At 45.9% G+C, this 142501-nt stretch overlaps 5 protein-coding genes across 9 annotated transcripts; 2 read left to right on the top strand and 3 right to left on the bottom strand.

The window, feature by feature from the left end:
• Positions 1 to 934: 934 nt before the first annotated feature.
• XRRA1 (X-ray radiation resistance associated 1) lies at positions 935 to 59753 on the bottom strand. The gene is made up of 19 exons (XM_045816222.2): positions 59549 to 59753; positions 57202 to 57257; positions 53514 to 53611; positions 49023 to 49204; positions 45624 to 45695; positions 44387 to 44459; positions 41122 to 41219; positions 36039 to 36172; positions 24304 to 24432; positions 23419 to 23636; positions 18964 to 19004; positions 15613 to 15738; positions 8549 to 8642; positions 7640 to 7755; positions 5651 to 5998; positions 2950 to 3148; positions 2112 to 2227; positions 1798 to 1903; positions 935 to 1415 (listed from the first exon to the last, which is right to left on the bottom strand). Exons 3-19 carry the CDS (start codon positions 53605 to 53607, stop codon positions 1162 to 1164), a joined length of 2400 nt encoding a protein of 799 aa, XP_045672178.2. The 5' UTR covers positions 53608 to 53611; positions 57202 to 57257; positions 59549 to 59753; the 3' UTR covers positions 935 to 1161.
• Positions 59754 to 59864: 111 nt separating this feature from the next.
• On the top strand, positions 59865 to 84927 carry SPCS2 (signal peptidase complex subunit 2). Its single transcript, XM_087868165.1, has 5 exons — positions 59865 to 60023; positions 74691 to 74774; positions 75508 to 75667; positions 77275 to 77410; positions 84153 to 84927. Exons 1-5 carry the CDS (start codon positions 59910 to 59912, stop codon positions 84337 to 84339), a joined length of 681 nt encoding a protein of 226 aa, XP_087724291.1. The 5' UTR covers positions 59865 to 59909; the 3' UTR covers positions 84340 to 84927.
• Positions 84928 to 96848: 11921 nt separating this feature from the next.
• NEU3 (neuraminidase 3) lies at positions 96849 to 114482 on the top strand. Of its 4 annotated transcripts, none has more exons than XM_087868166.1 (4): positions 96859 to 96932; positions 97392 to 97489; positions 101806 to 102017; positions 109327 to 114482. In XM_087868166.1, exons 1-4 carry the CDS (start codon positions 96925 to 96927, stop codon positions 110404 to 110406), a joined length of 1398 nt encoding a protein of 465 aa, XP_087724292.1. In that variant the 5' UTR covers positions 96859 to 96924; the 3' UTR covers positions 110407 to 114482. The 4 variants fall into 4 exon arrangements, with proteins under 4 accessions (XP_045672207.2, XP_087724292.1, XP_087724293.1 ...); XM_087868167.1 differs by lacking the exon at positions 96859 to 96932 and adding an exon at positions 99443 to 99635 and having other exon boundaries at positions 97357 to 97489; XM_045816251.2 differs by lacking the exon at positions 97392 to 97489 and having other exon boundaries at positions 96849 to 96932.
• A 21033-nt stretch (positions 114483 to 135515) lies between these two features.
• LOC123804260 (olfactory receptor 2AT4-like) lies at positions 135516 to 136481 on the bottom strand. 2 transcript variants are annotated; one of them, XM_087868549.1, is made up of 2 exons: positions 136424 to 136481; positions 135516 to 136264 (listed from the first exon to the last, which is right to left on the bottom strand). In XM_087868549.1, the coding sequence occupies exons 1-2, from the start codon at positions 136479 to 136481 to the stop codon at positions 135516 to 135518; spliced, it is 807 nt and encodes a 268-aa protein (XP_087724675.1). The 2 variants fall into 2 exon arrangements, with proteins under 2 accessions (XP_087724675.1, XP_045672292.1); XM_045816336.2 differs by having other exon boundaries at positions 135516 to 136481.
• Positions 136482 to 140641: 4160 nt separating this feature from the next.
• On the bottom strand, positions 140642 to 141613 carry LOC123804223 (olfactory receptor 2AT4). Its single transcript, XM_045816278.2, has one exon. The coding sequence runs from the start codon at positions 141611 to 141613 to the stop codon at positions 140642 to 140644; it is 972 nt and encodes a 323-aa protein (XP_045672234.1).
• Between the last annotated feature and the right edge of the window lie 888 nt (positions 141614 to 142501).

Genomic DNA, 142501 nt, shown 5'->3' on the forward strand with positions numbered 1-142501 from the left:
AGGAGAGTGAGCAGGTATTTCTGTGCCCTAACAGTCTCACACTCGCAACACAGCAGACACACCACCACGCTTCTGCCACCCACGGCGGCAAGACAAACTTCCAGCTCAAGGATCACCTTAACGGCAACTCCAGTTGGAGGAGTTCGTGCTTTGCTGAGGATCCTTAATCCTTGTGCCACTGATTCCTGGGCCCTGGGAACTGCATGCTGCTCCCCAGGTCTGAATGCTAGGTACCCCCAGGAGAGTAGCCTCAGGAGCAGAGGTTCCCCGGAGACCCGGTCACACCTGGTGTCCATTCCCGAATGTCCATCTCTGAAATTCTGTCCCAGTGGCCTCCTCTAGAGCCGTCTCTGTAGCAGGTGCTCACTCTTGGGCGCACGAAAATGGGGCAACCCCGCAGGCTGCCTTGGCCAGAACCAGTTTACCTGTGAGCCCAGGCTCACCTTGCACAGCCCCAGGATCGGTTCCTGAGCCACCGTGTTTGCATATAGGACCTCAGCGGATGTCCGGGATTAGGGGACCCTAGGAAATCATGCAAGCCCTCCCCTCAGCCTGTCCCAACTTTGTGGCCATGGCCATCTGATAAGGGAATTCCCGAACCTCTCTTCTCCCTCCTCTCCATTTGCCCTCATCATGGGCAAAGCTGCCCAACAAAATAAAGCCCCTTTTCTGGGGCCTGGAGGCCTCCGTTTTGCCCCCACCCCCGCAACATGTACACTGTGTTGGCTGTGGATGGGTTCGTTCAGTCTGTGAACAACTTAAGAGTCTCTGCTGCTTTTCTGTTCCATCAACCCCCTTGTTTTCCATCCCCGTGCTCATCACAGCTCTGTCGGACAGGTGCAACTCAGGCAGGTTCCCATGGACGTGTGCCAAGCCTGGATCTTTCTCTAGCCTGGCAGCCTGGCCCGATCAACAACAAAACACGCGGGCGACCTTGCTCTACGCACCTACTCTTTATTGCTGCTGGGCCAGGCGCTGGGTCCTGCCCAGCCCGGGGAGGGGAGGACCAGTTCCCCACTCTCTGCGGCCAGCATGCAAGGCCAAGCCGAGGTCTGAGGCCTGCACCTGGCCCACCCGGCCCCAACACGAAGTCCAGGGCACGGAACCCTGGGAGGGTGTCGGGCACAGGCGGGGCAGTGCGCATGGCCCTGTGCGCAGACCTTAGCTTTTCGAGTCGCTGGCCGTGGGCCCCTTGCAGAACTCATCCATGAACTCGAGGAAGCGGCCGAACCTAGGCTGGGCCTCGCTCAGCGCTGGGCGGCCCGGGGGCGGCGCGGTGGCCCTGAACACCGAGCGCAGAGAGCAGCGCACCAGCTGCCGGTAGCGTGCCCGGAACTCCTTCAGCAGCCTCTTGGCCTCCAGGTACTGCTTCTGGTTCATCAGCCGCCGCTCAGTTGGCTGGCGCAGGACAGCTCCTGCAGGGAGAGAAGCCCGAGGGGCACCGAAGTCGCTCTGGGTCCGCCTAGCCCACAGCGGTGGGGACTGCGTCCAGAGCGCCCCCCGCCCCGAAAGCGGATGGAGTGAGAGGAAGCGGCTACGGGCACTGAAGATGGGCCTCCGCAGCTCGGGGCTCGGATTCCACCTCAAGCCTTAGTCCTGGTGTGTAACGCGCTGGTGACTCTAGGCAACTCCCGGCCTCCCTCCAGGCCGGCCTCAGCTTCTCCGTCCTCACACGGGGTGGGCTCGGGCAGACGCCAAGGGCCCTCCACCTCCCACCAGCAGACTAGCGAACTTCTCGATCTCGCTTCCGGCCGCTGGGGACGCGGACGGGGAGGGGTGCGGGGGTCAGAGCTGTACCGAGTGGAGCCTCTGTAATGTTCTGGGGATCCCGCATGCGAAGGAGGAGGTCATCCAGCAGCTGGGCTCGAGTCTTCCGTGGCGGTGGCACGGGGGTCCTCTGGGCCTGACGCAAGTAAGAGGAGCCTGTAACCCCAGTCCGGGGCTCAGCCTCTCCTGGCCTCACGTCCTCCTGCAGACGCAGCAACGAGCAGGAGAGCACTGGGGGGCACTGGGAGAGCACAGCCCTCCGAAGGCCGTGGTGACAGCCGCAGCTGTACGGGGGGATCCCGAGGGGCCACTCGCACACGCAACAGGGGGGGCGGACCGCGTACCCGCCTCTCCTTGGGCACGTAGTGTTTCTGAAACGCGTCCAGCCTGGGCTTGGAAGAGCGGTAGAGCAGCGGGCACTTGAGCATGCGCTGCAGGGCCTGCGCGTTTTTCTGGAGCCCTGCGGCAAAACGGCAGGGTTGGGCCAGGCACGCCTCCACCTGCTGGGTGCCTCCCCAGTGTGATCATTCCCCAGCGTCCCAGCAGCGCTGGGTGCAAGGATTTGAGAGGCCCAAGAGGAGCGCAGTGCTCCATCTCGCCCCGGTCAGCTGCAGTGCCCGAGCCGCCATCATTGAGCCCGTGAGTACTTGTCCCGGATGCACAGATCCTGATGGCAGATAGCACTAGAATGGGGAAAGGGACTGACCCCCAGGAGAGCACAGCTGAGTGCCAGTTCCTTTGAAAGCACAAATACTGTTAACACAACAGTCTGAAATAAGGGGCTCAGAGGGAGCACGGCCTCCCTTGCCTCAAACCACATAGAGAGGATTGGGGTGTTCAATCTGGGGCTCCGCGGGGCTGGGAAGGAGCTCAGGAATCTGGCCAGTCTAGGTATCTGTTCATCCAACCCTTCCTGGAGACACTCTTCCAACCAGAGCAGCTGGGCCCAGACTGGCTGGAATCTCGGAACAGCTGTGACTCCCCCTCATCCAGCGAAGGCCCAGGCCAGGGTCCTGATATGGGAGGCGCCAAACCAGGACACCTCCAGGGCCCTTTGACAGACATTCAGGCAGAGGACAGCAGCCTGGTCTGGAAATGAGGCATGGCACCAGCTTTCGCTTTGCCCTGACGTACTCTGGGCTGTGGAGAGGGCCCCTGCTTGGAGCTGTTCTCCTCACGTACCCTTTGGCTCAATAAAGGCTGGGTCAGGCTTGGCCGTCAGCAGCTCCTCGTAGCCATGGTACTTGCTGGGGAGGGAGGCAGCTGGGAGCTTCCTCCAAGCCCTCTTTACCTCTCTGGGAGCTGGGCGGGATGGTCTTTGCTCTTCCTCCTTCAGGGCTGAATCATCCCTCTGGAGGATGGAGGAAGGCAGCTCACCCACCTGTACCCAAAAGAAAACCAGCTTCCATGAACACGTCTAAGCATCAGCTCTGTGCGGGTCCCCATGCTGGGCCCTGTGAAGGGCAAGAACCAAGACCAGGTTGAGAGGAGGCAGCCATGAAAGCAGACAGTGATGGTGCACCTTGGTAAGCGCTGTAAGAGAAGGGAGCACAAAGGTTCTGGGTGAGCCCAGGAAGCCCTCACCCCACCAGGAAGCTTCTGGGAGGAAGCGAGGCCTTAACCTGCATGAAGTCTTGAAGCAGCAGGATGGCCGTCCCCAGGCAGGGATGGGGAGAAGGGTGGGCTATGAGTGCTGGGGAGAGGGGCCTGCGGCAGGTCCTCCAGCCACCCACGTAAGACCTGGCAAGGTGGATTTGGGGGAACTCCAAATTGGTATCTTTGGGGTGTACTGTGAAGAGGTGGGCGCTTGGAGCAATAAGCAGGCCTCAGATCAGTAAGGACTTTTAAAAGCCAACCTGAGGGTGTTTGTTCTGTCCTCACGGTGATGGCAAAACCACAAAGGAGTTTAAAGGGGGTGAGTGGCCACTGTCTGAGCTCATATTTTTAGCCTACCCTAATGGTTTTATAAGAACCATATTTATGAGACCTGTATTTCATGTAGGGATGTTGTTTATACCCTTCATGAAAGCTTTGGCTGAGAAGAAATAGAAAACCTGAACAGTAACAAGTAGAGAGTTCAACAATTCTCACAGAAAAGCCACAGCCCAGATGGCTTCACTAGCGAATTCCACTAAGCATATGAAGAAGAATTAACACCAATCCTTCACAAACTCTTCCAAAAATTAGGAGAAAGGGGAACACTCTCAGATCATTCTTTGAGTTATTATCCTGAAGCCAAAACAGAGGAAAGACATCACAAAAGGATAATACAAACCAGTATTCCTGTGAACATAAACACAAAAATCCTCAAAAAATACTAGCAAACCAAAGCGACAGCCTATAAAAAGGATTATATACCATGATTAAGTGGGACTTAGCACAGGTAGACAAGCTTGGTTATTTCCAGAGGTGGAAATAAATTAATGTGATACACCACTTCAACAGATAGAGGACAAAAGCCACACGATCATTTCAATAGACAAAAAGCATTCGGCAAAATCTAACACCACTTCGTGACAAAACAAAACAAAACAAACGAAAAAACCCACTCAAACTAGGAAGAGAAACTTCCTCGACCTGATAAAGGACACTTAACGAAAAAGCCACAACTAACAGCAGAATTAATGGTGAAAGACTGAAAGCTTTCTCCCTGAGATCAGGAATAAGACAAGTCCTCTCTTTCTGCTTCTCTTCCACACTGCGCTGGAGGTCACAGCCTGGGCAATTTGGCAAGGGGAAGAAAAGCTTTTCCCATCACGGTGACTCACAGTTGACTGTGTTTCTTCAGAATTGCATTTTGGCAATAGAGCTCCGTCACGAGAGCAGCCGTGAGGATGAGCAGGTTAGAGTGACAGAGACCTTATTTCCTTTCCTGTCCATATTTTCCTTTCATCCAACTTTCTCAAGCTCATTTTATTTTTTACAAGCTCATTTTTAAATATTTACTTCTACTCTGCTTTGTTCTAAAGGGTTCTGATACAGTTCGTATAGTTTTATACCGTGTCAGTGCGTACGTCACTGTAAGTCGTCTGTAGAATAAGGCATGGATGGCGTCAGACATAAGTGTCTGCACGCGCATCTTGGAAAGATCTGGCAGATTAGAGGGTCAACATGGGAGGTAGGGAGCTGAGGAAAGGCAGTGGTACAATAATAATGCTCCTGGGGCCCCACCGGCTCCTCCAGCCTCCTATTTCCCTTTTCCTACGTGTCGCCGGTCTGCCGCCCGACACTGAACCATTTGTGGTTTCTGCACTTGCCACTTTAATTTCTGTCCCTGTAGCCTGCTTCATGCTGTTTGCTCCGCTCAGGATGCCCGTATGCCCATGTTTTCACCTTGTCACTGCCTACTCAGCCTGCAACACCCAGCTCATTGGAACCTCTTTCAGGAGCCCTCCTAGTCTGGCAGAGGGTCCTTCTGTCCTCCGGGCTGCCAGCGCCTGGGTTTCCCTTAGTCTCGGCGCTGACCGCACGCGTTGTTCCTGTGCTCCCCCAGCAGACTGAGGACATCTCGAGGGCAGGACCTTCGTCTCGGCCATATGTACTCCCACCACTCAGAGGCCGCATCAGAAGTGATGTGACCTTCCACGGATAGGCAGAGGCAGCAGCAAACCCTTCCGAAAAACCGGTCAGAACCGGGCCCCAGCCAGACCCCAGAGGCTGTCTGTGCCACAGGACGGTGCCCTGTGTCCGTGGCTAGCCCCACCAGTAGGCTTAGCTCAGTGGAGCTCCCAGAGGGGCTTACGGGGCCTGCCAGGGGTGCTTCCTTCTGGTTTCCGGACCTGTCTTGGGCTCACTTCCGGCTGCCTACAGCAAGCCGGCTAAGCCGAGGTTGTACAGGAGCCTCTGGGAGCTGGGAACAAGGCGGGGGAGGGGAACCAGGCACCTGGGTCAAGAATATGGACTCCATGCTCTTGGTGTCCTCATCTGACAGGTGCTCCGGGCTGAGGCGGCCGGGTCTGTCACTGCGGTGGGACATGGTCTCTTCACTGTGCAGGGTGGAATCGGAGCAGATGGGAGGCAGGGGCACGAAGGTCCTGTGGGACAGGGAAAGGCCCTCCACGCCCTCGATAGGTATCTGTGACTCCAGAAGACTGCTTTCGGCGGCAGACAACTCTTTAGCCGGCCCTGCCTCAGACTCTGGGATCTCCTTTGAGGGAGACTGGGCTGTGGTCACAGGGGGGTGGTAGAGAATCAGCGGCTGCTTTGGCACCTTTGGGACTTGGGTTTTCACCTGTCATGGGAGAAAGACCAGATTGGTTTGCTTCCAAAGAAAGAGAGATCGGAGTCTCTCCTTCTGGACCTCGCCGGACTAAGGCCACTTGGTACTGTGATCAGGGTACTGGATGAGGGCTCATGGGGGAGGGAGGGAGTCAAATCCTACTAACTGGCCATCTACAGTGTGCCCTGTACATGACAGATGTTGCTTGATTTACACCTCAAACTACCCAGGAAATAATTCTCCTTATTTTATAAAAGTGGAAGCGAGGGCTGAGAGAGGTGAGATGACTTGTCCAAGGTCACAGAATTATTTGGTGGCAGAGCCTGGACTGCCTGATTTCTGCCTCATTCTACGTCCCTGATGACATCACTCAGGCTCTCAACAGCATTCTTCTTCTGATCGAGGTTTAAGACGGTGCCCTCGACTTTCCTCAGGGACTCCTAGGAAGACCTGGAGGAGATGGTCCTGTCCCTTCTGGAAGGCAGCACCACCAGGCCCCTTTCAGGATGCTGGTCCCAATACCTTAAAGGGAGTTTCATAAGGCAAATCTCTCCCAGGGTTCAGAACCAAGGAAGTAACTTCTTTCCTGTTGAAATTCTCTGCTTCCTTAATTAGAGAAAGCCCATCATCCCAGGAGAGAGGATTATGACCTTAGCCTCTGGCTCACTCTGCCTGTGCCCGTCTCAGCCTGGCTGATGGGAAGCAGATTGTCCAATCCTTAGAGGAGGCAACAAACAAGGGGAAGATGATGAAACCTTTTGGATTTCTGTCTATTTCTGGCTTTTAATTCTGCTCTGGTCCTCTAGGGGCTCCAGACTAGAGTTCGGCTGGACAGCCACAGGCTGCAGAGGGGGTAGAAAGGGAATAACTGTACTTTGGGGATCAGCAAAGCCCAGTCCAGCTTTTAGTTCTAGGAAGGCTAAAGTTCAGGAGGGAGAAGCATTTCACAGAAATTTCTGCAATCCTTCTCATGAAGGAGAGACGTGACTTACTTTATGGCATCCCAGAGGCAAGTCTAAGACCACTGGCTGGGGTTGGTTTCGGGGGGGTGGGCGTGTCGCAGATTGCTCTCAACATAAGAAAATGCTTCCTTATGTGTAAGAGATGTGTATTCTAGGCCTGGCGCAGCCATTCATGACTCCCACAGGTGGTTAGAACTTGCACGGGTATGGATTTGGGGCTTTATAAAATATTTTTGTATCTGTTGCTTCATCCAGTCCTCTCAGCAGCTCAGGGAGGCATGGAGTTGAGAAGCTGAAGCTCAGAGGGTGAAGCTCTTGCCCGAGTTAAGGCAGCTGTGGAAAGTGATGCCGCCAGGCTCATCCCCAGGTCTTCGGACTGGTTCCTTCCCTACTTCTCCACAGCTCCTTCTCGGGGCCTCAGTGTCTCTGTCAAAGTTGGGGGTAGGATTCCATGACCTTCACAGCTTCTCCCTACTCTGACATCTGGATCCCTCTGACTGACTGTCTTGTCCCTTCTGGGTGTATCCGTGTGTCACAGACACAGAAAGGAGAAGACAATGCCATCACTACAGACCCAACAGAAGGAATCCATGACGAGTGGGAAAGGGCACTCTCTCCCCAGGTCAGTTCACATGCAGTAAAATGGGCTCCACTTCCTCCAGGCTTGGCAGTCCTGCCTTGGAGGCCTTACCTTCCTTGAGTCCTTCCGAGGCATCAAAATATGATGCTTGGCCTTTACTATCTTCTTGCGAAACAAGTGGATCCCCAGCCGCTCCTGGAGGAAGCTTTTCAGCAGTGGAGGGACCCCTGGAGCCATGATGGGGAAGATTACTATTAGTGGATATTTACTGGGGGCTGATATGTGCCCAGCACTGTTCAAACTGCCAGACATGTATTAACTTACATCATTTTCACACCAACCCCGGGAGGTAGGTACCTATATTATTCCCATTCAATAGGTGAGGAAACTGAGGCACAGAGAGGTTAAGAAATTTGCCCAAGTCAACGAGGATAGTGCAAAGCAAAGGTGAGAACTCTGCTGGTGTCACTCTGGGACCCAGGATTCTCAGGTACCTCCAAGGTGTAGCACTGATCCAGCACCCAGTTCTGGACACAGCCCATCTGAAACCTCCTGCATGACCCTGTATGTTTCTCACCCTGTCCCCTGCTCAGCCATGCCTCCCCTACAGGCCCCTCCCCAGCTGGGAAGTAGGAAACGAGGTCACAACAGACCTGTTCTACAAAGCCAGGTGTCACTTAAAGATCTCCTGCAGGATCTAGCTAATTCTGTGTTCCATTCCCAGCTCTGCCTCTTTCTTGCTGTGGGACCTTGGGTAGATCATGACCCTCCCTGGTCCTCAGCGTCCTTCACGGAGCACGGGGACAAGGACGCCTGCCTCACAGGGCTGCTGTCAGGTAAGCTGGTACAGAGCAGGGCTCAGCAACGTCTGTGGTTCTCTCTGTTCCCAAATGTACCATGAACCATGTCCACCCATGACGCACAGCAGAGCCCAGGGCTCAGCCTCGATGAGGTGGGGCTGAGGGTGCCCACACTGCCCCTGGGCCCCGGGATGGGGGTGCAGGTTTGCGGGCACCATACCTCGTGTATGGGCCACCAGAGGGTTGTTATGAAAGATGAGCTCGCAGAGAGACGGGAAGAGAGCTACAGGCAGGAGGGCATCTTCCTTTGCAATCTGTAAGGAACACGGGGAAAGGCTTCGGGTCGACACTGCCCCACCTCCGCCCAGGGCTGCCAGGCCCGCACGGCGGGCTGCAAGCTTGCTAGGGCGGGGGCGGAGCCGGGGAAGTGAGGCTGCGGCCGGCCTCGGGCTGGGCGGTGTCTGATCCTGCGGGTTCACCTGCTCACACCCACAGGATCGGGATCCTGGCTGAAGTTCCACATCACTGTTTCACATTTGAAAGTTAAGAATTGTTTTCTCTTCTGCACACTGGAAATGTGGCCCAGACCGAGGAATGGAGATGTTGGTGACAAAACAGGGGCAAGCGCTAGGAGTCTGGAAGTTTGGCAGGGCGCTGGCTTTGGCTTCAGGATACAATTTGTCTGACACTTCACGTTCCTCAATGCAAACTCTACACACCCCGTCAGTCTGTCAACAGCATTCCTGATGGTCTCTTTCATTAAGGCCTGTCCTGGGCACTGAGCTGGGGACAGACAGGGGGCAGACAGGCAGGGGGGACCCATTCATCTAAGGGATCAGCCAAGCCAATAAGAAGGAAGACCTCCCGGCTGTCTGGGGCCCAGAGGCTGCTCAAGGGCCCTGAGGCCAGCCTCTGAAGGGCGAAAAATGCCTAATGCTTGCCGAGCAGAGTGGCTGGAACATCCTCGGGGAGGGTGTCTCTTAGCAACAGAACAGTATCAGAGGGGCCAAGAGTGGGGCAGTGGCCTTTCAGACGCCAGGGCACCCTGAAAGTTACTGGGTCAGACTCAGGACCCGTGGAAGGCAGTAAGGCCTGAGGACTGCAAGAGGGAGGGCCCTTCAGCTTGGCTTCCTCTGGAGCCTGGTGGACAGCACTAGATGCCCACTGGGCAATGAGCCTGTTCACTCTCTTTCCTTTCTGTTCCTCCAATCAGTAAGTATTAGTAAATGCCAACGCGGGCCAAGCACTAGGCTGGAGGTGAGCAGAACAGCTAGGACTCCTGTCTGCAAGCGGTGCTGCCTGGGGGGAAACAGGCACTGAAGTAGGAACAGGAAGGATGAGAGCTCTGCTGCTGTGATTACTGCCACGAGGGAGGGCGTGTGAAGTGCTAGAGTGATCTGGTCCTCGCGGGGAGACGGGGCACACTGCCCCGAGAGCTGAAGGGTGAGGAGGGGGTAGGGACACAGTGCGCAGCACAGAAACCTCGTATTAACAAACCGTTCCCTCCACTTTCTGGGCACATAGCTAGACCGTCTCCGGGCCTCCCAGGCAGCTAGATGTGCTCACGTGACTCAGGTCATATGCCACAGGGTGAAAGGGATCATTTCTGGGCACGGCCCATTTGACACCTCCTGTGTGACCCTCTATGTTTCTTCCCCCCCTCCCCTGCTCAGCCATCTATCTGCCAGACGCAGAGGAGCCAATAAAATCCCCTTCAGGCCCTACGGGAGGACAGAGCCACAGCCAGAGGGACCTGGGTCTCCGGAAGGTCATGTGTGAGGCCACCAGGCCACCTGGAATACCCACAGTGGATTTTGTGAAATCAAGACCTAGGCTTCTACTGCGGGAGGTCATCGGGACCGTGGGAGCTCACTGGGGACTTACGCTCCCAGTACATGCTCCGTACTGCTAATGCAGAGAGGAAGTGCCCCACGCAGAGAGCCATGCGTGAAGGGCCTCACAGCGAGGAGGAGGAAAGCCTGTTGGAGGGATGGAAAGAAGGCAGAGAGAAAATGAGGCTGGAGGTGCAAGTCGGGGCCAGACAAAAGCTAGAAAGATCTTGGTCCCTGATGACCTATGACATGAATTTTCAGAAAGACGAGGACCTAAATATGATAAGGTTTGGTCACAGATTAGATGTGCGTGGTGAGGAGGGAGGTAAAGGAGAGAGAAACATTAAGGATGACAGCCAGATCTGGGCGTGAGTAAACTGCACGCGTGATGGAGCTCTTCTCTAAGATACGGGGCAACGGAAGACCCTCAACGGAAGATCATTCATTCACTTTGGATGCAGGTACTTCGGAGGTTCCTCTGAGACCTCCCAGCAGAGACTCAGGATACACTGGTCTGGAGTACGCAGGAGCGCTCCGTGTTGGAGTTATAAATTCGTGAGTCACCGTTCATGGGCCGGCGGGTATGTGAAGCCATCCCGAGGGGGAGAGTCCAGAGTGAGAGGAGAGGGACCAGGAGCGGGCGCTGAGCAACTCGAACATTTGGTCATCGAGACCAGGGCTTGACACACCTTTTCTGTCAAGGACCAGAGAGTAAATGTTTTAGGCTTTATTGGCCATACTGGCTGTGTTGCAACTACTCGACTGTGCTGTTGTAGCACAGAAACTGCCAGAGACAGTTCTCAAATAAGTGTGATGGCTCTTTTCCAACAAAACTTTAGTTGTGGACTCTGAAATGTGAATTTCATATAACTTTAGTGTCATGAAGTATTATCCTCCTTTTGATTTTTTTCAACCATTTAAAAATTGAAGAATTAGTCTTAGCTCGAAGGCTATATAAAAACCAAGGTTGGCAGATAATGCCTGGGGGGGGCCAAATCCACCCCCCATCTCTTTAACAAAGTTTCATCAGACACTTCCACGCTCACCCATTTACACATCACCCTTTGTGCTACAAGGACGGAGTTGAGTAGTTGTGACAGAGTAACGTATTTATCTGGCCCTTTATAGAAAACGTTTGCTGACTTTTTATCTAGACTCTAGGGAAGGAGGGAAGGAGGGAAGGAGGATGAACGTACAAAAAAGTCTAATGTGTCTTGATAAATAACTATCAAATGGTGGTTAAAGGGGTACAGAGTCTCTTATATGCCAATCAGGCAGTCAAGAAGCAGTGACAACAGAATGGGGGAGGGAGAATTAAATTTAATTTTGTCAGGATGCAAAATCCCATCCATCCAAATCAGACAACTAAAAGGTTGAAGAAAGTTACAATTAAAACTCATAGAAAGTTGAAAGATACCCATGGCATGGATGTCATATTTTCTGTGAAATTAAGTCCCAGCTGAAAGATATGGGGTTAGGATTCTGGCTGATGTAGTGAGGAAAATGTGGCCATCAGGCTAGCCTATCCCCAGAAGGTGAGGTGAATGCCCCTGAAAATAAATTCAGGGTCCAATGACAATACTTCTGTCCAGTTTCATTGGGTTAAGGCAAATACACCTTAGTCTGTCAAATTTATGAACTAAGTAAATATTAGTTACAGGTTGAGTGAAAGCGATTATTTACTTTTTTTTTAGAGAGAGAAGGAGAGTGTGTGAGTGGGGGGAGGGGCAGAGGGGGAGGGAGAGAATCTTCTTTTTTTAAGATTTTTTTTTGAGAGAGAGAGTCTGTGCATGCACACAAGCTGGGGGAGGGACAGAGAGAGGGAGAGAGAGAATCCTCAAGCAGACTTCCTGCTGAGTGTAGAGCCCAATGCTGGGCTCGATCCCAGGACTCTGAGATCATGACCTGAGCTGAAATCACGAGTCGGACGCGTAACCAACTGAGCCACCCAGGTGCCCTGAGATAGAGAACCTTAAGCAGGCTCCACACCCTGACATGGGCTCGATCTCAGGACCCTGAGAGGATGACCTGAGCCAGAATCAAGAGTCGGACCCTCAATCAACAGAGCCACCAAGGAGCCCCATTTATTTTACTTTTGACACAAAACTTACTAGATTTCTGAGTGGCTATTCTAGACATTTAAGTTCTGTTTGAACATAGAATTGGTTTTAAAATTTGTAACTTTAATAAACTGAATATTAATTTCAACACAGGTAGCATGAGTATTCCTTGATATGATCAAAGCATCATTCATTCATCAGACAAACTTACTGAGTACCTATCATGTGTCAGGAGCTATTCCAGACGATGAGGATATAGTTAGAAGCAAAACTAAGCCCTACTCTCAAATAAACCTACATTCTGGCACTAGACACCGGATAATAAAGGAAAAGATACATGTGTTAGGTGATAACTGTCATAAAGAAAAATATAATTTAAAAAACTCAAGTAAACATGTAGAAAAATGGAGTGTAGGGGGGCCTGGGTGACTCAGTCAGTTAAGCGTCTGCCTTCGGCTCAGGTCACGATCCCAGGGTCCTGGTATTGAGCCCCACATCGGGCTCCTTGCTCAGCGGGGAGGCTTCTTCTCCCACTCCCTTGGCCTGTCTCCCCCATTCATGCTCTCTCTCTGAAATAAATAAATAGAATTTAAAAAAAAGAAAAAGAAAAATGGAGAGTATTGCTCCCCTCCCGACAAGAAAAAAGAATAACCTGTAACATCAGAACTTTTCTTGCATCTACCAGAGAGCTAAGGTCTCAGCAATCATGTGGACTGAAATCTAAGGAAAGATGGGTACCTCCAAGGAGCGGTGCGGCACGGACACTGGCTCACGGGTGTCAGAACGTGGGAGGAAGAGACGGCAAGTGCCATACAAGCAACGAGGAAGAAATGAGACAAACATTTTACTGAGCTGCTACAGGCTAAGTGTGGGCTAGAGAAGGAGAAGAGAACTCTCAAGAACCGCAGAGAGAGGGAGAATTCGTGGCCACTTGTACGCAAAAGACTAGACCCAGGGAGCAAGACTGGAGAAAGCAATCCCTGGGGCACAGGCCTGGAGGAGGACAGCCCCTGCCACCGTCAGAAAGGCAGGAAGGGTTGCCACCCCTCTCCCTAGAGAATAAAAGCCTTACGTTTCTGAGGAAGGTCAGTAAACCCTGTCAGGCCCATGGCCCTGCATCGGAGGGAGGGAAAAATTTAAAACCTGCTGCTCCTGGGTAGGGACAGGAAACCACCTGGGCCCACGACCTGAGAGGTCTCCGACTGCTTGCGGAGGGCTAGGGCCACTGAGAAGGCCCGTCCTTGAGACACAGGAACCCGGGGCCTACTTAAGAGTGGGGTTGGACCCTCCCTTTGGCCCTCTCCCACCAGACGAGCGAGCCCTGAGTAACAAGCAAAAGCATCCCTCTCTGATGGGAGAGAGGAGCACGAGTGTGGAGATAAACCTTGTGACGTATAAGAGTACGGGGAAGGCTGCACGCCGAGGACAGCAGAAACACAGAGAAAAACGCTCTGGCACCCCAGCAAGAACAAACTATATGCCGTCCCAGGGGGACTAACCTGAAGTACAAAGCCATACAGAGGTTGAAAGTAAGAGGGTAGAAAAGACTATGCCAACAGCAAGCATAGAATCTGTATTAAAATCAGACAAGTCCGACACCAAGACAAGAAATTTTGTTCAAGGCACAGGGAGACAAGTCGAAATAATAAAAGGATCCACACATCGGGTAGGTATAAAAATTCTAGATGTTTATGTACCTGATAGTAAAACTTCAAAACACATGCAGCAAAAACTGACAGAACTAAAGGGAGAAATAAACAGATCCACAGTCATGACCGGGATGTTAACACGCTGCTCTCGATAACTGGTAGAATGAAGAGACACGCAATAGGACAGAAATGATCTGAGTTATACCACCAACCACCTTCACTGGTATTTATAGAACACTATTCCTCAAAACTGCAGAATACACATTTTTTTTTCTAAGTGCACACAGAACATTCACCAAGATAGACTATAGGCTGGGACATAAAACGAGTTTCAATAGATATCAGAAGAATGAAATCTTACAGGTTACGTTACCTGACCACAACAGAATTACAGTAGAAATAATAAGTATGAGACATCTAAAAGATCTCCATATATTTGGAAACGAAGCATTTCACTTATCTAAACAACGCATGGGTAAAAGAAGCAACCACAATAAGAACTTTACAAGTTTAATAGAATGAAAATAAAAACACAAATCATAATTTGTAGGATGCAGCTAAAACAGTGCTTAGACAAAGTTTATAGCTTTAGATGCTTATATTAAAAAGAAGAAAAAGGTCCAAATCAATGATCTAAAATTACACTATTTAGGAAACTAGAAAGAGAGGAACAAATTAAACTCATGTGGGTAGGACAGAAATCAAGTTAGGAGCAGAAATCAATGAAGTGGGAAAACAGGTAAGTAGAGAAATCCAATGAAACCAGCAGTTAGTTTTTTCAACAAAAGACACAAGTGACCAATTTCAAGAATCAAAGAGGGACCCATAATACATCTATGCTCCACTGATTATTGATTGACAAGGGTGAGAAGACCATTTAATGGGGAAAGAATAGTCTTTTTGATCAATGGAATTGAGGAAACTGCATATCTACATATAAAAGAAGGAAGTTGGACCCCATCTCACACCACATATAAAGATAAATTCAAAATGGATCAAAGACCCGAATGTCAAAGCTAAAATGATAAAACTGTTAGGAAGAAAACGCTTGAGGAGTTTGGCTGTACCAATGTTTGCCTTAGAAGGAATATAAGCAGAGTACCTTAAAAGTTGCCTACACTTCAGACTTGAGTCGAGCTCAGCTGGTGGGGTTTATAGAAATCACACAGTACATGGCTATTGGAAAATAGGTTAACACAAAACATGAAGGAAAAACATGTTAATTTGTCCCGTGGACTTTGTATCTGCTATTCCCATAGGCCAGAACATTCCTCACGTCCCTCTTCCCTCACACTTCACCCTCACTAAACTCAGAAAACCACTCTCTCGAGAACCTTCTTTGATCTCAAATACTAGGTTAGACTGCCCCGTCAATGAAGTCATACACTTCATAGAACTGTGAATTTCTTCCTAACACGAAGCATGCTTACATTGAGACCATTTGTCCTGCATCAGTCCTCCCTACGGGTGACAAGCTCCAAAAAGCAAGAGGCTCGATCTTTCTTTGCGCAGCTGTGTACCTAGTATGTAGCATAGGGTCTGGCACGCGGTGTTAAATATCTGTGACTGAATGGATGGACTCCTGCCTTGGCCTGTACTCTCTCCAATCCCCCACCCTGAGAATTCCTGAGCCCACATATCTGTAGTGGGGAATTATAGGGCTGGCCTGTAGGCCAGAGCAGAATGCATCCCACCCTCCCGACTGTGCCCCTGAGGAAACAGGCAGAGAAGCAGAAGAGTCACCTTGTTGTAGGCCAGGCTAAGGTACCGCAGCTCTGGAAAGGGCGGGGCCAGCGTCTGGTTCCTGGCCTTCAGTGACTTCACGGGAAGAATCTCGAATATGGGAGGAAGTGCACATACCTTGGTTGCCTTAGAAGGAAAAAAGGTCTATTGTCAAAGTGCCCTGATGATAAGAGACTGAATGCTGCCAAGGGCCAAGAGACCCTTCCCATGGAGGGTGATGGAAAGAAAAACCATTCTAGAGAGGCTTGGCCAAAAGAGACATCTAGGGTCATAATGGGAGATGTTACCAAGGGCCCAGAGTTCTGGTTCCAAGTTCTCTGAGGTCACATGATGAGCTAATTTTCCGGCACACAAAGTTCAGGTTTCAAGTGCCCTGAGACCAAATGATAATAGCGCAGTGATGCAGACATCAGAAGTTATTTGCCCCCACCTCCCACTTTCTGCCCTATAGCAGATTATCCTGAAATGGCCCTTCTCTACAGCTGGGCTAAAATTTCTCCAAAAGGCAAAAGGACAGTGCTTGCATTTTATTTTATTTATTTTTTTAAAGATTTTTTATTTTTAAGTCATCTCCATACCCAACGTGGGGCTTGAACTCACAACCCTGAGATCAAGAGCCGCACACTCTTCCGACTCATCGGGTGCTTGCATTTTAAAGGGGGCTTTTCCTAGCGGGGAGATGGAGAGCACGAGGCCCTGAGCCTCGAGTAGCTGGTCTGATGGGCTAGCACACGTCCTACAGTGGAGGCTCTTCAGTCCAGGATAAATCAATAGCTAGGTCCTGGATGACTCTAAGCAGGCCTTCCGGCCTGAATGTGACCTGGTGCACCTGGATCGCTTGCGGGGTCATGGTTTGTCAGCACAGCCCAGCCTGCCTCAGGATCAACATGTTCCATTAAGCAGAAAATAGAAGGTACTGGATTAACCATGCCTGACTCGGTTCACTCACTGATTCCTTGAGTTAGATGGGACCAGAGGAAATTACAGGGTAGATGCCAGGCTAATAACTGGGTTCAGATGAACTAGATTCTGTTCTAAGCTCCATTAATTGCTGTGTAATCTTGAGCAAGTCACTTAAATGTCACTTGTTCATTCAGTGAACATTGGCGGAGCACCTACTCGGAGCCCAGTATTTCGTGCCCTCCTAGGGTCCAACTCGTACACGCACACAAGTGGGACAGGTGAGTCGTGGATGAGAATAAAACAAAACCCAGTGACGGTGCCTGGGGACGTCTCTGACCCCCCTCTCCAGGCAAACCAAAGGCAGCCCTGGCAGGGGCCACAGCGGAAAGCGGCGACAGTCGGCAAGGCAGTCACCTCCACCCCGCAAACCCCTATCTGCAGCGAGGCTGTGTGACCCGAGGGGGCCAGTTAGACTGCAGCACAGAAAGGAAAGAGCCAGAGCGTAAGGCTCAGGGGTATCTAGCACTGTCCGGGGGCGTGAGTGTCCTGATCTGAGGGCATGAGGGATACACACCTGACTTGAACAGAAAGAGGCCAGCACAAGTCCCAACCGCCTAACACACTGTCTCTACACGCTCAGGTGCCGGAGAGCTGGGGTCTGAGCGCTGAACAGCCCACCGATTATCTCTGCCTTTTGGGGCAGACTGTTTAACCACAAGCCCCTCTATGCCATATGCATGCCCTTCGGCAGGGTGACCTTGGTGCTCCTCTCATTCAGAGGTGACATCTGTATCTCTATGCCCTTGAAACTAGACTGGCTGTTGTATAAGGAAGAATTCGTCTGCTCTCCGTCCCAGCTTTTCAGCATTGAGCTTTCAAAACTCTTGGAACTTCCAGAGTGATAGGAATGCCTTTGTTATTCATGAGCCCTGGGCTTATGCTAATGAGACGCAGGCTGGGGGCTGGTCATACCTGAGAGAGTTGGGGTTCTGAGCCAGCCAGACCTCTGGGGAGGGGAGGGAGGGGCTAGAGATTATAAACTCAATCCTGTGGCCAATGGTTCAATCAGTCGTGCGTATGTAATGAAACTCCAAAGAAAGCTCGGGACACTGAGGCTTGATTGAGCTTCCTGATTGGTGAACACATCAGATGTGCTGCTGGGAGGGTGACACACCCAGAGCTCTGCATTTGGGACCCTCCCAGACCTCACATTAGATCTCTTTTCATTTGTTTGGTCCTGATTTGTACCCTTACAGTAAAACTGTGATCATAAGGATAGTGCTTTCCTGAGTTCTATGAGTCGCTCTAGTAAATTACTGAGCCGGAGAAGGTTGTGTGAACTCCAGAATTAATAGCCAGTTTGTCGTAAGTGCGGATGGCTTGGGGACCCCCAAACTTGCAGCTGGTGTCTAAAGTGAGGGCAGTCTTGCTGGGCAGTGTGCCCTTCACTTGTGGGGTCTGTGCTATCTCCAGGTGGCTAGTGTCAGAATTGTACTGCCCTGTCACACTTAGGCCTTGCTTTGACTAACAGAATGTGGGAGAAGTGTCACCATTTGAATTCCAGAGCCTTGCAATTCACTCTTGCCCTCTTGGAACCCTAAGGCCACCATGCCGTAAGGAAGTCTATGATAAAAAGACTCCGTATAGATGCCAAGCCATACCAGCTGACCATGAACCCGGGCCCCCGAGAGAGAGCCAGCCAGCTGCATGAATGAGCCCTGACAAAACCAGTGGAACACCTAACCAGCCCAAATAATTGTGAGAAATAATAAATTGCTATTGCTTCAAGTCCGTAATTGTTGGGGTGGTTGGTCATGTGGCAATAGTTAATTGATACAATTTCTCATCCAGCTTTATCCGCAGGAAGGGAGTGTACTGTACCTCTCGAGGAAGCAGGCTAGCTAAACATGTACCTGTACTTCTTATTGTAAATGAAGAAATCAATAGTGCATCAGTCCTCGTGAGCTCGGTTAGTAAGTGTCTAACCTTGAGAGAAAAACCAATTTTCTGTCCAGACAAAAATCAAGCATCTAAACATGTGACACCAAGGATTAGACCCTAGATGGTGGTGTATTTGGCAAAGATCAGTCTAGCTTTTGGGGGCTCTTACTAGGGAGCCCCAAGGCTCCATTTTGGTGGCAGCCTCACTTCAATGCCAGCTTGATCACTTAAGGCAGCAACCATTCCTACTGCACACATCTGAGAACAGTGAAAGCGAGCTTGTGTGCGGTGTGAGGTCAGGGACCTGACTGTCGAGATTGCCACTGCATGTTCATAGGTCAATGCAGTGCCGGGCACGTGGTAGGTACTTGGTAAATATCTGCTCAATGAACGGGCTTCTTCAGTGTGATACATATAAATGCCTCTCATGGCTTCAATAGCTTACTTTTATTTTTTAAAATTAACGTTTTAACTTAAGGACACAAATATAAAACAGGCAGTTCCTACCTCTGAGGTTGAAAATCCAGGGTAAGATGAGAACACAACCTCTGAAACAAAGAGAAACAGAACAAAGGTTGGTGAGGGTACTGACTGCCCCCAGAGAGGCTGGGGTCTGGGTCTCTCATCCACCGTGTACAGGAGGGTGACCCCCAGCAGGATTCTCAGTGGTCCTCATCTCTAACGCTAACTGGGAAGAGGAGCTGGCTGGGATACCTGTCAGGTAGTGAGTTGCACTTAGAATAAGGTCAAAACTCCTGGGCCAGGCCTCTGAGGTCTTGCCTGATCTGGCTCCCACCTACTTCTCCAGTCTTACCTCACGCCGCTCTGTCCTTCACTCACTACATTTCGGCCACCTTGACCTTCCTTCTGACTTTGCAACATGCAAGCTCTTTTAGCCTCAGTACTACTGGGCGGGCAGACAGTATTGATCAGAAAAGGCAACAAGCTGTCGTAGAAGACAGAAATGTATATAAGAGATCTTCTGGCAAAGGATTTGAAAGTACTCTCTGTTAATGCTTGTAGAAGTAGAATATATTAAGACAGTGAATTCTCAGAGATACTAAGAATATCCAGCAGCACGGTTGTAAGGAAGAGGCTATGGAGTGATTTCATTCTTGGCATCACTGGAATGAGATGAGCCAATAAACATCTGAGTTCAACCATAAATCAAAGCATCTTCTTGGACTGGATCCTGTGCAGGCACTACTCACCACTGCCCTGACCGATAGGACCCCTTCCACACGTTAATGACATTATACTGATCAAAGTTACATGAAAGCAAAGTAAACAATAATAGGGGTGGAGCATCACATGGCCCAAATCACTTCTCCTATGACAAGCATCTGGAAAGGACTGGAGGATAGGTTTGTACAAGGGACAAAGTAGGGGTTCGCAAGAGGATGGGCCATGGTTGCCAGTGTGGCTGATGAAGAGTGATCCCCTGGGGAGACAGCCCCCACATCTAGAAAGATGAGCCACGGTATACGCTGCCTGAACGTATATCCTCTCCCTATAATCTCAGGTTAGAAAGGTTATTGGATGCAAGTTCAAAATTTCTACGTACTAGCAACAAACAAGTGGAAATGTAATATAAAAAGGCAGTTCATTGACAATAGCACGGAAAAAGACCAAATACTTAAGAACAAATCTAATGAAAGATATGCAAGACCTCACCACTGAAGACTACAAAGCACAGATGAGAACAATTTTAAAAGACCTAAAACACGGTGGGCTATGTTATTTTAATGAATTAGAAAACTCAATATTGTAAAGATGTCAATTCTCTCCAAATTGGTCTATAGGATCAATATAATTCTTTTATCTTTTATTTTTATTTTTTGAGAGAGAGAGAACGAGGGAGGGGAGGAGGGGCAGAGGACAAGGGAGAGAGAGAATCTTAAGCAGTCTCCACACCCAGTGCCAAGCCTAATCTCACAACCCTGAGATCATAACCTCAACCAAAATCAAGAGTCAGATGCTTAACTGACTGAGCCACACAGGTGCCCTGATCAGTGCAGTTCTAATCAAAATCCCAGCAGGATTTTGTGTGGAAACTGACAAGCTGATTCTAAAATTTATATGTGCAAATGCAAAGGCTTTATAATAGCTGTAGCAATTTTTAAGAACAACAATGCAGCTACAGAACTCTACTATCAGTTCTCAAAATGTATTACAAAGCTACAGTAATTTCTTTTTGAGAGAGAGTGCGCGCGTGCCTGCGCATGAGCGGGGTGGGGGCAGGGGCAGAGGGACAGGGAGAGAGAGCATCCCAAGCAGGCTCATGCCGAGCGGAGAGCCCCATGTGGGGCTCGATCTCATGACCCTGAGATCATGACCTGAGCCAAAATCAAGAGTCGGATGCTCAAAGAACTGAGCCACCCAAGCGCCCCTAAAGCTACAATAATTTAGATATGTACAGAGCCCACCTTACCATAATACCTCTCTTACAACTCAGCGCAGAAAAGGACATAGTCTTTTCAACAAGTAGTACTGAGTCGATTAGATATCCATATAAAAAAGTAAACTTTGACTCTCCTTCACATCATATACAGAACATCTAGACGGATCATAGATGAAAATGTAAAAACTAAAACAATCAAGCTTCCAGAAGAAAATATAGGAAAATATCTTCATGGCTTGAAGTAGACAAAAAATTCTTGAACAGGAAATAAAAAGCACTAACCATACAAGATTGAACTGAACTTTCATTCATCAAAATCAAGAACTTTTATTCATTAAAATTCATCATTAAGAACAGGAGAAAACAAGCTACAGACTGCGAAAAGATTTTTGTAATATATAGATCTACAAAGGATTGTACCCAGCACATATAAAGAACTCAAAAGAACCAACAAGAAAAGGATATATAACTCAATTTAAATACAGGCAAAAGACTTGAATGGGTACTTCCAAGAGGATGTCAAAGTGAGCAATAAACATATGCAAGGTACCTAAGATCATTAGTCACTTAAGAAATGCAAATTAAAACCACAATGAGAAACCACTACATACCTACCCAAAACAGGTAGAATTAAAAAGACTGACATTGGGGTGCCTGGGTGGCACAGCGGTTAATGGTTAAGCGTCTGCCTTCGGCTCAGGGCGTGATCCCGGCGTTATGGGATCGAGCCCCACATCAGGCTCCTCAGCTATGAGCCTGCTTCTTCCTCTCCCACTCCCCCTGCTTGTGTTCCCTCTCTCGCTGGCTGTCTCTATCTCTGTCGAATAAATAAATAAAATCTTAAAAAAAAAAAAAAAAGACTGACATTACCAAGTGTTTATGAGGATATGGAGCAACTGGAAATGAAATCTCTTTCATTAATATGGGGATGAAAACTGTACAACTGCATTGGAAAGGTACTTGGCAGTTTTTACGAATGTGAAACATACTTTTTTTTTTTTTAAGATTATTTGAGAGAGACAGATAGATGGAGGTAGAGAGAGCACAAGCAGGGAGGAGAGGGAGAAGCAGGATCCCTGCTGGGCAGGGAGCCCAATGTGGGACTCGATCCTAGGACCCTGGGATCATGAGCCGAGCCAAGGCAGACGCTTAACCGGCTGAGCCACCCACGCGCCCCAATGTGAAACATACTTTTATACTCTATGACCCAGCAGTTCCATTCCTGGGTATATATCCAATAGAAACGAGTGCTTAAGTCCACTAAAAGATATAAAAGAATAGTCATAGTAGCTTTATCCATAACAGCCTCAAACCAAAAAAACCCAAAATGTCTATCAACAGTAAAAAAGGGTAAATAACTTGGAATACATAAGAAAATGAAGAAGAGTGAACTACCAATATACGCAACAACACGAGTGAGTCGGGCAGACATGATGTTGAGTGAAATGAATCAGACACAAAAGAGCACATGCCGTAAAATTCCATATTCATAACTTTCGAATCAGGCAAAACCTGTCGCTGGTGAGAGAAGTCAGAACGGTGATTATTCTTGGAGGAGGTACTGATCAAGAGGATCCCACATGGGATGCTGGAAACGTTCTACGTTGTAATACGGGTGGTGGTTAAAAGGATGTATGCATGCATGTAAAAATTCAAGCTGTACACAATATTTCTGTATGTTTACTTTAGGTTGGTTATTTCTCAATTTAAAATAAATATTAAGAAAACCCACTGTGATATTGGCACAGTAATAGTGTTTATTTTAGGTTGGTTATTTCTATATTTAAAATAAATATTAAGGGCGCGCCTGGGTAACGCAGTTGTTAAGCGTCTGCCTTCGGCTCAGGGCGTGATCCCGGTGTTCCGGGATCGAGCCCCACATCGGGCTCCTCCGCTAGGAGCCTGCTTCTTCCTCTCCCACTCCCCCTGCTTGTGTTCCCTCTCTCGCTGGCTGTCTCTCTGTCACATAAATAAATAAAATCTTAAAATAAATAAATAAATAAACAAATAAATAAATATTAAGAAAACCCATTGTGATATTGGCACAGTAACAGATAACTAGATCAGTAAAGCAGAATATATAATCCAGAAATAGACTTCATGTATTAAAGAGATTTTGCTTTATAATAAAGGGGACATTTCTATATCCTCTTCTGCCTCTAATGCTGCCATTCGGATACAGTTCTTGGCACCATGGTAGTAATCTTGCGACCTAAAGGACAAGCAAGCAGGCCAAGGATGGCAGAAGAGAGGATGGAAAGAACCTGAATCCCTTGAGAATATCAACGCACCCCAGAATTACCCATCTCTGGAAAGCCTTACTTCTGCGTTTCTTATTATTTGAGATTTTTAAAAATCTACTTTTAATTGGATTTTAAAAGCATCTTAACAGAGAATCAGTTAGGAAGTCACTGAAATAATTCACGGGCAGCCTCCACCTTCCCAGGCCCCGCAGCTTCGGCGCAGCAGCGCCTCGGGGAGCCCCAGACTTTCAGAATAAGCTGTCAGAAGTTTATTCCCACCATGGGGTTTGAGTCTCTGGAACAAGGGGCATCACTCACCTGTCCGGTCAACATCCTTTTTCATGGGCAGTACGGTATAATCTGGTTGCTCGTCTGAGGCCTCAAACATCCACGACTTGGGCTGTCGCATGGAATGGGGCTCTTTCTGGGCACTCCCCCTGCCTCCAACCCAGTCCCCTGACCCGTCGCGGAGCTGACACTGCTGTAGGTACGGGATCCGGAAAATCCTGTTTTGGTCCAGGCTTAACTTCTTCAGTCTTCAATTAAGGAAAGTGAATACAGAATCACAGCAATAATGATACCTCAGGCGCATTTTCCAAGCAACTTTAGGAAAAGAACATGGATTCAGGCTTGGCACTTACTCCTCTGGTGTGACCTTGAGCCAGTGACTTAACCTCTCTGGGCCTCAATATCCCTATCTCTAAAATGGGGATAATAATTCATTAACCTTTCAAGGTTCCTGTGAAGATTAATAAGACAATGTAAATGGCCCAGCACAAAGTAGTATTCAGTAAATGGTAGTTGAATCCAAAGTAAATTTTCCAGAAATCTAAAGCTTAACCACTTAAATGCCAGCATTTTCATTACTTTAATCAAATAGGTAGAATTCGGCAGTTAACCTTATCTTTCTGATTCCGAGTTTTTTTTTCTGTCCCCTCTCTCAGGAGTCAGGAGCCTGTCTCTGGTAATATCTCTTTTTACCCCCCTTTCTCTTTGTCGCTTCTAATCCAGTCACTTGATCAGAGATGTCCTGCTGATGCCCCACTTTAATGGCTGAGCTAAAGCTCAGAGGGAGAAGTGAATCACCCATGGCCGCACAGCTGGGATTTAAGCCCAGGCCTTCTGGATTCCCAAGCAGCACTCAGGGTGTGGGCCAGGCTGGGGGTGCTAGGGGGCCCTGCAGAGAGGGGACTGTAGCTTTACCTTCTGAGCCCGGCCAGGCTGGCAAAGCAGTTGGGGCTGGAGAGCTTGTTGTCATCCAGCATCAGTGTCTCCAGCGCCGGGAACCTCAGGATATACCTCCTGCTTGTCAGTGATGTTACAGATGCTTCCCTGTGAGCGCAAGGATCCTGCGTAGTGAGCAAGGGCAGGGGACACACTCCACCATCCCCAGGAAGGAGGAATGGGGATAGGAATAGAGATGGAGGACTGGGAATCCATCAAGAGGCATAACCAGCTTGGGAACTTCTCTAGTGCCCCTGAGACGTCCCTGCAGAGAGGGACCAGAAGGTGTAATTCCTTCCCCAACTGACCCCTTCCCCAAATCAGTCTTCTCTATGGAGAAAGGTTGCACACGTTCACAGACAGACTCAGTGAGACTGGGTTGGGGTAGGACGGAGGGGGGGCAATAGTAATGCTCACGGAACATACCAGAGAGAACGAAGTATGACCAGGTTGAGGGAAAACATTCTGCAGAAAGAATACTGCACAATTTTGGGTCAGATCAGACTCCTGGGTATGCTGCACCACCCCAAGGATTGGTAACCATGGAAGCATCAGAAGATAGAGCCCTTGGCATGGACCACAGCTTTGGTTCATGTGGCGTAAGGTAGGCTGGCTGCAGTGAGGCTCTCCTCTAAAGCGACTTAATAAATGCACACATCAGTAGGGAGTTGAGAAGTTTCTTTTAAAACTCAGACTCTCTGAGGAGTCCCAGAAACACCAGAGAGTGGAATTTAGTGGGCTGAGATCCTGAATCACACAGGTGGGGCAGGAAGTGGTGGCATTTTAGGTACTACCATTAATGCGGCCTCACATTCAGGTCCCCAGGTGGATGAGACCTAGGTAATTCTTTTTTTTTTTTTTCAACTTTTTTTTAAAAGATTTTGTTTTTTTACGTCATCTCTACACCCAATACGGGGCTCAAACCTACAACCCCAAGATCAAGAGTCACGTGCTCTACCAACTGAGTCAGTCAGGGGCCCCTAGGAAATTCTTTTTAAGTGCGCAAAGGCAGATGAGTCAAATCATGTTTCCATTCCTCCCTCCAACTCTCTCCCCTCCACACACCCAAATAAACACTCAAAACACTCAACCAAGAAGGAAAGAAGCCCTTTAGTTCATGGTATTTGAAGGTCACAGATGACTCTTTTCCTCTCCTGAAAGGACCGACTTTCATGCAGTAAATTTTTAATTTCTACCTGAAAGCAATTACAGGAGGGTGCACAGCAGCTCTGTTGATTTATAATTAATTGGCCAATCTCTTTTTTACGTCAGTCAGATGTGGAAGAGCTAAAAAATAAGCCTTCAAAAAATTCCTCTTACACCCCGTAATGTCTGAGAAGCTGGCTCTGTCCTGTCTCTCGTGACAAGTTGCAGTGTTTTGCCTTTTAAAAGTTTCACCCTAATTATAACATATAAAAAGCTTCATTTTGTCTCGAAAACAGATGTCTTAAAATAGGGAGGTAGTCAATAGGTGGGTAAGGAGGACAAGATGCAAGGCTTCAGAGGAAAGCATTAGGCTCTCCCACTGGGTCCTTCCCGTGGCAGTTTTGGGAGAAGAGCTCTTTGAAGTGGCAGGAGACTATTGTATGGAGAGGCTGAGGTTTCCAGCTGTTCAGAGTGATGCTATTTTTATTATACCTTCTCTTGGCAAAAGGAATTAATACCATTTAAAATACGAGAGATTTGACTAATTTTTTTAGAAGCTAAGAGTATGCCCCAGTGACTGGATTCAGGAATGGGAATTGGGATGTGGTATTAGAAGCAGCTTCGGAGGGGCGCCTGGGTGGCACAGCGGTTAAGCGTCTGCCTTCGGCTCAGGGCGTGATCCCGGCGTTATGGGATCGAGCCCCACATCAGGCTCCTCCACTAGGAGCCTGCTTCTTCCTCTCCCACTCCCCCTGCTTGTGTTCCCTCTCTCGCTGGCTGTCTCTATCTCTGTCAAACAAATAAATAAAATTAAAAAAAAAAAAAAAGCAGCTTGGGAATGGGGGTCAGCAGCCCTGGCCTCTGGTTCTGGTGCTTCTGCTGCTTGGCTTGCTGGGTGATTTCTAGCTGGTGTTGAGCATGTCTGGTCCTGGTCAGTTCCTCTATCTACATGATGAAAGAGGATTTCTTTTATTTTACATTGTAAGACTTTGCATGAGGCTAAAAATATTGCTGAACAGACTGGATAAAGAGCTGCAGTAAAACAGATGAAACTTAGCAAGCTCTAATGTCCATGAAAATGTTAGGTCAGCTTCTGTGGTAAGATCTAGAAAACGCACCACGCAGACACAGGATGTGGGAGATGTAGCTTCCCCACTCGCGTGAGTAAAAGAGGACTTATGATATGGCGGCTAAAAAAGCTGGCGTTCCTTTAGGTGGCATTTTAAGGAAAACAGTGGTTAGAAAATAGAAGGTAACCATCCCCCTCTGCTCCGTGCTGGTCAAGCCTGAGAGGGGTCCAAGGGGAACGGGGAATAGGCCTCATGGGAGACCCAATGTCTCAGATGCCGATCCAAACAGGTAATAGGGCAGGCCGATGATGGAGTAGGTCGGATATGATCCCCCTAACTCGCCCAGACAGTCATGTGATCTATCCAGAAATGGAGACACAAATAGTTCTGAATAGATGAGGTATGTGGTGAAATGGAAAAAAGTGAAGAGAAAGGAGGACGCAGAAGCAGGCAGAGTCAGGTCATGAAAAGCCTTGTGATCAATGTTAATGGTGTTTATCTTTAGAACAAGCTGCTGAAGGGCGTCGAGCAGGGTGGTGATGGAATCAGAGGTGCCTTTTAGAAACATCCCTCTGGCTGATGGTCAAGAGGGTGGGTTGGGAGGCGATAAAGAGAAAGAAAAATGTGACAGGTCCATAGCTGTATCCCAAGTAGCAGGGGCTGTGTTGATGGGCTGCGGCCAGACTAAACAGGAGGGAACAGAAAGGGTCAAGGTTGAGAAACATTCAGGAAGCACAATTCATAGCCTCTGGTTACTGAATGGCTGTGCAGGGTGAGGGAGGGAAGAATGCAGGCTGATGCCCACGTTTCTCACTCGGACAACTGCACAGTTGATGGACAGCAGCTCCGGTCCCTGAGGCCAGGGACACAGGAGGGGGAGATCTCGGCACGGGCATGTGTGTGATGACTTCGGTATGATGGAGTAAAATATATGGGCTCGTAGCTCAGAAGATGGATGTGAAGTAGAGATATAAAGAAGACTTGGGAAAGGATGAAACCACAAAAAAAGAAGATAAAAACTAAGAAAAACAGTGGGTCGAGAGTGGACAACTGAGGACCATCAACACTGAAGGGGTTGGCAGAAGAAGAGGAATCCACAGAACATTTTGAATGTGGACAGACAAGTGGGACGAAAATAACAGTAATACTTGTTTGCAGCCGCATAGCTTTCAAAGCACAGTTATTTCAACCAATGCTCTGATGTAAGTAGGAGTACATTTATTCTCCCCATCTTATATATAAGGAAATAGAAATACCTAGGGGTGGAGACTTGCCTTACTTTATGCAACAAGGCTTCCCACTGAAAACAACTAAAATGACGAATAAAACCTAAAAAGAAAAAAGATCCATCATTTAAAAAACATACAAGAAGATGTGAAGACAGTAAAGCTGTAGTATGCCAAAATCTAAAAATCCAGAGACAGAAACCAAGCACAAGGAGGCACATTTGCCTTTTAGACTCTTGCTGATCTTGTTGAAACAGCATGTAATTGGAGACCCCCTACACAAACACAGGATCCTACACTCAGGAGAGCGAGAACTAGCATTAAACCCGCGCTCCTCATCCCACAGCTAGGGAAAAACTGCCACGGAATGAAAAGAAGGGAAGGGGAGGGCAGACTGGTCCTCTTGCAAAACTGTAGGCCAAATTTGTATCATCGGAGTGGCTCAGAGAATATCCAGCTAGTTTAGTTTAGTTTAAAATGGTTCCATACTGAGTGCCCCTAGGCACCTGGCCAAAATAAATGGAAAGGTTTATGGTATTGCAGACTAAATAATGTGGGCCAACTCTCCCTTGAGTATAAACTAGAAAATGCAGACAAAATATATATATTAAAAACAATTTTCTTTAAGGCATCTGGGAACTAACAAGCTGTGAGAAATTAAGGCGCTAAGATTTGGAAAAAGAAGGAAATCAAAGGCGATCTTGCAACATTTGGGGTCTCTTTTCCCCTAGGGCTACCTGATGACTCCAGAAATGGCAGAGAGGCTGAGATGCTGAGCAGAGATTCTGACAGCCTTGCTAGTCTAGGGGCAAGAGTCCAGGGTGCACCAGAGACGGGGATTCCTGATAAACTGCCCCTGCTGTAAGGACTAAATCCTAGGGGGAGGTGTGAACTAGCAGAGACTGAAGCCTAGCTTCAAATAATTATGCATAAACTATACAATCAAAAAAATATCTAGAGCTGGGGAGAATAAAAATGATTTGGGTTGCCCAAAGGGAGAGTCACAGCCTCTTATCGTTTCCTATTCACATTTAAATTAAAAACAATTAAACTTAAATAAAAACAAAATTTCAGTTCTTCAGTCACACTGCTCATATCTCAGGTGGCTACCATATTGGACAATGCAGATATAGAACACTGCCAACACTGCAGAAAATTCTATCAGACAGTCCTAAACGAGGCCTTTGAAGGATTACTAGACAATATCTGCCATCGGTGCTGTCTGTGGATATGAAAGGTATGGTGGTCTATCACTCCAAGTAGGGGATTACGGAAGAACGGAAATTTAGCCTGTGAATGAACCCAGTGAAGTCATCAGCCTACTTTGTGGTTATCTCCCCAGTTCCTGAATATATAATTAGAATGGACATACCGAGCAACTGACAGAATAACCACATTTGTTTCCTGACCAACAAAGTAAGGACTTTCTAGAAGGAAGGGACAAATTGAAGCCCTAGGAAATCTGCTTCTAGAACCGCAAGCCTAAAGTTATTCTGTATCCCTGAGGTAATTACAGAGATTACTGCCATCACTAAAGACAATAAAGATAAAAGGATATCGAGTCTTATGATATTCCTGCTTAACTTGTTTATTTGGCTTGTGTAGAAGACAGATCATGAAGAATGACTACACATTACTGCAGACTTAATCACGTGGGGACTCCAGTTTCGCTGCTGCCCCACGTGTGGACTCTTCTTACTCCAGTACATCAACACAGCCCCTGGCACGCGGGATACAGCTTAGGACCCATCAAATGTTTCTTTCTCTTTACCGATGAACAAGAACTGCCAGGAGCAGTCTGCTTTTGCCTGATGGGGACAACAGTACATCTCTGCCCTCCTCTCTCAGGGCCGCATCGCCTCTTGCAGCCCGTCATCATCTATTACACATCTGTTTCAGTACTGCACAGAACCTCAGGTTGATTGGACCTGATGAGCAGGAAGTTGCAAATACTCAGATGATTTAGGAAGATGCATGTGTGTCCGAGGATGGAGGGAAACCCCACAAAAATTCAAGAAACTACCTACCACCTTGATTAATTTTCTTGATGGCCAGGTATCTGGGAGCATGCTGGGATACACCTCCAATGTGAAAGACATAATCCTTCCCCTTGCACCACCTCTTACTTAAGAAAAAGGCACAAAGCAACTTTGTTGGCCGTTTTGGACTTGGGAAGCAATGTATCAAATATTTGTGCTGTTCTGATCCATTTACTGAGTATCCCATGAGGATGCCAGTTTTGTGTGGGGTCTAACTGCAGTGCAAGCTGCTCTCTGGGCCTTATGTCATTAGCCAAAGGCGTTGGGCAATATGACTCAGCAAGTCCAACCATGCTCTAAATGTCTAAGGCAAATAGGTGTGCTGTATAGTACAGGGTTACCACACATCCTGGTTTTCAAGGACACTCTGGGTTTTCACCAAAATAATTAATAGTGTTCCTTTTCCCTCTCGAGTTTGTCCTAGTTAGATGGATAGATTATGTGGTCTCTCTATGAACGGAGCCTTTTATAGGGCCCAATTGCAGAATTATTTTTTAAGTTTTTTTTTTTAAGTAATGTCTACACCCCGCATGGGGCACGAACTCATGACCCCACGATCTAGAGTCAAACGCTCTTCCAACTGAGCCAGCCAGACACCCCTGCAGAATAATTTTGGAGTAAAGTTATGCCCTATTCTTTTTTTATTTGAGAGAGCCAGCACAAGCAGGGGGAGGAGCAGAGGGAGAGGGAGAGGGAGGGGACAAACAGACTCCCTGCCGAGTGGGGAGCCCGACGCAGGGCTTCATCCCAGCACCCCGAGATCATGACCTGAGCTGAAGTCAGACGCTTAACCAACTGAGCCACCCAGGCACCCCAGAGTTATGCCCTATTCTGTGGATAACTATTTTCCTTTTGAAAAATAGTTTCTGGCTTACTACCCCATGTTGATGAAGACTGAACAGCTGATCACAGGAACACGAAGTGACCAGGCGACCTGGCCGGCTCATCGTGACCTGAATGTGCAGCAGAATTCCCTCACCAAGTGAAAGCAACACGGGAGATCCAGCTCAAGCAAGTCGTGTGAAGGACGTGGAAAAATCGTGTGAAGGACTATGGCTCAGATTCCTATGATGCCTACTCCCGCGGTACTGTTACCTCTCCATAAACGCACAACTAAGGTTCTATGAGCCGCTGAGGTAGGAGAAAACCCCTTAGCTGGGTTTACAAATGATTGTGCATGAAATGCTGATGTTAAAGATAGACTGTTACAGTATTACAACTTTATACGGGGGTGACTCTGAAAGACAAGGGAAGAGAAATCCTCCCAATAGGTAAAACGTAGAGCAATATATCTGTTTGTGTGGTTTATGCTGATTCATGGGCAGTGGCTGATGGTTTAGCTAAACAGTCCAAGTTTGGAAAAAAAATAATGTAAAACTGTTGACAGGGAGGTGTAAGGGGAAACTATGTGAAAGGACCCGTCAGAATGGATGAGGATTATTTGCCTCCCATGTGAATGCTTCCCAAAGGCTACCCACTTTAGAGGAGACTCTCAATGACCAGGTGGACAAGATGACCCATTCCATGGAGTCAGTTGGCCTCTCTCCTCGGATACCCTAGTGCTTACAAAATGGCCTTAGCACAGGCATGGAGGTTACACACATCCCCTCACCAGAGCAGATCTGGCTACCGCCCCTGCTGAGTACCCACACCGCCATAGCAGAAGCCAATGTTGAGCCCCTAACATGGCATCATTTCTGAAAGAATCAGCCAGCCGTCTAGTGGGAGGAGGACTACAGTGAGCACCTTCCTTCATAAGACGAGCAGTGATTTATTTTCCTTAACAGAATAAACACGTATTTTGGAAATAGATTTACATTCCCTGATAGTCTACCAGCATCACCATCTGGGGACTTATAGAATGTCTTCTTCTTTACCCTGGTACCTCACATAACACTGCTTCTACCCATGGAACACATCTGATAGCAAATACGTGTAATAATGAGCCCATAAACATGGGATTCACTTTTTTACCATGTACCCCATCATGTAGAAGGTAAAGTGGTTTTTTTTTTTTTTAAGATTTTATTTATTTGACAGAGATAGAGACAGCCAGCGAGAGAGGGAACACAAGCAGGGGGAGTGGGAGAGGAAGAAGCAGGCTCATAGCAGAAGAGCCTGATGTGGGGCTCGATCCCAGATCGCCGGGATCACGCCCTGAGCCGAAGGCAGACACTTAACCGCTGTGCCACCCAGGCGCCCTGGTAAAGTGGTTTTTTAACAACTTATTTATTGCACCAGCTAAGAGACTACCCTCTGTGCTGTTGGGGCTCCGACTACTTATAGGATAAGGTTTCACAAAAACCAGCAACCAATACTGATGCTATTTTTCTCATAACCAGAACGTAAGATCTAGGACTTAATGGAAAGAATTGAGAACAGATCTTCTTACAATCATCCAGTTGCAGAATTTTTGTTTCCACTCCTGCAAGTAGGGACCTTAGTTGCCTAGGGAGGAATACTTTTACAGGGGACACAAAGAATACTTCCTCTTAACTAGAAGTTGAGATTGCTACTGGCCACTTGGGTTCCTCAAGCCACTAAACCAATAGACAGAAAAAGAGGAGCTTACTATATTGGCTGGGTGATTGATACTGATTATCAAAAGTAGGTATGATTGCGGTTATACCTTGAGGACAAAAAGAAATATGACTGGAATCCAGGGAATTATAAGGTGTTCCTCTTAGAAGTGTCATGTCCATTAGTCAAAGTTAATGGAATTTTTGCAAGATGAAAAGAGTTCTGAAGACGGATGGTGGTGATGGTAGGACAATAATGTGAAGGTACTTATGTGAATGTCACTGTACATTTAAAAATAGTTAATATAGGGGACGCCTGGCTGGTTCAGTCAGTAGAACACCTGACTCTTGATCTCAGGGTCGTGAGTTTGAGCCCCATGTTGGGTACAGAGATTATTTAAAAAAAAATTTTTTTTAATGGTTCAGATGGTAAATTTTATGTTATGTACATATCACCAAAATTTTAAAAAGCATTAATAGAAGACTACCACAACCCAATAAAAAAGCATTCATAACTCTGATCCTTCAGGAATGATCATTTAGGGTATCATGCCAGTTAAAGAGCCCAAACAGCCAAGGTGCTAGATAAGGGAGAAGGAAACATTAAGTAGGTGATAGAAGAAGGATTCATAAATATGTACGATGGCCTCCTGATCAGGTAAGAAGAGATTATCATAGCAAATATGTATATTTTCTTCCCTGCTTGTTATGTGTGTGTAAATTGCTAGTGGTGAATGACTTTGCAACTTAGTTTTTAGGTTATAAAATATCCACATGGCATTGTGATTGCTTTAGAAGAGAAAATAATATCATCCAGAAATGGATACAATGATCGATGGAATGGTGTCTCATCCCTTTCTAGAAGACGGTGAAAGTCTTCGTGGAAGAGGAAACCTTCCATGAAGGAACCTTCATGAAAAATGAAAGCATATCGTGGTTGCTAGTGTTGTAAGGAAATTAAACATGGAGAGAAGGAGAGGAGATGCTGGGTTTCCAAGGGTTGGGAAGCACCAGTCATCTGCCTGTTTGCTCTTGAACTTTATTCCTTTCCTCCCTGCTCTGCTATGCATTATAAGGGGCCGGGGCCACTGCTGAGCTACACTTCCCAGACCACCTTTCCAACTGGCTTCCAGTGAGATCCTGCCAAGCGAGGGACTGGTGAGCCCGGAAGGCCAGCACAGGGGGAGAAGCAGTTCTCTCATTTGGTTTCTGGAGCGTGCTGGCGGCAGCAGCACTGCAGCACCGGCATCCGTGCCGGTGGAGGTTCCAGCCCTGACTGAGCGGCGCACCTGTGGCCGATCTGGAACCACAGCAGCAAGCTCTGTAAAAGCCCAGCAGCAGGGACAGGCTCGTGCGCCCCAGTCCAGGAGTGTGGGGGCACCTGATCTCTGGGTATCCACCTTCTTCCTTCTTGCTCTCCCAGCCCTGTCACCGCCTATGTAACCAATTCCCTCTATTTATTGTTGCTAATAAATAGAATAAAGGTACTCTGATTATGATTTTTTTTCAAGAGTCCTTATCTTTTAGAGGTATACACTGGATTATTTACAGGTGAAACTACGCAAATCTGCTGTACTCATTTATAGCCGGATATGTCTGAGATTTTTCTTAAGAATAATTGAAGGGGGGGCTGGGTGGCTCAGTAGGCTAAGGGTCTGCCTTCAACTCAGGTCATGATCCCAGGGTCCTGGGATTGAGGCCCATGTCAGGCTCCCTGCTCAGTGGGGACAGCTTGCTTCTCCCTCTCCCTCTGGCACTCCCCTAGCTTGTGCTCTCTTGCTCGATCTCTCTGTCAAATAAATAAATAAAACCTTAAAAAAAAAGGAATAAGGTTGGGTGTGGTGGGGTATAGATGAAGGATTGGCTGTGACCTCCGAACTGTCAGTCAATAATTGTTAGGTGACAGGTACATGGAAGTTCATTTTGCCATTGACTCTACTTCTATGTGTGTTTGAAATTTTCCATAATAAAATGCCAACTATTATCTCTCCCCATGAAAAATAATTAACTCCCCTCAATTTGCAATACCTCAAATGGTTTTTTATTCCCGACTAGACCCTGACCAACGTATGTCTGGTCATAGAGAAAGCCTGCCGAAGATGAAGCCAACACCGAGGGAAAAAAGATGTGTGCATGTGCCTGAGAAAGTGACCGAGAGAAAGACGAGACAGAGGTTACACACATGCTTCAGAAATACACTGAGATGCACGCAGAGCCCTGACAACATCCTGTGCGCCTGTGTCCAGCCATCGGCAAACGCAGCGTCCAATTAGGACTTTTGGACTTCACAGTACATAAGCCAATACATTCCCTTTCTGTTTTGTTTTTTTAAGATTTATTTCTTTATTTGCGAGAGAGAAAGAGAACGCACGTGGGTGGAGGGAGAGGAAGCAAATTCTTAAGCAGACTCTCCACTGAGTGCAGACCCCAATGTGGGCTTGATCCCATGACCCCAAGACCATGACCTGAGCCAAAACCAAGAGACGATGCTCAACTGACTGAGCCACTCAGGTGGCCGTAAATTCCCTTTTTGGATAAGCTAGTTTGAGCTGACTGCTGTCACTTGCAAACAAAAGGAGCCTAATGAATTCCCTAATGTAATGATCATTACTATTATCCAAACCCCTTGGGTAACTAACCAACCACTCTCATCACTATAAACTCCATCACATCTGCCATCATCACAACAAACGTTCACCATGACTTTCGCCTTCACCATCTCTAAACTGGCTAACTTCCACTGAATACGTACTTGTGCAAAAGCACTGGATCCTCATCCAGGTGCTTCAGAGCAAAGATGGCGAAGACAGAGCCTCTGTCCTTATAGTGCTCGCGATCCTTTTGGGAGACTCTCTTCCATTTATCTATCTATTTCCATATATTTACATATTTATGAGACAAAGTCACAATGGAACATATAAACTTCTAAAGTAAGAGGGAAAACATTAAATGCAACAGATGCTTAGAGAAGGAAGGAAGAAGTATGGTCTAAAGCAGTCAGGGAAGGCTTCTGATAGGGAAAGGAGGAGGGTCTGAGCAGACCCTTGAAAACATGCAGAATCCACATAAGAGGAAAACATAATGGTCATAAGCATGGTCTTTGGAGTCAGATGGACTTCGTTAAATTCTGGCTCAGTCACTTATCGGCAGTTATTTAACATAACTGTGCCTCAATTTCCTCATCTATAAAACATGGATAATAATAGAACACCTACTTCATAGGGCTGCTTTGAGAATTAAATGAGTTAATACGTATTTAGTGCTGCGAACAGTGTCTGGCACATAGTAAGCACGATGTATATGGCATTAGCGTTATTATACATTCTCGTCCGAAGGCATAGCCTGAACCAAGGTGCAGAATGGGAACATACAAAGCTTAGTAGGTTTGTGAAGGGGAATAGCGTGGCAAGAGCAACAGCCATAATTTACCAACGACCAATCAGAGACAGGGAGAGTGACTTGCTAGATACCTGAGTGTCTCCTAACAGCCCAGCAGGGTGTGAAGACACCCGTCTGAGGCCTAATCATTCTTCGGGGCCCTGCTCCCATGACTGCCTTTCCTAGGAGCTTTAGTAGGCAGCATTTTCCCTGGTTTGAGCACTCATAGCCTGTCTTCATAGCACTTCTGAGCTGCTCTGGGCTATTTCCTTGCATACTTGCACCCAAAAGTTCATGAGGGAACACATGGGACGGACCCTAGGATGTAGAACTTACTGTTCTGTGACAGCCAAATTGGGTGGCAGGGAGGTGAGCCCGTTGCCTGTAAGGAGCAGGACACGGAGGTGTGGCAGAATCCCCAGATCACAGATGGCCTCTGTAGTCAGGCTGTTGAAGGAAAGGTCCAGGAACTATGGTACAAAGATAAAAGATGGGAGAACAGAAGTACTAGGCATGACAATGACGCTCATACACGAGGTGGGAGCTAACTCCTTTTTTTTTTAACCTTCTAGGCAACCCCATCACTCATAAGCCTAAAACCTTCTTGACTCTCTGGATGAACATTCAAGGCCTACCATAGTCAGTGCCTGGCCTATTTGCTAGCCTTAGCTCCTCTGTAAATCTTGATTTATCCTCTGGTGCTGACCAGACTCCTTCCCCATTCCCTGCACCACCCTACCTAGAAAGCTTTGCTTGAGCTTTTCACTCAACCAGGAGAGCTTTTCACTCTCCATGTATCTGAATCTAAGGCCCAGAAGGCCAACTCAAAAGCTGCCTCCTTATAAATCCTTTCCTAATTTCCCAGCCAGATGGAATCTCTCTCTCCCCTGAATTTGAGTACTTTACCTAGGATACTTCTCATGGTCAACCAGGTGCCTGATAGGTGGGTACACATCCGAGGAATAGGGATGTTGGTGCATGGATGTGCCTAGCATAGTCCTGGCACGCAATGGTAGGCTAGACCATAAACTCCCTGGTCAAGGGCCATGCTACTGTATCACTATATCCTTGTAACCTAGCGGAGGACCTGGTACACAGTAGGTGCATATAAAAAATCAGCTGAAATGAACTGGCTTAGGAGGGCAATGACCCAAACTGTCACTATCGACCACTTCTAACTGGCCACCTAGATTCATGAGATAGTTGACTGGGTCAGGGGCCAGCCAGGAAACTGAGTTTCTATCTACAAAGACAAAGACAATTGGGATAAATGATATCAACCCAATCTTTATTCTTTCTCTTTTGGGCCTCTCTAGACACTCACTTTAGCTCTCACGTATAAGTCGGCTTCCTTTCCTCCCCCTCTATCCACACACACTCACCGAAACCTATTGAATCGGGACATTTCGGGATGTTACCCAGCCGGCTGACCACATCAGTGTTACACGTCAGTCAGACACAAAAACAAATGGCTGTAGGGCACTGCCAGAGAAGGACTGGATTTGGTCTGACTCCACTCTAGTAATCAATTGATGGGTCCTGTAGACCCGAGTTTAAATACTGGCCAAATGTGTGATTTGGGCAAATTTCCTAACCTGAGCTTCTATAAAGTAGAAATAATGAATTCTTATGAGATATTATGTAAATAAAACCTTTAGCATGAGTCTGCCACATAGTAAGTACTTAGGTAATGCTGGCTGTCATCATTATAACCATCTCTTCGTTCAAGGACCATATGCTGAAGGCTCACTCTGTACCAGTCTGTCCTCTGCTAGCTCACAGCCTAGCTGGTCAGCTAGACACATATATGTGTCTACTAAGTAGCAATGCTGCTGGCATAGAGGTCTGAACACAGACCAATGGCGGCACAAAGACAGGAATAGTCCGCTCTGCCAGAGGATCCAGCAGGCCTCCCACAGCAGGTGACACTTGAGCTGTCCTCAGAGACTAGTTGGTATTCACCAAATTGTTAAAGGCAAAAAGACAGGCAGTGCAGCTGGGAGACAGGAGGTAGCCTACATTGCCCTAAGAATTGCAAATAGTTTGGGTATGACTAGAGTCCGTGGTATAAAAAAGGGTTTGATAAGACTGGGGAGGCCGTGAAAGGTGCCAAGCACCAAAGGAGTGTTGATTTCATGCTGCCATCAGCAAATTCCAAGTTTTGAGAGTTCACACAAAGGGGTGATTCCACTTGGCAGGGGCCAAGAGAGAAACCTTTAAGGAGGAAGACCTAGAAAGCTGGCTCGATAATTATAGGTAAAGGTGGGGAAAATCCTCTCCCTCGTACCCATATGTGGGCAGTCAATAAGACCTATGATCCTGTCTCCTTAATATCTCTCATACTGCTCCCTTCAACTCATGCTTCAAGCAGCAGCTATACCTATCATCCACTGGATACTTCAAACTCCTTAGTGAGGCTTCCAAGGCTTCCCACAGTCTCTCTTCTCCTACCTCTCCAGGCTCCTCTATCACTACTCTAGTGTGTTTCGCTTTCCATTCCAACCACACTGCGCTGTTTCATCAGTGTGCTAGCTCGGGAGTTGGTAAACTAACACCTCTCCTCCATGTCCATCCTGCTGCCTGTTTTGTGTGGCCTGTGGGCTAAGAATAATGTTTACACTTTTAAATGGTTGAAAAAAGATCAAGTGAAGATTACTATGTGAAAATTATGTGAAATTCTAATTTCGGCATCATCGAGTTTTATTGGAACACAGCCATGCTTGTTTGTTTACATAGTTATCTGTGGTTGTTTTCCTTCGGTAACAGCAGAGTTGACTAGTTATGACAGTTGTGACTGGTTATGACCATACAGACCACTAAGCTTCAAACATTCACTTTACGGAAGAAGTTTGCTGACCCTTGTCCTAGCTGGTTTGGCTACTTAATGTTGGGGCCAAATCTGCTCTCCACAGAATTAAGGGCAGCTTAAAGAAATGAATAGTCTTAGAATCGCAGGTCACAGAACTTCACAGCTGACGGAGAATTTGCAGAGGGGGATGCTTAAGTCCTAGAGAAAGGAAGTGATGTGGCCAAGGAGCTATGTCAAAATAGTGGCAGCACCAAGACAAGAAACAAGGTCTCCTGACTCTCAGGGTAGGGTTCCAGCTGAGCCTTTTCCAGACCGGTATACAGAAAATCAAATCATGGCAAAGTTAAGTTTTTCTAAATTGACTGCTGAAGAATTCTACTGCTCGGATGGCAGCCTTTCTGGCAAACAAGAACAAAAGATTCCTAACCTGCATCTGCTGAGTCATATCAAGTTTTATTACACATCGAAGTATTCATTACTGTGAACTGCAAATTCAGGACTTTTGACAGTTTTATGCTTTTTCTTAGAGAGACCTTGTAAATCACAGAGATAGGAACAAATGATTAGCCAAGAGATTTCCTCTTCTCATTTATATTCGACATCGTGACTTTGGTCTGCTCTCTTATGTAAATAAATTCCTTTGGGTAAGGCTGGGTCTGCTGGATAAATAATCTTTATCAGAAGCTATCAAACTAATACGTAGGGCATCTAGGGGCGCCTGGGTGGCTCAGTCGTTAAGCGTCTGCCTTCGGCTCAGGGCGTGATCCCGGCGTTTCGGGATCGAGCCCCACATCAGGCTCCTCTGCTGGGAGCCTGCTTCTTCCTCTCCCACTCCCCCTGCTTGTGTTCCCTCTCTCACTGGCTGTCTCTATCTCTGTCGAATAAATAAATAAAATCTTAAAAAAAAAAGAAAAGACGTAGGGCATCTAAGTCAATCATGATCCATCAGTAGATCCAAGCTAGTCAGCTGTGGGGTCAGAGCCTATAGTCGTGTCCCCTCCCCAGGGCCCATGCACTTGAAATAGGGATTTGAAATAGTAGGGGTGAGGAAGACAAGACGCCTGGCACGACACATGACAATGCATGACACACACAAATAACTACTTTTTTAAAAAAGTAAAATAACAAAAAGAACGGAAGTTCATAAGAAGCTCCCAGGCCTGTAGGTAAAGGAAATGGCTACCCGTATCTCTAGCATCTGGAATCTGTTTCCCACTGTTTACACTAAAATCTAGCACACAATGTTTTTTTTAACATAGCAAAAAATTATACCAGTTGTTGTCAATTTACACTTTCTCTGTTTCATTGGACTTTCAAGAGCTCTGCTTCCCTGACAAATCTGAGGATACCTCCTGTTCCAAATCATAGTAAATCACCCCATCCTCAATCTGAACTCGAAGCCGCGGAGAGAAGTTACCATTACATACAGTAAGGCATGTTTCAAGAACAAAAGGACATATCATCGATTTTAGAACATTGCCATCCCAAGCAGTTAAAGCTTTTTAAAATTTTGGCATACAAAGGCCATCAAGTCTGAAATATTCACTCTTGTGGAAGAACTCCCTCTCTCTCTCTCTCTGGCAAGACTAAGTTAAGTGAGGCTTTTGTGAAGAGTGGCTGACCCTTGATGTTGGTAGGTTAAATAAGTTAAGTTATCAACTCTTTGGGGTCAACCCCAAGGCTTATGACGCACAGACATTCTGCTGAGATCTGAATCTAAAACCCTTGTACTCTAAGGCCAGCACGTGGGGAAGAGCCCCTTATTCAGTCAATGAGCCTGGCCAGATGCCCAGCCCCACACCTTGCTCCAACTCTAATCTCCATGCACGCAGTGACGTTCAGAGGATCACAAAAGCTTTGTTGCTTTGTGAAAAATGGCCCTAAAATTTTCGTGGAAGTTGAAGAGGTGATTAACTTGAAGTGTGAGAAGATGCATAGAAAATGCATCACCAGAGGAAATTTAATTTAGGAGAAAGCTAAAAATGCAAATGAACCTTTCTGTATTTTTGAATCTGGGGTTTGGAGAACAGCTGTGGATGTACAAATGTCAAGAGGGTGCTATAGAACTCATAGGATTCCTGTTTTATCTCACAGTCACCTCTGGGCCTAGAGACTAGGCCTTTAGCCTCCCTTACCTGAGCCCACTGGAGCCAATCTGGCACATTTGGACCAGGATGGGTCTCCGGCATCAGTCCATAATGCCTCTGGTTCAGCTGGTCCAATCGGCTGTGCCTAGCACTTAACCTCCAAGGCTCCTCAACCCCCAATGCATCCAGATTTCCCCTCAAATTCTGCTTCCTATAGTACTTTGTTTCAACTCAATTTTCTGCACCGACTCCTTTGGCGTGATGTTTGGCATTTATTTTCTAGAACCATGCACAATGGCCATAGGTATGATATAGTCTCACCTATTTGCCACTGCTGCCACTACCACTACCCTCATCATCACCACCAACCCCACCACCCTCTGCAGAGGACTGCTGCGAAGCAAGAGTCTGGCTGAAAAGGCCCAGAGAACTCCTTCCCAACAGTTATAACCAGTAGAGACCTATACACCCATTCTTTGTAGGGAAACAGGTGGGCACCAAAAACTCCCTACCTCCAACTTACTTCCAAGAACTTAAAGTCTCCATATTTCACATAGACTGTTTTGATTCCATTAAATGCGAGCTCCAGTTCCTTTAAGGTTGGAAATGTATGAAATACCTCTATAGGGAGCGGAGAAAGAGAGAATCAGCTACTAGTGAAGGACGTAAGAGAAAGATGTTAACAATGGTCATTTACTGGGTTCCCACTGGGTTAGGCCAAGCTTATGGTCAGGTGCTTTGTACATATGGCCTCTAAATCTCTAACAACCCTGAACAATAAGGATTACTACTCTCATTCTACTGCTGAGGAAATTGAAGTTCGGCTAGGCTAAATGATTTGCTAGAAATGGAATTGCTGGGAAGTGAAAGGGCCAAGAATTGAATCTATGTCTAACTCCAAAGCCCACTTAAAAATTAGCTTTGTTATTTCTTATTATAAAGGTAAAACATGTCTACCAAAAAAAGTTAAAAAATATAGAAAAACAAAAGTGCCCTTTAATCTCAACATCCAGAGATAACCATGTATAATAAATACCCCAGAATTTTTCTCATGTGTACAGTGAAACACACACACACATCTTTTTACACAAATGGAATCATACCATACACATCGTACTGTGATTTGCCTTTTTCCCTTAACAATATGACTTAATGACTGTTCCGTGTCGGGGTCCCTGGGTGGCGCAGCTGGTTAAGTGTCCAACTCTTCGTTTTGGCTCAGGTTGTGATCTTAGGGCTGTGAGACTAAGCCCTGCTTTCAGCCCTGTGTCAAGCCCTGCATCGGACTGCACACTTGTGTAGAATCTGTTTTAGTTTCTCTCTCCCTCTCCCTCTGTCCCTCCCCTCCACCCCTCTCTCTCTCTCAAATAAATAAATCTTAAAAAAAAGCTTGTTCTGGGGCGCCTGGGTGGCTCAGTCATTAAACCTCTGCCTTCAGCTCAGGGCGTGATCCCAGGGTCCTGGGATCAAGCCCCACAACAGGCTCCTCCGCTGGGAGCCTGCTTCTTCCTCTCCCACTCCCCCTGCTTGTGTTCCCTCTCTCGCTGGCTGTCACTCTCTCTCTCTCTCTCTCTCTCTGTCAAATAAATAAATAAATAAAATCTTAAAAAAAAAAAAAGCTTGTTCCATGTCAAAGCATACAGATCTGCATGATGTCTGAGTTATGCTCTATATTACAGACATACCCTAATTTATTTAACCATTCCCCTATTGATAGCCTTTGGGCTAGCTGGATAAAAAGAAAGAACATTTTTCTCCTTCTGTATGAGAACTGGGCTTGGGGTTAACTTTCTAGCCCTTTTCCCTGGTAATCTGGAACAGAAATATTATTATGGTACAAATGAGCCAGACTGGTAAGTCACATCTGGACTAGGAGAACTGTAAATGAACTGAAGGGGCACCATAACTTTGGGCTTCCCTGTGTGGTGACTCCCCAAAATAGATGTCCTTTGCTGGGACTCTAGGAGCTATGTCTATGGAGTGTTACAATAGCTATTTGCTCCTGTGGGGAAGGAGGCTTCTAAGCCTGAGTGGCTCCTGCATCTACCGAACGAGAGTCTCACTGTCTTGGCTCTGAGCAGGGGGCTGCAGAGTGGCCCACTGATGGCTGCATGGACTGCAACAGGCACTGCTGCGAGGACGCCCCTGAAGGGGAGTTGCCGATGCTGTGCTGCAGGCATACTGTGTGGAATGACCTAGAGCCTTCTGGTGGCAAGTGGGGCCTCTGGTGGTCTTGGCAATCAGAATGGTCAGTAGAGCCCAAGAAAAAGACTGCTTGGTAGGTATTTCAGGATATTTCCAATGAACGTCCTGGTACAAGTATGTTTCTGTAGAATAAATTCCCAAAAGGGAAACTACTAGATTAAAGGCAATGAGTATTTTAAGAGACATTGCCAAACTGTCTTCCAAAGATGCTGCACCAATTTATGACTCTTCTGCCATTTGAATGCGAGAGTAACCATTTCCCATCAATGCTGGCTGTCATCAATCAGTCCTTCTCACGTTTGCCAATATTTCATAGGCAAAAAATAGGATTTTGATGCTGTTTTCATTATTAGTGAGGTTGAGCATTTTCATGTGCCTATTGGTCTTCGTATTTCAAGCCCAACTTCCTGACAGACCGCACTGTTTCCGCAAGGGCAGGGACTGGGTCACAAGCTTCTTTAAAAACACCCAACCTCAAGCATTAGAAACTGAATTCACCCTATTTCTCCCCAGACTTGCCTCTCCTCTAGTGCTCTCTGCTCTCAGTAAACCCCCTTGGCTCCTTCTTTCCATGGGCCCATGAGCCACCATGTCGTGTTATGTCTACCTCCTCCTGAATCTCTCTTGCCATCGCCCTCACCCCTACTGCTTGGCTCAGGCTTCCCCCCCGGGCCCCTGGGAAAAACGAAATCATCTCCCAGGTTTCCTGGTCCCCATCTTCTTCTCTTATCACTCACGCTTCTCATGGCCCCCATTTCTCTATTTAAAAGCCTTCCAAGGCTCTCTGTTGCCTGCAGGATTAGGGACAACTCAGGGTCCTTGAGACTCTAGTCCCTGCCAGCCTTTCTGGTCTCCATTTCCCCTACTCGCAGCCCTTGCAAACATACGAAGCCTCTGTAGCTTTCTGATCAGGCACTGCTGTCCTGCATCTGCTCTGCTGGACTGAAATACCTTCTCATTCCTGTTCAGTTTTTAGGTCTCAGCTAGGTGCCCCTCTCCTCAGAAGTTTCTCCTGACACTGGTCTGGGTTGGTGTCCCACTTATATGCTTGCAGTCTTTTCTGATTTCCTCTCTCACTGCACTTACCATGTCCTGCTATAATTGTCTGTGTATGAGCCCATCTTTCCCACCCAACTATGAGCTCACCAGAACAGGAACTGGACGCATTCATTTCTAAACGCCAAGTGCTCACGTAGTCCTGACAGCCAGCAGGGGTCGCTGTGGACTTGCTGAATGCACGAGAAGCCCTTATACTCCCGTAGGAGCTCTTACAGGCTTAAAAACAATTTCATGGATCTATCTCATCTCAGCCTACAAGGCATCCTGCCTTGGGGAGGAAGAAAGGAAGGGAACTGTCTCCCTTTACAGATAGAGAAGCGGCAGCTCAGAGAGCAACACTCGAAGTACGCAGTGCCAGCTCTGGGCTGAAATCCTGGTCTGGGTGTTCCCCAGCACGCTGCGTATGGCACTCCAAAAAAGAAGTGCGCAGCCAGTCATGAGTGGGCTGACAGGCAAGTTCTAACAGGAGTGACCGGCTGTGCGGCCCAAGATGCGGAAGGGAGTTTTCAGGAAGAAAAGCTTACCTAGAGGAAGCAGGTTTTCTGAGGCGTTGATGTAAATCACCGAATGAAAATGCTTGAAGTCCTTTTCCTTAGCCTGCGGGAAAGCATTTCAAAAGAACACAAGATTAGTCCCCTGCCCGGAGGCCTTGCCGAAGCTGCAGAGCTGCCGTCAGGAGGCACAAAGATCTAAAGGGATACGCTACATTCTTAGCAAAGAACACCCACTTGCTGAGGGCCAGGATGGCTTTTCCGCTTCTTTTTTTTCTATTATGAAATAGTTCAAATGTACAGAGAGGGTTAGTGAATGATACTCTGAACACCCATGTAAGCACTATCCACCTTTAATAAATATGAAGATTTTGCTTTGTGCTTCAAATTTCCTTAAAGAAATAAAATATGAAAGAGTTGACCACACCCCCACAATCTTCCCCAATTGTATTCTTTTCTCTCTCTCACAGATAACAGCTATCCTGAGCTGGTGATTATCATTCTCATACTTGTTCCGTACTTGTATTCTATATATGTGTATCTATAAACTATATATTATATTATTTGTGAGTTTTAAAACTCTATATTAGATGCAATCATCTGCAATCTGCCTTTTTCACTCAACACTATGTTTTTGAGATTTACTTGTGTTGGTACACCTAGATCTTTTGAGATTTACTTATGCTACTTATGGTACTGATTTATTTATTTATCTAAATTGCTGTATAGTAATATACACCAATCTCTCCTCATATGCCATGGAGGCCTGCAAACCAAAAACATACGCCATAATACCCTGCATATACATTGGCTAATGGGGGGGGCACAAATGTGGCTCAAGCTACCTATTAGCCAATATAAGAAAGAAACATGACTTATTCCATGAGTCACAGTGTGTATAAGAACAAACCAGCATCTTGGGAGAACCATTACCACTCCTGGCCCTGAAACTTGAGAGAAATTTCTCCTATAGGCACTTTTGATGGGAACTCAGTGTCACCCCAGCAGAATTCTATGACAAATTCAAACCAACTCCCATAATGCTACCTCCTTTAATTCACCTCACATGAGCCAATGGCAATAGCAAATTTACAGCAAAAGATTGTGTCTGAATGTGATTTCTACCCATTGAGGCTTTGACACACCCTACCCCAACTCCCCCCCCCCCACCCCACCCCCCAGTCCCCAGGGACTCTGGAGGTACAATGCACAGACAACCAGGAGCCACCTCGGGGTCTGGTCCAGTCACATCTCTGCTGGCTGGCCCTACCTTGGAGAACTTCAGGCCGCTCACGTTAATGGTGCACAGGTCTGACGGCTTCCTCACACGATGGTGCTTCAGCTGGAACACAGTGCAGAGAGTCAGCTCTCAAGGCCCCAATAAGTTTATGTAATTGGCCAAGACAACCAATGACTCCCTGCTGACAAAGGGGGCCTACTACAGCACAAAGAGCATGGGCTTTGGAGTTGCTCAGAACAGAGCCGCCGCCTCAGCTCCTCCACCTTCCCGTCTGCAAGATGGGGATAGTAACACTGGCTTGACAGGGTTCTTAGGAGGATTCCTTCCTCTCTGTTCCTTCTCAGTCTTTTCTGAGCCCTGCTTCTTCTGCCTGGTTCTTTAAAAAATCTGTATATGGGGGGGCCTTACCAATCTTTTCACATTTATAATAATTTGCTTGTTCATTTGTTCGTTCTTTCATTCACTAAATACTTACTAAGTAATGCTTTGGGCCATGTATTGGGCTAAATACCTCAATACATTTTCTTCTAATCCTAACTAAACCCTTTAATATAAGTATGATCATTTTCCTTTCTAAATGAGAAAAATAAGGTTAAGAGAGATAAAGTGGCTTGCCAATGGTCCCACAGCTAGTAAGTGATAGATTTGAATCCAAATGTGTAATCACTAAATTCCATGCTCTTTTGACTACCATATGTTGCCCCTCGTGAGGAAAAAGTTAGAGGAAAATCTCAGTGTTGGAGCTTCTATTTCTGTTTAACCAAACCTCATTCTTTTTTTCTCTTAATCATTTATTTATGGTATCATGTTTAGGCAAGGAATTAGGCGTTTGTAATATTCTATTCACAGAACTTATAACAACATGGAAGCCAAGTAGCAAACAAGTATTTATAAATGTGGTAAGTGTTGTTTACAGATTTATTTTTTATTTATTTTTAAGTAATCTCTACACCCAATGTGGGGCTTGAACTCATGACCCCGAGATCAAGAGTCGGATGCTCTATCAACTGAGCCAGCCAGGCACCCTTAAATGTGATAAATATTTTAAAGGAGAAATTCAAGAAGCTATGGGAGACAATAACAGGAGGTCCTGACCTCAGTCTGTAGGAGAGGGAATATTTCGTTGAGGAAGTAATATTTCAGGTGAGACCCAAAAGCTAAGGAGGAGTTGGTCCCATGAAAGTGGGTGGCAGGCAGTGAAAGCTATCAAGACAGGAAAAAGCCAGGTGCTTTGGAGAGGATGAAAAATGACAAGGCCAGGGAGGCAGCCACTAAATCACCTGTGTCCCTACTGGCTATGTAAAGGAGTGTGAATTCTGTTCTACAGTCAGTAGAAAGCTAACAGACTTTTTTTTTTTTTTTTTTTTTTTTGGCAAGAGCTGATAGCAATTTTATAAAAATTGCTTTGTCTGATACACATAGAAAGGATGAGACCAATACACCAGAGATTGTTAATTACCTTCCCTAGAGCAACTTCTCTACTACTTCCTTATTAAAGAACCCCAACATTATTCCATTTTTCTGAAATGTCCTTAGGGCCCAGCTCCAAGGGATAAGTCCTGACTGTTCAATCCAATCCTGGAAGTCATGTTCCCCTAACTAATGACTTTTGGGACATATGATATAGGTCTGGCCAATCAGACAGACACTGACTGCTAGGAGTAGGAGGTCTGTTCTGGGGAGCTCTTTCTTACTTTTAAAAATAGACATAAGACAGTGACAATCCCTTTTGTACCTCTGGACGTTATCCTTTATATGTGATGACTGGAGTTGCGGCAGCCATCTTGGGATCATGAAGGCAATTAGCCCAAGAGGAAGTTAACACGCTAAGCGCATAAGAGCAGAAAGATGAAGGAACCTGGGCCTTTAATAGTAAATTAACCTACCCTGGAAAAACAATGCCTCTGGCTTCTTTTTATATGAAATAAAAGCATCCTAGTTGGTTCAGACTAGTTAGGAAGTTACTGAATTACTCTAATAAAAGATGATGGTGGCCCAGATTAGGGTAGAGGCAGTGGAAATGAGGAGAAGAATACAGATTTGACAACTATCTAATAAAAGCGCCAGGGCTTGGTAATGGCAGTAGTGGGGTGGTGAGGGAGAGGCAAGTGTCAAGGATAACCCCAGATTACTGGCTTGGTGACTGGATACAGCACCATCACTGAGGTAGTATAGTAAACACTAGAGAAGAGATATGTCTTTGGACTTGGAGTAAGGGGACTGGTGCAGTAGTTCAATAGGAGGTGCCAGTGAAACATTCAGGTGGAACTATCCAGCAGGGAAGTGGGCATCCCATTACTGTGAGAAACACCCTTGTTGCTTCTGCTATACAAAGCTACGACATGGGTAAGAAACCATCTCCATTAATGTGGGAATGTATATGTTGTAGGAAACAAAAGGGAAAAGAAGACTGGTATGGTCAGTGTTTTCTGCTCTTCCTCAATACTGTTGTTTCAGTCCTCTGCACCCCCAGTGAGAAGTGGACACTACAACAAAGGACCCACCATGGGACTCTGCAAAAAGCTTACACTACCCACTTGAAGCTCTCTTTCAACATCTGATCTGTGTAGAAAGCCACCTCTTGAGAACCATAAGCAGAGTCTGGGAACAAAGCAGGATGCCAGAGAGTTCTTTGTAGGGAGCTATGTGAACTGGACTGGACATTAATATTGGTTTACAAAATATGTCTTTCTTTGCCAAGCCACCGAGGCATTGCAAAGAGCAGATGTGAAATTACCTGGCCGCTCTCCAATACAGCCACCCCGGTCTCTTCGTAAAGCCTGCCCCAGACACTGGGTGCTATCTGATCGCCTCCCCCAGACTTCAGCCAGATACTAAAACCAAAGGACAAAGGTGGTGGAGTGTAGAATCCCCCTAGTTCCCCCATTCCTGGAAAAATCTCCGCAGAGGAGAATGGGAGTCTCTCTATCCCGTACCAGGTGCAGGAATGGAATTTTCACTTTACTGTTCTCTGGACCTACTCCTTTGCCTCTCCAACTCAATTAAAATTTTTTACCTGATACACTAAAGGGCACAGGCTTTGGAGTCAGTAGACCAGAGTTCTCATCCTGAGTAGTTCTAATCCTGAACAGACAGAGTTCTAATTATTAGCTGTGGGACCATGGCCAAGGCAAATTACCTCTTTGGGGCCCCAGTTTTCCCATCTTCACAATGGCAACAACATAACAGGGACAATAATACCTATCTCACAAGGTGGACGTAAAGAAAGCTTTACATGTAAAGAACGTAAAGAAAGCTTTGGGTCCCTTCATCGTCCTGACTATACTCAGTTAGCCAAGATCACTCTAATAGTTTGGGGTGGGCTGGGGGAGTCATGGTACCAGAGTGGAACAGGGCAAGTCCTTGTCCCCCCACCAAGACAGTCATCAGCTGATGCTGCCAGCCATTCCAGGATACATTTACTCTCACCAGAAAAGCCCGGTCCAGCACATGGCCAGGAATGTCCTCTTGGTCTTCCTGTTGAAACCCTTTCTTCCCCCTGACCTCAGAGGCCTTCTTCTGGCTTTCCTGACCTGCAGCTGGTGCCTCAAGCACACTCTTGGGCTTCTTCTTGAGGTTACATTTCCGAGCCACTAACCAGTGTCCTCGGCCTGTTGAGAAGATCAGAACAGTGAGGAGGAGCAAACCCCTCTAAAGTTACAACTAGTATGCTTTCAGAATATTCACCTATAATAACAAAGTGAACAATGGCTCATTACCTGATATGCACCAGAACTGTTTTGCTGCTGCTGCTGTTGGTGGGGTGGGGGTGGGGGGTGTCTGCATAGTTCTCCTTTAATTGGCCCCAAACCTCAGTGAAGGACATGTTACTGTCCCCATTTCACAGATGAAAAGGCTAAGACCCAAAGACGTGGAATGACTTGCCCAATTCTCTCCTCCACACTTTTGTCTCCAAACGTTAATTTTTCCTTCAAGACTCCAGAGCAAGTATTTCCTATTCTGCAAAGCCTTCTCTGACTCTCCTCAGCAGAGCTGATTATTCTTTCCTATGCCGGCTCATTACTCTCCATGCGTCATCTCTTGGGTAAAGCTAAATGAGTGGCATCAACTCAACACGCTCCATCTTGCTAGACCTTACCTGGGATCCCATCACTATAGCATAAAGGTTGTATTAGGAGCTCAATAAGAAAATGATAGGACAGTTGGAACTTTTTAAAAATTCAATACATGTTCACTGTAGAAAGAACTTGAAAATTTATGTAAGCAAAGAAGAATCTGAGGTTTACTTGTAAGCTCACCTAACAAAAATCATGACAACATTCTAGAATCTGTTCACTCCTACATCAGTTTATTTACTCCAAGGCATTCATTGCAATCTGTAATTATTTTATTTGCTCACTTGGTTATTGTCTGTCTTGCCCCCCAGAGCAGATTCTGTCTGACTGATCCATCTCAGTATTCCCAACGCCTACACAGAACTTACCATACTATGAGCATGACTAAATGAACAGCTGAATGAATGCTGAGCCACAGCCCCTACCCACAATTGCCCATCCAGACCTTTTCTGAGCATCTACATTGTGCTAGGAACTAGGGCTGTAGAGATGAATTAATATGGAGGCCCCGACTCAAAGGAGCCGAATAATAGAAGAGGTGTTGTGAAAGCACAGAAAGGGGAGCTACCAGCCTAGGGCATGAGCTAGATCCAGTAAGTTCAAGGTTGACTAGATGCAGATGGAAAAAACAGGCAGCCTGGGCAGAGGGAAGGGCATAAGAAGTATCCACAAGCATAAAAGATCAGAAAGATACAGAACAGCACAGAGTTGTGGGAACCAGCTCAGTACCTCTGACCATTGGCTCCTTGCCCTCACAGCCCACTAGCTCCGCCTCGGGGGCTTGCCCTGGCTCACCTGACCACAGCTGCCAATCCTGACTCCTGGATGCAGCTCTGGCCCTGTGGCTGCCGTGAGCCATTTCCCATTGCCACTCTGGGCCTGAGATTCCAGACACTCCATTTTCCAGGGCTGCCCCCATCTGGGTCATGGACCTTTGTTCTATTCTAATAGCCCTGACTCCTGGAGACTCCAGTGTGGGTTAGTGCCCAAACTCCCAACAAGGTGAGAAAGTAAGGCCCAGACTGTGTCCGGAGATGAACATGAGGGAAAAGAGATGAGCCTGGGGAGGTCAGCAGAGTCAGGTCAGAAAAAGTCTAGAGGACCAGAACAAGGACCTTGGGTTTACTGGGGGACGCTTTTAGCACAAAGAGTATCCGTGGGAACGGTGTTCCCCCCATAATTTTTCATTTTGAGGTAAAGTTAACACTTCCAGAAAAGTGAAAATAATACTGAGTTCCTGTACAGCTTTCACCCAGTTCCCTAATGCTAACATTTATTATAATTTTTTTAATTTAAACTCAATTAACATACAGTGTATCACCCAGTTACCCCAACCCCCCACCTCCCACCCCTCCTAATATTAATATCTTATATAATCATAATATAATGATCGAAGGCAATAAGTTAACACTGGTAAAATATTAGTAACTAATCCATAGCCCTTCTTTGAATTTTGCTAGTTTTCTCACTTATAGTCCTTTTCTGTTCCAGGGGGATCTCACATTTTATTTACTTGTCATGTCTTCTTAGAATCCCCCAATCTGTTGTGACAGTTCTTCAGTCTTTCTTTTTTCTTGTGTGATCTTGACACTTTTGAAGAGTACTGGTCAATTATTTTATAGAAAGTTCCTCAATTTGAATTTATTTGATGCTTTCCCATAATTAGACTAAGGCTCTGTGCTTTGGCAAAACTACCACAGAAGTGAGGCGGTGCCCTTCTCAGCACATCCTATCAGACAGCCTGTGATGTCAATATGTCTGATGACTGGTGACGTTAATTTTGATCATTTGGTTAAGGTGGTGTCAGCCTACTTTCCCTACTGAGAAGTCACAATTTTTCCCTTTGTAATTAGTAAAGATACCTTGAGACTATGCAAATATCCTGTTTCTTATCATACTTTGACCCACTAATTCTAGCATCTGTGATGGCTAATTTTATGTGTCAACTTGCCTAGGCTGTGGTAAGCAGTTATTCAATCAAATACTAATCTAGGTGTAGCTGTGGAGATATTTTATAGATGTGGTTAACATCTACAATTAGTTGATTTTAGGTAAAGGAGACTATCCTCAATAATGTGTACGGGCCTCACCCAATCAGTTGAAAAAACTTAAAAACAAAAACTGAGGTTTCTCAAAGGAGGAAAAAATGTTGCCTTAAGACTACACATCAACACTTCCCTGAGTTTTCAGCCTGCCTGCCCTACAGATTTCAGTCTTGCCAGCCCCCATCACTTCCTAAGCCAATTCCTTAAAACAGATAATGTGTGTGTGTGTGTACACATATGAATATGAAAACAGAATGAGTAGGATATAAATAATTTGCTATTGGTTCTATTTTGCTGGAGAACCCTGATACAACATCCTTAAACGCTTCTTACCTGTAAAAATTATTATCGTGATGCTTTAACAGTGATTTTCTATTTCCTTCATTCCTTCTACATTTATTTTTTTTTCCTTCTCCATTTATTAACTGAAATTCTACTGTAGGAAGAATTGTTCCTTTTCCTACACTTATTTACATATTCAAATATTTATCTGTATCAGTATGGGCTCACTCATGGATATTTATTTATTGTATAGTTTACAACCCAGTTCTACCTTTATTTATTTTGTTGTTTAGGTTGTCCCAGCTTTGGCCATTGGAAGCTCCTTCAGGTTAGCACCTGCGTCCCTCTGATACGCACTCATCATTTTTCTGAGCACTTCTGTACTTCCTGTCACTATATGATGTTTTAAGTGCAAGTTGTGTTTTTTCTGGCCTCAGCCCTGGAAACAATTTTTTCTCTGAGGAGCCCTGGCTCTTTTTATTGGAGAACCATATCCAGAAACGAAGATCTACAGACCAGGTATGCTCTTTGTGAATGAGGGGTCATTGCTCTCTGTGGACTAGAAAATATATATACTAACACATGCAGATGCACGTGGCTGTATTTATTTCTCTATTGTCCATCTGTGTGTAAGAGGGTGTGGGGATGAAATCATGAGATCATACTGAAAGCTCCACGGGAGGGTTTTAAACAGGTAGGTGGCCAGAGGTCTCTGTGTGAAAAAAGAAATCACTCTAGAGAAGTGGGGAGGACAGGCTGGAGGAGAAAGTTCTTCCAATATTCCATGTACAGAGTAACCAGCAAGTCATTTCATCTAGAGTAAACAAGGGGTACTTCCCCCTTGCTCTATCTTTTCAAATCAACAAATCCAATCCGGTGAACTCATACTTCTCAGCAGTGTTCCATCTGTAGGATTCTGCTCAGTGTTATGAGGAGTCCCTGCCCCACAGGTTTTTAACTAGATGAATGTTTGAAAAACTACTTAGCAGAGTCATTTTATTTAGCCATTTTATTTAGGAGCTTGGCAGAATATGATTATTCAACAAATAATAAACACAGAGAGGAAGACAGCTCACAAGATAGCATGGTCACTGAGGGCTGGAGTAGCTAGACAGGGCTTATTGGAAAAAGAGCTGGGCTTTGCGGGATGGAAAGAGTCTGGATAACTGGAATGATAGCTGGAATATTCTGGGCAAATAAAATAAGCTATGTGAAAAGAAAGTACTATGGAATAGGGTATATGTAAAGGAATGGGGTTGTAGCAAAGGATAACGGGAGGTTAGACTGTGAACACAGAATATCAGGTAAAGGAGACAGCAATGAGAAGTCACTGAACACAGTGGGACACTGTGGTTCAATGTGCACTTCAGAAAACTCCCTGAGGCTGCTGAGGGAAGATAGGTGGGAAGGGATGAGATTGGGTAGTGTAGGGAACAGTTATAAATGGGTTGGAGAGGAACGAATGGATGTAGGACCTGAGTGTGAAGCAAAGGTATCAATTCGAGAAGTCACCTGACCTTCGTCTGGCATCCGAAGGAGATTTTTGGCTGGAAAGCAGTTGTTCAGGTAAGGCTTCCCATTATCCAGCTTGTATAGTCCTGAGGAGGCCATCTCCCTGAGAGTCAAGCAAGGAAAGTGAGGGCGTAGAAGCACGGAGAAGGGGCCTGATGTGGCTTGTGAGCCCACCAGGACCACCATACCCTGCATCCACCCTATCTCTGAGTCCCCTCCCCTGTTTCAGAAATGGGCTGGCCCTTTGAATGAAGAGGGAGACCAAGGCCCTGGGTTTTTTGGTTCAAATCAGTCCTAACTTAGCAGACCACTATACAGAACACCTTTGGATCCAGACAGACCTGGTTTGAATCCATACTGTCTTTCCTGACTCTATGATTGGGAATGTTCCTCTCCCCCTCTGAGCCTCAGTTTCCTCACCTGTAATTTGGGAGTAAGAACACCTACCTTAATAGATAGATGAGAGGATCAAGTTAGAAAGGTAGTGCCTAGTATATATTAAGTGCTCATTAGAAATGTTCTTTGTTTTAACAGATTGCAGGGGAGAGGGCGCTCACATTTTTAGGCAAGATGTTGTAAAAATAATATTTGAACTGCACACATAGGATTTGAGAGATGAACTGACTTTACTAATAGAGAAAAGGACAAGCATTGCAAACAAAAAGGGCCACAGGACTAAGGGCATAGTAGTGGTTATATGTGGCACAGTAAAGAAACAACCTGATCCAGGAAGAAGGATGTGTGTTTGGGAGTTTGCGACAATAAGGCTGGACAGAAAGGATGGTGCCTGCTCTTGAAGGCTTTCAGTGCCAGGCCAGGCTAGGAACTCAGGCTTTCTCTTGTAGGTAACGAGAGCCATGGACGGTATCTGAGCTGGGAAAGCCATGACCCAAGCTGTGCTTTAGAAAGAGAGGTCTGACAAAAATAATGCTAGGTGAAATGGGATTGCATCAACTGGTCACTGAGTCAAGACAATTCCAGCTCAGAAAACTGTTCGATGCAATTTTCTCTGTCTCTCCCTGTTTTCATTAAATCTTTTACCATCTCCCACCCAGGATACTGCAAGTCTTCTGATTAGATTCCCACTGAGCAAACCTCAGCCTGCTCTTGAAGGCCCCTGGAGTCCCATGTCCTAACCTTTCTAGCTCCAGTCAACCTGCCCATCAGGCTTACAGAATCATTTTCTATTCTCCAAACACATTCAGTCTTCCCTGCCTTTGTTCCTTTGGCCTAAAATAGCCTTCTCCATCATCGCCTGGTCAATCTCATGCTTTAAGATTCAGATGCCTGGGTTACTTATTTGGTTAAGCAACCAACTCTTGATTTTGGCTCAGATCATGATCTCAGAGGGGCGCCTGGGTGGCACAGTGGTTGAGCTTCTGCCTTCGGCTCAGGGCGTGATCCCGGCGTTATGGGATCGAGCCCCACATCAGGCTCCTCTGCTATGAGCCTGCTTCTTCCTCTCCCACTCCCCCTGCTTGTGTTCCCTCTCTCGCTGGCTGTCTCTATCTCTGTCGAATAAATAAATAAAATCTTTAAAAAAAAAAAAAAGATCATGATCTCAGGGTTATGAGATAGAGCTCCACACTGGGCTCCATGCTGGGCATGGAGCCTGTTTAAGATTCTCTCTCTCTCTCTCTCCCCTGACCCTCTCCCTCCCTAAAAAAAAGGAAAAAAAAAAGATTCAGTTCAAATGCTAGTTCTGTTAGAAATAAATCTCTAATCAAAGATCTAAATTTCTTAAACCTTGAACTCTTAGAAATTTGAGATTTTTCTTTAAAGAGATCCAGCCAGGGAGTCCCTGGGTGGCTCAGTCAGTTAAGTGTCTGCCTTCAGCTTAGGTCATGATCCCCGGGTCCTAGGATCAAGAGTCTGCTTCTCCTTCTCTCTCTGCCCACCCCACCCCCATTGTGTTTTCTCTCTCTCTCTGCTTTCTCCCAAATAAATAAATAAATTCTTAAAAAAAAAAAAAGAGAGAGAGAGAGAGAGATCGCTAGCTAGAGGCACCTGGCTGGCTCAGCTGGGGAGCGTGTGACTCTAGATTTCAGGGTTGTAGGTTTGAGCCCCACATTGGGTATAGAGATTATTTAAAAATAAAATCTTAAAAAAAACAATAAAGACATCCAGCCATTCCCAGATCTGCTCTGGAACAGCTGCAGACAACTTGGGGTAGCAGAGGTTTGGGAACCTGTAAGTCCCTGGCTAGGGCAAGGATGTGGTCTCTGAAATGGAGGGTCTGGAATGAGATTCTGTGAAAGGAAGGAGCAGAGTAGAGAGATAGGATGACGTGTCCTGAGAAAATGTTTTCTGGAAGTGACAAATATGCAAAGTAGAGTGGTGCAGTAGGAAGGGCAACGATTTTCGAGTCAGGAGGCTTAAATTTGAGTCTAGTTTCTGCCACTAAGCTGAGTGACCTTAGGCAATCCTTTCGCCTCTTCTTGCCTCAAATTTCTCACATGTAAAATGAAGATAAAAACCTGTGCCTTGGAGAATTGTTGTAAGAATTAAATGAGGTAATAAATTTTTTTAATGCTTCTTTCTAGACCCAGTCCAGATGCCACCCTCTTCACAAAGCCTTCATTGAACCTTCCAGAGGGAAGTAACTGCTTCTTTGGCTAAACGCTGGAGTATTTCTTCTCTACCTCTTTCACGGCTGGAGCCCTTTCTACTTCGTAAGATTATTAATAATCATGAAGGGGTTCCTTCAATGGTCTGTGAACCTCCAAATATGGAAACATATCCAATTCATCATCTCTCTTCCACCTCTGGAATGCTCTTAGGAAATAACCCATAAACATGTGTGAGCCAAATGAAGGATATGATGTACTCCCAGGGCCCATGGGTTTTTATACATATTTCTGATCTCCCTAACTAGACTCTAAACTCCTTTAGAGGAAGGAGAGCACCTAAGGTGTTCATTTCTTTACTCCCAGTACCTAACACAGCACCTGGCACATAATAGATTCACAATTATCTGTGGAATAAATGAGTGATGTTGGTATCTCCTTTGGTTCAACACAGGGCACTATTTCCTGAACTGTTACCATCCCCAAAAGGGTTAGATGCCCTTCCTGTGTGTTCCCACAATACCCTATACTTCTAGTATAGTGCTTATCACTTTATTATAATTGTTTGTTCCCCTTAACCAACTTCTCACCTGCCGTGGGTCCTATGATATCTTTTTTTTTTTTTTTAAGATTTTATTTATTTATTCGACAGGGATAGAGGCAGCCGGCAAGAGAGGGAACACAAGCAGGGGGAGTGGGAGAGGAAGAAGCAGGCTCATAGCGGAAGAGCCTGATATGGGGCTCGATCCCAGAATGCCGGGATCACGCCCTGAGCCGAAGGCAGACGCCCAACCACTGTGCCACCCAGGCGCCCCGGGTCCTATGATATCTTTTTCACCTGTGTAATTCCAGAGCCTAGCATGGAACCTAGAATTCACTAAAAATGTGTCAGGAAGATGAATGGATAGAAGAATGGATGAATGGGGAAAGATCGATAGTCACTCAGTCAATCTGTCTTTCAGGAAATCTCTCTTACGACCAACCACACCTATCCGTTACATAGGTGAATGAATGAATGAATGAGTAAGTAGCTGGCTAGGAAATGTTAGAGATGATGACTGTTGGGAGAAGACTCCAGTAACTTACAGAATATGAGGACCTTGCTTCTGATCTGCATGGTACTTACCTGATTTTTGACCTTGGGAAAGACCCCTTGACTTCCTTATTTTTGTGTTTCTTCACCTGTAAAACAGATATTACACTCCTTCTTAGCCTGTTATTCAGAGTTCTTAAACTTTCTCATTAGTTACATCCTATTGTGACCCTTGCCTCCAAAATGTCTCAGCTGGGGCCAAAAAACCCACAAAACTAAAGATCCCATAAATAGATAACTAGAGATATAGAGATAGAGACAGAAACACGGATGGAAAGGTGGAACAAGGGAGTAATTTTGTGATGATAGGGTGGGGCTAGAATGCTTAAAGAAGATGTGCAAATCACAAATCAGGAAGGAAGGATCTTTTATATGATCATTGATACAAAATAAATCTATGTATGATAAAAACAGCAAAGACAGAGTTGAAAGGTAAGACACAATCTGGGAAAAGATACTTACTAAACATATATAAAGGATGAATCAAGACTCAGACCTGGGGAGGGCATACAGACCCAGACACAAACAACCCATTGGGAAATTCCAGTTCCCAATGAAGAATACCAGGTGAGAAGTTGTGGATATATAGTTAATGGGCTAGGAAGGGCACATAATCCTGATGTTACAGAGTCCAGAAAGGAACCCTAAGGAAAGTATGAACTTTATCTGGATGGTGGAAAAAAGAAAGTCCAAGTTCCAGACTTAGAGGCTGCCTGCCTAGTTAACTTCAGCTACGTCAGGTCTCTATCTCAAACTTGAAGCAGCTAATCTCAGTCTAACTGTGATGTCTCCCAGCTTCAACACACAGAGTAATGGTGCTCATTTGCATACACGTGCTGCTCCATTCCTTTGGCCTATGACACTTCTGCCCCTCTTCTTTGCCTGGCTCATACAGACAGCTTTCCTGTATCTCCCCGTCATCAGGTCGACCCTTCTCTGTGCTACCATCTCAGCCCACCTCTTAATGGAAACACTCCACCACGCTGCAGTACAATGGCCTGCTTACCTGTCTGTTCCCCACTCCTCACAGCCCCAATCCCAGGCTGTGAGCCCCTCAAAGGCCAGGCCTAGGTCCTACCTATATCTTTATCCCCAGCACTTCATACAGGGTCTGGCCCATTGAAGAGGTTCAATGAGTGTTTACTGAACTAAACTGAACCATAAACACAATGCCATGGAGTTCTTCATTCTGTCTGCAAAGAAGGAAAAAATAAGGATCAGGAAAGGTTTCACAGAGGAAGTGACATTAGAGATGGATCCTGAAAAAAGAGAAGGATAGTACAGAAGATAAACAGCAAAAACTACAGGAGCATCTGACTAGATTGCTTCATAGAAGCGAATAAATCCCATCTAATAGTAGTGATAATTATCACACGAACGTTAGCTTCACCAAGGCAGGTATTTTGCCTATACTTTGTCTATCATTTAGGAATACATCCCTAGTGACCAGAACAGTGACTGCTACATAGTAAGCACTCAATAAGTATTTGTTCAATATTTTGACACTTAGGAGGGATTCACAGAGATTAAAAATCAACAACAAATGAACAAGTGATGCAATGTAAAAGATCATAGTATAATATAATCTCGTTATGTGCTAACTCTAGGTCACTAGCGTAGATGTTCCAAGAGCGCAGTGAACAGGTCTGTCTTGATCTTCCAGTAACCCTTAGTACACTTCTGAGCAATGTTGGTTGGTGCTCAATAAATATTTGTGGAAAAGGGGAACTTGGGTGGCCCAGTTGGTTGAGCAGCGGATTCTTGATTTTAGCTCAGGTCATGATCTCGGGGTGGTGAGATGAAGCCCCGTGTGAGATTAAGTCGCGTGTGAGATAGAGCCCCCTCTGCTCTGGGCATGGAGCCTGCTTAAGATCTCTCTCCCTTTCCCTCTGCTCTGCCCCCCACCCCGCTCCCCAGTGCACTCTCTCTCTCAAAAAAAGAAAAAAATGCGGAAAAAGATGAATTAATAAAAATCTAGAATACTATTACATCCTAAAACGATTAAAAGCAGAGTGGCAGAGGGAACACACCAGGAGGTTAAAACCCCTTGGCTTCTAAACCAGATTCTGATACATGCTATCCGGCCTTGGGTAAGTTTCTCAGTTTCCTCATCTCACTGGGCTGTCAAGGGACTACATGAGAGGATGAGTATAAACGCACACGGTACACAGCCTTTCAGACGGTAGACACTCAGCAGATGTGAGTTCTCTGTAACACGAAAACATTACTAACACCTTAGTTGACAGTCTCCAGAGAGAATAACCAGTAAGTGCCGTAAAAGGGCTTGGACGGATGAAGAACGAGCTCCTGCCGCCCCTTTGGAAACTCTTTTAGGGCAACGGAGACTCTAATCCCTCACGCAAACTGTGTCCAGCCGCACCTGCCTCCTTCGTCGCTTCCGCCTCCGAGGCGTCCGCAGAGGCTGCGTCCCGGCAACGCGGGATGCGCGCCTGCGAGACTCGCGGGGATCTCGGAGCCGCTCCACGGTGGCGCCTACCACTACCTTCCCCAACCCTTGGTAACCGCGACGCGGCGGCAGGCCGTGTAGGCGGCAACCGGTGGACGCAGCTTCTAACTACTATAAGTCCCGGCAAGCCCCGCGGCCACTTCCGCAGGCCACCTCGCGTCAGTCAGCCTCGAACTACGGATCCCGACGGACTCCGGGCGGCGCGTCACCCAGTCAGCTTCAGCCAATCGGCTTCGGACAAGTAGGAGGGGAGGGAGACGCAGTTGCAGACAAGATGGCGGCGGCGTCTGCACAGGGCGGGAGGACTGGTGGTGGCGGAGGCAGTAGTGGGGCCGGCGGTGGTCCCAACTGCGGGACAGGCAGTGGCCGCAGCGGCTTGTTGGACAAGGTGAGGAGCCGGTTCTTGGGAACAGCCGAAACCTGGGGAGGCCTGGGAGGCGGCGAGCCCACCTTCCCATCCCCGCCCCGCTTTTCTTCTGTGGCTTCTCAGCGGGTAGTCCTCGTCTGGCCCACCCTCGGAACCCTATCGGCGCTTGTAGCGCGGTCTCTTCACACCTCGAACCCTGGCTCTCTCCTCTTCAGGCCTTCTTTTCTTCTCGGTAGTGTGCCTGGTCCGTAACGCTGGCCACAGCAGCTTCTTAGGATAATTTCATTATTCCTGTATTCAATGCAGCCGTCACTTTTCCTCGGAGGTGCTGGGGGGGGGGGGGGGCACAGTTGATGTGCCCATTTCACTGACGGGGAAAACAAGTCCGAAGGAATGAACGCAGCTGTTCGAAGTCAGTAGCCCCCAAACTCTCCACCACGACCACCACACTGGGTGCTGCTACAGATGCCAAGTGCTCCTTTACTTTTTGCTTACTGAAGTTTCTAGACGTTTTATCACGATACTCCGAATACTGAATTTACTTGGAGTATTTACTTACTGAGCTGACAGGAAGCCTCTAAGATTTTATCCCCCCTCCTTCACCCTTCACCCTCTTTTTACTCCTCTGCCTGTCACCAAGTGCAGTAAGTGACTTGGATTCATGAGCTTGCTGCCTGCTTTAGGTAGCCCCTTTCCCTCTCCGCCCATCCATCCATCCATTCTTTTTTTTTTTTTTTTTAATTGTGGTCCTAGCAACAGGGCTTAAAGGAAAAGAAAAAAGGGAAAACTGTTCCTTGGTTGGCCCTTCTTGCCCTTTGCAGAGCATCTTGGAAGAAACAGTTGCATGGAGATGTAGGTCCTAGTACTGGTTCTGCCTCTAACTAGCTGTGTGACCTTGAAACATGCTTGTTCTCCCTATGTCTGTTGCCTCATCTGTAAAATGAGGGGCTTAGCCTAAAGTACCCTTAGTCCCTTCCAGTTCTCTCATTGTAGGGCCCTGGGTTTGATGAAAAATGTTAAGCATGGGGCTATTAATATAGTAAGTAGGATTTTTTGCTGTAATGGAAAGCGGCTTTCAGACATCCTTGTTCCTAACTCATGATAGGTGCCTAAGAAACAAATATGTGATCATATTGAGGGGTTCAGATTCAGGTCGTTTTGCTTCTGTTTTGGGGTGTCATTGTTTTCGAATCACATGGTTCTCACACTCTTTAACCATTTTTAAGAGAGGGGAATGAGTTCTGGGGATTGGAATGGTAAAGTGCTCCAAAACATGTGAGAGTATTGGGAATTGATGTTTATTTTCATACATAAGTCCTGCCTTTCTGCTGATGAGCATCTCACAGCCTATGCTCATCCTGTCCCATTGACTGTTCTTGCTGTTCCCTCCCTTTGGATCATCACGAGCAAACGTTAAGCATGGGCATTCCTACTGAAGAGTATATGGCATCCTTGTATTGAAAGAACCTGGATTTGAGGATCATAAGCTATAGGCTTTGCTACTTTCAAACTGTATGAAGACTGGCAAGTCAGTTAACTTCACTAAGCTTACCTTCATCTGAAATAGTACGGTTTTGGGGAGAATCATATGAGGTGATATACATGAATGATATATGTAACACATGTTACATACACATGTGCAATGGGAGAGGAAAAAAATCAAGAATCCTACTGTCAGAAAGTACTCAGTATAGCTGATTATAGGACATAGAGGTACCCCAAATATTAAAAGTATTTGGTGTATTCAGGTGTGTGTTTTTTACAGAAATTGAAATGCAAGAGAGAATGATCCCTGAGATCTAATTGATAAGGGGTTGGGGGCCCCAGGGGAAGACCCCATGGCTGGGAGTGGAGCCGGGAACTTATTTTGGGAGAGAAGGATGGTATACTAGGTAAGAATGTGCTTGAGCAGACAGTGCCTGATGTTTCAGGTAGTGAGTTGACTGGACTGTTCTCTAAGAGACCTGTAGTGACATGAAGGTAGAATCAGATTGAAGAGGGCATGGATTGCTTGGAGTAGGAAGCTGTTGAAAGTTTTTGAGGCCATATAAAGTGGTTTTCAGAAAATTAGTTTGGAGAGGTATAAATTAAGAGCTTTCTAACAAGGCTTTACACCATATTAGTGTATAGGGTTTATTATAAAAAGACAAGTTTGAGTTCTAGTATAGCTCGTTAAAATCCACATGGCCTTGGGTAAGTTACATATTACTGAACTTAAATTTCCTCATGTAAATAATGTAGGTTCCCATATGTATTATGGGCTTGTGGTGAATATTAAATTGTACAATATTGGTGAAGTGTTCTTTGTGAACAGCTATAAAAATAGAATGACCAGGGGCGCCTGGGTGGCGCAGTCATTAAGCATCTGCCCTCGGCTCAGGGCGTGATCCCGGCGTTACGGGATCGAGCCCCACATCAGGCTCCTCCGCTATGAGCCTGCTTCTTCCTCTCCCACTCCCCCTGCTTGTGTTCCCTCTCTTGCTGGCTGTCTCTATCTTTGTCAAATAAATAAATAAATCTTAAAAAAAAAAAAAAATAGAATGACCAGGTGATGAGATCCCCAACTTGAGTAGCAGCAGTAGATGAAAGTCCTCACAAAGGAGCACTTGACAGAATTAACCAAGAAAGGAGGGATTTAGAGGATAGAAAATAAGATCTGTTTAGGTGCTTTTTCTTGGAAAACTTCATTTTAGCTTTGCTTCAAGTTGTTCCTCTGAATTCTCTAGCATTTATCACGCATGGGAATTAAGCTGTCACTTAATATGACTTACCATCTTATATTTTTCTACCAATTTGTATTTGTCCAGTTTCCCATACAAGGTCCTTACAGTTCTCTGAGGCAGTCAACACAGGATTAAGTACTTACAGCATTAAATTTAGCAGAGAAAAAAAGTGTCAGATCTGCCCCCTCGGTCTTCAGAAACTGCCTTAGAGAATGGTGCCTCTAACTGTCTGAAAACTGAAGGTACTGTGGAAGAGAAGATGGGGAAAATGTTATGCTCAGGGGAGCAGGATCTGAATGAATAGAGAAGCTTTTGCTCTGCAGGATTGAGAGGCTGTTACCTTACAATCTCTTTAATTTTATTTGTCTTGATTTTTTGGGAATGTTTTTATTTCCTGCAGCTGTAGTTTCACTTGCCATAAAGAAATGTAATAAAGAGATGCAAATGTGCTTCATTGTGCTTCTAGCTTTCCTGAAGCAGATGTGAATTTCTGCTCCTATGAAACTGACTTTGAGAACAAAGCAATTCTAGTTTCCTGAGATCTTAAAAATAGGTATGCAAATGTAATCTTCCAACCTCCATCACAAAATAACTTACATCATTGCAGTGAGTTATTTTGCCCAGAATACATCAAAGCATTCTGTTCTACATAGCAGGCTGTAAAGAAAATTGCTTGCTTAATTGTTTTAGCTATTAAAATTGACATGTGGTATTAAACCATGTTTTCCAGAACTATATCCAAGTCCTTTTAACCTTGTACATGGATTTCTGTCTCCTGGCTGGATTTGTTTAGGCTATTCAAATTGTTTTGGCTATAAAAATGTGATATTAAACTGTGTTTTTTAGAAAGTATTCAGACCCTTTAACTTCGTACCTGTTTAACTTCATTTCTGTCTCCTGGCTGGACTGTCATCCTGATTGTAAAGCAGAGCTTTTATATTTCAGTAGTTGAGAACACAGGCTCTGGAGCCAGCCTATCTACCTGGCTTTGAATCCTGGCTCTGCCGTTTAGCAGATGTGTATTCTTAGGCAAGTTCATAAATTTCTTTGTATCTTGATTTCCTCATCTGTACAGTGGGAATAATATTTACCTTAAAAGGTGTCTGGCATTATGTCTAGCACATAGTAGGCACTTAACAACAACAACAACAACAACAAAAATATATATATAGCTACTACTAACTAATTGGTTACTCTGGGCTTCAGCTTCCTTGGATACGTATTTTTTCCTGACATCATATAAAGACATCAGACTCCATTGGGGTTTTAGTTAAAAACACAGATTTCTGGACCTTATCCCAGACCTGAATCAGATTCTCTGGAGGTGGGACCTGGACAGCTGCATGTTTTTACACATGGCTATTTATTTATTTATTTCCTCTACATTTTAACAGTTACTTCCAGGTTAAGAACTATCTTAGATTACTTTTTAAATTCTTTCTGGTTCTGAAATATTAAAGCTTTTTGCTTGTTTTTGTTTGGTTTGTAACTCTTCTGCTAAATCAATAGTGGTTTCTCTAGAATGTTTATAATGAAGAGATTTTGAAATTCATCTGTTCCAGCATCCTCATTTTATAAACATGGACACAATTGAAGAGGGGAAGATGAAGCAATTTGCCCAAGATGAGACATTGAGTTAGTTACAGTTCAGAACCTGGCTTCTCAGTTCTTAATCCAGTGCTCTTAGTTTACTTAGTACATTGCCTCTCATACTGGAGCAGCCCATGTGCTAACTACTGCAGTAGTGGAAAGAGCATCTGTTTTAAGGTTGGAAGACCTAGGTTCAAGCTTTGTCTTTGTCACCCATCAACGATGTTTCCTTAGACAGGTCATGTGAGTTTTGCTCTCTTCGGTGGTATCTTAGCTTGCCAGATTTTTGGGTGGTATGCCTGAACCCTAATCCACCTCTGACAAAGAGTATGAACAGTTTTATGGCATTGCTGTAGTTTGTGTGTGTGTATGTGTTTAAGGAAACAAGGTACTGGTTTTTAACATTGTTTTGGAAACTAAACTAATAATATCTCAAAACTCATTTTTTACTTCATCAAAATTAAAAACTCTTGTGTCAAAGGATGCTATTAAGAAAGTGAAAAGATAGTCCATAGAATGAGAGAAAATATTTGCAAATCATATTTCTGGTAAATATCTAGTATCTAGACAATATAGAGAATCTTACAACCCAATAATAAAAAGACTGACTAAAAAAAAAAAATTAAATTTTTTTTTAAGTATACTTCATGGCCAGTGTGGAGCCCAATGCAGGGGCTTGAACTCATGACCCTGAGATCAAGACCTGAGCTGAAATCAAAGAGTTGAATGCTTAACCAACTGAGCCACCCAGGTGCCCCAAGGCAAACTAATTTTTAAAAGAATAAAGGATTTGAATGACATTTCTCCATACGAAGATATATAGATGACCAGTAAACACATGAAAAGATGCTCAGCATCATTTGTCATTAGAGAAATGCAAATCAAAACCACAGTGAGATACCACTGGGATGGCTATTATAATAATTTTAAAAAGAAAAGAAAAATAACCATTGTTAGGATGTGGAGAAATTGGAACCCTTCTGCATTTCTGGTGGGAACGTAAAATGATGCAGCCACCTTGGGAAAACAGTTTATCAGTTCCTCAGAAAGTTACACAAAGAATTACCATATGACTTAGCACACTGCACTCCTGGGTATAAACATAAGAGAATTGAAAATGTATGTCTATACATAAAAACTTGACCACAAATGATTATAGCAGCAGCATTCACAATAACCGAAAGGTAGAAGCAACCCAAGTGCCCAGAAGGTAGATTAGTGGTTGCTGGGGGCAGGGGATCGGGAATGACTTCTTATGGTTATGGGGTTGGTTTTTAGGGTGATGAAAATATTCTAGAATTAATGATGATGGTTTTACAACCTTGTGAAAATAATAAAAACCACTGAATTGTACATTTTTAAATGGTAAGTTTTATGGTATGTGGATTATATCTCAGTTTTAAAAACTCATTTCTTTTTGTCTTTACAGTGTTTTTGAAGTAACCTCTAAAGCTTCAAATTATTATTTTCTTAACCAGTCATTCACGATTATGTAACATAGTAATATCACAGATGTTAACAATCTCCATCTGCTCAGGTCCCTTTTTTAGCTGTTTCCTGCACCATTTCTCTGCTCTGATCTCTGTTTTGTCAAATTTCAATAATAGTTTTTTGTATTACTTGAACTTTCTTCAGTGGTATTTGACTCACTGATCACTTCTTTCTTGAAATGTTTTTTTATGTGGCTTCTAGAAGATCATTTGCCCCTGGTTTTCCTCCTCCTTCATTGGCCTCTGTCTTTATTGTCACTATTTTGTTTTCTTCCTGACCTGTAAATATTGGCAAACCCCTCTCCTCTATCTACACTCGTCCTAAGGAGACACCAGTGTCATGGCTTAAGTACCATCTGTAAATCGATGACTTCCACATTTGAATTTTCAACCTGGACCTGTCCTTTGAGCCTCAGACTTTTATGTCCAACTGCCTTCTTGCCCTGTTCACATGGATATCTAATAGGTATATTAGACTTAAATAGCCAGAGCCAGTCTACTTACCTCGTTTCTCTGGTGTTGCCACTCATAATTAACACATGATAATTTCTAACTTCTAACTTAACTCCAGATAAATATAGCTGATAATAAGCCACTATTGAGTAATTTTCTTTGCACTATTTCTTGGTCATTTTTATTTAAAAAAAAAAAGATTGAAAATTAAGTATGTTGCCAAGAGCTCTTTGAAATATCATGATATTTCTGAGTTCGGATCTAAATTTGGTGGTAGTGCCCATTCTCAAGACAGACACTATTTTCTCCCTAGATTGAACATCTTTTTTCTTATTTTGAATGTGTGCATATGGGTGGTAGGGATCCATATTTCCATCTCAAATAGTAATCTCACCTTTCAAGTCTGCTATCAGTTTTTATAATCTCTCTATTTTGGTTTAGAAAATTCTGAAATCAATAGAACTATAGAGTTTAAACATCTCAAACTCAGCATATACAAATGGGTATTTCTCCTCTTTGCATCTGTGTGCCTTTTCTTGGAAAATGACATGATAGCTCAGCTATCTGAGCCTGAATTTTTTATCCCCTTGCTGCTGCTCTTATTCAGGCCCTGCATCTAAATCAGTCCCCATCTGATGTATTTATCTCCATTGTTACTCCCCTCTAGACCATCTACCAGGTTGCTGCTAAAAATGGTTTTAAAAAAAAAGAAAGAAACATAAATTTGATTGTGTTGTTCCTCTGCTTGAGATATCTCTATTGCTTGCTTCAGAATAAAGTCCAGGCCCCTTAGCATAGTAAATAAGACTATCCAGGATATATTCCATCTGTCAAGTGCCTCATCTCCTATTACTTTTCCTCTTTTGCAGCTTATATCCCCTTTCTTTTTTCTTTTTTTTTTTTTTTTAAAGATTTTTTTATTTATTTATGTGACAGAGAGACAGCCAGCGAGAGAGGGAACACAAGCAGGGGGAGTGGGAGAGGAAGAAGCAGGCTCCCAGCGGAGGAGCCTGATGTGGGACTCGATCCCGGAACGCCGGGATCACGCCCTGAGCCAAAGACTGACACTTAACGACTGAGCCACCCAGGCGCCCCTTATATCCCCTTTCTAAACTGGGAGAGCCCTTTCAAAGAAGGGAGAGAGAGAAAGTGTATTAGTTTTTCTTAGAGCCATACTCGGCTCTTTCTAAATCAGAGCAGGGTCCTGTTGGCACTGCTCACCTCTGATAGCCTTCATCTCTTCAGTGCGAATTGAATCTTTTGAGTCTTACTGCCCTTTTTCAAGCAAAGAAACTTTATGAAGCAGTTCATTGAGGTCTTTATCACTGCATAACTTCTGTTTTCACTTCTATTAAAATAAGAAAATAGAAGTGTTCATGCTGTTATTTCATACGCAAGACAATTTTGTATTACTGGACATACCCTTAATAACCAAGGATTTTGTCCTTTTTTGCCTTTAAGGCCAGAAGATGCATGGGGAACAGGAAAAGCCTGTAATCCTCAAATCAGTTAATTCAGAAAATGCCTTCCTGCACTATTTACATATGCTCAAGACCTGGATTGTGTTTAATATTCTTCCGAAGTCCTTAGAAGGTGGAGTTCTTAATGCCGTATCTGCAGTGAAATGTCTTCGTAGAACTACTTATTATTCAACTTTGCAGCAGAGACTCGTAACTGAAATGAGTCTTTAACTGGAATGGGTCTTTATAATGTTCTGTCAAAGCCATCGAATGTGTATTTTCTGTAACTTGATTAGCCATCTAGGTCTGGCAACAGGTATGCTGGTCTGATAAAGTGTTTGATGTCTTATGTTGGTACTAACAGGGAAGTGATATCTTTAAACTAGGGCTTTCCAAGCTATATTTTCAGTAAATTGCAGTGGGTTTTAAAGGGAGGGAAATGGAAAATTCAAATATGTTCTGTGGGTTTCGTTGGCATATTCAAGATTAAAATCTTTTTAAGATTTTTTGTTATAACTTATTAAATAGGAATCAAGATACTTTGTATGGCTATCACTTCACGGATTTGTGTCTTTATCTTTTGCTTTGATGACTGATAATTCCTTTCCTTGTACTTTGTGGGAAGCAGTGTGGAATAGTGAGAAAGAGAATGGGTTTTGCAATCATGAAAACTCAGTTGAGTCCTGGCTTTTCCGCTTCCTGGCTGTCACTTTGTGCAAATTTCTTAAACCCTCAGTGTCATCTCTAAAAGGAGGATATTAGTCAGTTTGAGCTGCTTTATCAAAAATGCCATAGATCGGGTAGCTTAAACAACTGAAAGTTGATTTCTCATGGTTCTGGAGCCTGGGAAGCCTGAGAGCAGGGTGCCAGCGTGGTTGGATTCTGGTAAGGGCCCTTCTACTGTTTGTGGACAGCCTTCTTGTATGCTCACGTGGTGGGAAGCAGAGAGTGTGGAAGCAAGTTCTTCTGCCTGAAGGCTGTACCCTCATGACCTAATTACTTCCCAAAGGGCCACCTCCTAATATATCTACAGTGAAATTAGAATTTCAACATCTGAACTTTAGGGGAGACATAAATGTTTGTCTATAGCAGATGGTAATTGTTCTTAATAGGGTTTTCATAAAGATTAAAGGTGATGGTGTATATAAACCATTTAGCTTAATACATAGGACAGATTTTGCACTCAGTAAGTAATAGCTATGGTTATAGCTTCCTTAAATTTTGTGGACAAGAATTGAGTGAGATTATTTCAGCTATGTATACATTTGTTAAGTTTAAACTTGAAAATTAACATTTTAGAAATCTTTTCCTTCTGTTTTTTCTTTATTAGAGTTCAGACATTTTAGTAAGTAGCTGTTGACACTGTATTATGTCCCTGATTCTGAAAACGTAAAAACGTGTACTCCCTGTTACTGAGGGAGATGTTATATAAATCCAGCTAACCATGATGCAGTATATTAGTTTTACATAATTAATAGCAACAACAGTAGCTAATTTTTAATAAGTACTTGTTGCGTACTAGGCATTTTGCTGTGTCTTATAATTACTGTAATTAATCCTCATACTAACGTGTAAAATGGATATCTTTATCGTCTTCATTTTACAATTGAGCAAACTAAGGCTGTAGAAAGATTAAATTATTTGCCCAATATCATTCATTAAATGGAATAGTGAGAATTAAAACACAAGTAGTTGGACTCCAAAGCTGTAGCCTTTAACCACTATATTGTGCTGCTTTGCATAATAAGGGCCCACCTTATTGGGTGAGGAAAGAGTGCATTTGCCTACGTCTGTTTGTAGTCGGTCTGAATTCAGTTAGGTTCTGGCTTGGATTATAGTATGTCTTTGAGAATAAGGCCACAAACAGAATCTGCCTTGCGGTTGAGTTCAGAGATTAAGACAAGTTAAAAACAAGTTTCTGTCCCTGAAGAAGGGCAGTTTTATGGTGAGCCATGTATTTGTAACTTAGCCCTAAGTAATTTTGTTGCCTTCACTATACTGGCTGTGTGACACTTAAAATTCTTGAACGCTAGTTTTCTAATTTGAAGGACATTGGTTTCCAGATTGAGGATCTGCTTAGGGCGTAACAGTGGTACTAACAGTTTAACAGTGGATGAGAATTGACCTGCAGAAGGGACATCATCTAGAAATTTTAGGTACACATCATAAAGAACTTTGTGTGAGTTCTTCCAGAAGGGAAAAAGCATTGTATGAAGGATCAGGAATCAGAATGGCTTTAGGAATCCCACAAACTGTTGAGAAAATGGAATAAAACTTGAAAATTTTTGAAGAGAACTTATTTGTCTTACTTAAGTGTGAGGGTAGAATAAAAAGACATTTTCAGATATGTAGTTTCAAAATTTATTTCCCATGTGCATCCTTAAGAAAGCCACTAGATAATGTGTTCACCAGATTAAGGGAGTAGTAAACCAAGAAAAGAGTAAAACATGGTGTCTAAGAAAAGGAGGTCCAGACCTTGAGGAGGTTAAGGGAAATAGTAAATAGTAGTAGTAAAGGGAAATTCCAGGGTGACAGCTATACAGCAGGCCTAGAAAGCAGTCCACCCAGATGAAAGCAGGTCAGGAGGCTCCAAGACCAGTTTCTCTAAAAAGGTGAAATTCACAGAATGCTGAATACTTTTGCACATATTGAAAGGGGATTTAAACAATTGGGAGAGAATTCAAAACTATACTGGTGATAAATACATTGATTAAAAACAACAACCGAAACAACAGTAGCTCCAAGGAAAACAAAAGCTATCAGGAAAGAAAAAGTGATCCAGTATGCTACATGATTCATCTGTGAATAGCATTTATAGTCGTAATGTACAGTTTGAATAATGATCTAGCCAAAATTAAGCTATTAATATAAGGCCACATCACTAGTGATCTGCTATGACTATATTAACAAGATGGTGGAGGAGGAGCAGAAAAAATTAATGTGTGTGTGGCGGGGGATGAAATGGCTAAATTTCCTCTTTCGTGGTGAGACGTCAATAGATTTAATGCCAAAAACTGAAAAATTGAGAAATCACAATGTAAACATTTTTTATAGAGATGAATATATTTTAACAAATCAAAAGGAGATAAACGTAGTGTCTTTTTCTGGGAAATGGGGTTGACAGTAGCAATGGTCTTAAAGTTAATACCTGTGATTGTTGATTGGGCATGTATACATGTATCTGTAATATGCAAGAGGGAATGTGGGAAAGAGGAGCTGTGTGAAGTTACAGCATCTGCTATATCTTAATTGGCAATATTGCCGGTATCAGGGATCCCCAAGACTACTTCATTCAGTGATTGACTAGAAGGACTCACAGGACTCAGTGGGTAGTTGTACTTGTGGGCAAGGTTTATTTCAGCATAGGAAAAAGATGCATAGGATGGAAGTCTGGAGGAAACCAAGTGCAAGACTCCAAGAGTCTTCTCCCAGTGGCGTCCCATAAGTTGTGCTTAATTCCTCCGGCAACAGTGATCTGACAGTACATGTGGAGTGTTGTCTGCCAAAGAAGCTCATTAGAAACCCAGTGCCCAGGTTTTTTACTGGAGGCTGGTTAAGTGTGCACCCTCTGCCTAGCCTGTGCCCAAATTCCAGACTCCTAGAAAGAAAACTGGTATTTAGCATAAACCACATTATTTATACAAACAGTTTAATAAACACAATGAGCCACTCTTATCACTTAGGGAAAGTTTTATATCAGTGTAGGAGACTGTTTACCAGCCAACTTTCCAGTACCAGCCTTTGTAACAGGCCTTCCTAGGGAGGGCAGTCTCAAGCCTGTATTACCTCTTTTCTGCACAGAGCCTTTTTTTGTAATTTATACTGTGAGGTCCCACGTGAAAGAAGCCAACCTTTGCTTTGCCTTTTTATTACAAGAGGAAAGCAATTTGCACTTAAGTTGAGGAAGATAAGAGTGAGAGAAAAAAGTTTCTAAAATGCCCTGAATAGCAGTAGAGAGAAAATAGAAGAGTAGCATACATTTTAGTTGATGAGCAGTTTTGAGAATGACAGAAAATAAATCAGAAAAATAAGCGCCTAATGTGCATCCTCCTGCCCTTTTTCCAGATGTCTCTGTACTACATCAGAGACGCTGTTTCCTCTGAAATAGGCTAAAGGTTTTTTCATGCACCCGAAATGGATGATGCTCCCACCTCTTCAGAAATCGTATTATAAACTTTTTTTGGGAGTCAGTAGAAATGTTCCTGTGCCACTTACTGAAGATTGCTTCTAGGTACCAGACTGTGGAGGTAGAGTTAGACCTATTTCAGCACCTGCTGTAATGGCTTCTTCTGTGTTTATCCCCCAAAGTTGCTAAGAAATTAACCTCTTGAATTGTAAAGGCAAGTTTCTTTTCCGTAATGCCCTGCTGGTAGTAATGTGCGGCTTGAGTGTCTATGAGAATATGATTTTTCTTTTTGGAATGACTCCAAAATTTTTTAATGACTTTGTTTCACAAATAATTTGAATTGTGGATTGTGGCTGTACAAGTTCCTTTTGCTTGCTGTTATCAAAATGGAATTTTCTTAACAAAGTGTAAGTGAGCTGTTTAGTAGAAAGCCTATTAATTCCTTCTTGGTTCAATCTGTATTTTTAAAATTAGGTGTCAAGTTTGATTTGTAGGAGGAATCGATATTATAGCATGCTGCCACGAGTAATTTTCTCAAAGAGAATTCTTGTTTTTATGATACATGAAAGGGAACAAACCTTGATTGACTTTTTAATCCCTTGAAGTATGACTGTTGTAATTCGTGTTTTGTCACTCAACAAAATTCACAGAACAGTTTTTCTTTTTTGCGTAATAGTATATAGGATCCCAATTTTTAAAAAAGCAAGTTTGATGAATTCTATTTCTTTTTTTTTTTTTTAAAGATTTTATTTATTTATTCAACAGAGATAGAGACAGCCAGTGAGAGAGGAGAGAGGGAACACAAGCAGGGGGAGTGGGAGAGGAAGAAACAGGCTCATAGCGGAGGAGCCTGACGTGGGGCTCGATCCCAGAACGCCGGGATCACGCCCTGAGCCGAAGGCAGACGCTTAACCGCTGTGCCACCCAGGCGCCCCTGATGAATTCTATTTCTGCATTCCTTTATTATCTTCTCAGTTACTTTTTACAGGTATTCTGTCTCCTTATTTCCTGTATACAGTATCTCCGATCTTGCGCTCAGTCAGAAAGATAAATACGAATTTCTCTTCTCTGTCTTTAGGTAAAATCCATTCTCAAGCCAAGTGAATTTTGGATTGCCTGCTGGTTTGTAAATTTTATGAAATATGGTATTTGTTCACTTGATATAAAAAATTAGGAGTTGAGCACTATAAAAGGTTTATCAGATTATTTGTAGTACCCTGTTCCACTCAAGCTACGTTCATGTAATCATTTGCATTTGGGAACATTTTTTACTATATAAAATGTTCACGTGTTTAAAAATTTAAAAGGCATTCTTTTTAATTAAATAAAATGTAAAGTGCCTTGAAAAAAATAAAAATCAAAAAAGGCATACATTGAGAAGTGAGTCCTGCCCACGTCCCTCAACTTTCTCAGAATATCTGGGTGCACCAGTTTGTTTAACCAGTCTCCTATAGTTGAGTATTTGAGTTACCTTTTACATTAAAAACACTGCTGCAGTGAGTGGCCTTGTATGTTCATGTATATGCAGATACGGAAAAATTCCCAGAAGTGGAATCCAGATGCTAAATTGTCTTAGTATGTGTTGTACCATTTTGAATTTCTACCAACGATGTGTGAAACAGTCACTTGATTCTAACTACCACAGTATTGGGGAACCTTTCTGTACCTCTCTAGATGAGGGAAATTGAAATGGGGTTTGTCCAAAATCATATAACTAACTGATAATAGGACTTGATTTTTAATTCAAAATGTTCTTTCCAACAGACGACACTGGATTTGCTCTTTTCCTACAGTTAAATATATATAAAATATAAAAGTTGTTAGCTGACAAAGATGTATTAAAGGAGACCTTCCTCGTTATTTTAGTGTCTCAAAGTTCATGGATGTAAATTATCTAAGTTTTGTGGTCATAGAATGAAAGGATGTTCCCACATTTGGGTAAAATGAGGATGGAATGTGTGAGTTCACCCTGTAGTCTCCGTACCCCAGATAAATGTTCTGGTTTGGGGCTTATAGATTCAGCTTTCCAGCACGGAGACTGGCAGCATCATATGCATACCACCTGATTCCAGTGACCTAGTCTCCTTCAGCTTCCTTTTTAAGTGTTTGTCTTTTAGCTGTCCAACATCAGAGGACAAGGAGTAAATGTACGTATACTTGAAGATGCTCTTGTTAAGTAAAAATTCAACCAAGTACATTTTAAAGATCTAATTGGCTTTAATAGTAGATTCATGAATTGGGCAGCATCCCATCCAGCAAGTAGAGGGAAGCTCCAAAAGGCTGCAGAAATGGAAAGATTTCTAAAGCTAGAGAGGGAGTAGACAAAAGGAAATTATTAGCGAAGAAGCCATTGTTCTAAGGAATGGAAGGGGTCTATCAGTGAATTTCCTAGGGCTGGCCAGGAAATTCCTCTGTTGACTGGTTAAAGGATATATTCCTTGGGGGTTGAAACTACAGTTAGGTTAGGTGCTAGGTCCTAGTTTACTGACTTGAGGTCTTAACCTAAGTGACACCATTTTGGGCCTGGGTGTGGGGAGGCAGGCATTTAAACACTAAAGGAAGTAGCTCGTTTGGGGCACCTGGGTCGCTCAGTTGTTAAGTGTCTGCCTTCAGCTCGGGTCATGATCCCAGGGTCCTGGGCTTGAGCTTCACATCGGGCCCTGTGCTCATTGGAGAGCCTGCTTCTCCCTCTCCAGCTCTGCTGCTCCCCCTGCTTATGCGCGCGCGCTCTCTCTTTCTCTGTCTCTCTGTCAAATAAATAAAATCTTTTTTTAAAAAAAGGAAGTAGTTTGTTTTACTTTAGTAAGATGCTGTGCCTCTTGATGCACAACTTTTTTATTTTACAGTGGAAGATTGATGATAAGCCTGTTAAAATTGACAAATGGGATGGATCAGCTGTGAAGAATTCTTTGGATGATTCTGCCAAAAAGGTATTTTCTTGAGGTGGAAGTCTGTTAGCATATATATAGCTTATGACACGTCTGCAGGATCTTTTTTTCTGTGACTTGGAATGACCGTAGTTGTTACTTTTAGGAATTGAGCCATAAAGCAGTTTCTGAAATCTTTACAGTAAATGTGGGGAACATGTGTTAAAATGTTAGCTACCTCAGGCTTCTGTCAAATTCTCTAATTTTTGAATTTTGTTTTGGGGGTTAATTAGCCTAGAACCAAGGGTTGAGTGAATATAGGACATTCATCTCTCTATTTAAAAAAGGAAGAGGGGCACCTGGGTGGCTCACTCAGTTAAGCATCTGACTCTTCATTTTGGCTCAGGTCATGATCTCAGGGTTGTGAGATGGGGCCTCACCTCGGGCCTCACATTGGGCTCTGCACTGGGTGTGGAGTCTGCTTAAGAGTCTCTCTCTCTGCCCCTCCCCCCCTCTCTCTTTAAAAGAAAAAAGTGAAAGGGGGACACTTTTAGCTTCATCCCAGGGAAAAAGTTGAGGATTAAAAAAATGTATAAAAAATTGATGAACTTTTTCTCTGGGATCATTGTGAATAGCTTGACTCTTTTTTTGCTTGGAGTGGTAAAATCCTGATTGGAGAGAGGTATTGGTAATTTATATGATTCTTAACATAACTTTTATCATGGAAATGAAGAATAAAAGCAGGTACTAGGAAGGATGCAATCCTGTGAGCTTGATTCCTTGTTCTTTTTACTAGGTACTTCTGGAAAAGTACAAATATGTGGAGAATTTTGGTCTGATTGACGGTCGCCTCACCATCTGTACCATCTCCTGTTTCTTCGCCATAGTCGCTTTGATTTGGGATTATATGCACCCCTTTCCAGAATCTAAGCCTGTTTTGGCTTTGTGTGTCATATCATATCCTTTATTTATGCTCAGGTTTGTTTTCTAGTGACTGTTTATCAGAATCTCTACTGATAATTCTCCCTGCTCCCTACAAAAAACAAACTTTGATTCCAGGGCCCGCTAATGTTAGAATTTAACATTATGAACTATGGGCCTCTGTAACTTTAGTTAGTAATTATCATTGAGATATGAGATTTATTGTGGTAATTTTATCTTTAATTCTGTTTAGTTATTACAGAGATCATTATAATCCGAGTGAGAGTGCCTAATAGCAAAACACACATTATAGCGAGACCCAGTTCTCATTTCTAGCCTACCACGTTCCCACTAGACATAGTCTGCTTCAAGATCATTCCAGGATATTAGGGAAGGATCAGATTTTGGAGGTTCAGGTTTCCTTGAAGCTGAAGGGCTGGACTGGGAGTTACTGAGCATGAGATAAAGGTGTGGCTTGTATAACATGGATTTAATTAAATCCTGTTCTGGAGCTTGAGAACCTGGGTTTGAAATCCAAGCTGTTTTGCAATCTTGTGAAAATAAGAAGTTAACGTACTGGAGACTGTTTGAATGCTACTCAGTTACAAATATGGGCAATACACATTCAGAATTAAAAAGATTAAATGAGACATTTTATAATGTTTGGTTATGTAATCTGCTCTCAGATTCTTTCCTTTTCCCTCTCCTTTTATAAAAGTAAATTCATGTTTGTTACCTGTCCACCTTGATTATTTCTCAAAAAGCTAAATACAAAGAATTTTTATTATACTATTACTATAATTATAAAAATTCTACTTGTTCATAGTAACAGTTTTCTTGTGGTCCCCACCACCTTCTCCCTACGTCAATCTGGACATACTGCACTTTTCTTTGTAACTTAAAAAAATATATTGGATGTCTTTTCATGTTGGAATATATGGGACTGCCTTATTCTTAATATCCACACAGTATTTTTGAGTGTCTGCTATGTGCCAGCACTGTACTAATTTAAAACAGATCATTTTGGTAGGCAGTTTACTCTTCTTAACAATGCTGCCACTACCTGAAATATTTCTGAAAAATGTGCTATGGGGATTTTTCTTCTAGCGAACCATTTAATGAAGCAGGCCCTGATTAAAAATGGTATTATCCAAATTGATCCCAAATCATAGTCCCAGAATTGGCACCTTGACTCCCTTTAGCAATCAGATAAATCATCCCAGTATGAATTTTTTCACTGTTAAGGCAGTTCCAAAGGCTGTAGGTTCTGGAGGCAGTTCCCAAAGGCGTTCCAAAGAGGTTTAAACCGAGGGCAACATTATTACAAATATATGGCCTCCCAAGGGAACTCCCATGATGAAATTTCATCTGTTTGGTGTTTAAAGCAAACATGATCTTGCTATTTTTATAATCATGTCAGTTTTACATATAATGGTAATGACTTCTCTGTGCTAGACACTAAATATATATATATGGATGGATGAAAAGTAAAATAGCCAAATTTTCAGTATTTTTGCAGCAAGGTGAAACTGTCTCCTCTAGGATTATCATTGTGAAAGTTTTCATAGCCCTTGCTTGTCAGTTTGTGTTATTTCTTTCGTGTGTGTCGTGTTTGTGTGTTTTCTCCTTAACTTAGTCTGAACCTATTTTGTGATGATGGGGATCCTGACCATTTATACCTCATATAAGGAGAAGAGCATCTTTCTTGTGGCCCACAGGAAAGATCCTACAGGAATGGATCCTGATGATATTTGGCAGCTGTCCTCCAGTCTCAAACGGTATGACTATCCTCATAGATCCTTAAATCCTGCTGTTGGATTTTCTTTGGGAGTCGAGTCATTTTCAACAACAGACTGTTTTATTGTATGCTTACTCCATGCAGGTTATAGTGCTGGTCATGTAAAACTAAGTAAGGGGTGTGAGTGGTCTAGGTTTTTCTTAGCATTGCACTTCTGAGATTGTATTATCACAGAAGTGCTCTGAGGATAAACTGTGGAAGAAAGAACGTTGGTGGAAGGATGAAGAATGAGTCTCTCTCTGGCCAATAAATGGAACCAGTTAGAGTACAGAACTATGAAGGCCAAAGGTGTGAAATGAGTTATCATGGAGGAACCCCATTTGCTTCTGTGTCTCCTGTGATCTTGACTGCAGTCTGTGCAATCAGGAATTTTTGCAGCAAAGCACTGGGCAACTCAGAGAAGCATATTTCAGTGTTTCTGACCAGCCGTGGGTATAACTTCATGCAGGTGACACCTGAGGTCTTTTTAGGTATCCAGAGCTGGGTTTAAATTCCAGTTCATCTCTCTATAGCGGTCTGTCTTCCAGTATATCATGTAAACTGTTGGAGCTTTAGTCAAAACTGGATCGAGAATGACTCATAGAGTTGTCGGGAAGATGGCCAGCTGGTATATATACCAAATGTAAAAATAGCGAACGTCTGTGGAGCATTAACCTTATACTGGGTATCATGCCAAGTGCATTATCTCATTCAAAACTTAGAACAACCCATTTTATAGATAAGAACACAGACCCAAAGGGTTTAATTAATTCTTCCAGGGTCCTGGAGCCCAAAAGTGGGTTCTAGCAGGTGTTCCAGCCCACGTCTGAGTCCAGACCTCACGCTCTTAGTTACCATCCTAAAGACACATGGGATAGGTCCTAGCACATAGTAGGCTCTTAAGTTGCAGGTACAGTTATGCACATATACAAAGGTAAGTATAGCATCAGCACCAAACAGCCTCTGTCATTTCCAGCTTGTGGAGATGCCTATGAGGAGGAGCAGAATGTCCTTCTGGGTTTCCAGCTTAGTTCTCCTGGCAGGTTTCCCAGCTGCCTTTTGACCTCAGCCGTCATGAATCTGTACTTTGTGCCAGGCCCCGGAACAGAGTTGCAGAATTCTAGACCCTAGCAACATCTTGATTTCTTTATTTTCATTCATACGTTCCATTTCATTCATATGTACATTCATACACACAGTGTGGTTTTTTTTTAAGATTTTATTTATTTGAGAGAGAGCAGAGTGAGAGAAGGAGCAGGGAGGAGAGGGAACCCCCCTGAGCAGGGAGCCCAACATGGGGCTCGATCCCAGGAGCCCGGAATCATGACCTGCACCGAAGGCAGACGCTTAACCAACTGAGCCACCCAGGTGCCCCTGCATGGTGTATTTTTTTTTAACAGCTTTATTGAGGTATAGTTCATATACCGTACAGTTCGCACAAAGTGTACAGGTCAGTGGTTTCCAGTGTGTTTACAGATACTGCAACCATCACCACAGCCAACTTTAGAACATTTTCATCATTTCAAAAAGAAACCCGGTACCCTTTATCTATCCTCTCCCTATCCACCATCCCCCACCCCATTTCCTCAGTCTTAAGTCACCACTGATCTACTTTCTGTCTCTATAGATTCTCTGTTCTGGACATTTCATGTGAATGGAATCGTAGAATATATGGTCTTTTGTGACTGGCTTCTTTCACTTAGCATGATGTTTCCAAGGTTCATCCGTGGTGTGGCATGTATCAATATTTCATTTCTTTTTATGCCAAATATTCCATTACATGGCTATATCACATTTTGTTTGTCCATTTATTAGTTGATGGACATTTGAGTTGTTTCAACCTTTTGGCTGTTGTGAATACTGTTACCGTAAATAATCACATACAAGTTTTTGTGTGGATGTACGTTTTCATTTCTCAGGTAATGTCCTAGGACAGGAATTGCTGGGGCATATGGTAACTCTTTTTTTTTTTTTTTTAAAGATTTATTTATTTATTTGAGAGAGAGAGAGAGAGAAAGTGCACACACACACACACACACACAGGGGGAGAGGAGGAGGGACCGAGGGAGAGGGAGAGAGAATCTCAAACAGACTGCGCCAAGTGCGAAGCCTGACGCGGGATTTGATCTCATGACCCTGAAATCATGACCTGAGCCAAAATCAAAAGGTGGGTGCTTAACTGACTGAGCCACCCAGGTGCCCCATATGGTAACTCTTTTTAATTGCTTGAGGAGTTGCCAGACTGTTTTCCAAAACAGCTGTACCATTTTCAATCCCTCTAGCAGTGTACAAGGATTCTGATTTTTCCTCGTTCTTCCTGATTTTTACCAGCTGCCACATCATTGTTCCTGTGGCGAGGAAATATGCCATCCCCGTTCCTTCTCCTTGCAGTTAAATACAGATTCACTTCTTTTTCCTTGAAGATAGCTCCTGGCTCATTGGCACTCTCTCTAACATAGCTCCTTTTGGAAGTCTTGGTGATTTCATTATCCATATAGATGATGGATTCCAGTTCTCTGGCTTCTCCTCTGATCATCTTGTTTTCTACTATGTCTTAAACACTTACTTCCTGGACATATCCTAGACTTTGCTGATAACTAATTACCTTCAATAATTTCAGTTTTGAGTATCCCACTCTCTGATCATTGCTTCCGCTTTTTCTGGTTCTCTTGTCCAGTGGTTCTTCAGCGCTAATGGCATCTTGGATCCACTGAGCCTTCCAACTTTTCATTGTCCCTTTTCTCCTTCATTGTCTCATTTCTTCCTTACCCAATTTAGATTCCATGGCATTTCTGTAGTCTAGTTACTCTCACCATCCTAGAACATCTTTCATACCTTCTCCTCTGTCCTCAAACCTACCCTCCTCTCCCATCTTTATTCTCAGCTTCTTTTGTTGCTGAGAAGATCGAAGCAGGCAGAAGTCTCCCACCATTACCTGCTTGCAGTGCTCTTCAGAATGTTTCTTCCTGAGTTCCTGTCTACAGCCTTCTGTCCATTTGTCTATAGATTCTCTCCCTTCTCATTTATTCGATGTTTCCTTCTCTGCTGGATCATTCCTTGTGGCATACAGACATGCTGTCATTTCTCCCATCTAAAAAAATTGGTTTTGTTCCTGTTATTCTCACATGGTCTTATTTCCCTACCCCCTTTTCTTCTCTCACTATCTCTTGGATCTGCTTGTCTTTATTTCTCTTTTCTCATCTTACTCGACCAGCATTTCATAGTGGATCACTTGCTCCTTGTTATATTTGTCTTTTTTTTAAACTAGATTTCTAAGATACCATAATCTTTTTATTTTTTTTAAGATTTTATTTATTTATTTGACAGAGAGAGAGACAGCCAGCGAGAGAGGGAACACAAGCAGGGGGAGTGGGAGAGGAAGAAGCAGGCTCCTAGCAGAGCAGGGAGCCTGATGCGGGCCTTGATTCCAGGACCCCGGGATCTCGCCCTGAGCCGAAGGCAGACAACTGAGCCACCCAGGCGCCCCTAAGATACCATAATCTTCTAATTTTCTTCTTAACGTCTGCTTTTTAGTCTCCTTTGTGATGCCTCTAAATTTGAAATGCCACTGGGGCTTGTTCCTAGCCCCTCTTCTCTATCTGTATTCACTCTGTAGGTGTAATCTTATCTAGACTTTCAAGCCTTGAAGTACCATCTATATGATGAAGATCTCTGAGTCTGTATTTTCATCCTAGACCTGTGTCCTGAGCTCCCAGGTATATTCCAGTTTCCTGTTTGACATTGGATCCTAATAAGCATTTCAAAATGAATATATTCAAAATCTAACTCTGCTGTCCCTCATCCAAACCTGCGTTCCCCCCAGTTTCCCCCATCTCAATAAATGGCACTTCCATCCTTCTAGTTACTCAGGCCGGAGCTCAGTCATTTCGACTGCTCTCTCAGTCGTTCCAATAGTCTGTCAGCAAATCCCATCAGCTCTGCCTTCTAAATATATCAGTCTGACCACTTGCATGTCTTCTGCTACCTCAGCTGTCAGTTAGGTTACTGTAATAATGTCCTCGTGGAGGATGAGCTGCTCCACAGCTGCTCTCCCTGCCCATAGTCTATTTCCAGTACAGCAGGCAGTGATCTTTTTAGAGCGGAAGGCAGATCAGCTCAGTTCTCCGCTCCAAACCCTGTCACTCTGAGAAAAATCTAAATCCTAGGCCTAGCTTAGAAGTCCATACTCATCTGTTCTCTGCACCCCACACACATAATGCACACACCCCTTAGCCCCCGTGGCTTCCTCCTCTCTCATAGCATTCCGTTCTTCAGACATTCCACGCATGTAATTGCCGTAGGGCCATTGTATTTGCTATGAACCCTGCTTGGATTATTCTTTTTCCAGATAGCTTGCTCTTCTCTTCTTCAGGGCTCTGCTCAGATATCTGCTTAGTGAACCCTTTCCTGCCTACTGTATTAAAAACCTCATATTTTGTATTTTATTATTGGTTCTTTCATATACACTAAAGTAAAAGTCTCAGAAGGCAGAGTTTTGTCTCTTATATTCACTGCTGTATATCCTTAGCGTCTGAAACTGCCTGACATGTATAGTTAGGACTCAATAAATATTATATAATTATTTTATAATAATATGTTGTTATATTTTTCTGAAGATACTTTGGATGTAATAATTATATGTTGTGTAATTATATAAGTCGTATACTACATAATATAAAATAAATACTAATTAAAGTGCATCAGATCACAAATCATCAGATCATATCCTACCATCAGAACCATGGAACTGCCAGTGGAACTGGGCCTAAAAGTTCCGAGATTACTGTGAAATCAATTAACAGCAGTTGGCTGGAGTTAGAGAAAAATTTTGAGGTGTTGAAAATAGTTTAAGGACTTGCACTCATAGCTATCCAGGTTGGGAATAACTGGCTAGACAACAAATTTTTTTTAATATGGTTGACACATGTCGTTACATTAATTTCAGGTGTGCAACATTGTGATTTAGCAGCTCTGTAGTTAGCTCACCACAAGTGTGGCTACCCTCTGTCCCCATGCAGTGCTGTTACAGTACATTGACTGTACTTCCTATTTTTTACCCCTGTGACATATTCATTCTGTAACTAGAAGCTTGTATCTCCCACTCCCCTTCACCCACTTTGCCCATCCCCCCAGCCACCTCCTCTCTGACCACCATCAGTTTGTTCTGTGTATTTACAGGTCTGATTCTGCTTTTTGTTTGTTAATTCATTTGTTTTGTTTTTTAGACTCCACATATAATTGTGGTATTTCTCTTTCTCTGGCTTATTTAATTTAGCAGAATACCCTCTAGGTCCATCCATGTTGTCTGTCACAAATGACAAAATCTCATCCCTTTTTGTGACTGTGTAATATTTCATTGTATATATATACACCACACCTTTTGTATTAATTTATTGATGGACACAGTATCTGAGTTGACACTGCTTCCATATCTTGGCTATTGTAAATAATGCTGCAGTAAATATAGGGGTATATGTATCTTTTCAAATTAGCGTTTTCGTTTTCTTTGGGTAAATACCCAGTAGTGGAATTACTAGATCATATGGTAATTCTGTTTTTAATTGTTTGAAGAACTTTCATACTGTTTTCCAGAGTGGCTGCACCAATGTACATTCCCACCAACAGTCCAGAATGTTCCTTTTTCTCCACATCCTTACCAGCACTTGTTATTTCTTAGTAATTTATTGAGCTATGATTTTTTGAGCACTGGTTAATAATAGGCACCGTTTTAACCGTGACAGTGATCCTGAGAACTAGGTGGTAGTTTTCCTGTTTTACACGTGCAGAAGCAGAGGCTCCAGCAGTTGCTTCCTCTAAAGGTAGTAACAACTTGACAAACCACCGAATGTGCCCTAATTAAATGGAGACAGAAACAAACAGGTCACAGTCAGGGGGAGGAACATTAGCCTGCCAGAGGTTGATTTTTATAAACCCTCTTGAATGGTTGGAGGTAGCAAAGGCCTTCGAGATACCTTAAGGCATAGGTAAAGAATCTCTGGAATTCATGTAGTAAAAGGAATCTCTGGCCTGGAAAAGGGGTAGAACCTGGAACTAGATTGATGACAGGGAACAAGGACTCAGCAGCCTGGAATTGGTGAACAACTGTGGAAAACAAAGGTTCTTCATTTATTCATAAAAATTTGTCTCCCAAGTGCCAAGGTAGGAATAGAAAACAAATAAAACAAATTCTTGTCCTCAGGAATCTCTGAGTTTAGTGAAGATCACAGATACATAAACATCATTTCAGGAGCTAATTTGATTGACAGCCTGGGAGCCTAGCAGTAGACCCGGCATATGAGTTGACAGCGGGCGGCGGTGCAGTGTATGACAAAGGAGAGACATCTGACCCAGTTTGGGAAGGGTATCCCAGAAAAGTTTATGCCCTGATATTAACAAATGGAACTAGTCAGGTGAGATTGGAGAGAAGTGTCTGCTAGGCAGACCATTTTAGCGTAACAAGTGTAAAGTTCAGAGGTAAGAGAAGGTGGTCCATATAACTTAACAGTCTCTGACAAGGTAAAGGAGGTACACAGTAAATAAGGCAGACATGACAATACCTACGAATCAGAACTTGTGTCTTGAAGGCAATTAGGAACCCCTGGATTTTTTTTTTTTAAGGATAGACCTGTGTGTTACCTGTATCACCAGTAGCCAGCTCAGCCCTATTCTTCAAAAACACTTGATGCTGTAGTGTTACTAGTTGAATCTCTCTGTTTGGTTTTTTATTTATTATCTTTGCTTAGGTTCGATGACAAATACACTCTGAAGTTGACCTTCATCAGTGGAAGAACAAAGCAGCAGCGAGAGGCCGAGTTCACCAAGTCCATTGCTAAGTTTTTTGACCACAGCGGGACACTGGTCATGGATGCATACGAGCCTGAAATATCCAGGCTCCATGACAGTCTTGCCACAGAAAGAAAAATAAAATAGCCAGTTCTAAAAGCAGCCATCTTTGCTGGATCATGCTGAATTTCGGGGTAAGGGAGAAGGAAACAGAACTTAAAAAGGATAAAGTAAGATATGTTAAAAATGTCCCTGTTTTGTCCTGAAATTTTAGTCCATTCTGGATAAATAGGATTTTCTAGTTCAGATATGAGAAGTTGTAGCTCTGATATCTAGCTTTAGCCTTGGTCTGCTGATTGCGTTGTTTTGCTTCGCTTTTCTGGAAAAGCATTTTTGCTAGCAGCCATACAGACTTCCTCCTTCATACCTAGCAGTACTTTATATCGTATAGCTTTGTGCCATGCAGCATTTGAAGACTCAGTTTTTAAAATTGTTAACCTGTGGCTTACTTTATTGTGTTAATTCCTATTTCAACAGCTGTTTCCCTTAATTCAGGATACAACTTCTTGTGTATGACAGCTTTCCTTCACACACCATTTTTGTGGGTGTGTGTATATCCGACCTGGGAATAATTGGGAAAAAACACAGCTTTTTAATTTGTTTAAAACAGACCTTCTGCCTGTTACATTTTGTGCTCTTAACCAATTAAAGAAGCCAGTGGCATTTTTAATTTTATACTGTCTATGTTTTCCACTAGTATATCCCTGTTGATTTGTTCGTGCCCTTTATTAACTGCCATTTTCTAAAATTTTTTTCAATAAAAGGAAAGAAGATGTGAAAAAATGGAGTCATAGTCTTGATGGAAGAAACAGCAGCAAGTGCTAACAGTCTTACTATGATAGGTTCCTTTTGTTTTTAGGCTGTTTTACTCCAAAACCTGTGCGAACCCGTATGTGAAGAACTGATAACAGTTATGACACTCAGTACTTTGTGGCAGCCAGTGTTCCAAGTGCTTGACACCTGTTAGCTCACTGATGCTCACAACGGTCCTAAGAAGTGGGTGCTATTATTATATCCATTTTATAGATGAGGAAAGTGATGCACAAAAGTTGAATAATTTGTCACATAGCTGGTGTCAAACTGGGATTTAAACCTGGTTTGTCTGGCTCCAGAGTTGCGAGTTGACATCTTTTCTAGTATTTTCCCACTGTAGTCAGAGAAGGACTGGGCACTTGCCCAGATCCTGTAACCTATGGGAATATCGTCCCTCTAGCTTACAAAAGTACGATTCCAGCAGAGCCTAGTACCTAAAACTACGTTCAGTTTATAAGAAATTAATGCTTTTTTTCCTATGGGAATGTTGCCCTATCTAGTGCCACACACTGGGGGATTATGAAACATCACTGGATGGGGAGTCGAAGCCTTGGATTCTGTACTCTTATAAACCTTGAATAAGTCATGTAATTTTGTGAGCTCCTAGTTTCCTTTTTTTCTTCTTTTTCTTTTTAAGGTGATAATCCTGTTCTGTCCGCTACTCGGAGCTTTCAAAAGTGTATAATTAGATAATTGTATTTTTACAACGAAGGAGTTTCTTTTAGACAGGGGTGTCCCAGGGCTTGTAGGTGTAAGGAATAATCCTCTCCATGATGAATCCTTTGAGTTCTGTCATACCAGGTGTGCCTTCTTCTTTACTTCACAAACACATGTCTTCTCCTCCTTCTTCTTCTTCTCTCTCTCTTTTTTTTTTTTTTTTTTTTTTTTAAGATTTTACTTAGAGAGAGAGAGAGTGAGCGAGAGCACAAGAGCAGGGGAAGGGAGAAGCAAACTCCCCTCTGAGCAGGGAGCCCAACTCGGGGCTCGATCCCAGGACCCTGGGGTCATGACCTGAGCCGAAGGCAGATGCTTAACCAACTGAGCCACCACGTGCCCCTAACTTAATGTTTCTTAGGTACTTTCGCTATCAGTATATATAGGTCAAACTCACTTTTAATAGCTACGTAATATACCATACCAGTATAAATGTTTTAAATTAAACTGTTTTCCTATTGGAAGATATGTTTGCTTTCTAGTTTATCACTATCACAAGGGAGGAGTAGGTTTGGGGGAGAGAGGGAAAAAATAGGTCCTCAAGTGAGAGAGACAAGAGACCTGGGTTGTTTCCAACTTTATTCTAACTTGTGACCTCTGGTAAATCTCACTCCTTCTCTAGGAAATGTGTCTGAACCTGTCAAAAAGGTTTTAGATCATTTATCTTTTGAGATGATTAAAGCTCTTTATCTCCCAGAAATGCCCACACAGAAAACGTTTCTTAGGAATATGAAGATAAGAGTGCTGTAATCCCTTCGATTTCCCATAAACCCCACTTTGAGATCTCACAGGCTGCATGGATCTCTTAAGGTTTTTCCCTGACTGCAGAAACCATGTGAGGCAGTATGATTGTCTAAATAAAGAAATGGGTTAGCCCAGCCATGTGTTGCACTCGGTCAGCCACCTCCCTGCCACATCTGTGGTATTTTAGGACAGTCTCCCTTGAGCAGGCTCAAGCCTCGGCAGGGGTTTGGGGGCTTGTGGAGCCACAGAGCACCTCTGGCTGGCTGTCAGCACCTCCGTCGGCCAGTGGTCAGTCCAGCCCCTTTCGAGTGCCTCTGGGCTGCTCTTCTCCCTCTTTAGTAGGTCTGCGGCACCCCTCCCACCAGCACACCCTGACACCCATCACATTCTCCTCCTGGCTCTCCACTCACACCCGCCTAGAGCGGACTTGGGTCTTCCAAAATAGATGAGACTGTGAGGAAAGTGGGGAAAGATATCTAATGTTCATTATTTGCAAATTTCAACTGCTAATGTGTATTTGATGTTTGGTGCTTTTATATATTTTTAGAAACCGTCTTTTTGCTTCAGAACAACCTGAGAGAGTGGCAGCAAATGCAAAGTTCCTTTGAATACACATCAGTTACATTTTTCTCTGGGTCCAGGTTCCTCCTCCGTTGAGAGCCCTTTCTCTCACCGACTGTTCACCTTATTGCCACCCCTGGCTGGACACCCCTCCCCCTACCCCAAACTTTGTCTCCCTGAAGGAAACCATCTGAGAAAACTGCTAAATCACAACATTTTTTTCTAGAATGTATTGGTGTCCCCACTGACAGCCTCTTATTAAGTAGAATATTCTTAACAGCCCAGCCTGAAAGTACATGTGCTCAGATGACTCCTGATATCCACAACTATGCTGAGAATAATTGCAAGGATTCATAGCCTTTTCTTTTGCGCCCTGGATATTTTGACTGTTGTTGTCTATGGCCCTCTACTCAGGATGATGTTTTAAATACATAAATACATTATTGCCTCTTATAACGAGGAGGACAGGGGAGTACTGGGGAAGTAGGTTCAAAGACAGAAGCTACTTTGGTTGTTGCTTACTCTCCTCTGGGCGGGAGGACTTCCTCACTAACCTGGCAGCCTTGGCTCTGCCCTGTTGTAACTACTGACACTAATATTCACTAATACTCATCATGAGTGGACAGTAGGTTTCTCCTTTCAGAGAGCAGTTATAGAGACACAGACCTACATGAGCATGAAAAGAGGTAAATTCCTTACTTCTGTGGGCAGAAACCAGGTGAATTGTTAGAACTTTAGCTGGTTTGCTTGGGAGAGAAAGGATTTGGGTACAAAATGCTTGTTAAAGAATGGCAACTGTTTTGTTGTCTTGCAACCAAATTCCTCCTACAATCTATCAGGCCAACTTTAGATCTGTTCAGAGACTACAGTAAAGAACCCGAAATTTTTTGCAGTGGGTCTTATCTCCTGTGAGGGAACTTTGGCCCTTTGGGGGAGATTTCCCTGTGACAACTCCTATAACAGTGGGAAACCATTGATGAGTATTGAATAGTATTCAGGCTCTTAGTTCCCTAGATTTGGTTTTAATTCTGTAAAAGGTGACCCACTGGAGAATGAGAAACTGTTAGGAGAGGCAATCTACCATGAGCCCTGGGCACCCCTCACTGTTCTTGCTTCGTTCATACCCTGACCCCTTCCTTGGGCATAGCTCAGTGTTGACAGCAATCTTGAGAGATGAAATAATGTCTCTTCCGAAGGAGCAAGTTTTCCTACTGTGCATTGTAAAGTGTTGAATCCCCCAAGCTCAGGGTTCTTTTCCTGTGACACATCCCCCTGCACGTGTAGGCATCCATCTAGGCCTACGCCAAGTCACTTTTGTTGGGGGGGGGGTCATGGAGAACTGGCACAAACATCATGCTAACATTGCTTCTTGTAAGCATAAAGTTCTTTGTCTCTGACCTGGGAGTCTCATGCCTTCTGCCAGTATCCATGATACAGTAGTCGGCTAACTTGTTAGTTGCAAGTAGGATAAAATTACAGACCTTTCATAGATTACTCTGACAGTTTGGAAGACTGGGTCCAGTGAGGGAATATGAGAAAATCACCTGGGGTCTGGTAGGAAATGCTGCTGAGTAGGTGAGTAAGGGTCCCTCACTGTCCCCCCTGTTAATATTTCGAGGCTAAACAGCAAGACGTAGGATTGAAACACATTGCCCAAAAGGTCCTTAGGTTGTTGCTCATTCTTCTCTGGACAGGAGAAAGAAAGGATGTTTTGACAACATGGCAGCAAGCCTGTGGCCCCAGCTGAAGGCCCTATCGCTGCGATAAGTTGAGGATTCCCCAAAGGCAAAATAGATGGTGTCAGCAAAAAAGATAGCTTTGAATGGACCAAGTGTATTCACAGTTTGTTGAGTCCAAGCAGGTAGCCATTTAAAATGAAAGTAAATACATGACCTTGTTTACTGGCACAAGGTCAGTCTTCCTCTGTAACCTCTGTTCCTTCAGTCCCTCTGTTTTAAGGAAAGATGCTGTTTATGCTGCGGATCTTTGAGGAGGAGAGGGACTCTTTATAGCTCTGTCGAATGTAAGCATCTAGGTCACTATCCTACTTGGTCCCATGGAGACCATGGGCGCAGGGATGATCAGAAGTACCAAGGACTGTTGGGCAGACCCATGGTAGTATGCAAGGCGGGCAAAAACTGCAAAAATTCAGCCCCTGAGCCCGAGGTGCTTGTTAGAGCCAAGAGGTACACAAGGAAAGAGGAGACATTGACCCTGGAGCAGGAGTCAGAGGAGAAGAGGCCTTCCCACTGACCCAGCTGCCCTCTCCAGGCTAGCCTCTCCCCCTCCCTTCATGTCCCCACACTGTTTGCTGGGATGGGGCATAATCTTTTGATGGCAGTGCCTTCCAATATCTCTCTCTCAGATTGCTTGGTTTGAATTCCCATAGTTGAGGGTGAGCTGGGGGAGAAATGCCTGAATTCATGTGGCAAAGTTTGGGCAAAGTCTGTAGTGGGAAAGGAAAATTAGAGCAACAGTAGGGGAGCCTTTGAACTGATTCAGTGTACTACTTAGCGTTTTATGGCTTTCATAGTAATGTGTTATTGGTGGCAATTATCCATTCAGGTGAACTGTGAAAGTTTATAAGTCTCCCATTCAGGGACTTCTATATGTAGAGAAGTGATTCCTGGCTTCTCTTGAGTAGTATAACAAAATATAGAATCCTAAGAGGAAGAAAGGAAAATCAACAGTTTTAGTTGAAAACTTGGTGACTCCTGGAGTACCGAGGCCATTTCCCAGTATAGCAGTGCCACATGTCCTTTTCAATGTCCTTTGCAGGCACCAAGTACACCCTTTTAAAAATTGGACAGCCAGGGGCACCTGGGTGGCTGAGCATCCAACTCTTGGTTTCCACTCAGGTCATGGTCTTGGGGTCATGAGATCAAGCCCTGCATTAGGCTCTGCACTGGGTATGGAGCCTGCTTAAGATTCTCTTCCTCTCAAAAAACCAAAAATTGGACAGCTGGGAGGGTACTACCGAGCCATTGCTGAAACAATATCCTACCCATGGAAGCCTGGTAAGTGGCCTAACATCCCCATTTTGGGTTACGTGAACTTAGATGTGAAACTAACAAAAAGTGCAGCAGCCTACCCTAGTCAAATGGAAATAATGCGTCCTGGGGTTGCAGCCGTCCATCCATCTTCGTTTTACACGGATAAGTGATAGTCACTCCTTTGGAAGACCTGTATTCTCCACTCAGCAGCCTGAAGCAAAGCCACTAGTTCGATAGGACCCTTGATTCACAGAGACTTCCCTAATCAAATGCCTGGGCCTGGTTCACTGATGGTCCTTAGCTGTTGGTGTCAAGTGATGATTCTGGAAACTGACTACAGTAAAGGTTGATCAGCATACTGGGGTGAATTGAAAACTGTTACCGTGTCCTAGACAATCCCTAGGGACCAGACATGTTACATTTTTACTAGCTTAGGCTGTTGCCAATGGCCTAGTCTTCTGGTCTATCACTTGGAAGACACAGACCGTCAGATTAAAGACACTCTTCTTTGGGGCCACAAACTAAAAATGAATTGTTGCAGCGAGGTGCCTGGGTGGCTCCAGATGATGAAGCATCTGCCTTTGGCTCAGGTCATGATCCTAGGGTCCTGGGATCAAGTCCCACATTGGGCTCACTGCTCGGCAGGGAGCCTGCTTCTCCCTCTCCTTCTCCTGCTTCCCCTGCTTGTGCTCTTTCACTCTCTGTCAAATAAATAAAATCTTTTAAAAAAATGAATTGGATCTATTAATTGAACTATCTGGGTCACATGTAGATGCCCACCATGGGGGCTTGTTCTCTGATGAGACCAACTGGGAATCAAGCTGCTGATGGAGCCTGTAACCAACCACTCAGGTAGCCACCATCATTGCCTGCCTGCATCATCATACCAGACATGGCCTTACATGCATTGTCATAGCCTGGGCACAGAGTAAAAGATTATGCTCCTGATACAGAGGCTGCCACTACGTGTCAGGCTTGTGACTCCTGTTAAAAGTCTTGTCTAGCCATTAGTGAAACCACACAGCACAGGCATGGGCTCCGCCCACTCCTGACTGATTGACTCTGTCAGACCTTTGGTTCCCTCTTGGGGTTATTAGTAGTGCCTCAACACTGTTGACACTTTTTCAGGTTACAGTGTTGCTGTTCTAGTCAGTCAGCCTACTCCAACCACACTTTTGATTTTGAAACTAATCTGTCTCCTGTTTCTGTTTTTCTTGACCACATACAGTCTGACAATGGTGAATCTTTTATTGCAAAACCACTCAACAGGGCTAATAGTCAAGGTCTTTGATGGACCTTCCACTCCTCCATCCACAAGCATTGACTATCGTATGTTGGGACTGCCTACTCAAAAAAGGTACTCAAAGAATCTGCTCCTACCTCATCCTGGTCAATACACCTTCGTAAGGAGTTTGGCCACTGAATATGTTGTCCCCAGAAAGCAGTCACTTCCTCTTTACTGCCATACTAGAATTCTCCAGAAAAGAAGAACCAATAGTTTGTGTATATGTAAAGAGATGTATTGTAAGAAAATGGCTCATGTGATTATGGAGGCTGAAAGGTCCCATAATCTGCCGTTTGCAAGCTGGAGACCCAGGAGAGCCAGTGGTGTAATTCCAATCTGAATCTGAAGGCCTAAGAACCAAGAGAACTGATGGTATAAGTTCTAGTCCAGAAGCAGGAAAGGACTCATGTCCTAGCTTGAAGACAGGCAGACAGAATGAATTCTCCCTTACCCCAATTTTTGTTCTATTGAGGTCTCCAACAGATCGGACAGGACAGTTTGCTTAACTGAGTCTACTGAGTCAAATAGTAATCTCATCAAGGAACACCCTCAGACGTACCCAAAATGTTTAACCAAGTATCTGGGAACCTCGTGTTCTAGTCAAATTGACATGTAAAATGAACTATCGTAGCTGCTTATGGTGCAGTGATCAGAATGAGAGGGGCTGGAGAGTATTGTGTCAATTTATTCTGAAAATTCGGTATTCTGCCCTGACCGTTGCTAGGCATGATGTTATCTTTGCCCTAACTGCATCCACAGTCCCGCCTTGTTGCTACAACTTCCAGGTGGCAGCCTAGCCAAACGGAGGCTAGAATATTCTCATTCAATTCTGGTTCAGGCACCTGAATTCTCTTGTTGGTTTGGCATGGTCCTAGATCATGACATATGGAAAAAGAGTCACCCTTGGAGCCTTCCTCTCAAAGAAAAGTGGCCTAGCACAACTCTCCCAAACTATTGCAAACTCCTTAAACTTGACTGACTGCTGGGTTTGACATGCTGTACTAGATGGCTGTCACTGTAATTTAGCCGTTAACCTACTGAGAAGTCTATCCGAAATATCAGGTGCACTTTCAGCTCCCATACCTCTCCTGCAAGACATGTCACAACGTGTAGATGTCTCCCGAACCCCCATTCTAGTAGCTATTGCTCTGTTTTCCTATGGGGTGGACACATGCCACCTGGCTGGTGGTGTGGACCTGTGGGACAGCTTGGGCCAACTGCCATGAGGCAGTCTTTCCAAAAATAAGGACTGGTTTCAATTATTCTAAGTTAATTGGAACTCTAAAGCCTACCAGGTACCCAGGAGGCCTCATTAGTGACACTGTCAACCTCTGTTCCCCGAATGATGTAGGTCGTACTTGGGAGGCCCCAACAATTGTAAACAGGTATCACATATGCCCTCAGGACTATGCCTTCTATGTGAAAGCCAGGCATTAACTTGCCCCCCTCTCTGAAGACATGGTGCGTTGCACCATAGGGAGGCTCATAAGCAACCTTTACGTGTTTAAGGAATCATCACCATTAGATCATGTACCCTCAGATGACTGTAGAGATTGCTCCGAAATGAGGCTACCTTTGGTTACATGGAGGAGCTTCCTGGAGAGGTGGCTGATTTATTTATACACATTCTGCAAGAAGTTATGCCTATCTGGAGAGTCCTCTTATTTGAAATGTTGATATGAAATTCATCCCCAACTTTAGCTGAAGCCTGCAATGATACCACCTCAGCCCTGGAAGGCATTCAGTTGAGCCTCAACTTACTGGCCAATGTGGCCATAGATGATAGAATGGCCCTTGACTTCTTTGTGGGCCGAGGTAGGTCTCCAATCATGAGTACATCCTGCTGTACCTGGATTAATCCCTCAGGCTGGGTATAAAGCCAATACAGAAATTAGAGAATGCCACCTGGCATTCTAAGGCAAACCTTGATGGCTTATGGTTGGGGTTTTTTGGATGTCACTTTTTTCTAGCTAGTTGAGTCCTGGCCCTTGGTTGAGTCCTGACCAATTCTGCAGATTGGTCTCATCCTCTTGCTTGGAGTTCTGTTGATAGTATGCTAATTAAATGCTGTATGAAACCATTAGAATGGATTTGGTCCCATTTCTGTCAGATTAATCAGTGGCCAATAGAAAATTCACCAGAAGGCATCTGTACAAGTTGCTGTGAAGCCTGGAAGAGGAGTAACTGTTAAAGCATGGAAGCCTGAGAGGTTCTCATACAGGAAGTGGAACCTGTTTGATCTGAGCCATGAATGAGGATTAGTGCCAAGTGCCATTTTACAGATGAGGAACCTAAGACACAGAAGTTAAGTAACTTGCCAAGGTCACTGAGCTAGGGAGTGGGAAGTCAGGATTTAAGCCAAGATCTCTTCCACTCCAAAGATAGCGATTGCTACTCACTGTTTCAGGCATAAGACTGAGCCCACCAGTCAAAGAAGAATTAGGAAAAATTTGGCATTAGCTTTAGGTATTTTTCTAAAACTGACTAGGTGATTGATCTACGGAATTGGTGATTGTGAGTTTGGAGAAGTCTGGGTAAAGAACCCTAGGAATCTGTATGAGCCGATCTTCGTTTTGTTTTGTTTTTATTATGTTATGTTAGTCACTGTACAGTACTTCATTCGTTTTTGACGTAGTGTTCCATGATTCATTGTTTGTGTATAATACCCAGTGCTCCATGCAATATGTGCCCTCCTTAATACCCATCACCGGGCTAGCCCATCCCCCCACCCACCTCCCCTCTAAAACCCTCAGTTTGTTTCCCGGAATCCATAGTCTCTCATGGTTTGTCTCCCTCTCTGATTTCCACCCCCTTCAGTTTTCCCTTCCTTCTCCTGATGTCCACCATACTATTCTTTATGGTCCATTAGTGAAACTATATGATAATTGTCTTTCTCTGCTTGACTTATTTCACTTAGCATAATCCCCTCCAGTTCCATCCATGTTGATGCAAATGTTGGGTAATCGTTCTTTCTGATGGCTGAGTAATATTCCATTGTATATATGGACCACATCTTCTTTATCCATTCATCTGTTGCAGGGCATCTTGACTCCTTCCACAGTTTGGCTATTGTGGACATTGCTGCTATGAACATTGGGGTGCGTGTGCCCCTTCTTTTCACTACATCTGTATCTTTGGGGTAAATACCCAGTAGTGCAATTGCTGGGTCATAGGGTAGCTCTAATTTTAACTTTTTGAGGAACCTCCACACTGTTTTCCAAAATGGCTGTACCAACTTGCATTCCCACCGACAGTGGAAGAGGGTTCCCCTTTCACCACATCCTCGCCAACATTTGTTATTTCCTGCCTTGTTAATTTTTGCCATTCTAACTGGTGTAAGGTGGTATCTCAATGTGGTTTTGATTTGAATTTCCCTGATGGCTAATGATGTTGAACATTTTTTCATGTGTCTGTTAGCCATTCGTATGTCTTCTTTGGAAAAGTGTCTGTTCATGTCTTCTGCCCATTTTTTGACTTGATTATTTGTTTTTTGGGTGTTCAGTTTGAGAAGTTCTTTGTAGATCTCGGATACCAGCCCTTTATCTGTAGTGTCATTTGCAAATATCTTCCCATTCTGTGGGTTGCCTTTTAGTTTTGTTGACTGTTTCCTTTGCTGTGCAGAAGCTTTTTATCTGATGAAGTCCCAAAAGTTCATTTTCGCTTTCGTTTCCCTTGCCTTTGGAGATGTGTCTTGAAAGAAGTTGCTGTGGCAGATGTTGAAGAGGTTACTGCCTATGTTCTTCTCTAGGATTTTGATGGATTCCTGTCTCACATTGAGGTCTTTCATCCATTTAGAGTTTATCTTTGTGTATGGTGTAAGAGAATGGTCGAGTTTCATTCTTCTGTGTATTGCTGTCCAATTTTCCCAGCACCATTTATTGAAGAGACTGTCTTTCTTCCACTGGATATTTTTTCCTGCTTTGTCGAAGATTAGTTGACCATAGAGTTGAGGGTCCATATCTGGGCTCTCTGTTCTATTCCATTGATCTATGTGTCTGTTTTTGTGCCAGTACAATGCTGTCTTGGTGATCACAGCTTTGCAATATAGCTTGAAATCAGGCAATGTGATGCCCCAGCTTTGTTTTTCTTTTTCAGCATTTCCTTGGCAATTTGGGGTCTTTTCTGGTTCCCTACAAATTTTAGGATTGTTTGTTCCAGCTCTTTGAAAAATGCCATTGATATTTTGATTAGGATGGCGTTGAAAGTATAGATTGCTCTGGATAGCATAGACATTTTAACTATGTTTATTCTTCCGATCCATGAGCATGGAATGTTTTTCCATCTTTTTGTGTCTTCTTCAATTTCTTTTATAAGTGTTCTGTAGTTTCTAGCATATAGATCCTTTACCTGTTTGGTTAGGTTTATTCCAGGGTGTCTTATGGTTTTTGGTGCTATTGTAAATGGAATTGATTCCCTAATTTGTATGAGCCAATCTGTGAAAACTGAGATATTAAAAAAAAAATTTTAATGAAACTGAAATATTTTAGACAAATACTAAGGTTTAAAGAAGAATAAAATGAACCACCTTAAGATAAATTACCAAGACAACTGAAGTCCCTTTGGTATCCTTAATCACGTCCTACTCCTAGAAGTGACTACTACTCTGAATTTAGTATTTATTATTCCTATGCATTTTCTTCATGTCTGTCCATTCACAATATATATTATTGTTTTATGTGTTTTAAAACTATATATGGTACTTGGTTACAGGTTCCCAAGACTATCCCTAGGTTCATAGATCCGCTAGAAGCATTCACAGGACTCAGCATTATAGTTGTACTCACAGCTAAGATTTATTACGGCAATGTAGTAAGGACACATTGGATCATAAGAGAAAAAGACACAAGCGGAGTCTGAAAGAATCCATGTGTAGTATTTCTTACGCCTCTCTCTCTCATGAGGAGTTGCACTCAGCACACCTTCCCCCCAGCAAGGAAAATGCAGCATGTGTACCATGTTTCTGCCTAGGGAATCCATTAGGGACTCAGCACTCCGTTTTACTGAGCACTCACAGTTTTATTGGTACATGTACCCTCTGCTTAGCATGTACCAAAATTCCAGTCTCCCAGGAGAAAAGCAGGTGTTTGAATAAATCATCTTGTGTTCAGTCTGTGCACAGTCCGCATTAATTGAATTCTACTGGAGAAAGAGCTGTCCTCTCTCCATTTTTTTATTCAGTTATATCAATATGAACTCACGGGTTTTTATTCAGTGGGTTCTAAAACTACTGTTTTCGCACTCAATATATAATCATTTAAAATTTATATAAATAAATTTAAAATTTAAATTTATATATTATTATTTAAAATTTATTTCTATATATAAATTATATATATAATTTAAATTTAATATATATATAATTTTTATTTTTTTAAGGGCGGATGTCCAATGCTCTGGATCTCCGGTCCTTTTTGCGGAGTCCTCTCTTGCGGGCCGGAACCTTTGCTTGGCTCTCAGGCTGTCCGGGGAAATTTTAGGTGGTGATACCTATCAACTGACAGGCAACCCGGCAGATAAGAGCTTGGGGCTAGGGGACTGAGGGGAGAGAGGGAGCCGGAGGAGATGGAAAGGTGAGGGGCGGAGCCAGGGAGCTGCGCGGCCGGTAGGAGCGGCCGTAGGCCCAGGGCCTGAACCAAACTCAGGGCTGCACTGGAGCGGGTGGTGGTCGGAGAAGATAGGGCAGGTCCCCTGCAGCTTCTGGGGCGCTGCTAGACGCGAGAGACCAAAAAGGCCTCCGCGGCGGGGCAGCGAGGGGGCGGGGCGGGGTCCGGGCTGCGTCCGTCCCACGGGGCGGGGCTGAGTCTGCAGAGCGGCCAACGGCAAGTCCAACGGCCGGCGGGCTCCCGCCTCCGCCAGTCCCCGCCCCCGCTTCCCGGCCTGCTAGTCTGGGCCACCGGGGTCTGTCGGTCTCCCCGCCTCCCCGTGGTTTTGTCGCCCTGTTTCTTTCGTTTTCGTGGCTTGCTTCCGAGTCCTCCGCAGTGTCTCTCTCTCTCCCTGTCTCCCCCCCTCCCCTGCCTCCGTCTCCCCAGCCTGGGTCATTCTCCCGCGCTCCGGTGTCCGAGACCTGAGGGCTGCCCGGCGCCCAGCTCTGCCCCGAGAGAGATGGAGGAGCCGGGGTCCCGCGAAGGTGAGCGGGGCTGAGGCACTGCAGAGATCTCCAAGAAGTGGGGCGCTGTGAGTGTGGGGACAGCTGCGGCGGCACGGCTGGGCTTAGGAAATCCAGTCTGGGGGAGAATATTGAGTCAGAGCCACGCAGTCGCCTAGGATCTCAGACGTGGCCGGAGAGTATTCTTGGCTGGTCTATTTTTGTTTTCCTTCCCGTGAAGCCAAACCTAGACGTTAGAGTTACCCTTGTAGAGATGAAAGAGAACTGAGCCTGGGGCAACCCTTCTTTCTACAGAGGGCTGTGGGGTCGTAGAGAGTCCCCAGCTGGAACTTAGGGGACCTGGATCTTGGTCCAGGTTTGCTACTGACCTAGTGAGTGGCCTTATATAAGCTATTCCCCTCTGTAGGCCTGAGTTTTCCCATGTGTACAGTGAGGGGTTTGGAGTACTGGATTTCCAAAGGCCTGACAAAGGATGGGTGCTGTTTAAAAATTAGTTGTTAGGAGTAAATAAATGAGTTAGGGAGCCCTCCTTCTGGGGTTCACTGGAAGCTGCCTAGTGCACTGAATTAACTGGAGTCTTTGGAATTACATTGTTCATTACAGTGCTGAGAAATAAGTGGCATTATCCCCTTTACAAGCTAGGAAACAGGGGTGCAGAGACTTGCTACTAAGTGTCATAGCCCAGTCAGACTTCAAAGTCCAGGCTACACCATACTCTCTCCCAGTAAGAGAGCAGGGAGGACTGGATTGAAAGGTGATTATATGGAGCAGCAATTAATAACTTGAGTTCTCAGCTAAAATGAACAACTCCAAAGCAGAACTCTGATTCTTCTCTATACTTAGATCCCAGTCTATGGTTTGTGTGAAATAGTTTGGATTTCAGTGCCGGAGTCGTCATCTATGCTACAGAACCACTGTCATCGACATGATCAGCATAATCATAATTAATAAGATTAATAAATAATAAAAAGTAACGATAGTGACCCCAGTTGTTGTAGTGATAGCAAAGCCATAAGTAAAATTGGGAAGACCTCAAAATTTATAATATTTTTACTTATATAGCGCTTTAAAGTTTATAAGGCAGTTTTGAGTGGTTCTTCATATTGGTCATCTTAGGTAGGTATTATCCACATTTTACCAGCAAGGAGTCCAAGACCCAGAGAAATTAAGTGACCAGCTCAAGGTCACACAGAAGTATAGCTGGGATGCCAATGAAGTCCCATTTGACAAGCTGTGCTTCTCGGCTTTGGTGCTGTCCCCGCTGCCTCTCCCTTTCCTTTTTCCTACTCCCACCTCCCCCTCCATGCTTATCCTGTGCTCCATTCTCATTGCCCAGAGAATTCCTCTTTCCATGTTAAATAAGCAATCATGTGTTGACTGATGATTAATAGTGTTGGTAGTAACTTGTAATTAAAGTGTGGGCTCATAAGAATTTAAAATATGATCTTTCCCAGAGGCATAGAGGGATTGAAATGCTTTTAGGAAGGAGAGTTATTAACTGTTATCATCATCATCACCCACAGATTTCAAGGAATAAAACTACAGTTGACCCTTGAACAACACACGTTTGAACTTATATAAGCATTTCTTTCAGTAAATATAGTACAGTACCATAAATTTTCTCTGACTTGTGATTTTCTTAACATTTTCTTTTCTCTAACATTATGATAAGAATACAATATATAATACATATAACATTCAAAATGTGTGTTAATTGACTTTATGTTGTTGGTAAGGCTTCCAGCCGACAGTAGCCTATTCATAGTTAAGCTTTGGGGGAGTCAAGAGTTATACATGAATTTACGACTGCTGGAGTGGGGGCGGTCAGCGCCCCTAATCCCTGTGTTGTTGAAGGGTCAGCTGTAGAATGTGTAGTGATTGACAGTCTAAAAATAATAACTTCCATATATTGAGCTCATACTATGTCATGGGCTCTATAAAAGCCGCTTTAACTTTAGAACTTAATTCTCTCAGCAACTCTACTGAATTTTATACACGAAGATCCTGAAGCTTTAGGAAAGTTGAATAACATGCCCAAGGTCATGTAGTTCCTAGTGTGGTCCAAATCCTGTGTTCTTGACCACTAAACCAGCTTGGCTCTGGGACAGATGGTTACTGAGAAAAAGCGTGATCCTCCCTGGCAGGAGAGCCTGAACTGCGGAGAGAGGTGAGCTGTAGTACTGTGTGAAGCAGACAATTCACACTTGCTTTTCAATTCTGCTCCTGGACGCCCAGAATTGGAGTGAGGAGAGGCTTTTCTGGACTCTGGAGGCCATCCCCCCAGTTCCCTCATGATAATGAGCCATGGTTCTTATTTCTATTAAGTTAGAAACAAGTGACCAAATGAATCATTCATATGCCGTGGGATAAGTTTGTCTTGATGGACACTAGGCGGCTATAGTCAAAAGCAGTGCAACTTTTTCTTTCAGTTTATTACCCACGGGCTACCTGGGAGATTGGTCTAAAATGCATACTTGATCATGACATTCCTCTGCCAAAAACTCTTGAGTGGCCCCCTCTCTGTGGGATAAACACCTTAATAAGGTATCAAAGCCTCCCAGGACCTGGATCCTGCTGAGCCCTTGGTCCCCACCTTTGCACTCCATGATAGTCATACCACGTGACCAATAGTCCCCACAGTTCACTCTGTTTTCTGTCCTTTATAGGCTTTTCACACTCACTCCCTCTGCCCTTTTTACCCCTCAACTCGCTGACCATCTTTTAGGATCCAGCTCACCCATTTATTCAGTCATTCAGCAGATACTCATCAAGTGTCTGTCAATTACGAGGCATGGTTCTGGGTATAAAGATGTAGCGGTGAATAGAAGAGACCTACCCTGCCCTTTATGGAGCTTCTGTAGTATGTATTAAACAAGTGTAATCTGGATGATAAGTGGCATGGAGAAGAGAGCAGAGAGAGGGGATACGGAGGAGCAGGGGACTTTTCAGGGAAGGCCTCCTCAATTAGATGACATTTGAACAAAGCTGAAGGAGTTGAGGGAGTGAGCTCTTGCTTATCTGAAAGGAAAATGTATCTGAAAGGCTCAGAGTGTAGGATATGAGACAGGAGCTCACTTGGCTGCCCTGATCTGGACAGATGCTCTTGTTCTCTTTTCCTCCACACTCTCATGTTTACCTCTCATGTGGACTTTCTGCGTGATATTGTAATTGTTCCTGTGTGTCTGTTTCCCTCACTCGGATGCGGGTTTCTTGAAGGCAGGGACTTCTGGTTCCTTTCTGTCACCTCAGCACCTACCTTATAGCCTGACTTGGAGTGGGCACCCAGAAATATTTATTAAATAAATGAATAAGACTTTCTGGGCCTTGTTTTTATAGCCTGACAATTTTTACAAGTGATTTATAAAAGAAGGCTCGGATGACAGATGATGAGAGAGGGGAAAAAAAAAAAAGAATTCCAAGCCTGGTTCTGTCTGACTTAATTCCCTTTTTGGGCCTCTGCAAAGTAGAATATCTGATTTTCTTTGAGAAGCATTATCTGGAGACTTCCATTTCCAGCATTTATGGCAGGCTTGCTAACCCGTAACATGGTGGATAAAATGTAACAAAGTCCTTTATAGCTGAAATTGCAGGGAAGTAAGAGAAATTCCCAGGGGCCTAGAAACCAAGAGTAAACTGAAAACCAGAGTAGTTAGCCCTTTAACCTGACCTCAGCTGCCCTGGGTGTTTGCTAGTCTCACTTACCTAGAAGTTCGGGCTTTAATACACCTGCTGTTGCAGGGGATGCAACTATGGGCCCACATGGGTGAGACTCTCATTGGAACTGAGATCCCTGCATGAAGCTAAGTCCCTTGAAAGTCCACACCCTTTGATGGGGTGGACTAGGCAAAAAGAATCCTCACTGTTGACGCGGAGAGATGACAAAGAAGATTGCCTCTTATCCCAGACTCTAGTAGAGGGAAGGAGTTTCCCGAGAATTCTTAACCACAGCCATTTCCTCATATGGATCTGGATTTATATTTACAGCACCCGAATGGCCTAAAAACTCCAAAGAACTTGACGTTAGAAACCATCCAGGCTGGTGATACCCCTGGATGCTCGGCAGAAGCACGTGCAGAACCTCTCTGGAGAGACATACTTGACACAGGCTGTGTGGGATTTCCATAGAGTCTGGAGGATAGATTCGTTCCGTGAGCATGCTTATTGCTTGCTTTGTGCTTTTGAGACCATGATGTTACTTCTGTATAAGAAAAATAAACATTCGAGGAAATCTTTGCCTCCCTGTGTGTGATCTCCAGAAATGGGATGATAGAGCGGAGCTTGTACGTGGGGCAGCATGTGGGTATGGACACACATTCAGCTGCCTCCTATCCTTGCAGAGGTCATGGAAGAAGTGACATCGTGCTCCTTCAACAGCCCTCTGTTCCGGCAGGAAGACAAGAGAGGGGTCACCTACCGGATCCCAGCCCTGCTCTACATCCCCCCCGCCCACACCTTCCTGGCCTTTGCAGAGAAGCGCTCCACGAGCAAGGATGAGGATGCTCTCCACCTGGTCCTGAGGCGAGGGTTGAGGACTGGGCACTCAGTACAGGTGACTCCTCATCCCGGATGTGGCTCCGAGCCTCAGTCTCTCTCCACATTGCTTAGACCACTTCAGGGTCTGTGCCCTTTCCTGTCCGTGCTGGAAAAGCCCTGTGTGGAAGGAAGGAAAAACCAACAGTGAAAGCAAGGGCTCTCACTTGCTGAGGACTTACTGTGTGCCAGGCGCACATTGGAGCCTCAATAGCTACTCTGTGACATAGGAACGGTTGTCAGTCACATTTTACAGACGAGAAAACTGAGGCTCAGAGACGTTGCCACTTGATCAAGGTCACACAGCTATAATGAAGCAGCAGAAGCAGGCTTTAAACTCCGTCTCTGATTCCAGACGCCTGTGTGGTTCATTCAGATTCAACTAACACGTGGTGTCCTTTTCATTCACATTCTTTTTTGTTCTTATAAGTCACCCAGGGAAGTGAGCAAGCACTATTAGTCCAGTTTTCTGGTGAGGGAGCCTGGTCCTCCAGGAGGTAGGTAGCTTGCTCAAGACCACAACTAGCAGATGGTAGGGGTGAGGATAGCAGCAGTCCTCCTCTTCCTGCGTGTTTTATGTGAGGTGCATGTAGCCCTGTTGTACAGGTGGAAACGGGATTAAAGTGGTTTGCCCCGGGCACGGGCCTCCCAAGCAGCAGAGCTGGGGTTGGCACCCTCACCTCTAAGTGGCACATCTTCACCGCCTTTTTGGAGGAGAGTGAGTGCTGCCTCTGGGACTGTGAGGATAGGGTTATTTCAGGTCCCATCTGTCTTTTCTCCTGCAGAGCTGGCTCAAGTGAGGATCGGATGAGACAATGGGTTTGAGAGTCTTTTGTAAACAAACAAACAAACATAGATGTCTTTGTAATAGGCACTCGTGAAACTGGAGTGTTTTTCCCCGTGTTACCTCTCTTTCCTTCTTTTCTATCATCTCATCCTCTAACTCACTAATTCATTCTTCTGCCTGGTTTACCCTGGCCGTCAGAGCATCCAGTTTAGACTGCATTTCATTCATAGAATTCTTAATTTCTGCCCAGATTCGTTCTCATTTCAGCCCTTAGGGATTCTATATTCTCGTTAATATTCTTCTCAAGCCTATACGTCATCTTGATAATTGTTACTCTGAAATCCACTTCTGACATCTTGGTTATATCCATATCCATTAGTTCTGTGGCAGAGGCCACAGTCTCTGTTTCTTTCCTTTGTTGGGGGTTCTATAATAGGCACTCGAATCGCCCTAACCTTTCCTGGTTTTCTACCCACAGAAATATCACCATTAAAACTCTACATCTATAGGGATGCCTTTTTTTTTTTTTTTTTTTTTTTTGCTATTACAGTGCAAATGCTTTTCTGCCAAAGGCGGGCCCTGCCAGCAACCCCTGCCTCTGCTCTGGATGACTTGCTCACATTTTCTTGTGGGGGAAGGTTTTTACTCCGGGGAATTTCCAGTCCCGGCTCTTTCACCCCATCTTGCCGTGAGACTTCCTCGGGGCTTCCCAGGACCAAACCTCTGCTTGTATCACTGGCCTCCAAAGAGGCCCAGCCCCGCAGCCTCGCTTGGAGTTCTAGCTTTTTTGTTTCCTCCAGGACAGGCGTCGCCTGTGGTCATGTTGCCCTGCTTTCTATGGCAGACCGTTGGGCTGTGAAGCACTTCTTATCAGACCAGGCCTGGCGCATAACCTCGCTGCCCAGCCGCCACAAGCATTCACAGACGCGTCCATTTAACTCCTCCCTTCTCTGTATTTTCACACTTTCATTCTCTGACTTACCTGATTGTAGAATCTCGAAGTTAGAAGAATCATCAGCCTAACTTCATACCCAGTGCAGAGATCTTCTGTATTCCCTGGTAGCTACTAAGAGCTTAGGGGTTAAGGGGCTCCTGGGTAGCACAGTGGTTAAGCGTCTCGGCGTTCTGGGTTCGAGCCCCACATCAGGCTCCTCCACTGAGAGCCTGCTTCTTCCTCTCCCACTCCCCCTGCTTGTGTTCCCTCTCTCGCTGGCTGTCTCTCTCTGTCAAATAAATAAATAACATCTTAAAAAAAAAAAAAAGCTTAGGGGTTAAGACCATGGCTTTGATGGGGTGTCTGGGTGGCGCAGTCGTTAAGCGTCTGCCTTCGGCTCAGGGCGTGATCCCGGCATTCTGGGATCGAGCCCCACATCAGGCTCTTCCGCTAGGAGCCTTCTTCTTCCTCTCCCACTCCCCCTGCTTGTGTTCCCTCTCTCGCTGGCTGTCTCTCTCTGTCAAATATAAATAAAATCTTAAAAAAAAAAAAAAGACCATGGCTTTGAAGTCAGGCAAGACCTACCATTTATTGGCCGTGTGACCTTGGATGTTTGACTCTTCTCTGTTCCATCATCTGTAAAAGGTAATTAATAATAGTTACATAGCAGGAACTCAGCATTAGTCATCTTCCATAAAGGGTCTGCTTACACAACTCCTCACGCGAGGAACTTGATCCTGCGGCAACGGTTAACTTTTGTTTTTGGAGTGAGACAACCTCTACTTCTCTAGAGTCACCCATTGGTCCTCTGGGACATCTAATCTATACGTAATATAAAGTCCCTTTCTCCAGCTCTTTGGTATACCTAAAGCAGTATTCATCCCTCTGAGTCTTCTGATTTGGGGGCTTACCTGCTTCAGTTCTTTCAGTGGCCCATGAGGCCACAGTCTTGATTTGGTTTCTGGTCCCTTGAAAGCTACGATTAGTGTCTTCGGGATTTGATCTGGGACGTCAGTGTCCTTTTTCAGAGAATGGTGCTCTGAATTTAGGGCCGAGGATAGACTGACCAGCTCAGCAACGAGGTGGCTCTCCCCTCTTGTATCCCTTTAACTCAGTCTAACGTCAAGTGGCCTCTGCTTTCTGTGGAAGCTGCGTCACGCAGCGTGACTAATAGGAAGTAGACTGTCAGCTAAAACCTCTGAATCCTTTTGACATTTGCTGTTTTTATAAAAATCTTTAAAATTATAGTAAAAGATACCTAACGTAAGATTTTCCATCTTAAGCATTTTGAGTCGACATCACAGCGCTGTTAACGGGAGGCACGTTGTCGTACACCACATCTCTACAACTTTTTCATCCTGCAGGACCTCTATCTTACACCCTTTGGACAACTCCTCATTTCCCCCTCCCCCAGCCCCTAGCCACCACCTTTCTTCTCTGTTTTTATGAGTTTTTAGATACTTTTAAATACCACATACAAGTGGAATTATCCAGTATTTGCCTTTTTGTGATTGGCTTATTTCCCTTAGCATAATGTCCTCAGAGTTCATTTCTGTGGTAGCGTGTGACAGGATTTCCTTCTTTTTTAAGGCCGAATAATATTCCGTTGTGTGTATATACCACATTTGGTTCATCTGTCCGTTGATGGACACCTGTGTTCTCCCACCTTTTAGCTATTATGAGTAATGCTGCTATGAACATGGACGTGCAAATATCTCCTCAAGACCTTGCTTTTAATTCTTTTGGGGTATATATCTAGAAGTGGAATTATTGGATCATGTGGTAATTCTATTTTTAATTTTTTGAGGCCCCCCAACGCCACAGTGGCTTGACCATCATATATTCCCACCAAGAATATACAGGGTGCCAATTTCTCCACGCCCTTGCCAACACTTACAAGTATTTATTTATTTATTTATTTTTAAAGATTTTATTTATTTATTCGACAGAGATAGAGACAGCCAGCGAGAGAGGGAACACAAGCAGGGGGAGTGGGAGAGAAAGAAGCAGGCTCATAGCGGAGGAGCCTGATGTGGGGCTCGATCCCATAACGCTGGGATCACGCCCTGAGCTGAAGGCAGACGCCTAACTGCTGTGCCACCCAGGCGCCCCTCTAGTATTTATTTTTGATAGTAGTCATCCTAGTGGATGTGAGGTGATATCTTGTGGTTTTGATTTCCATTTCCCTGATTATTAGTGATATTAAGTATCTTTTCATTATGCTTGTTGGCCATTATGTTTACTGTTCTTTATCTTTTTTTTTAAGATTTTATTTGAGACAGAGAGAGAGGAAGCATGAGGCAGGGGCAGGGGCAGAGGGAGAGGGAGAAGCAGACTTCCCATTGAGCAGGGAGCCTGACCCGGGGCTCAATCCCAGGACCCCGGGATCACAACCTGAGCCCAAGGCAGACGCTTAACCGACTGAGCCACCCAGGCGCCCCTGTTTGCTGTTCTTTAATCATGTTTCTCCATCCAGATCTTTAAGCCCAAGACTTGTTCTATCTCTGTCAAGCCTCGAGCTGGTTTATGTCCCATTGCTCCAGCTGGCTGAGCTCATTTAGATTCTAATGCTTTCATATTTCAGTTACTGTTTCTTCCAACTTTGTGTTAACTTTATCTTAGACATATCTGGCCCAAGTCATTTTCTCCTCTTAGTAAGAATGGTTGCACTTCTGACTTCACATTGACTAGACTGGCCAATAACTGAGTTGAATTTGGCACATATGTTTGAAGTGTTTACAGTGCACAAGGCACTCTGGTACAGAATGGGCTGCCCCAGAGATACTGAGTTCCCTGTCCCTGGACCAGTTCAAGGAGAGACTGAATGGCCTTGATCCAGAAGGCTTAGAGGAAAATCTTCTGTAGGATGAGAGTTAGTTCTAGGTCCTTATAACTGTGAGATTCTCTGATGTGAGCTTTGCTTAATAATATGTTTTGCCCATTTATGCAGGAATTAAATGTTTTGTTTCACATAGTTAATACATTCATGTGGCATACATGGTATAAAATGCTACAGATACATATATATCCCATTCTTAGTGCCCTCCTTCCTATAGATTGTCACCATTGTTTCTTATGTACCCTTCTAGTGCTGCTGCTTACAGAATCAAGGAAATACAAGTATATGTTCTTAATACTCCCCTTTAAAACTTCTTAACATGAAGTGATAACACATATATAGAAAACATAAAGCATAACATAAATGTCCAATGCACAAAACATAAATGTCACCTTGTGAATTGACAAAGCCAACGCTTGTGGACTCATCACTTAGCTCAAGAAATAGAATATTACCAGCACCTCAGAAACTTCTCTTAACCCCCCTCTTTCTCAAAGGTAATTGGTATCCTGACGTATAGCTCTAGAGTTTAGTTTTGCTTGTTTTTTTTTTTTTTAAGTAGACTCTACACCCAACATGGGGCTTGAACTCATGACCCCAAGATCAATAGTCACGTGCTCTACCAACTGAGCCAGCCAGCTGCCCCTAGTTTTGCCTGTTTTTCATCTTTATTCTTTATGTTTGTCTTCTTTTGTTCAGTATTTTTGAGGTTTATCCAAGCTATTGTGTACAGGCTGCTCTGAATATTTTTGTATGTGTTTTCGTAATGTGTGCATGCATTTTTGTTGGGTTTCTATCTAGAAATGGCATTGCTGGATCATAGATCATGTTCCACTCCAGTAGATAATACCAGCCAGTTTTCTGGAGTCGTGGTTGTGAGAGCTGGTTTACTTCAGTTTCACCCTTACTCTGTGCGTTTAGTGCTTTAAAGTTCTATCTTAAAGCATGGGGGTTTACCAGGGTCCCAAATATTTGTCCTCCTAGTCCCCTAAGTCTGTCAAACGAATTGTTCAGCTTCTCAGCTTTTCAGTTTTCTCTTCGAGATTAGCAGAGATACCCTCAAAGGAAAAGGGACTTGAAATACCAGGCCAATCTCTCTGAGTGAACTTCTCTCAGTTCTTGGCCTATGATTCTTCATTGTCTTATTTCCTCTCTGGTGCTTTTAACCAGATGTTTTAAATGTTTTATCTGTCATCTCTAGTCTCAGTGGAAAGGTTGGTTCAAATTACCTAGCTTGCTGTTATTGGATTTTTCTTCTTTTTCTTATGCAAAAAGTAGCATGCTGCATACACTGGCCTGTACTTTGTTCACTTAACAACATGTTATGGAGATGTTTCTATCTCGATGTACAGAGGCCTTCCTTTTTTCTTTTTTCATCTCTTGCTTTGTATGTTCATTTAACCAGTCCCCTATTGATGAATATTTGGGTTCACAGTATTTTATTGTTCCAGGCAATGCCACGGTGAATAATCTTGTATATACTTAATTTGATGAGCAGAGATATTTTAGGATAAATTCCCAGAGTTGGGCATGCTGGGCAATGATAAATGCATCTGGAGTTTTGATATCCCCTCCATAAATGTTGAACCATTTTGCACTGCAGTTCATGTAAGAGAGTGCCTATTTCTTCACATTTTTGCCAACAGAATAGTGTCAAAGTTTACGATGTTGCCAGTTTGTTAGATAAAAAGTACGATGTCAATTTTAATTTTAATTTGCTTTTCTCTTTTATATGTGAGGTTGAACATATTTTCATTGTTTTTTCCTCTTTTCTGTGAGTTGCCTGATCTTGCTCTTTGCCCATTTCAGTTGGGTTTCTGGAAATTTTCTTACCAATTTCTAATACAGTTTTTCAAATATATTAAGGAGATTAGGACTTTCTTTGTGATGTATCTGGTTAGGCATTATCTCAGTTTAGCCCTATACCAACTCGTGCACGAGCATATTATTACTGTGTGAGCGTGTTATTACATTTTCCGTTGAACTGATGAAGACATTGAGGTAAAGTAAATTTAAGTAACTTTCCTAAGGTCACACAAGAAGTGATGAAGGCTGCTTTGAACTAGGTATCTCTGACTCCGTGCTTGAGTTTTTAATGACAGTGTTATGAATTGCCTGCCTGGGATAGTAGAGGAAGGAAAAAAATCTTTGTTTTACATTTCCCTTTATTTGCCTAAATTCCTATTTGTCCGCCTTGCTTTGCTTTTCTTCGTTTTCTTTTCTTTTTGTTTCCCCCCCCTTCCTTCCTTTTTTCTTTCTTTTAAAAAGTATTTATTTAGCTCCTATCATGTGCTAGGCACTGGAGATCCAAAATTAGAATAATTTGATTTCTAGCCTCAAAAGACTCATAATCTAGGAAGAGAGCCAGTCACATAAAAAATTACAATTATTATATAATAAGTGCTATAACTCTTCTGTATGTACAAAGAGGAAGGCACCATTTGCTTTTGGGAGGGGAAGGGATGGAGGAAATTTCATAGAAAGCTTTACAAAGGAGGTGGCTTTTGAGTTTGGAGGGTCAATCGGGCATCTAGATAGAGTGATGAAGACCGTTCTAGACAGAGAGGACAGCACGTACAATATCTAACCCAGCTTTATAAGTCATCCTATAATATTTGGGAATTAGTGAATATTAGTGAATCCTTCATGATTTCATAGATTTTAATACCATTTGTTTCTTATCACTTAAAAATACTCATGCTTTCAATGAGCCTCATGTCTTCCTGTTAGTCTCTCACCCCTGCTCTCTCTCCCGTCCCCTTGTCTAGTGGGGACCCGTGAGGCCATTGATGGAAGCCACATTACCTGGGCATCGGACCATGAACCCCTGTCCTGTATGGGAGCAGAAGAGTGGCCGTGTGTACCTGTTCTTCATCTGTGTGCGAGGCCACGTCACCGAGCGTCAGCAGGTCATGTCGGGCAGGAATGCGGCCCGCCTCTGCCTCATCTGCAGTCGAGACGCCGGCTGTTCATGGAGCGAGGTGAGGGACCTGACTGAGGAGGTTATTGGTGCAGAGGTGAAGCGTTGGGCCACATTTGCTGTGGGCCCAGGTCATGGCATCCAGCTGCAGTCGGGAAGGCTGGTCATCCCTGCGTACGCCTACTACATCCCTTACTGGTTCTTTTGCTTCCGGCTACCGTGTAAAGCCAAGCCTCATTCCCTGATGATCTACAGTGACGACCTAGGGACCACCTGGCACCATGGCAGGCTCATTAAGCCCATGACAACGGTGGAGTGCGAAGTGGCAGAGGTGATTGGGAGGGCTGGCGTCCCTGTGCTGTATTGCAGCGCCCGGACACCAAACAGGTGCCGGGCAGAGGCTTTCAGCATTAACCATGGTGAATACTTTCAGAGACCAGCCCTGAGCTCTCAGCTCTGTGAGCCCCCGCATGGCTGCCAAGGCAGTGTGGTGAGTTTCCAGCCCGTGGATATCCTTCAAGTGTCCCAGGACCCTCATGGCAGAGATGCTTCTCCCATTCAGCAGACCCCTCTGCTGGACAGCTCCCCGAGGCTAGGGCAGGAAGCTGGACTGCTGTCTGAATCTTGGCTCTTGTACTCACACCCAACCAGTAAGAAGCGGAGGGTCAACTTAGGCATCTACCTCAACCAGACCCCCTTGGGTGCTGCCTGCTGGTCCCGCCCATGGATCTTGCACTGTGGGCCCTGTGGCTACTCTGATTTGGCCGTTTTGGAAAAGGAGGGCTTGTTTGGGTGTTTGTTTGAGTGTGGGACCAAGGGAGAGTGTGAGCAGATTGCCTTCCGCCTGTTTACAGACCAAGAGATCCTGAGCCACATTCAGGAGGACTGCAGCAGCCCTGGTAAGGACTCTAAGCCGACTGAAAACTAAAAATTGGCTTAGGACCCAATTTTCCATAGAAAGGAAACCACCGAAGGCAACCACAGGCAGGATAATGGAGGCCAGGTTAACAGAGGTTATGGAAGTCTACAGAGAATCCAAAAACTTAATATTCTGCTCTCCACCTTTTTTCCACGTCTCCTCCAAAGAGCAAAAGGAAAATTGTGCCGTAACTACTGCAGTGGGAAGAACTGTGAGGTGGGAAGCCATGATGTGGTCCTGGTTGTGCCGCTGGCTTGCTTTGGGACCTTGGACGTGTCCCCTGAACTCTCTGGGCCTCAGTTCTCCATCTGTAAAATGGGAGGATTGGCTCTATGATTTTTCTGCTTCCCATTCCTAGGAAAGGCAGAGTGCCCGCATGCTTCACGATCGGCAAGTCCTGGCTGTGTGGGTCTCTGATAGGACTGTGATCTCCAGGTGGAGGTCAGAGGACTCATCTTTTCCAGTGACTCACCGCCCATCCAGGTGTGAGACCACAAGCAGGTGTTCTAGCACAAAGGAAGATCTGGATGGTTTGTTCTGTTTTTAATAACAAACACACCCTCACCTTCTAATCAAGCTCAGAACTCTCCAGGCTGTCTGCCCTAGAGGAATTGGACAGAACAGTAGAATCACGAGGTCACCTACCTTCTCCAGCTTTGCAGCTCTGCTCAATCCTCCCTTCCTCCTCCAGAACCCTTATTTCCTAGGGAGAAAATGAGAAACTCAAAGCCAGGGGCCCCTGATAATGGTACTTATTGTTGCTGATGGCATTACTCCTCTGAAAGCTGTGCCTGAAGTTCGAGTACTAGGACGTTCCTGATGAGAAAAGGACATGGATTAGGACTTTAAAGCATTGGATAGAACTTCCCATGGTCTCTGCCCTCACAGTTTACGAGGCTAGAAGTGGGAGAAAATTCAAGAAAATCAATGCAGCTGGTTTGTAGGTGTTGTGCTTTAAGTTGGGGTTATGGTAGTTCCTGATGTCATTGTCTTAGTTGCATCTTCATTGTGCTCGGAGTCAGCTACCCCAGGGCTTCGCCAGTCTGCTGGGTTTCCCCCAGGTCTGTTCTTCTCAAAATATTGTTCTGTCCTAGCCACTCCTTTACTTATTAGGAAGGCCTCTGGACTTCAGACCTCTGAATCAGGCCAATTTTTTTGTACCTGTTGCAATCACTCTTTGTGAAGTAGGGGTTCCTCTTTGTCTGATAGGTTTGGGGCTGAAATTTGCAGGTGCTGGGTGTCTCACATGATACCAGATTGGTTGCTCTTATTTTAGGTTCTTTCCCCTGTAGCCTGTTATTGTAACAGACATTTGATCATGAAAGACTTGGTTTTTCTCCCTTTTTTAGGAGAAGAAATACCTTCAACTTGTATCAGATAACTAAATTTGGTGCTGAGTAATAGCCCCGAGAACGAGTCTTAGCTGTGGAATACTGCCCAGGAGGCTGGGGGCTGTAGTTGCTCCTGTCATATGGGGGAGAGTCCTCCAGGAGGAAAGTAGAGGTTAGTAACTTCACCTGCTTCTGCATATGGCTTAAGTCCATGGCTTCAAGTGACTTTTTAAAATTCCTTTAGCCTCTTATCCGTTTGTGAAAGTTATCCGCCCCGTACACAGTTATGCTCACTCACTCACTCATTTATACATTTATCTAAATATTCTTGAGAGCCTGTGCATAACGTGAGGTGCTTTCTATTGCCATTCCCTGGTTGAAGAGCATTTTGGCTCCTCATTGCCTGCTAAAGGGGTTTACATTTAGGCTGGCGTGTAGGGTCTTCAGTTGTTGGGTGAGATAAAGCATACTTATCTCTGCTTCTTTGTATGAAGCCCACTGTCAGAGAAGATCTCTGTCAAGCGGGCAGTGGAGGGGGTGGCAGAGTACAGGGAGGAATCGGGGAAGGGCAGCCCTGTCCTGATTAGTAGAAGCTTCTTGTTCTGCAAAGCTTTCCTGAGCACCGTACCCCCAATAGATAGGAATAGCAGGGATGGCTTCCTTCTCCAACAAGGTCTAAAGGATGAAGAGAATGAAAATAGCGAGACTTCCTTGGGGCCGCCCAAGAAGGGAGTCGGGGAAGGGCCCTCAGTCACACGCCAGTGCGGACCCCAGATGTCCAGGACCAGCACTTGAAAGATGTCTTCTCCTTCTCTGAATTGCCCTTCCCTTTCTCCTTCCCCTTTGCTTTATGTTTGCTTCTCCTTCGTGATTAGCAGTGAAACTCTTCATAGGCAGAGGACCTGTGTGCCTAGTTCAGTACTGGCAAGAAAAGAGGGCTGGGGACAGAGGTAATCCAGAATGAGGATTAGGGAGAGAAACCGAGCTGCAGTGGCAGCTATGAAGAAAAAGAACAGCAGGGCAGGAGTCCCGGCACCTGTAAGAAGAGAGATAACTTGGCCCAGATAAGAGACCTAGGCTGGAGAGGCAGCATAGGTGGTGGCTGCTGTGAAGAAGAAATGACAACAGGTTGGAGCTGTTTCCTGAAATGTGTGGGAAAGGACAGAGGCCCGCATAGGCCAGAGTTTAGGCTACAGATAAGTTCCTACCCAGCCCTGTCACTTGAAGCTGGCTTAACTTGTCCAAGTTCCGGGTGGCCAACGGAGACAGCTGTAGGCACTCCCGACTTGTTTGTGCCAATTACCCAAGGCCTTCAGGGCCCTGGGACCTATCCCATGACACTGGTATCCTAACTGAGCCCATGCCGGGCCCTCTCAGGTTGTAGAATGAAAAAGATAGGGAAGGTGATGGCAGCTGTGAAGAAAAGAGGAAAGCAGACTAGAGGCATGAGGAGAGGACTACAGAGTCCCTTTGCCCCCACATGCTCCCACCCTGTCTTTGGACCCTTGGAAGGAATCCATCCAGCACACATGGCGCCTCCCTGGGAGAGCAAGAAGCATAGGTAGGGGCCTCCTGCTGCTGGTATGTATCCAGACCCACCTCCCACCCCTTCAACCTGCTGCGTCTGCTCAGGCTCCCAAACTCCTGATGTCCTCACTTCTTGGCCCCTACTGTGTACTTCAGGCCCTGGTTATTGGGTGCTTTATTTGGATCTGTTTCTCCTGGTCACCAGTCTCCCCTCCTGTCCTTGGGATATCATGCAACTGTAGCCATAGATAAGAGACATTGCACCCTGTCTGTTGGGTCGCCCAGGGGACCCCCAGAGGTCAGCCTAAGGCTGCCCTGCCTCCTCTCCAGAGCAGGAGGTTTCAGTACTTCCATGATCCAGCCGGATCCGGCTGCTCAGTCTTCAGTAGGCTGTGCGTTTTCCCCACTGCATTATTCAGTAGGTGTCATGTCACCCTTTCTGTGCTCCTGCAGTGCCCAGTTGGGGCCTCCCTGGAGTCCTCCCCATGGGGTGCGGTGTATTACTGTTGTGTGTCTTGTGCCCTCGAGGCCTCTGCTAGGCTGTGGCTTCCTTGAGCCCCAAGTCTGTATGAATCCTCTCTCTCTCCTTTTTACCTTGAATGACAATGACTTCTTTATAAATATAGGCTTTTTCTGTTGTGTTCTGAATTCACTGATGGTAAGGACTGTGCCTGATTCGTCTCTCTGTCCTCTGCCCCTGCCACAGGGCCTGGCACAAAACAGACAGCAATAAGGTTCTGCTGAATGAACCAAGGAATCAAAGATCCTTGGCCTTCTGGAGTAAGTGAGGAGGCCGGGGTGAGCCCCCGCACAGGGAGGACCATGTTGCCTCCCTCTGCGGATCGGATAGCATTCTGAACCCGCTGAACACACACCCGAAATGAGTCTTCTCTCTGCTGGCCTGCTTCCAGATCGGTCACAGGACTTCCTGGTAAAGAGCTTTTCCCTGGCTTCAGCTGAGTGCTGCCTCGGTGTCTCAGGATCACAGCCCAAGCCCAAAGCCAAGCCTTGATTTTAGTTCTCATTTCAGTGTATTTCCCCTCTGTCGCTGATTGGTGTTTCTGTACATGTCCCTCCTCCAGGACTCTGGGGGCGACGCCGTGGTTCAGTGTGTTCTGAGCATGTCTTGGCTCTGTGACACCAAGTGCCGGAAGTGCCCTTTGTACTAGAGAAACTGTCAGGACTCTCGGAAACAAGGGAGGTGAATAAAGAGCTTAATTCTGGCGACTCCTGTTTGTGTGTTTTGTTGCTGTTGTCACACTGGGAGGTATCATCCTAATACTTATATCTACTTTGTACCCAACTTCTTTCGAAAAATGGATTTGAGGCCTTTTCTTGTTTTGTATAAGAACTTTTACTTGCAGAAAGCTTTATTAATAATAATCCTTCGTCCTTCGACACATTGTCATTGGAACACCATTAGTTGCCTATTGAGGGAAGCTGGGCAGAGATGACCAGGACTGGTTAGCTTGGGTGCTACTGGTTTGATGGCATATTACACACGAGCTAGTAAGTGATTAAGTGGGGCCGCTGGGGTACACAGAATCACCCCGTCTGGTGCCAGCCCCAGGGCTTGTCACGGCATGTCTTCTTTCTTTTTGCAAAACACCCTGAAATTGTTCCCAAATTGTAGCTGGTGAGGCCACAAATACTTACGTCAGTGACGTGCGGTGATAGCTTTAACTCATGATTTTTACTTGGCTTTGTACTCTGCTTTCTTAAATTGTTGAGAAGTTTCGAATGGGCATCTCTTTTCTCATAACACTGAGTCATGTAATGATGAAAGAATCAATGTACAGAACTGCTAATTTTCCTCCTAAAACTAGTTATAATAATAATTATTGGTATGACATTTAAAAAATCCAATGATCTATTTTATTTTTGTGTCTTTTGTTGGATTGCTTAGTGTCTAGGAACCTTTGGGCTTAGAGGAATATGCACTACTCCGTAAATTTCAGTGCTCAGTTTCTTTTTTTAAGATTTTATTTATTTGAGAGAGAAAGAGCGTGCAAAAGAACACAAGCAGGGGGAGTGCTGGAGGGAGAGGGAGAAGCAGACTCCCCACTGAGCAGGGAGCCCGACACAGGGTCTCAGGGCTCAATCCCAAGACCCTGCGATCATGACCTGAGTTGAAGGCAGACGCTCAACCGACTGAGCCACCCAGGCGCCCCTGGTGTTCAATTTCTTAAACTCCTATTCAAACATTGAAAACCTCTTGAATATTTAAACAGTAACACAGTTGATTCAACTGCCTTCAACAGAAATACCAGTTACAAATTTAGTATAGCCAATCCTTTTGACCATTTCGAACCCCATAAATAGTAGATAAAATATAAATAAGTCCAATGACAATAAAAGATATCCTTATACCAAAGTGGCGACTCCTGTTTGTGTGTTTTGTTGCTGTTGTCACACTGGGAGGTATCATCCTAATACTTATATCTATAAGGAAGTGCTGACGTCATCGATTTAACTTTGTTATTGTTATTACACCTTTGGGGGGTTCTAATTTTTAAACCTCTCCAGAGTTTGAGTGGCTTGATCAGGCCCCCCCCCCCAGCACCACACCTTCCTAGCTCTTTGGTAATAGCAGATCCAAAGGGAAAGCGTACCATTTCAGATGGGAGGTTGGGGGCCCGGAACCACAGCTGTCTTCTCCGTGGGTGGAGAATACCTGAATGCAGGAGAATCCGGAAGGAATGGAGGCAGGCAGAAGCAGTCCTAATGATCTCTACCAGGCTTCTCCCTGTTATGGGACCTTATGACCCCCCCAACATTTTTTTTGATTTTTACTTATCTCTTAAGCTAGTTTGAGTTGGGTGTATATGGCTTCCCAGCAAAAGAATAGGAATACCCACCCTCACAGGAAATTAGATTACTTGGTACCACAACCCGTGAATCAGTCCCTGAAGCAGAACCACATTAGCTTTCAATGCAGTCTACTAAAGCAAACAACGTTACCTAAGGCTACATTACCAGGAGAGTCCTTGGGATAGAGTGGAGGGAGGACTGGACTAAGAGGGGTTGAGAGTCCAGGGTCTTTGTCCTAGAGCTTGCCACTGACCTGATGGGCGACTTTGTGCCAGCCATTGGCCCTCTCTGGGAACCCATTTACTCAGCTCTAGCGGGGGGATAATCCTTGCCCAGCCACTCACCAGCAGTTATGTGGGTCTGAGGAGCTACTGAATCCTCAAGAGGGTTAGGAACTGGTGCAATGTCACGAAAACAGAGGACAAATGACCATTCACTCCTTGATCTCCATTATCCATCAGCATTGGCGACCTTTGACAGTCAAATGCTGAACATGAAGGTGATGACTGGAGGGAAGGAGAAAAAGGCGGGGCCCACTGAGGAGGGCACTTCAAGGCTGGTCTTGCCTCGCCTCTGTCCTGTCCTTAGCCAACCGCAGCCTTCGTGGTTTTGCCCAACCTTTTTTTTTTTTCCAGTGTAAATTAAAAAAAATTTTTATTATGTTAGTCACCATACAGTACATCATTAGCTTTTGATGTATTGTTGTACCTTCCGATTTTGCCCCCTTTCTATGAGGAATGACCCAGCCTGTGTATAAAAGGGAAATCTCAGCCCCAAGTAGGAAGGGACTTGGTCTGAGTCATCTGTGTTTTCAGTGCCCACCAGAAGGCCAGGCGTAGCACATACAGGAAAGAAGGATGCAAGAGGAAAAGCATTTGTAAAGTACCTACTGTGGGTTGAGTCATACATGCATTATCTCATTTAATTCAACAATCTGTTTTAGACATGGAAGAGTTGAGGCTCAACAAGGTTACATGATATGTTCCAATGTCACACGCCTGTAAGTGATGGAGTCGGATCCAATTCCAAACTTATATTTTTGTCATATGGCAAATAAGAGGCAAAACTGTGGGTGACGCTTACCCTGCAGGTTGACATGAAGCAGAAATAGTGCCTCTTAATTCCTTGGAACATGGTGGGGCATCCAGCCGCCAGTAAGAGGCTGGTGATGATGACCCCTGCAGTAATAACATGTCTCACAGTTGTATTAAAGTGGTCTCTTGGACCAAAGTTCTTCCCTTTATTTCACTCAAGAGAAATGCATTAGGGGCGCCTGGGTGGCTCAGTCAGCTAAGCGTCTGACTTTGGCTCAGGTCATGATCCCAGGTTCCTGGGGTCCAGTCCCACATCGGGCTTCCTGTTCAGCAGAGAGTCTGCTTCTCCCTCTGCCCCTCCCCCCACCCATGCTCTTATTCTCTCTCTCTCTCAAAAATAAATAAATTTTTTAAAAAATCTTAAAGAAAAAAAAGAGAGAAATGCATTAGTTTCTTTCCTTGGAAGCCCAGATCTAGCTGGAGATTATTTTCCAGTAGTTCCAAACGTCAGAACAGCTGCCTCCCACAACCCAGAGTCATCCTAAACATAGATTGTGTTGTCATCAACCAGGAATAGAATCAGAGTGAGAGCATGGATTCTCTTGAGGGGTAAACATAGAACTTGGATGGCAGGTGAAGCTGACTTAGCGTTGAGTGAGAAGGTCAGGCCCAGCCGGCACTGGGCAGGCCTCTGACTGAGCCACAGGTTGGAGATAGCTACCCTACCTCTGTCTTTCCCCACTGTGGGCCGGTCCCTGGAGCTGTACCCAGGGGCCAGGTCTGAGCCCATCATGCAATGGAGATGGTCCTCCTTACATTGTCTCTAATCCTCACAACAACCAGGGGAACAAGGCATTATTGTCCCCAGCCTACAGACAAGGAAACTGAGCCTTGGAAAAGTTAAATGATTGGGCAAGTATCTTAATTATAATTTCATCTGTAAGAACTAGGATAATGAAAGTATCTCGTAGGGGGGCGCCTGGGTGGCACAGCGGTTAAGCATCTGCCTTCAGCTCAGGGCGTGATCCTGGCGTTCTGGGATCGAGCCCCACATCAGGCTCCTCCGCTAGGAGCCTGCTTCTTCCTCTCCCACTCCCCCTGCTTGTGTTCCCTCTCTCGCTGGCTGTCTCTCTCTCTGTCGAATAAATAAATTAAAAATCTTAAAAAAAAAAAAGTACCTCGTAGGGTTGTTGTGAGGGTTGTATAAATATGTGTATTAAATAAAAATTTAAAAATTGCCCGGCACATACTAGACAAAGAATGGGATCTGCTGTGATTATGATTTTCCCTATCGTAACCATGTTAGCCCATCCAATGGGCAGAGTGTGGTCTCAGTACTTTTCAGCTTATGTGTGCATATGAATCACCTGGAGAAGTTAAAAAAGATAGATTCCTGCCCCCACCCCCACCCCACCCCCAAGAATCTAATTTGGTAGATCTGGGTGGGGCTTGAAAATGGGCATGTCTAACCAGCCCCGAAGTCATGCCGATGCTGCAGGTCCATGGCCTGCTCTTTGAATAGCGCCATGGTTCAGCACTCCCCTCTCCATCCATTGCCCCACCTGCCTCTTACTCACATCCTTGCCAGCCCCAGGAGTCGGAGGAACACAGCCTGCTATTACTAATGTCCATGTGGAGCCCATTTTATTTCCCAAACAGGTGTCTAACTTCCGTCTCTAGGCTGCCAGTGAGCTGCATCTTGCCTGGGTCAGAAATTTAGCTTTCCCGTGGCCTGGTCATTGCCTGGGATTCCTATTGATTTTCTTGCCAAATCTCGTGGAGCTTAAAGGTGACACCACAGCTTGGGCACAGACCTGGGCCTGTGGGCACAAGGCGATTTTCCATCTGTAAGGCAGATTTGCAAGACTCCTGAGGAAGCAGCGGAAAAAAGAGGCCCTGGGTTCGCTGGGCTGCTGAGGACTCAGCTCTGTGAAGAGGGGCTTTTCATACCTGCCCAGCGAAGAGTGAGGGTCAGCACGGAGCACGCGCTAAGCCTGGAGAGGTGCCAAGCGAGAGATTGCTGAACTCTATTAGGATGAGGGTCAAAGGTGAATAATCTGACCCTATGTCTGGTCTAGACTGTCATTTTCGGCCCTCGGTGGCCACACAGTGTGTGCTGGAGGCAAAGGTCCTCCTAAGCGTTCCTGATAACCTCTCCTTAGCGCCTTCCCCCCAGGGCCCCAGGCCCCTCTTGGATTGAGACGTCAGGAATCCGAGGTACTCTTTTTGCTACTCTGTGTGCCCGACTTGAAAGCTGAGGTTTCTGTCTTGAAATTGAAAGATGGTTATAGACCGTGGAATTGGGGTTAAGATCAAGTCCTATGGGCAGGTATGAGCTTTGAGGGGAGGGTAGGAGGGCACCATGTCCTTTTGTTCACCATATTAATCCACCCCCTGGCATAGTAGGTACTCAATTAAAATGCGTTGAATGAGTGAATGAATGGCCATTCCACATTCAATCCTCCAAAACTGGGAACTCAAAGGTGGATATTAGGCAGGGTAGGACACGTTTGCCCTTCCCGACCTTACTCCTTTGCTATGAGACTTGATGGCATCTAAATGACCCAGAAGATGATCCCTGGTAGCCCGAGTTAAAGTGAACCCCGGATTCAAGGAGGTGCTATTAAGAGGCTCCCAGGACGGAGCTGAGAAATACCTTCGTTGTCATTGCAGTAATCCAGGTTTGTACCACGGTCTCTGTTGTTACTGGAAAACCTTTCCTGACACCTGATCTGAACACTGTAGTTTGGCACCTGCTGTGTTGTCAAGCACTGAGGGACGCTTGGGTAAGCGTGCTTGGCTCGGAGCCTTGAAAGTTGAGAGCGAGGCTCCCAAGGTCAGCGTGGCGGTGATAGCAGGGATCAGTGAGAGAAGACCTAAAGGAGAAGCTGGACCACAAGGCCGGAGTCTGGTGTGTCAGCTGCCTTCCACCTCTCATGTGAAGACTCCACCTTGCTGGAAAACAACAGTTTCCTTAGGACGCTCAGTTGCGTAGGGGTGGGGCTGCGGGGTAGGGTTCCATGTTTGTTTTCCAGGCCAATGAGTATCCCAGTGCTTCCCAAATTGCAAATGGAGGGCACAGGCCTCCTATTAAGCCCAGAGTTGGGAGGTGGGGCAGATGCTCCCTCATCAGACCTCCCTGAAGACAGTGGAGCCTGACAAGGATTCACAGCTGCGGACACGCTTATGCTGGCTCAGGAGCTCAGGCTGATCCCACCAGCGAAGGGACGGTTGGGTTCCAGATTCAAGAGCTTGGGTTGGTGATGTGTTTGGGCAGTGCTGCTGCTTTTGGTGTATCCTGAAATAGTGCCTGGCCGAAATCCAGCCAACGCGGAGCTCGCCAAGCCATGGACCTGTATGGCTGCAAACACCTGTTTTCCAATTAGTACTGGGTAGACCGTGGAAAACCCCGGGTTTGGGTGTCTGAGGTGAAGCTAAGCATGACTTCCTGAGAGCTCTGGACGGGGGGACCCATGCCTGGCTTCTTTGGGAGGTTCTGGAACCAAGAACTGCCTCTCCTCCTTGTCACGTCTGAGAGAGGTCAACCTGGGCCTGGGATAGGGCTGCCCGGGATCCAGACCCTTCTCAAAAGAGGCCCGTGTCCTTGACAGTGGGACCTCTGGCCTGTGGGTAGGGATTAGTAACAGACTGCGGAAGGAGGTGGCAGCAGGGAGGGTAACACTTACATGACATGTAGAATGTACTTCACTGAAGAGAATCTTACAGAAGAGCAAAATGCTAGGAAATTAGGGTTATGCCGGGAATCAAGAGGAAGCTTGGAGCAGCAGTAAAAAAAAGCAGAGCTTTTTTAGCTCTCACTCCTTCCCCCTTCCTTTCTTCCTTTTTTTTTTTTTTTAACAAAACAAAACAAAAAACCAGCTGAATGAGACCTTGGGCAATTTATTAAACTCGTTGAGCCTGCGTTTCTTCTCTGTAAAGTGGGTGCAATAATGTGAACCCCAGGCTGTGAAGAGGATTCAGAGTGTGTCTATGATGCAATGGGGCAGGGCTGGGCAAGCTTGTCCTCTCCTTCCCTGCCTTGTTCTCATCTTGTTTGCATCTCTGGGCAGTGCCAGGGGGCAGTTAGTCAGTGAGTCCAGAGCCATAAGGGGTCTGTTTCGTATTGAGGGAGGCCTGGCTCCTGGCAACTGGAGGGGCTGGTGCTTGCAAAGGCAGTGAACCCCCGCCATGTCCTGTCAGGCTGCCCAGCCAGTCCTCACTGCTCCTTTGGGGGGGGGGGTGTGGTGAGTACCTGCTTTGTATAAAAGAAGAAATAGAAGCGTAGATTTGGGGGTGCCTGGGTGGCTCAGTTGTTAAGCATCTGCCTTTGGCTCAGGGCGTGATCCCAGGGTCCTGGGATCGAGCCCCTCATCGGGCTCCTCCACTGGGAGCCTGCTTCTTCCTCTCCCATTCCCCCTGCTTGTGTTCCCTCTCTCACTGGTTGACTCTCTCTCTGTCAAATAAATGAATAAAATCTTAAGAAAAAAAAAAGCAGCAGCATAGATTTGCCCAAGTACCAAAGGTCACACAGCAAGTGCTGGAACTGAGGCTGGAACCACGTTTCCTGGTCCCGAGGCTCTGTGGAGTCAGCACTCCCCTTTTCTGCACTTCTGTAACCCCAGCAACTGTCCAGGTTTGAGTTGAGAACAGTTCCCACACCCGGAATGACAGTCGTGGGTGGGGGCCGTGAGAGAGACTTGAGGAGCAGGGATATCTGTGAGTTTGCCTCACCACCACCCTCCCCCTGACCCCCCGCCCTCCATCTCCTGGGGCTGACCCTTGCTCCGAGTCTGGCTGGAACAAGATCCAGGTGGGGCAAACCTTTACTGAGGGCTTGCCCAAGACTGGTACATCAGTGCGATTGTTTTGTTTAATGCTCACCATGGCCCTGTGAGGCTGGCCTCCCTATCCCACATTTTAGATGACAAAAGTGAGGTTCAGAGAGTGGCAGTGATTTGCCCAAGGTCACACAAAGTCAGGAGCCTGAGAGCTCCCAGACCAGGGCTTCCCCTGTAGCCCTGTGGCACTGCCAACGTTGTCCACCAGGTGGCAATCTCCCCCAACTTGCTGTGGGCTGCCGGCGACCTGGACTCAGATGGCCCTGCCTGTGGTTGGTGATCTCAGCCGTCTCTGCCTGGTCTTTCAAAGCCGCCCTGAAACATCACTTGTAACTGTTGTTCCCAACGGGAAACGGATGCCCTGAGAGGGGCTGTGGCTTTCCAGAGAAGGAGGTTCTGTGTGCCTGAGCACGGGATCCGCTTCAGTCCAGTTCCATTTGCAACTGGTGAACCTGCTGGCCGTCCTTAGCTGGGGTATGAGGGGCCTGATTCCCTTGGCACCCCCTGCCCCCTCTGCTGGCAGGCCTCACTCCGTGGCGGCAGCTGAGTTGTCCCTTGACTCTGGCAGGGCCAAGGCCCGGCCTCCTCTGTAGGTGGGGTCACCCTTACCTGGTTTGAGGCTGTCTGGACAGCCTGACGGACCCATGCCCTGTTCTAACCTGTGATCTTCTTCCATTCCTGCCTACAGGAAGAACTAGGAGGGGGTCTTCTGCATCCTTCCTGGAGCACCTCACACATTCCCTTCATCGCTGCTGGCTGGAACAGCCCCCCTTTCAGTGGATTCCTGCCACCAGATTGCTCTACTAGAAACTTCCGTCCTAGTCTCCGTGCTGCTCGGGGTGGGCCTGTGGGTTCCCAGCTCAGCAAGCTTTCTGCCTGGGTAAGACAGCGAGATTCTGCTTCTGGAGGCATGCCTAGCTTCTCTAAGGAGCCCTGGAATAGTTCCCATCCTCCATCACGGCAGTAGCTTCTCCCCAGGAACAGAGCACTCCTCACAGGGCTATGCTGACGTCCCCCCACCTTCCCTCCTAAGAACTCCGTGTGTCTCTCTATAGAGTGTCTCAGCAGAGTGTGCTCTTGGAGCCTCCTGTCCCCGCAGCTCCACGAGCCTGCGACCTCAGAGGAAGTCCTACTCTACATCCTCTCAAGCAAAGGTCACGGCAGCTACATTTATGGGCCCTGAAAGGTTTAGTTTTGGAGTGAGGGGGACCAGGAGCTCCACGAAGGCGGGACCTGCCATTTGGGCTCTGCGTTGCCAGCACCCATCACGGGCCTGCATGGAGCAGGCCTGGGCGGGTCTCTCACATGACTGAGGGGCCCCGAGGTGACCTCCCCCCGACGCTGGATTAGGTTGGGTCCCCTCTCAGAATAGGATGGCTCCCCCTCCCTGCAGAGCCCCCCCCCCCCAGTCCCCTCTGCAGGAAGTGGGAGGATGGAGAACGGAACACATAATTTTGAAGGCAAGCACCGCACAGCTGTGACTTCCGGGTTTCCATGCTTCTCTCCTTCTCACGCCTCCTCCATGATTTTTGCTAAATCTATGTATTCTTAAAATTTTTCTTTAGCATATTTCATGTATATACCTAATCTCCCTATCTCCTAAGTAATAATATTCATGAAATCATAGGCTTGATATATTAGCTTTATTTTTTTTTTCCTGACACACACTAAAATAAATATGTAACTATTTTAAAAAATGAGCGGAGACCACCGACAAACATCCTATGTACCACCAGTGAGGCGTGTACCGCAGTTGGGGTATTTATTTTCACAAAACCCCGTGCGGTCAGTGATGTTATTTCTGTTTTACAGGTGAAGAAATAGAAACTCAGAGAGGTGAACTGCCTTGGCCAAGGTCATATAGAGTCTTCTGATCTTGACCCCGCCGCCTCCAGATAGGAGAGGAGAGGGGAGGGGAGGGGAGGCTGTGTGCTGAGGGGGATGCGAGGTGGAAGAGTATGGGGGCAGCCACCAAAGAGAAATGATGGTGGCAGAGAAGACAGGCTGTGGGGGCAGGACTCCGCATCAGAAAGGCAAGAGACCTGAGTCCCAATGTCCTATGCACAGTAACGGCCGTGCAAATAGCAGCAGATTTGCCTGCATTTGTGTGACCAAGATTGATTGTGCCAGCAGCCCCGGTAATTGGATGATGAAAGCACTGCAGCTGGGACTGCTGGCTGGAGATTAATTATTAGGGAGGACGGAGAGTGGCTGGGATGAAGCCTGGCGGTAGCATCTGTGACCCTCCTGCAGGAGCAGGCAGCCAGACCTCAGCAATCTGGTGGACCCCTCCCCATCCAGCTCCTACCCAGAGAGGGAGACGGCTGACCCAAAGCCGCAGCCTTTCCATGTTTCATGGCAGAGCTGGGGTGCGGGGTGGGGAAACTCCCCGGGAGGAAAGCCATTCCTGGGAAGAAGTAGCAGCCACAGCGGCAGGAGGAACCTGGGCTTGGAGTCAGGAGGCCAGAGGGGAAATCCCAGCTTTGTCACTTACTGGCAATATCTTTGAGCCTCAGTTTCCCCTGCTGTGAAATGAGGAGGACGGAGCTGACTTTACTAGGAAGTTGTGAGGAGACTATTGGGCTCTCTGTAGACCTGGGACCCACTCTGGGGAAGCTTTTATCTTCCTCCCCACTGCTCAGGTCTGCCCCTTGTCCCCCCACCCGGGACCTGCATGCCCTTTCTTACCCTCCTCAGGGCGTTAAAACTTGGTGCCCAGCCACTGTGGGTACTTTCGGCATGAATGTCAAGGTCCCCAGCAGGATGGGGAAACCAAGGGGTTGGAGGATCCCAAGAGGAGCCCTGAGGGGAAGGCAGTTCTGGAGAACTAATCGCTCTGAGTCCAGCCAGCTCTTCCAGCTAGGAGAGCCTCTTGCTGACATCCGATTCAGCTCGCACTTGGCAGGACTCTGGCTGGGCTCTGAGGGATATGTCATCCCCCTCTCTGAGAGGCATCAGGGGCTGAGGGTAAGAGCTGGCGATGAAGAGAAGCAGCCCTGGTTCACTTGGGGCAGGAGAAGTGGGCTCTGGAGGAAGAAGGCTCTTGGATTCTAGTTCCAGCTCTGCCACTTGGCCAGCTAGCTGTGTCCAGCTTTTGCTTACACATGACCTTTCGTGCCTACAACCAAGCCCATGGTTCCTCCCTCAGTGGCACCTTGGAGCCTTCACTTCCTCCTCCAGATGCTCCCATCCTTCCCAGTTCATACGCATGACAGAGGGAGTCTGGCTCTGATCAGGGGTCACAAGGCCCTCACGGATCTGTGGGAGGGCCAGGCCCCTGGACTGCCACGCTTCTTAGCAGACGGGGGTTGAGGTTGGAAGGGCTCACGCCCGTAAAGGGCCCACAGGGTGCCTGGCACATGGCAAATACTTGGATGACTTCGAAGAAAACTCAGGAATCCTCCTCTCACACCAGAGACCTTTCTCCTGGCCCCTTCCTTTTGCTTTCACCCTGTGGAGGCCTCCAGCTTTGGATTCCCCGACCCCTGCAGCTTTTCTTGGCCTCTCTCCCTCTCCCCACCAGCCTGGACCTGGAGGTGGGGGGGCAACTGTCCCATCCAGAGCCCTTGCAATGCCCTGCACCCCCCGCCCCCCACCCCAGCAAACCTCCTCCCACTTAAAATTCCAGACCCCAGCTCTGCCGTCTTTCACAGACCCCCTGCCAAGGTCTCTGTCGCTGGGAAGGGAGTAGGTGACTACTGTAAGTGTTCACGGAGCACCTCTAAGAGCCTGGCCCGATGCTCAGTGCTTTACCCCATTTATGTTACGAACGCTTTACAGGCCCCCTTGAGACGAAGCTTGGTCCAGATGAAAACACGGAGGTTTGGCCCGGTGAGAGGAGGTGAAGCCAGCTCTAGCTACAGGTCCTTGGCGCACGAGGCAAGCTGCTGGTGTGAGCTCTAGCACCATGAATCCCGTCCAAGTGGTGCTCCCACAGGGCATACCGGTACTTCCTGCCTTCTCTCTAGCTTTACAAGATGGGTTGGCCAACAGCCAACTTTTATCAAGCCCTTTATGCACGCCAGGCACTGTCGTATGCACTTGACATGTACGCACCAATTCACCGGGTCTTCATTCTAACTCTGACGGATAGGCTCTGTTTTGGAAACAAGGAACTGATCCCTCGGCCTCAGGTTCAGTACTTGGCCACAGTCACGTGATCCTGATGGCACCGGGTTTCACAGCCCGGCCGTCTCACAGCACAGAGGCCACAGAGCTGCCTCCATTCCAGTTCAAGGCCCGGGAGCCCCTTTTCTGCCCACTTCCTCCAGGAAGGTTCCATCAGTTACCTCCTTCCCAACACACACACACACACACGCACACACGCACACACGCACACACACACACACCCCTTTACATTCTCTCTCCGCCGGCCCCTTGCGACTTTCCCACGCTGACAACGTCCTCCATCCCACGTGCCCCTGCAGCTACTTCTCTTCCTTTCTTCCCTTCATAGCCCATTTTCCTGAGTTTCTTCACGTGTTGTCTACACCTCCTCACCCCTCTTCAAACTGGCTTCCACTCCTCCCATTCTGCCCTAAGCAGATGGAGACAGTGCCCTCCCCTTTCCGGAGGAAAAACTGCATGCCCGTCCACGGCCGAAAACACCCATCAACCAAACACAAGATGGGCTCTGTGAATTGTAAAACATGTTACAGGTCTAGCAGTTCTGCAACAAATGTAACCAAGATTGAAAAGAGGAGCCAAGGCAAGCCCCGAGTCCTTTGGTAGAAGCCGACTGGTGGGGAGGCTTGAGCCGAGCCTCCTCCATCCCCCCGGAGTTCCGAACGTCTCTCTGCTCACACGAGCTAACATCTCAGCCAACACGCATCCGAGCGCGGGGGCAGCAGACCCGTCCTGGCGAGGTCCCGTGTCACCGCGGACACACCCTTCTTCTGCTTCTTTGCTCAGTTAACATTCAGCCATGGCGGACTGTGGCTTCTCTCTTGGTCACTACGATGATTGGAAAACAGCATCAAAATAAGTCCCCTTTTCTTCTTGGTGGTTTTGCAGTCCCCTACCTCCCTAATGGCCTTAATGCATTTCTCAGCCTTTCTCTCTTCTTCCTAGAATCTTTCTTCTTTCCTTCACACCTCTCCTCTGTCTCCCTTCCTAATGCTCTACTTGCCTCACTGGGCTCAGGATTTCTGGGAGAGGTTGGAGAGGGGTCATTGGTGTGCCAGCCTCAAAAGATGACCCCAGGCCTAACGCAGAGTGAGAATCCAGGGTCATGGGTAGGGTCTGTCCAGACCCCTCCAACCATTTGGTAACACTGGGCCCAGGAGGACTCCATTGCCAAGGTTCCCAACGATCTGCTCCATGGAGCTCGTCTCCTGCCCGGCTCCCTGCCGGACCCTCAGCCCAGGTCACGTGGCAGCCTAGGGCCCACTTGCTCCTTGACGTTCAGGAAGCAATTCCGTCCCTCGTGGGCCGACATCACATTGTACCACCCCGATTCCTTATCTGTCCTGCGCTCGTCCTCTAAGGACTGGAATTCTAAGTCCCAGCCTTGATCTTCCATTTGTTGTATACATTTCCTCTAACGACCTAATCCACTCTCACAACATGGCTACCCTTTTGTCAGCCATTCCTGAATCTCTGTCTCCAGGCTGGGTCTGGGCTCCACACCCACATATTGAACTGCCCTCCAATCCCCTGGCCAAGGCCAAGCCCACCTGCTGCTCCCAAACCTGCCCCTTCTCCTGTGCCCCACCCCCACCCCCACCCCGCCCCTGGCCAGAAGCACGGACACGTCTCTGTGAGTCCTCTGTCCTTTGCTTTCCACGTCCAAATTCCCGCAGAATTCAAATGGGTCCTACGCCCTCACAGACTCTCTGGAGACTGTAGAACACAGTTGAAAGAGTACGGACAGACCTGGGTTGAAATCCTGCCTCTGCTATTTACTGGCTATGTGACTTCAGACAACTCTCTTAATTTACCCAAGGCTTAATTTCCTAATGCACAAAATGGGATTAATAACTTACTTTGAAGACTTCTTTTGAGGATTAAAAATAGTGATGTAAATGCTTACCCCGTGCCTGTCTTCTTATAACACTTACTGGTTGTATTCCTCATAATAATGGTAGTGATTATTATTTCTGGATTCACGTTACTGCTCTAATCCAGGGCCCCATCTTCTCTCTCCTGGACCGGACCACTGATGGCATCAGCCTCCTCACAGAGCTCCCTGCCTTTGTTCTCCATCACCACCCCCAAATCTGCTTTTCTGATGGTAGGCGGAGAGATTTTTCCAAGATGCAGATCCGATCATGACAGTTACGTGCTTAAAACTCTTCTCTCCCCCATTCTGTCTGAACTGTGTCCCAGCCACACTCCCAGGTCTCTGAGCACACGTGCTCACTCACAGTTCCCTCGGCCTCTGCCCGAATGTCTCCTTCCCCTCCCCTCACTCCCTGCCTGACACATCCTCCCCCTTCACGTCCGGAGCCAACGCCTGGCACCCCTCCACAGGGGTGTCTGTGTACTTGGAGTTGACTGGAGGGCAGGGCTCAGGTCTGATTCTGCTCTGTGGCCCCTGCTTGCCTGCACAGGGCTTGGCATAAAGAAGGGCCTCACGGAATGTCTTCAGTCACCTGCCCAGGCTTGTCCAGACTTGGACCCCAGTGCTTTGTCTTCCTGCCCAGGACTCTTTCCACCAACACAGTGGTCACTCTGCCCCAGCAGAGAGCAGGAGCCCAGAGCTGGTGGCTTGGGTGGGGGACCTCCCCCTGTGATGGCAGGGGTCGACCTGAGAACATCACACACCCCATCTCAGTGCTGCACTCGATACGTGGGGGAAGGACAAAATTCTCTACTGCCCACATCCTGTATCTCCCCATCCGACATGGAGGAAAGATAAAAAATGAACGGCACAAAATCCAATCTTCCCTGGCGCAGAGGCTGGCAGAGGTGCGGGCGAGGGGGGCTGGCTGCCCAAGCGGCCGCTCGTCGCGCAGCGCATCTCATATTTATTGGCTCATAATTGAAGGCAGCCTGGAGATGTCCCAGCACTGGCCCCGGGCAAGACAGATGGGGGCACAGTGATGGCTGAGGGAGGGCGTCGGGACGCAGACATCCTCACAGGACTGCAGCCGTGGAGGGGAGGACAGAGAAGGGGAGGCAGCTAGCTGGCTGCTGCACCAGCCCTGGGAGTCTCACCCGGGCTCAAGGTCCTGCTTCTGCCACCTACTTGTGATGACCTTGGATCAGACTCTTCCTTCTCCAGGCCCATCATTTCAGCCCTCGGCGTTTCATTACTGGGGATAGGAGAGCTGCCCTGGGATTTGGGGGAAATCCAGGCTACGAACTTGCTGTGTGGCTTTAGGTGAGTCTCTTGACCTCCTGAGCTTTGTGCCTTCTAGAAAAGGCAAGAGGACGCCTCTGTCTTTTGTGTGAAGATTCAAGGGTCTGGGTGGCCTCCAAGCAACTGAGTCGTGCTGCAAGCAGCACCGGAAGGCTCCCTGCCGGGGATGGCAATGAAACAGGAGACATTGCCAAGTAGGGAGAATCTGCTTTGGCTCCCATTTGCTCATGGGAATGATCCAAATTCCCAGGCTTGGCATTCAAGGCTGTATCTCTGGTTTTTGTGCCACTGTGGGGAAAGGGTTTGGGGCCGGAGGCCGGGAGGTCTGGGACTAGTCTTACCACTGTCCTGTTGCGTGACCTTCAGCAGGGCTCTGACCAGCTTCCGGTCCCGTTTTCCCTGTCTGTAAGATTTCTGAATGTGATCTATGAGGTAATTAAGGTCTCGGAATCCAGGGCCAGTCAGTGACTAAGTCCCATCATCTGTCCCTCTAAGTGTCCCCCAATCCTCCCTTCCCCCACCTATGATGGCTACTACCTCACCTCAGTGCTTACCTTTTTCTCCTGGACCAAGGCAGAAGCCTCCTGGCTGCTGTCCCAGCCTCTGCCCACCCTTCTCCACACTCCGGTCATGTGACCCCCCCCAAGCACCTCCTAAAGTGCGTACTGGACCCCGTGCCAAACCCTACCTTAGCTTCCTTGACATTTAGGGTCCTGCATGACCTGGCCCGGTCTTGTTCTCCGGTGCCCCACCTACCGGCACGTTCAGGCTGGCCTCGCTTGCCTCTTCAGTGCCTTTGCTCAACCTGTTCTCCCAGACCTCTCCCCTGCCCTCTCTTCAGCTCTGACACGGGGCCTTCCCAAACCGGTCCCTGCTCCAGCCTCTCCAGAAGCTTCTGGAGTTCCAAGCCCCACAGGGAATCTGTTCCACGGAACCCCCACAGCCTCGGGCAGGAATGATGCTGCCTCTTCTCCCTCCTGCTGCTGAAGACCAGAAATGTTTGAGCCACAGGGGCCCAGAAGTGACCTCCTATAATCCCCCATTGTACAGATGGAGAAACAGAGGCCCAGAGAGGGGCAGTGGCCACATAGCAAGTCGGTGTAGAACCAGGGCTGGGGCTCCTCCCGTGCCTGCTGTCTGGGGTGGGGACCCAGGGCTGGAGCAGACCTGCAGGAGAGACAGAGAAAGGAGATTGAGCAAAAGAGACATCCTGGCCACCCTACCTCTCCTCTAGCGGTCAGGGTGAGCTCAGCAGGAGAGACTCAGGGATGGGGGGAGGCTTCTACTGACCCGAGTTCCCATCCTCACCGGGCCACCCGCTGGTTCTGTCACATCAGGGGTTGCAGGTCTCAATGCTTTAGCAGACTGAGGCACAGGGTACGGTAGGATTCGCCCAGTTGCTCCAGAATGTTAGGACCAGGCCTGACACCAGAATCCAAGACCCCAGGAGCCCACCCAGCATACCACATTCCCACTCTGGGGGTGGTGAGCACCTGGACACTGGAAGGGACCCAGCTTCCTTCCCTAGCTGTCCCAACATCATTTCCATCTCTGGTCAAGACTTTTCTCTACCAGTGGTAGCCACCCATTCAGTATAACTATCTCCTTGGCTGGGTGTCAGGGACACTTGGTGCTTGCCCCTGCAGCTCACAGACCTGGAGAAGGGAGACAGGGACCCTCGAGGGGAGAGAAGATGAGGCTAAGTCATTGCAGTGGTGGTGGTGGAGATGGGTGGGGAGATGCCAGGGAGGGAGAGAGGTAGAGTTGGCAGGAGGACCTGTGGTGTCCAGGATCCTGGGTGCCCAAGGGTGACGGTGACCAGACCTGAGCTAGGATGCACATACTGTTGTTTCTGGGGTTCAGACCCTCAGGGCCCTTCAAAGGAATGAGTTCTGATCAGAAAGCCTGCCTCTACCAGGGGAAGGGCCGGGAGAGTCTCCCCAGGTCCCTCTCCATATTTCAGGGGACCGTTGTCTCAGGGCTGAAGTCACTGCTTTGGATGAAAGGCTGCTTTAAGCAGGTGGGCTCAGTGTGACGGTCACTTTAAGTGACACCATAAGGAAGCTTTTCCAAGTGTGAGGTTATCAGTTTCCTAGATGTAATTTCATAGGAGGAATATGGCCACAATGGACCCTCCTCAATCTAGCAGCCGAAGCAGCCTATTTAAGACATCCAATGGCATGTTACCTCCATAGCATGTCTGTCAGGGACACCACAGACCCCTGTGCATCCCGCAGATCAGCACAGAGCTCCGTGGGCCAGGCTCAGCTCCAGGCTCTGGGAATGCACAGTGCCCCGCCTGCATTTTCTTTCGTTCTTATAGTTTCATTCTTGCATGCATTCTTTTTTAAGATTTTATTTATTTATTTATTTGACAGAGATAGAGACAGCCAGCGAGAGAGGGAACACAAGCAGGGGGAGTGGGAGAGGAAGAAGCAGGCTCATAGCAGAGGAGCCTGATGTGGGGCTCGATCCCAGAACTCCGGGATCACGCCCTGAGCCGAAGGCAGACGCCTAACGACTGTGCCCCCCAGGCGCCCCTGCATTCATTCTTTAATGCACCTAGGGTTTATTTTGGAATATGGTATAAGGTGAGGCTTTAAAATGGTTTTCCTCCAACTGAACTGAGTACCTGTGAATTGTGATCTACGTCAGAATTTTCCAGAATGATTCAACAGCATACTGGGCCTGTAAGACTCTCAAGAGTCAAAAAGATCTGTAGTGAGAAAGTCTAGAAACTACGGCATCCTCATAACCTTCTCCGAGAGTCCCAGTGGCTATGAACCTCATAAAGGCTCTGAAGAGTCCTGCACGCAAGGAAAGCTTTAGGTCTTGTTTCCTAATTTTCTTTGACTACAGAAGCCATTTTTAAGTTACAGCTATAAACACAATGCATCGTCCACTTTGGAGTAAATTTGATAATAGTGCAGAACTAACACAGAGGCCTCCTCTGCCTCGGATGCACCTTCTACTTATTTATGGATCTGGAGTCGTGGTCGGAAGTTAGGCACACAACCAGCTCTGCTCCAGACCCTCAGCACTAAGAGCTCTGCCAGGAGCCACAAACCATGGGTGCCCCACGGAGGGTGAAGTGGCCTGTCTGGCACTGGGCTAAGACTTCACTGAGGAGCATTTGCTTTGGGCCTTGAAGGATGAGTAGGAGTGTGTGATGGAAATAGATCTCGTGAGGGCAGGACCTCCAGCAATGACAACCTGCCAGGGCAGAGACACAGACCCTGCCTCCAGAACCATGGGACAGAAAGAGCTGTATGAACAGAGATGCTCCTGGGGAGCCAGCTGAGAAGGCCAATGCCATGACATGGGCAAAGTGGGTGTGGACACGCAGCCAGAACAGGAGCTGGGAAGGGGCCTGAGCATTCACCTTCCAAGTTCAGGGTCTGCTTTGATGAGGCATGGTCTCCTGGGACCTCATTACGATAGTCAGCACAGACCACACATGTGATCCCCTCCCAAGGCCTCTCTTTCCTCGGGGAGTCTGCAAAGTTCCTTTTCTGTCTGGTAAGTAACTGGGGAGTTGGAGTGGAGCAAGAGGAGAAGGTGGGGAACTGAATTCCTAGGGATTAATTAGGGCCCTTCGTTGAGATCTGTTTCCCCTCTGGAGACCAATTAGGGCAAATGGAAGCTTGGAAGAGGAAAGGTAGGTATGTGTGTATGTGTTCGAGGCAGGCCCATCCGTCCTATGCTGGGCTGGGTCCCCCTTGGGGAGAGCAGGTCTCAGGCGCACCCTGTCCACTTACAGGAAAAGTACAAGTGCAAAGATAATCACAGAACAGTTTTCATCCTCTAGGAACAGGACTTCGGTGTTGGCCTGTGTGAAGTGCATTACCATCATCACAGAAATCGTCCTCCCCTGGGTAGAATTGTCTTGCACTGAGCCCCCACCAGGGGCCAGAGCCGAGGCTAGGCCTTTGCATTCAGGAGCCAACAGCAGTACAAAAGCACTCCAATTTTTCCATATCCCCACTGACACTTGCTATTTTCCGCGCATGTGCACACGCGTGTGTGTTCACCATTCCTTTACTTTTCTCATGCTTACAACCAATTCATTTGTAACTCCTTTCAACTCTACCTTTAAATCTATCTCAAATCAAAGGACTTCCCATCACCTGTCACAATGGGTGTGTGTGTTTCCCAATTTGTGTGAAGTGGTTTCTCATTTTGGTTTCGATTTGCATTTCCCTAATAATTAGTGATGTCGAGTGTCTTTCCATGTGCTTATTTGCTATTTGTATATCTTCTTAGAGAAATGTCTATTTAATTCCTTTGCCTACCTTTGAATTGTGTTGTTAGTTTTTTGTTGTTAAGTTGTAGGAGTTCTTTATATAGTCTGGCTATTAATCCCTTGTCAGGTATATACTTCGCAAATATTTTCTCCCGTTCTGGGGATTGGCTTTTCCCTTTCTTGATAGTGTCCTGTGATGCACAAAAATTAAAACTATTGTTTTAATTGGAAGATACACAGAGACTATGTCTCGTGGAGGTGAGGCTGCCAGAGGGAAACATTATTATTGTTATCGTTGTTGTCACTATTATTTCATGTCCGCTCCTGAAAAATGTTCAGGAACGGCCACAGGGCCACAGTAAGTGGAGCGGAACCAGCCTGGGATTCCGCAGCACCGTAATCTACTGTGATTCAGTCAATGTTCCTTCTAGAAGGGGAACTGAAGACGAAAAGATATCATGAGGCTCTGCCAGGCACACAGGAAACCACAGGCCTGAACTGAAACTGAATCTGGTACCAGAAGAGAAGTTGCACAAGACAGAACTTCAGTAGGAATGTGGTGATACTCGTGGGGTGCTTAATTGGCTCGTAGTGGAGTAAAGAGCAAGGAAGAAAGAAAGAGAGAAGAAAGAAAGAAAGAAAGAAAGAAAGAAAGAAAGAAAGAAAGAAAGAAAGAAAAGAGAAAAAGAAAAATTCCCTTCCACATCCCCAGGTTGGATTCTAATAGCTCATGGAACTCAGAGGCAAGGCAACTTACTAAGTTGTCTTTTTCAGACCTTGAGGATTGTGGTTCCATAGAGGTCTAGACACTGATTTCAAGGACGAAGGCAAGTGCTGCAGACTGTGTTCGATTTAGGTAGAAGCGCATGAGTCCCAATTCCAGTTGCTCAGGGATAGTCAACAAGGAGGCCAAGAGCCTTGCTATCATTCTACTTCAAGAAACCCTTTCAGACCATAGCAGGATCGGCAAGATGGCGGAACGCAGAGTCTGGGAACAAACCGTACCCTTCCTTGGCTGAACTGCATCACCTGTGGAATTCCCAGCTACATTGGGTTTTATGCAACAGGAAAATGGTTAAAGTTAGTGCCACAAGTGGCAAAAACTCGAACCCTGGAAACTGGAATGAGAATATCTGTGACGAGGCAGGGATGAGGATATCGATCACCTGGGTCCCCCAGACACTTTCACTGTATGGTCTGTATGTCCCCAGCTGGACAAGCTGGACACGTCTTTAAGAGACAATCTGGCATGGGGGAAGGGAATAAGGAGATTGGCCTGGCTGCTAAGGCCAGAAACAGGAATATGTGGGACTGTATTTTGAGAAAGAGTGGAGGTCGTGGACGCAACATACTAACCATAAGGGGAAACTTCTCTGCTTAGCTCCCCATTGTTGTGGAATGGCTGAGAAATAAAAGAACTGCACTGCTTCGATGCCCACACAGGTTTGGGAAGGAATACCCCTTGCCTAAGCAGAAGCTAAAGGAAGGACATGCTCTGCTTTTATGACAGGAGTGTCTAGATAGAGGGAAATTTCCTATGTGACTGGTGTTAAAATATTTGTCATGCAGTGAGTTCTCAGGCAACAAGGATTGAGAGGGTAGTAGTGTCAGACTTTTCCTTGAAGGGGATTTCTGAATTGCTGCCGCAGCAGAAAAGGGCAAGGCTGATTCACACTATCTGTCAGCAATCCTGGGGACATCTAGAAATATGGGAAGAAGAGATACAAGGGGAAAGACTGAATTTCTTGCTAGTCAAATGCTTGAAGTCTCTGGGATTCAAAATTACTTGAACTAACGGAAATGTGATCACAATTATCTTCACAGTCTTGTGAGACTTGGGATTTACAACTTAAAAATTGAATAGAAAAATCCTTTATGCTTTATCTATGAATTTAGGAAAGAAAATCATTATTTTATTACAATGGAGGAGAAACACCTAGGACTGTATTTTGAAATTTATTGTTCTATCTGGGAGATACTTCTCCCTCTATTTTATTGACATTTGTGAGGAGACCAAGTTACACCTATGAGTCAGGGTTTCCCAACATTCTTTGGGTCCCGGAGACATGTCATTCTGGTGATGGCTGCTTTGACATCCTTGTTCCTCAGTGTGTAGATGAGAGGGTTGAGGACAGGGGTGAGGACAGCATAGACCACGTTGCCCATGACGTGGAAGTCGAGGGGCAGGTCGGCCCTGTAGGCCACATAGGCGATGGCAATGGATGAGTAGTAGGTACCAACTACCAGGAGGTGGGAGCTGCAGGTGGAGAAGGCTCTTGAGCGTCCTTCTCGGGAGCTGATACGAAGCACCGAGGCCAGGATGTGGGCATAGGAGAGAAGCACCAGGAGAAAGGGCAGGAAGGATACCACCATGGCGATGCAGAAGCCCATGAAGGTCTGGGGCGTGGTGTCAGAGCAAGAGGCCTGGACCACAGCTAAGTGGTCACAGAAGCAGTGATAGATGTGAGCAGTGTTGTCAAAAGCCAAGTGGGAAGTCTGCACCACTGCGGGGATGGGCAGGAGGAAGGCAGTGAGCCAGGCACAGGTTGCTAGGGCGACATTGGTGTGCGGGGTCATGAGGACACGGTAGCGCAGGGGGCGGCAGATAGCCACGTAGCGGTCATAGGCCATGACCACCAGGATGAAGGCTTCTGAGCAGGAGAAGCTGTGGAAGAGGTACATCTGCAGGAAGCAGGCGGGGAAGCTGAGGAATCGGTCCCCAAGCCAGAGGAGGGACAGCATCTTGGGGACAGTGGTCGTGGTGAAGAGGATGTCCAGAGCTGAAAGATTGATCAGGAAGAAGTACATGGGCTTGTGGAGTCTGGTATCTGTCACCACAGCCACCAGGATCAGGGTGTTTCCCAGCAGGATGAGCAAGTAGAGGAGGAGAAAGACAAAGAAGATAGGAAGAAAGAGGGATTTGGGCAGAGAGGGAATGCCCACCAGGTAGAAGATGGTTGAGGAGTGCCCTGATCCATTACAGGCTGTGGTCTCCATGGTGGGTTAATCTGGATGCCCAGGAAGTAGGTAGTGGAAACATCTGGGAACCAAGCACATCTGGAAATCAGAACAATCAGTGATTCTGGAATGATAATTATGTGATGGTCACTGTATAATTAAGGTAACCCTCTTTTCTTTTATAACCAAGTATGGAAAAAGTATCTACAATATGCAACCATGCGTTACATGCTGGGTATATAGTAGACAGGTGAACAAGACAGACGGTCTCTAACTTTATGGAGCTGATTCTAGTGATAGAAAGAGACACTAAGCAATGAACCACATCATTATTTAATTACAGCTGTGTTAAGTATTACGGAAGAATTCTGCTGCTCCCCTTTCCCGTGTCCCATATAATCCTTTCTGGGGATATCAGCTGTCTTAAACCATGCCCCTAAGCTCCTTCCTTTTTTGGCATTTGCTTTAAGTTTTTAAAAAGTGACATCTTTGAGGTGTCTGGGTAGTTCAGTCATTAAGCATCTGCCTTCGGCTCAGGGCGTGATCCCGGCGTTCTGGGATCGAGCCCCACATCGGGCTCCTCTGCTGGAAGCCTGCTTCTTCCTCTCCCACTCCCCTTTCTGGTGTTCCCTCTCTCGCTGGCTGTCTCTCTCTCTGTCAAATAAATAAAATCTTTAAAAAAAAAAGTGACATCTTTGTCACCAAGTAGCTAGGGAGGGCTGATTTCTCCAAGGTTTATAGCAGCATGCTGTCTTCCCATCATAATTATTAATCAGGGAATGGCTCCTTTCTCCTATCTCCTATCTCCATCTAAACTGAGTACAGCAGATCCTGACTCTGGGTGTGGGGCTCTTTGTTAGGTTACGGTGAAGGGAGTGACACTTAAATGCTCCTGATGGGAAGAATCATTCCCGATGAGAATCAGAACTGACACTGGATTCTCCCACAATTGGCAGCAGCAAAGGATTCAAGACAGGATCTGTGGGACTCCATCGGACGTAGCTTCCTACGGGCCAGCACAGCTCAGCCCAGGCGCTCCTGGTTAACCACTGCAGCCCCCCGCCCAGCAGGCCCCTAAGCCTGGGCGGAAGTAGTCGTGGGACCTGGGAGGCATTGACCATAGATAGAAACTGGCTCGCAGTAGCTGCTCAAAAGGGAAAGAACCCCTCCCAGAGGAATCAGAGGGGATTCTGGGTTTTCACCTCACTGATCTGGGGGCTTTAAGCTGAGGGAAATACTGATTCACCCTCCATCTTGGATTTGTCCCTTGGAGAAAGGACCCCGAGAAATCCATGTTGATATTGGTATTCCTGTCTCATTAATCCTGGTGACTCCATGAGCATTGTCCCCATGATTTTCCTGGAGTCACCTCCAATTTCTCTCTCTTCTCACAACACCTCTTCTGTGTAAGACCAACAACGTAAAAACTGGAAAAATGTTTTTATTTTCAAGCCCAGCAACTTTCTCCCCAAAGGCCAGAGAGAGAGTGAAATAGAAAGGGCAGAGGCTTGGGGCACCTGGGCGACTCAGTCAGTTAAGCGTCTGACTGAATCTTGGTGGTGCTCTCAGGGTCACGGGATTGAGCCCCTTGTCGGCCCCACGCGCAGGGAGGAGTCTGCTTGAAGATTCTCTCCCTATCTACCTCTCCCCACTCTCTCTGTCTCTCTCAAATAAATAAATAAATCTTAAAAAAAAAAAAAAAGAAAAGAAGGAAAGGGCAGGGGCTTTCCCAGGTGCCACAGGCAAGTCGCAGAGTCCCCACCAGAGCTCAGGCCTTCGTGTCTCAAAACAAGGCTCTTTCTTCTACGCCATGTTTCCTGGAGGATCCAGAAGTTCAAGTTTCCAGGGGAGAAACTTGCAGAGAAAATATGAGGACCAAAGTTTTCTATTTCCCTTTCTGTTTTTTTTTTTCATTGATAAGATCAGTCAAATCTATATTTCATATTTTTATCCGAGTCTCTATCTGGGGAGTGCTGAAAGGAGATGTCGTATCTGCAAATTCAAAAGTTCCTTTGAAATGTTCCAGAAGTCAGATGCAAGGACCGAGCGAAGGAGTAAAAGTTCTCCGTCTCAAATTAAGAGGCTTATCCCTTAATATCGGACCCCATCCTGAGATGTTGGGCCATGGGGATTTCCTCACCCCTGAAGGGGTACAAACTGCACCGTCATGGGCGTCTCTGCCCTCAGAGAGGCAGCTGGGGCTGAGAGTCCCGGGCGAGGCAGGATAGCACATCTCAGAGGCAGAAACACAGACGGTCAAGGCCAGGGGCGTTCTAAGGGGCCACTGAGTCCAGCTGTGTTCTCTTCCCTCCTCTGCTCCACTGTTTTGTGGATGGAAATACAGATGCTACGACCTGCGTGGACAGGGGCACATGGCTTCTCACCACCAGCTCTGGACCATCCAACAGGCCCACCACGCGGACGCTGACTCACCAGCCAAGCAGGGGCACCAGAAATAATTTCTGGAAGAATTTCGCATTTGATATTTCAAAGCATCGTTCAACTGGCCCGTCCTAGGAAATATCCGAGTTTGGCTGGACTTTCTTACTCTCAATTTACAGGTTAGGGATCTTGTTTTACTCTGAATGACCTAGTACATGTGAACGATGCAGGCCCATGCTTCGGGCCCAAGGGCTGCTGTTTCCCAGGGCACAGAACTTGCCACCGTAACTGGCGAGGGTGCTCCCTGTCTGGATGGTCCGCCAGCCAGTTACACAGCTGGACAGAAGAACCAGTCACTGGAATGGACAACCGGACACCGTTCTTCACGTCCATCACCCCCTCTCATTATCCAGGCCTGCCAGGGAGTGCTTATGCCCTTGAGCCAGCGAGAATGTGAGGGTCCGTGCAAGGCCATGGCTAGTGAGGGGGGAGAGCAGAGGCTGTTCTGGAGCCAGCCTGCTGCAGAGGCCGGAGCCCCACCTGGCAGCCAAGAGTGCTGGCTCTGGGACCAGCTCTGCCACGCACCTGCCGTGACTTTGGGTCCCTGAGCCTTGGTTTTCTCATCTGGGCAGTGAGGGCTTTGGAGGAAAAGATCTCTGGGGCGTTTCCAATTCAATGAGCTCTTTTCTGAGGGTCCCCTCTGTGGTTGACAGATCAGATGTCACAATGGTCCACGCCTAAAGGGAGAGGGTGAGGACTATCCCGCCTAGTGAGCACCTGCTACCATCAAGGTTCTTCCCCTTCATCTTGTCACGTGGACCTTAGTGGTCAAGTGTGTGGACTTGTGAGTCAGAAAGAACCTGATTCCAATCCCAGCTCCTACTTCCAGCGGTGTGACCTTTGGCAAGTCGCTTCCCCATCCTGGAGCTCATTTCCCTCATCTCTGAGCTCCTGGGTTGTTGTGATCCTGATGGAGAGAATGCTTAGACAACGTTTACACGAGAGCCTGAAACATGTAGGGCTCAGAGCTTGCTGGTGTGTCCACTGGTGACTGCTGTCGTCAGCCTTGCTTTCCTGGGGGAAAGGCTGGGCCAACATGATTTGACTCCCACCCAGAGGTGCACCTTGTCCAGATCTGCCAGGATATGTGGTCCGAGGTCCCACAGCCCGTGTTTGCACAGCCACCCGGGATCCTGGTGCCTGCCTCTTGTGTACCCAATCTGTCTTCCTCATGCCTGGTCCTAGTGTATAGATCTTGGCCTCTCTGCCCTGTCTCCCCACCCCAGCATTCTCTGCCTGTCTTGGGCACTTTATCCCTAGCCCTACTCACCTGTTAAAACTGGTCCACACTGGTGTCTCCTGTGGTGTCTCCATGCAAGCTGAGCCATGACCCATTAAACCCTCAGCCCTCTCCTTTCAGGCAGATCTCCTGGGGTACTTTTTCTCAGCATGGTACTCCTATGGGAACTGCATCCACCATCCCTCAGAGATCAACTCCCTGGCATCTCTTAGGACATATATGGGGGAGGGTAGGATTTGTCCCTAGACTTTGCTGATAATGAGAAGAGCATCATTAACGGCCCTCAAGGGCTCAGCACTTTATGCCAGTGGTGTAGACTTTATCTTAATGAGAAGTCTGACTGAAACCCATGGATGGATCATCTTGTCTACCTGTCTTTGCCTGTTGGAACTGTCTGCTCAGTTGAATTCTTTTATCATTCTATATTCATTAATTTATTTATTCAACAGTATTTACTGAGCTCCTAATCTTTCCTGGGCACTGTTATTTGGTGTCCTGAGTGCAGAATTAGCTGCATCTAAAGCTCAAGGGCTCTTATCCAAGACTGGGTCTTGAGATATGTGATTTTAGTAATGGCTGCCTTGACATCTTTGTTTCTCAGAGTGTAAATGAGAGGGTTGAGGATTGGTGTGAGAATAGCATATGCTACATTGCCCATAACATGGAAGTCGAGGGGCAGGTCGGCCCTGTAGGCCACATAGGCGATGGCAATAGACGAGTAATATGTGCCAACCACCAGGAGGTGGGAGCTGCAGGTGGAGAAGGCTTTCGAGCGTCCTTCTCGGGAGCTGATGCGAAGCACTGAAGCCAGGATGCGGGCATAGGAGAGAAGCACCAGGAGAAGGGGCAGGAAGGATACCACCATGGCGATGCAGAAGCCCATGAGGGTCTGGGGCCTGGTGTCAGAGCAGGAGGCCTGGACCAGAGCCAGGTGATCACAGAAACAATGGTAGATGTGAGCAATGTTGTTATACGCCATCTGAGAGGTCTTGACCACTGCGGGGACGGGCAGGAGGAGAGCAATAAGCCAGGCACAGGCTGCCAGTGCAGCATTGGTCTGTGGGGTCATGTGGACGGGGTAGTGCAGGGGGCGGCAGATAGCCACATAGCGGTCATAGGCCATGACCACCAGGATGAAGGCTTCTGAACATGTAAAGCTTTGGAAGAGGTACATTTGCAATAAGCAGGCGGGGAAGCTGAGGAAGTGGTCTCCAAGCAGGAACAGGGACAGCATCTTGGGGACGGTGGTTGTGGTGAAGAGAATGTCCAGAGTAGAGAGGTTGATCAGGAAGAAGTACATGGGCTTGTGGAGGCTGGGCTCTACCACCACAGCCACCAGGATCAGGGCATTTCCCATAAGGATGAGAAGATAGAAGAGGAGGAAAATAAAGAACACAGGGAGGAAGAAGGTCTCTGGGAGGGAGGGGATTCCCACCAGGTAGAAGACTGGTGACCCGTCCACTGATCCGTTACAAGTTGTGGCCTCCATAGTGAGGCAGAGCTGGATTTCTGGGAGACATGCACCTGGAACATCTGGACACTGGGCATATCTGAAAACCATAGAAACAAACGATTCTGGAATGAGATTTTATAGTGTTTATCGTTAATATAAGTGCAATTATTTACAGCCAATTCTGGAAGATTGATTATTGATTTCTACCATGTGAACCCCAAACTGCTACCTTTCTTCTTTGGTCAAAATAGTAATTCCTGGTTAACTAATCACCTACCAAATGGAAGTCATTACGCTGTGTTCACGTGATACAGTGGTGAAGTCAAGAAGGCAGGCAAAATTCCTACCTGAGAGGTTCTGTCTTACTGGGAAAGCCAGATCTTACCAGTTGGTTCTTGAATTACAATTGTGAAAAGTGCTTGGAAAGATTTCTTCTGGTCTTCATCTTGGGTCCCATGTTGTCTAGTTTGGGATGTCAGTTCTCTCAAATCAAGTCCTTAAGCTTGTGTGTCTAGTTTTGCACTCACTCTAAGATCTACCATCTTGCTACCATCTTGTAAGGGCTGCTTTCTCCAAGGCTCTCTGCGACCTGCTGCTGCTCACACACTTATTGAACTTATTTCTTGCTCGTATGCCTTGAGTAGTGGTTCATGCATATACTTCTTTAGCTCCATGTCTGGACCTCTACTCCTGTGTGGGATGTAATAGGTCACGGTAGTCCAACACTTGCACTGCAGCCACTAGGAAAACCTGGATAAAGGACACAAATCACGTTTTTTAATAAATTGGAGAAACATGGCTGCAATGAGGATGAGATGAATTGGAACTCCAGGGGGAGGGACTCTCCGAAGTGAACTGCCAATCACCAGCTCTTATCTTTTCTGGGAATATTTGATTTGGGGACCATTGTGTGGCTTGGACTTG

This window comes from Ursus americanus, chromosome 16, assembly GCF_024610735.1.
Source record: "Ursus americanus isolate L20-20 chromosome 16, mUrsAme1.1.p, whole genome shotgun sequence".
In the NCBI taxonomy this organism is placed as follows: Eukaryota; Metazoa; Chordata; class Mammalia; order Carnivora; family Ursidae; genus Ursus; species Ursus americanus.

Excerpts from the sequence above, each read along its gene's own strand:
- XRRA1 (XM_045816222.2), bottom strand. The coding sequence starts at position 53,607 with ATGGCCTCCTCAGGACTATACAAGCTGGATAATGGGAAGCCTTACCTG. Across the intron at positions 45,696-49,022 it reads TGCTGGACCGGGCTTTTCTG|CTGAAGCACCATCGTGTGAG; the intron begins GTGAGAGTAAAT and ends ACTGTGTTCCAG. Across the intron at positions 1,904-2,111 it reads ACGTGCCCAAGGAGAGGCGG|GCCCAGAGGACCCCCGTGCC; the intron begins GTACGCGGTCCG and ends TACTTGCGTCAG.
- SPCS2 (XM_087868165.1), top strand. The coding sequence starts at position 59,910 with ATGGCGGCGGCGTCTGCACAGGGCGGGAGGACTGGTGGTGGCGGAGGC. Across the intron at positions 60,024-74,690 it reads GCAGCGGCTTGTTGGACAAG|TGGAAGATTGATGATAAGCC; the intron begins GTGAGGAGCCGG and ends TTTATTTTACAG. Across the intron at positions 75,668-77,274 it reads TTTGGCTTTGTGTGTCATAT|CCTATTTTGTGATGATGGGG; the intron begins CATATCCTTTAT and ends ACTTAGTCTGAA.
- NEU3 (XM_087868166.1), top strand. Across the intron at positions 97,490-101,805 it reads GGAGCCGGGGTCCCGCGAAG|AGGTCATGGAAGAAGTGACA; the intron begins GTGAGCGGGGCT and ends CTATCCTTGCAG. Across the intron at positions 102,018-109,326 it reads GGACTGGGCACTCAGTACAG|TGGGGACCCGTGAGGCCATT; the intron begins GTGACTCCTCAT and ends CCCCTTGTCTAG.
- LOC123804260 (XM_045816336.2), bottom strand. The coding sequence starts at position 136,481 with ATGGAGACCACAGCCTGTAATGGATCAGGGCACTCCTCAACCATCTTC.
- LOC123804223 (XM_045816278.2), bottom strand. The coding sequence starts at position 141,613 with ATGGAGGCCACAACTTGTAACGGATCAGTGGACGGGTCACCAGTCTTC.